The sequence below is a fragment of the Rousettus aegyptiacus genome, unplaced genomic scaffold, assembly GCF_014176215.1.
Source record: "Rousettus aegyptiacus isolate mRouAeg1 unplaced genomic scaffold, mRouAeg1.p scaffold_m13_p_20, whole genome shotgun sequence".
Taxonomy (NCBI): domain Eukaryota; kingdom Metazoa; phylum Chordata; class Mammalia; order Chiroptera; family Pteropodidae; genus Rousettus; species Rousettus aegyptiacus.
The window spans coordinates 1,550,079-1,687,250 of NW_023416296.1; the positions used below are offsets into that span (position 1 = coordinate 1,550,079).

General features: G+C 58.4%; 4 protein-coding genes and 1 pseudogene across 8 annotated transcripts; 4 read left to right on the top strand and 1 right to left on the bottom strand.

Moving 5' to 3' along the window:
* Positions 1-1,292: 1,292 nt before the first annotated feature.
* Positions 1,293-23,229, bottom strand: RRP1B (ribosomal RNA processing 1B). 3 transcript variants are annotated; one of them, XM_036238155.1, is made up of 16 exons: positions 23,015-23,229; positions 17,894-17,976; positions 16,637-16,694; positions 15,386-15,471; positions 15,025-15,086; positions 14,559-14,688; positions 13,659-13,723; positions 13,026-13,207; positions 11,189-11,283; positions 10,526-10,623; positions 9,473-9,492; positions 8,568-8,696; positions 7,265-7,995; positions 5,829-5,978; positions 4,711-4,774; positions 1,293-3,949 (listed from the first exon to the last, which is right to left on the bottom strand). In XM_036238155.1, the coding sequence occupies exons 1-16, from the start codon at positions 23,130-23,132 to the stop codon at positions 3,756-3,758; spliced, it is 2,265 nt and encodes a 754-aa protein (XP_036094048.1). In that variant the 5' UTR covers positions 23,133-23,229; the 3' UTR covers positions 1,293-3,755. The 3 variants fall into 3 exon arrangements, with proteins under 3 accessions (XP_036094048.1, XP_015998911.2, XP_036094049.1); XM_016143425.2 differs by having other exon boundaries at positions 8,568-8,699; XM_036238156.1 differs by lacking the exons at positions 17,894-17,976; positions 23,015-23,229 and having other exon boundaries at positions 8,568-8,699; positions 15,386-15,643; positions 16,637-16,679.
* LOC107510196 (heat shock transcription factor 2 binding protein) lies at positions 22,396-71,342 on the top strand. 2 transcript variants are annotated; one of them, XM_036238157.1, is made up of 8 exons: positions 22,396-22,695; positions 25,086-25,236; positions 37,043-37,146; positions 39,525-39,674; positions 41,261-41,393; positions 47,897-48,014; positions 51,531-51,634; positions 70,683-71,342. In XM_036238157.1, the coding sequence occupies exons 1-8, from the start codon at positions 22,435-22,437 to the stop codon at positions 70,889-70,891; spliced, it is 1,230 nt and encodes a 409-aa protein (XP_036094050.1). In that variant the 5' UTR covers positions 22,396-22,434; the 3' UTR covers positions 70,892-71,342. The 2 variants fall into 2 exon arrangements, with proteins under 2 accessions (XP_036094050.1, XP_015998978.1); XM_016143492.2 differs by lacking the exon at positions 22,396-22,695 and adding an exon at positions 24,313-24,348.
* LOC118614926 lies at positions 39,220-39,335 on the top strand (annotated as a pseudogene).
* A 28,606-nt stretch (positions 71,343-99,948) lies between the features above and the next one.
* On the top strand, positions 99,949-106,865 carry LOC107510195. The gene is made up of 2 exons (XM_036238148.1): positions 99,949-100,026; positions 105,413-106,865. The coding sequence occupies exons 1-2, from the start codon at positions 99,949-99,951 to the stop codon at positions 106,418-106,420; spliced, it is 1,086 nt and encodes a 361-aa protein (XP_036094041.1). The 3' UTR covers positions 106,421-106,865.
* A 1,802-nt stretch (positions 106,866-108,667) lies between these two features.
* SIK1 (salt inducible kinase 1) lies at positions 108,668-120,284 on the top strand. 2 transcript variants are annotated; one of them, XM_036238121.1, is made up of 14 exons: positions 108,668-108,768; positions 109,753-109,923; positions 110,392-110,508; positions 112,837-112,900; positions 113,106-113,267; positions 113,417-113,541; positions 113,636-113,759; positions 114,336-114,556; positions 114,821-114,970; positions 115,408-115,530; positions 115,655-115,862; positions 116,416-116,685; positions 117,280-117,511; positions 117,960-120,284. In XM_036238121.1, the coding sequence occupies exons 2-14, from the start codon at positions 109,765-109,767 to the stop codon at positions 118,342-118,344; spliced, it is 2,340 nt and encodes a 779-aa protein (XP_036094014.1). In that variant the 5' UTR covers positions 108,668-108,768; positions 109,753-109,764; the 3' UTR covers positions 118,345-120,284. The 2 variants fall into 2 exon arrangements, with proteins under 2 accessions (XP_036094014.1, XP_015998976.2); XM_016143490.2 differs by lacking the exon at positions 108,668-108,768 and adding an exon at positions 109,238-109,383.
* The last annotated feature ends 16,888 nt before the right edge of the window (positions 120,285-137,172 follow it).

Genomic DNA, 137,172 nt, shown 5'->3' on the forward strand with positions numbered 1-137,172 from the left:
GGGCTGCCAGCGCCCCCGCCCCCCGCCCCAGGCAGCGCTGTGCAGGGCGCGGCCGTGGGCGCCACAGCCCCGCCCGCGGTTCCACCCGGAAGCGTCCGCTTCCCTGCGCAGTGCCGACCTCGCTTTGTCGTGAGCCCCTTTGCAACCCCCCCGAAAGCTGTCCGTGCTGACTATGGCAGCGTGTCGGATGTCTCACGGACGCGTCCCTGCCTCCTCAGGCCGTCACCTGGCAGGCGCCGCTCTCCGGATTCACCGACCCGCCCCAGGGGCTGTGCGCGGCCTCCGGGGATACCCGCGTGGCTCGCTTTCCGGCCTCCTTTAGGTCTCTGCTCCAATGCTGTCTCATGTAAACAACGGCCCTTGCCATCAGGCTCAGATTAAGAAAAAAAACATAGAAATTAACATGTGGTTTCAATCTAATCTTTCCAACACCTGATTCCACTAGCAACTGCTTCCGGATTGGCTTTGCGCTTCTTTGTGGTTTCAGTTCTGTAAACACGAGGGCGCCACGTCTGTAAAGTCTGGTAGCGCCCTGCACAAACGTGCCCCGTCATTTCCGGGACGGCACCCCTAGTCCCCCGCTGATGAGCAGGCTCCCTGCTCCTCGCCCCACCCGCTCGGCTCCAGGAGGGCACGGATCTCGCTCCCCGACGCCTGCTGTCTTAGGACAGGGCTCCTGGCCGAGGCGGTGCCTACGTTTGGGATGGAGGGGCAGAGAACAAGCACCAGCCGGAGGACACAATCGGACACGGCGTCCCTGCGGACAGGAGCTGGGGCTCCGCCGCGACTGCGGAGGGCTCAGACGTCTACAGGTGTGGGCGGGACCCGCAGCCGGCGCTGGGCTACATCCGCGCTTGGAACCCAAGCGCAGGTGGGCAGGGTGGGAGGAGCGAAGGCGTGGCCACGTGATGGAGGCTCGGCGGCCCCCGAGGGGGCGACGGGGCGTTAGGTCAGGACCTGGGGACGCTGGGGGCGTTAGGTCAGGACCTGGGGACGCTGGGGGCCGGCCTTCCCGTGGTGTAGTTGCTTCACTGTGCCCTCAGCAAGGGGGAGGTCACGCCCCCGGGATAAGCTGGGGTCCACCCAGGCCCGCGCACCTCTCCCTGGTCCTCGCGGGCCGAGGCCCAGCATGCTTCAGGCCTGGCAGCGAGCAGGGGCAGCTGGCCCAGCATCCCCTCGCCCGACTGGACAGGTGTCCCGACAGTGTTTGCGAACCCTGACGCCAACATCTCCCAGCTGCCACGGCACTGTCACGCCCCAAAGAAGTGCATTTTCAACATTCGATACAAGTCTGAGGGCAAAGAGGTTTCTTTTAATTGAACTTGGCTTTGACGAGTGCTGACAAACTCTGCGACACTCATACAAACTGGTCGGTTGTGAACAGACAGCCCCTGCTGGCAGTCAGGCGAACTGAGAGAAAACACAAACCAAAGGATGGACTCAATTTCATTTTTCTTCAACACTGACAACTACTTTATATTCTCCTTTGTGCTTTCAGTCCAGCAAAAGTGAGAAAGGGGGACGTGTTGTAGAGCGTGACACCAAACCCTAAAGAACACTCTAAGATCGTCAGCATTAAATCACTTCCTTTTCTGGACTCCCAAGTCCCCTTGACAATTTTACCTAAGAAAATAACATGCGCCACGTAGACAACTGGTAGTCTGAATACATTTATGTGACATATTCTTGTCGTGTGTATACACATGTAATGAAAAATCTTAAAAAATCATTTTCTTTTGTAGCCAAAATTTAAGCATTAAAAATAAGCCACAGTAAAGCTACTGGAGTTACCCCCAAAACTAAGGAAGTCAGGCCAGTGTGAAGGACAGACGGAATCCCGGACTCGCAGTCACTTCTGGACCCAAGTCCACAGGCAGGAGGTGCATTTACAGGCCGTTCCCCAGTGCCTCCGAAGGGACAGCGGACATGCCTGTGTGTCAGAGGTGAGCCCCCGCGCGTGTCTGCAGGACAGATGGGCCACTCTGCCCTCGAGCACCTCGCTGAGATATCTTAACATCACTGGCTTACATGGCCCGTTTGGCTATAAGACCCATTTTTAAAGCTGAAATAGAAGTTATTAGAAAAATATTTTGACCAAGAATAACGAAACTTTTTTGAAACAAAAGTTAACACGTATTTGACCACTCATACGAGTTTTGGTTTTGAATGTGATTTTTAAACGTGACAAACTCGAGTGCACTGAAACCACGGCACAACAAAGCTGTCTTGCACGTGACTTCTCATTGAGGACCACCTAACGGCATGTTTTTTTGCCCCATGGCTTGTGATAAAACTCTGATACAGAGTGGGAAGGAAGAGGCTCCCCTTCCCCAGAAGTCGGGCTCACCTGACCCCGCCCCGCCCCGTGGTTAAGGGAACCAGTCAGCCCCACCCGGCCCTGCAGTCCCAGGGGACGCCCCCTTCCCCGAAGCCAGGGCCTGCCCGCCAAGGCAGCTGGGGAGCAGAACGGGGCCTGGCCCTGGTTTTGGTGAGAATCTGGGGCTCCTGCAGGGGAGAGGAGCTTTTGCTCCCAGGAGGCCCGCAATCCCTGAGCAAAGAGGGGGTGGGGGAGCACGGGGCACCCCTGAGGCAAAAGGTGCGCCCCTCCTTTATGTCTGCAGTTTGTCATCCTGTGAACTTAAGAGCGAGCCGGCCCGGTGCCCTTCCTGAGCCGTGTCTCATACCTCACCGAGGCTCGGGGGGCAGCTGTGGCTCCCCAGGTGAGGTCTGTGGTCAGACGAGGTGGCACTGCACACACCTGCATTTGTTTCTCCAAATGAAGTCTGTGTGCCTTCCACCCCCGCTTTTTAAACTAGAATTAATTAGAACTTCATGAAATCTGCAAGTGCAAGCTTCAGTACTTCAGACATTAGGTAGCTACGAGCAAGTAAACACGCCCACACACTCTCAGAGGCCGCTGCCTTCTGCCTCCCAGCCGTCTCCAGCTGCCGCGGCCACGTGTCCCAGGACGGGCAGCTGATCTAAGATGGGGGGGCTGCTCTGGCAGACGCGAGTCGTTTATTTAGACCCCTGGCTCAAACGTTTAAACATAAAGAGCAGCCACGGCACGACCCAGGTGGATTAGCCGGCGGGCTGGGGTCCCGTGAGAGATGGGGTGCTGCTCCCCGTGCGAGCAGCTGAGAGGTAGGAACACAGGGAAGGACGTGGCCCCGGGCTCTGCTCTCCCGAGCTGAGCACTTGTGGAAAGAGGACGGCACTGCTATTTGCTGGCGAGTGTCCCCCTGATCATAAATGGCCAAGGAGCCAGCGCATGTGGGAGCAAAGCCCTGCCCACTCCAAAGAACAAAGACTGTCAGACAAGAGCACCGGACCGGCCTGGCATGGCGCACGCGGGACCAAGAGCCCGCACACGCGGCCGGCCGGCAAAGCCCAACTCCAGGCCCCCGCCCCATGACGGCATGGACTGCGACTCGTGGCCAGTGTGCCGGGGAGTCATGGAAGTCACTGCCAGCGTGGACTGCTGGAGAGCTTGGGCACCGACAACATGTGGAGCGAAGGCCCCCACCGTGGTGTCCGCCGCCCCCGCCGGGAGGCGCGAGCGGCCGCGGCGCTACAGCTCACACGGACCCTTGGAGGTGCCATCTGGGGGTTTATAAAACCGTAAAAAGGCCCCACCTGTCAAAAGTTATAATTTATAGGATATTCTGTACAAAAGCAGTTTTTCAAAAGCGACTCTAGCGGCCTTCTCGGTGCAGTGGGCAATGGGTCAGCCTCATGAAAGGACTCTGCACGGCCTAGAAGAAGTCCATGGCCGTCGGCCTTCTCCTCGGTGTGGTGGTCAGCGGCTTCTTGGTCCCCAGGAGCGTGCTGATGGGGGAGCTCGTGGGGGTCTTCAGCACTCCGTGGAGGGGCTTCTGCTCAGGGTTGAAGGCCACTCGGGAGGGGCCTGTGGGACTGACCAGGATGCTCTTGTCCGTCTTTTTGAATTCTGCCCGGTGAAAGCAAGGCCACACGTTAACCACCTCTCCGTCCCGTCCGCCCGCCCAGACGGTGTTCCGCCTCAGTGCTGCCCAGGCCCCGACACAAGGCAGGGCGGGCTTTCTGAGCAATGGGAGGTCACGAGCGAGGCTGCTTCCCACACATGAACTTGCTCTTCCAAGGACAATGCCCGAGGGCCACCGAACAGACGCGGGGAGCGCCAGGCGGGGCGGCGCTGCGTGTGGGACACGCACAGGGAGTGACGCTGGGGCTGCGGAACGGCGGGGGACCCTTCCTTCGGGGAGCTGGGCCCCTAGTGCCTCTAACCTAAGGACACAGCCTCGGGGTGAGCGGGCCGCCTGGCCCCCGGCCTGATGGCCCCTCCCCTGCACGCACACACTCAAGAGTAACTTGTCACCCGCGAGTCAGGTCATAAACTCGTTTTACACTTTTAAAAACATTGGTTTCCTTTGGAAAAACAACACAAGTGAATTGCACCAATGTTAAAAGCCACCCCTCGTCTTGGGCCGGGTGGTTCCATGTTCAGACAGAGGCGGCCACAGCCGACAGCCCATCATGCAGCTCAGGCCAAGGCAGCTGAAGTACTCCAGGCAGGCGGCAGCGGGAAGGGAGCCTTGCACATCACCCTCCACAAGGCGACCTCGTTCCAGAGCCCCCCCGGCCCCCGCAGGTCCCCTGGCCGCCCCGTCAGCTCAGCCAGGGCTGACTCTGCTCCCAGGAGTGGCCTGTGGCTGCAAAGCCCACGCTCACCTGCAGTCGTGTTTCTGTTCAACCCGAAGGTGACCTTCTTGGAGCTGGACGGTGTTTTGCTGAGCTGCAGAAGCAAGCGAGCCGTGAGGGGAGGCGCCCCCGCCGCCCGGGGGGCCTGCGGGGGCCCCACGAGCGCCAGCACCGCTCCGCAGGTCCCGCCGCCCGGGAAGGAGGCAGAGCAGGCGCCCGCGAGCGCGCCGCAGCTGAACCCCCGACCCAGCGCACAGGGCTCACTGCTGACCCCCGCGAGGACTCCAGGTCCCTCCGCCCTGGGGCTCTGAAGCTTTAAGCAGACGGCAGCCACACGGGGCTGGAGTTCGGTGGCAGAGGAGCCGCGCTTCCTGACTTCTGTGCACCGGGACTCCACACTAACTGAATATTTAACGATTCCTTAAAATTAACAATGGTTCCTATCTGACCCCTTCTAGAAGCTGACCCATTCTGCGTTTGACACACTTTCTCCAACCCCTTCCCAGAACCCCACATTCCGTGTGAACCCTGTGACTCCGCCTGACACTGTTTCTGCTTTAGTGACATCGACACGTCACGGAGGACCCTGACTGCACGAGGCCAGGCGTGCAGCAGACGTCCCGCAGCAGCTCCCGGGTACGGATGAGCACGGGCAGTGGTCCTGCTGGTCGACGGGCCTCAAACAGCACCTTCTTTCTCAACATGCCCACCCACCTGCGCCCGTGGGTCGCCCCAGCAGGGCCCGCCCAGGCGCCTGCCCCGCAGCTCCACCAGGCCTCCACCGCCAGGGCGCGAACCCAACGACCCTCCCTGGTGCGCGGTGGGCACCTTGTCCCACCTTCCCGCGCCACGTGGCACCGCTGAGGGCCCTCGGCGTCGTGACAGCGTCCACTCCTCCTACGCCCCAGGCGCCCACCGCGGCTGCGCGGCGGCCCCTCCTCTCCCTGCGGGTCCTGATTTACAGGCGCAGGTCTCCCCGCGTCTCCCGATCTCCCCACTCCCACAAATTCCACACCACGCGGCGGCCGGTGCGCGTCCCCACCGCACCTGAAGCCCCCCGGGAGATCCCTCGGGGCACCCCCGGGCCCCCGCAAGGCCAGCCTGCGCCGCAGACGGGGCTTGGCCCCCAGGAACCCGCGCGTGCGCACCTGTGCGGCGGGGCTCCCGGCCGGGGCGGCGGCGCTGCTCCTGGCCTTCCTGAAGAAGACGGGCTTTGGCGAGAGGGGCGTGTCGAACTTCACGAAGTCGTTCTCAGCCCTCAGCTTCTTTTTCAAAGGGCTAAGTGCCCCGGGGCTCCCCTGTGTGCAGGGCGAGAAGGCGGGGGGTCACACACAGAGCCCCCCGTGCCACACCCCCACGCAGGAAGCCGCGGCAGGGCAGCAGCGCGGTGTCCCAGACGAGACTCACTCAGCAGCTCCAAGGCGCACACCGCCCTTTCGGAGCGAGGCTCCCGACACCCTGGCGCCCAGCAGCGCTGCTCCCCCAGGCGCAGCCCGCGGCCTGGGGGTCTCCCAGGGTTTTAGAACCCTGTTTCTCTGCCTTCAAACTCAGGTTCTGTGCCCTTCAAAGCCCTTATGAGTCGTTTGCCGCCTAATGAGGACACGTTCTGGGAGATGTGGGGTGAGGCGACTCTGCCCTGCGCCCCCCATGCAGATGCTCAAGACACACAGCTCCTCAGGAGGAAAAGCCCCCTGACGCTGAGTCACCGAGCAACTGTCCCAGCCTCTGAGAGGCTGCAGGAGGCTGAAAAGGAAGACACGACAGGGATCCTCGGGCACTCTCGCCGAAGAGAGCGCGTCGAATGGCCGGGGCGTGAAGGGCGGAGGCTGTGCGCCGAGGGAAGGTGCCAGCTCGTCAGGAAAACGTCTGGAGCTAGAGCAGCCTTCCTGAATCCCAGGGGAGCGACCCGTTTCCCCAGCCAGGACTCTTTACTGACAGAAGCCAGCTACCCAGCCGCTCGGACGAGCTGTCAGAGGCCCAGAGCGGCGCCTGCCCAGGCTCACAGGCTACCGTGAAGGCAGGTGTCGCCCCTACGAAGCAGCGTGCGCGCACACACACGCTGGACGGGGCCCGCGAGCCTGTCGCGAAGGCCCAGCGCGCAAGGTCTGCCACACCCATCGTCCCTGCCCCCGGCGGTGTGCACGTGAGCAGGTGGAGGCGGGCGCCAGTGGACGTCTGCCGACCGGGGCGACGAGGGGTGCCTACGCACTGCGCCCCCGGGGCGGGGTCTGAAGAGCAGGCGCAGCGCCTGCTTCTCGTTCACATCTGGCTCTAGAGAGCCAAGTGGAGAAAAGGAATTTTAGGCCCAGGACTGGCTACGACTCAAGAGAGAACAAGACCGGCAGCTGAAGGACACTTGTCTGCCGTTCGCGCCGTGGGGCGGCGTGACTGCCCCGGCACGGAGAGACAGTTCCCTCAGCCCGACGTGGCCATCCCGGAGCCTGGGGAGGGAAGGTGGCTGACGGTTTTGGCCACTGAGATGGGTCACCTGTTTCCTTGTTGGTAAAGGGCGTTACAGAACCGCGAGTGACTCTTAGTCCAGAGGTCTGGCCTGGCCCCCCCGCCCCCCACCTGGCCGACTTACCAGAGCCTGCACGAGCTTGGGTTCGGGCTGCAGCACTCGGCTTCGTTCCACCAAGTTCAAGTTGAGCATTTCCTTCATTTTCTTCCTCTTCCTGAAGATGGCAGCTTTCTGAGCGGACAGGTCGTGCAGCTCAAGGCTGCCGGCACCCCACTTCTTCTTCTTCAGTCTCCCGCTCTGGGGCGGCGGGGTCGGGCAGGCCTCGCCATCTGCCGGGCTCGCCGGGCTCGCCGTCGGGCCCTCCTGCTGGGGCGGGGGCCAGGCCGGTGTGGGCGGGCCGCCGCCGTTGGCCAGGGGAGCCCCAAGTTTCCGCTTCCGCTTCAGTGCTGGGGCTCCGCCGGTCGGGAGAGCTTGGGGGGCAGGTGCCTGAGTGTGATCACTGTCGGGGCTGCCTCGGGACGAATCCTCCAGAGGTGACGCTGCTGACTCCGTACTCTCTCCCTGGCCCCTCGGGCTCCTCTTCCGGGGCCGTTTCCTCCTACTGTGCGTGTGGGGGTGCCCCCAGCGGCTCAGCTCCCGGGGGCAGGGCACGGCCGCCCCCAGCACCACCGCACCCGGCTTCTGGGCCCTTCCCGAACCTGCCTCTGGCTCGCCGCCCCCGTTCTGCTCTGGCGGCAGGGCTCTGACCCCTGACCCGGAACGCTCAGGCTGCAGGGGGCTCTTCTTCTTCTTCCGTTTCCTCTTCTGAACGCCGCCCTCGCTCTCCTCCTCCTCGGCGAGAGAGACCTTGTTTCCTACGAGGACACGTAAACCAATCAACAGGCGTCCCCATGCCACGTGGACAGCAGGTCCCGCGGGGGATTCTGGGCCCCGTGAATGGCTGCCACGACCCCCCCGCGTTTACCGCCAGAAGGCTCTGGTCCCCCTGGACGCAGCCAAGCTCCCCCGGCTCTCTCACTTGGTCCCATTTTGCCCCTTTCCCAACTGTAATTAGAAACCTTCCTAAAGGCTCTTTTGACATAAATGCATCTGAGATATATTCAGATCTCTACCAACTTTCAGGCCTAAAATGAAACCCCCAGAGCCAGGCGGTCAAGCAACAAACGCTCCCCAGGGCCGTGCGTTGCTGCATCTCCACATCCTCTCCCACTTGCCCAAGGATGCCTCCGGAGCAAGCACGCCTGCTGCCTGGGGAGCGCGGCCGCCACAGGAAACCTGGCACGCAGAACAGCCCTCTCTTTCAGCCGTTGAACGCGAGCGCTGTTGCTCTGTAGCGCCTCACAAAGGCGCTGGCTCAGGGGTCCCCAGGACGGCAAAGGGGCAGATGCTCCCTGAGGGCTGCCCTCCCCGTCTGCTCACACCTCACCTTTCTGTTTTTCCACATTGGTTTTTTCTAGAAGTTTATTCCCTTTCTTCTTATGTCTTCCTTGATTGAGGGTCTGGCTGTCTTCATCAGCAGAAATGTCCTCAGCAAATCTGAGTTGAGGTATACTGCCTGCTGGAGAGCAAAGCCACATGCGTCAGCTCTCCGAGACCCGCACAACTGTCTCCAGGGGCCTCGTATCAATTTCGGCCGCATCACTGTTCCTCAATACTTCTCCAACCCAAACCTCAAAGCTGCTGACACAGGAATATTAGACTCAAGACAACTTTGTGGTTTCCTTACAAGGCAAGGGACTACCCTGGGTGACATCATCTCTGGCTCAACCTCAGGGGCTTGGCCATGCCATTTCTACCTGCCAAGCAACCAGGTCCGAACACCCCAGTTCCAAGGACCCCAGGGGCCCAGGGTCGGGGGCAGTGGGCCTATCGATTTGCTCAAATATAACCAAGTTCACGGAACACCAGTTTTTTCTTGGGGACAACTGAGCATAACGGCAAGTAAAAGGGACCTGAGAGACCAACTGTTCTTCATAAAGGGCCAACCTGGAACCTTCTAGACCAATAGAAACGCTTCTTGTTAAAACAACAGCCCCTCCCCGGCCTCTGGGGCTGCCCTGGCCCTGGCAGGGAGGTCGGCTGTGCGGCTGGCTCAGTGTGGGTCCCAGGGGAGAGAGGGCCGGGGAAGGCCCCATGCTGGCTCCTCCCGAGGCCTCTAATCGGCTGGGCGGCAGGCGGTGTGGCTGACGACTCGCAGAGGCGAAGGCTGCGCTTTCTTGCATGTTCGACCGCCGTCTTCCCACTGCGCTTTTGAATAGGTGCTATCGACACCCTCGGTGGGGCCCTAGTCAGGGAGAACACCACCGGTTCTAGCCCTCTGACGTTCCTCACCTTCAGATAGATCCTGGAATCTGAAAGAGAAAGCCGAAGTCCATAGAGAGGGCTGTCTCCTAGAACCACCGTGCGACGCTTCCAGAACGTGGGATTTGTTAATTCCCTGGCCCTTCCTTCTAGAAGGTGAGGCCAAAGAGGTGGCGTGACGGGTGTTGCAAAGGCCAAAGACGGAGGAAGGGTGGCCCCCAGTGCCCCTGTGTCCTCCAGGACACGCTGATCTGAGGAGTCTGTCGGCAGATCGGGAGAGGTCCCGCCTCCCTCCTGCCTCCGTTTCTCAGGGACACGCGCTCCGTCTACCTACCAGGTGGGCGGGCGCCAGTGCCGCGCCGCTCTACGCGGTCTGGCACTAGGGCGCGAGGGGCGTGTGGGAGGCACGTGGACTCGGGGGCAGAGCCCCGGGGGAGTGGACAGGGGTCTGAGCCCAGCTCTGCGTCCGGCGCCTGCATCCTGGGGCGAGCCCGAGGTAACCCATGTGTCCAAAGGGGAAATTATAGAAGCATCTTAATTCCTCTGGACTCAGGGGCTTTTCTAAACATGAAATAATTTATGTAAAGTGCCCAGAACAGCGTCCGCTCAAGGCGGTGTGATCAGACTCAGCTGCTACATACTGCCAATCACAACGGGCCGCAGGACTCTGCGGTGACTTATGACTCCAGCCCTAACGTCAGTGACGACTACAGCGTCGCCATGCCAGGAGTGGGGGACAGGCCGCACCCCCACTCGTCTCCAGTGTGCCGACGGGACGGCTGGGCAGTGCGTTCACATTGCGATCCCTTCATCTGATAACTCAGATGTCGCCAGTGGACTGCCCACACCATTATCAAACGGGTAGGCACGGGCGCGGCCGCACGTGACGACTGGAACCTGAGGGGCCGGCAGGCAGCCGTCGTCACGGAACACTTCAGTTTACACATGCAGGCTGCGTTGCTATGAATGAGAACATCAAAGGACCAAAAAAGGGTAATAACCGAGGTGACGGCGAGATGAGTGACAGGGCTGGACTTGAACGCGAATGAGGATCAAGTGACAGCCTCTCACCCGATCACTTACTTTTTGATTAGTTTGGAGAGATGTTTCTTGTTGAAGGGAGGGATGTTTCTTCTGCTGGTTATTTCCAGGAGTCGGTCGGCAACAGCCTTATAGTCAAACTGCACGAGAAGAAAAACGGACGTCGACCCGCGGCAGTCGCCGGGCGCGCACTGCAGAGGACCGTCTGGACGGCACGTGCTAAGCCCTAGTGACCAGAAGCTTAAGCAACATCTTTGAAAAACGCGACCTATTTTTTTTCCTGGAAGAAGTGAGTTGTAATCCCTCTTCCTTAAAAAAAAAAAAAAAAAAAAGTGGTAAAATAAACCACCTAAAATTGACTTGGGGGTGCTCCTTCATAAATGTAATCGAGCTGTCCGAGCCGCACCTGGTAACAGCGAACTTTCCTCACTTGAAAAGTAGCGCCGAGCTGGCTTCGCTGTATGGCACAGAACAGATCTTAGCGATTCAAGGCAAAATGAAGACCGGCATCTTTTAAAATTCCAACGTACTTAACTGCTTTTGTCTCCTGTAAGCTCATTATGAGGAAGGCTACGTGGGAGACAGAAGGGATGAAAAGGACTTTGCCCGGCAGGCCTTGGAGTTTAATTAGCTCTGACCCTAATTCCCAATTAGGCCGCTCCACAGCAAATCTGTATTCTGTAAGAAGCAACAACTGCCACCAACCTGGAGCAGCGGCCCAGCGTCTTCCAAGCGTCCGCCGCCGTCTCTCTCGCCCTCATCACCGATTCCGTCTTTTCTGGAGTGACATTTGCCCAGTGCTATCAAAACACACCCAAAGACAAATTCTTCAACAACACAGCAATGACCAGTTCCAAAGGGGCTGCTGTCTAAGTAGGTGTGTCTTTCAGTGGAAAAGAAAATTTCTTTAAAGAGAAAAACCCTGCAGACATATCTGTAATTTCCCAAAGATATTTTGATGGTTTTTCAGCCCCTGGATGTGAAAAAAAAGCTGGGAGCAATTGCACATTCTGCCTTTTAATGCCACCAGAAAGCCCCCAGTGCCATGCGGCACACGTGGGTGGTCGTCCCAGCAGAGTGGGCAGAGCGCTCCAGGCAGGGCTCAGGCTCTGCCCCTCCTTGCAGACTGGGTGGGGCCGTGGTAAAAGGTGGTGGTGTACTAACTTCCCGAGGCCGTCCCAGGAAACACACCTTAAAGTGAAGGGGACCGGGGATCGCTCAGTAAACTACATGAACGTCTACCCAAGGCACTGGATGCTGGAAATTAACAGTAACATAAAATAAAACTTAACGTAACTCTTAATATTCAAAACTAATTCAAAGAGCACTGAAGTCCATGGAAAAGCAGACAAGAATTACTAACGAAAACTCACAACTGCAAACCCATACTGTTTCTGGACTCCTGCGGGCTCAGAGTGGCGTGGCCTCAGGGCACAGCCAGAGAAGGCAGAGCGGGGCCCACGTGCAGAGGCCGTGTCTGGCAAAGGAAACTGGGAGAGAACTCTGGGAGTCCCCGGCAGTGAGACCCCTCTGGTTTAGACAGACACGTGGCATGGAGGGGGCCAGAGGCAAATGCCACAACCACACGAAATTTGCTCAGGGTTTTTAATTAACCCAGTACCTACGTGGAATTTAAAATGTTTCTTCTTCTTTTTTTACCAATTAAAAAATAACACATGATCAATGTAGAAAACCGAGAACATCGGGCAAGAGAACAAAACAGAAGCAGAAATCACCCAGGATGATGCCCTGTGCGGCTGTTAACATGACTCAAGTCCTTCCAGAGCGCCGAGGGCGGCAGAAACGTTACCACCACCAGGAGCCTCCTGCACCGAGTTCTGCGTCCTGCCTTAAAAACCACTGTGTTTCTCCTGGTCATTAGTTTTTAAGAACTTTGCTTCCCACTGGCTACGTAACGTTCAAAAGCGTGGGCATCCTGACCATAGTACCTCCCACCGGGCACCGAGATGCCACTGTCAGCTTCGACGGGCCTGGACTCTCAGTGCATGCTGTCCACGCAAATGCGTGGACATAAGCTGTGGGGACAGCAGACGGCCTGCGGTGGGCATTCACACACCCGGAGAAAAAGGACCCTGAAGGCTCTCTGAGATCAGAAAGCGAGTGTAAACAAGTGTGTGCTCACGATGCAAGTGTCCATCGGCCTCGCGTCCAGGACCCGCCGCGGATCCGAGTCCACGTCAGGAAGTTTGCACACATCCAAAGAGCAAACACACCACAGATGACAAAACCCAAAGCCACGGCAAATGACCAGAAAGGCCTCGGGGAATGTCCCGCCGCCCGGGGAGGCAGACGAGCGGGAGAGGAGCACGCCGAGGCCTCGGCGTCCCCCGGGGCCCCGGACTGGCAGGGCTTGGAATCCACGCCTGCGTCCGTCCTCAGGTGGCGTCCACGACAAAGCCACCTCTGCCGAGGTCTAGGTTAGGGTCAGCGAGGTCCCAGCCAACGTGCTAGAAAGCGTTTTGGAATGTGGGACGAGGACTTCACCCAAAAAGAGGAAGACTATTCGAGGGAATCCTCTCACCTGTCTTCTTTTTACTGAGTGGTGTTTTCCACGTCACATCCCTTTCGGATGTCCCTTCTTCCAAAAAGCTGCCGTCTGCCACCGGAGCTTCCTGCTCCTCCACTGGCTCTTCAGGTACGAGGGGAGACTGATCGACGATGACTTCGAAAACGGCCCTCGCTATGGTCTGCAGCAGTGTGTGGCTGGGGGGAGGGGGGCGCAGCCGAGAGGGTGGGATCAGACCGGTGGTCTGGACCTCAGCCCTGACGGCGCGGCAGGGTGAGAAGGGGACAGTCACCGCACCTGCAGCGTCAGCCGCCTAGCGCCCGGTGGGGCCGATCAACGGGGCAGCAGCACCTCACCCCCAACTACACCTCCATGCCAATCATCGGGAGCTGCCAGGAGCCAGCCAGGGCTCTGTGACGGAAGCAGTGGGACCGACAGCAGACGGGACTCTGGGTCACACCGCAAAGCCGGAAGGGCCCAGCCGCGACGCAGCTCTCCCAGCGTTCTGCCAACGGGAAGAAGCGCGCGGCCGCTCCCGGCGCCAGGCGGCCAGCTCGGCCTCTCGCTCCACCACGCTGCCAACACGAAGCCACCCCGGGCCCCCCGGCAGGTGCCAAACGAAGCAATGCAAACGTCTGAACCACTTACTCCTTAGTCTTGGCAACAATTTTGCAGAATGGATCGATAAACTTGAGATTCTGGTCTGCCAGAAGCTGTAATTCAGAAATAAAACAGGAAAAAAAAAAAAAAATAAGGGAAAAGAAAGGCTTTTTCCTCTGTGAGGTGTCCCTGTGAAACACCTGCTTTTCTCGCACAGGCCGAGTTAGGCTGAGGACGCTGGCCTCACGGCGCCCAGGCCGCTCTGCATGGACCGCCCAGTGTCGTGACAGACCACACTGTCCTCCAGCCCCTGGGGCAGCAGCGCAGGGACCAGAGACCCCGCTCGCCTCTGTGGGCGTTTCCGCGCGACCACCAGACACCGAGAGGAAGGAACTGTTTTGTGACTACAACGTTTATACTTTCTTTTAGTTAAAAAAATACACGTTTACCACAGAACACTTGTTAACAAGTAAAATTGCTCACGATCTCTGAAATTCAGAGGGCACGTGCGGGCTGAAGCACAGTGCCCTTGCCAGCTCTGCCTGGCCACACGGGAGTGTGTCCGCACAAGGGCGGGCCGCGCACGCGCCGGCCACTGCCTCTCCTGCCGCTGCTTTCAAAACTCAGCGTCCTGAGCGTTTCCCCAGGTGGCTGAATTCCTTCCTGGCCGTGCAGCTGGCTGTCAATCCCGGTGCATGGGACTTCCTGCATGACCTTAGCGCACGTCCGTGCCCGTGTCCCGTCAGCTGTGAGGACACATTCTCAGACGGAAAAGGACTGTGTCGAACGGCAGGCTGACCCGATTCATGCTCTCCTGTGGCTGGTGCCACAGTGCCAGCCCCGGGCTCCCGCTCCCAGCACACGGGGTGTCTGCAGAGCAGCCGAAGCCCTGTCCCACCCACCCCCCTTCCCGGTCCCAGCAGCGCTGGCCGACGGCACATGGCTCACCTCTTTCCCGCCCACTTTGGACAGTTCGTCCAGATAAACGTCGATGCAGTGGAACCTGACGCCATCAGGGGACCGACTCTCGGGATGCAGGACCTCCTTCATTAGCACGTCGAGGAAGAGCTTGATGCGGCTGAGGAAACGAGACGTGTGGGCGCGTGGGCACCGCGCCGACCCCCCCCCCGCCTGCGGTGGGGACGTGGCATGCGGTGCGCGCTGCAGCACGAGCCGCCGCGGCTGGCAGGGCGGGAGGTGACCGCTGGGCGCAGTGCACGCTGCAGCCCGGCCCGCTCGTGCTCCTCCCTGGGGCGTCGGGTCCTCTGGGCGGGAGGACACTGCTTGTCATAGCACTCGGCGGAGCGGGAGGCAAGTCGTACGTGTCGCCCGACTGCGAGGCTTGGAGAGCACACTATCACACTGTCACACTGCGGGTCTGAAGGCCACCACAGCCAACCCAAACAGTACCAACCTTTCTTCCCAGCCGTTCCGCTTCAGGACTTCAAAGCACTGCCTCAGGACCAGACGGATCAGCTAGGGACAGACGACTTGTGTTACAAAGGGAGAAAAGGACCGCTCGGCTTAGCAGAATGAGGAGACCAATGCCACTGGTCTCCAAAGCGAAAAAGCATCCGCAGTAACCAGACTTAATTCTAGGTCAAAAAATGCTAACCAAAAGACGCCCGCACGCATCCCCCACGGCTGGAGGAGACAAGGCGGAGGTCTTCGCGCACACGGGCGCGTGCCGTCGGCCGTCCCCCGCCCCGGCCTTTGGCCGGCTGCCCTCCCCTCGCCGCGCTGCCCCGGCGACCGGGACGCGGGCGCGGCCTCACCATGCAGTACTTGTCCAGGCGCAGCCGGTCGATGCCTGTCCACTCGCGGTTCATGGTCTGCCAGAAGGTCTGAACGAACAGGTGCTCTGCGGTGAACAAAAGGCTCCGAGCGCGTGCCTTCCCGGCGCATGGGCACCGCACCGCAGGGGAGCAGCGGAGCCGCGCGAGCTAGCGGCATTTACTATGCGCTTTCTTAAGCAGCCTTGGGCAGCTGGGCGATTTGGTCAGCCAGTAAACATGCTCGATAATTTCGTTTACCTTTAAGTAAGAGCACACTCTAGTAACAGGAAGGCTGGCAGCATCTTAATGCTCGACTAGAGGGCTCTCGGGAGCATTTTTCTTTATCCACTGCAAAGCCAAGTTGCTACTGAAATCAGAGGTTTTCTGAGCCACGTCTGCCGGCCCTTCCCACCTGCCTGCACCTAATGCTCCGAAGCCAGTAATTCTGATGGACCCTGATGGCCCACAGAGAAACCCAGCTTTGTTCCATGTCCAGTGTCTGCTGGGTGAGCTATAACAAAACATTCTACTTTTCTTTTCTGAATCACGAAACTAGCACTTTTTTTGGTTCAAAAGTCGTTTTGGTCTGATATTTTTTTGCTTTGCTTCTTTTGCACAAGTCTTTCTTGACATATGAAGACCCTCACTACATTCCATGTGTGGGACTGTGTGTCGGGCGTCAGCGGGAGCCTGGCCCAGTTGGGGGACCGCGGACGGCGGTGGGGGTACCTAGGCCATGAGGGCGGCTCTGCTCCCAGGAGAGGCGAGCACACCAAACCCACTCTGCTGTCCCTTCCTTCCTCTGTGCGTGACCAGAGCCTAACTGCCCCAGAGATAGCTCATTCATTCCAGCAGAGAGGGGTCACTTCACAGTTTAACAGTGACGACCTTAAAACAGCTTTGGTCTTGAGGATGAAATGCCGGCATGCACAGCTTCTCCGCGCGTCGGTAACAGAATCTCAAGGGTTAGTGTCTCTTAGGACATTCTGTGGAAACCTCTGAGACGTCAGATAAGCTGCCGCCCAAGACACCTCCTTCACACTGCCACAAAGTCAGTATCCAAGGTCGTCCTCGCTTCCCCCGGGGACGGATTGTCGCCTGACGCCTATGCACCGGGAGCCCCAGGCTCACGGTACACTAGCCCACTGGAAGGTGGAACCTTGGGGGAGGGAGAAGGAACACGGACTGGCCCTCCCAGGGATGCCGCTGCGCCCGACGAACAGGGGATCGCGCGACAACCGCAGGACTTACGGGCCTCCGGGGTGTTGACGACATGGATGAGCTGGGAGATGGTGCGCGCGAGCTCCTCCTGCGGACGCGTGGGGGAGAAGCCGCGGTCACGCGCCACGCCCCTGCCCCTGCTCGCCGCGGGCGGGGACCTGCGCCTCTGCGACAACGTCCCCTCCGCTCAGAAGCGTGCGTGGGAATGTCTGAATTTTACCAAAGGTGAAACCCTCAATTTCTACGGACTCGTCCCCGTTCATATGCCTCTAAGGTTTGTTTAAGCTGCATAAAGTGTCTCTAGTTATCTGTTCAAAAAGCCTACAGAAGAAATAACTTTAAAAATTGTGATGTTATCCTAAGCCTCCCAGTAATGCAAACAGATACCCCAGCAGGGGGCCGTCACGGGCAGTGAGACCCGGGGCCCTGCATCCCCCGGAGCCCGAGCATGGAAGCAGAAGGCCTCATCCCCGGCCTGCTCGGGGACCGGCTTCAGCGGCGGGCTCTGTCCTGGGCCGTGGGAAGAGTGCGTCCTGTGCAGGCCGGCAGCTCCCTGGCGGGGAGGATGCCCCTGGGGAGTGTGGACGAGGCACTGCCCCACAATCCCACAATCCGGGGGAAGAGGCCCTCCCGAGCAGAGCGCTCCGCCCGCCAGCCTTCCTCGCCCATTTCAAAGGAAGTGCCAGAGTTGAAAGTGTTGCTGTTTATGTTTTCTTCCTCTGCCAAAGCTGTTGGGTTTCTCTTCTGAATGTAATTTAAAAATATTTTGCTCTGCTATCCTACTCAAAATATGTTCAGCGGGGAAAAAGCGACGTGGCTCGGGAGAAGTGGCAGAGTGTGCATTAAAACCGGCCAAGTAAATGCCACCCATGACATTTATCCATCAGAGGGCTGCAAAGCGCACCCCCCTACTCTGCTTCTACGCGTCAGAACAAAGCTTAACAGCGAAATGATCGCGGTCACGTGGCCGTGGGCTCCGCGGACAGGGGTCCAGGAGCACATGCACATCTGAGGGCGTCAGGTGGCGGCCGCCACTTGCTCTAAGGATCCCTGACCCCCAGCAAGGTGGCTGCCCAGCCCCGGGTCGCTGGTAGCATCTCACACTAGTGCCATGACACTGTGGAACACAAATGGAAGAGAATGAAACAGAAACTCCTCAATGCGACACTGACCATGGAACTGGGAAACAGTGATGGAGAAATAAAAGGTCTCGTAAAACGAGCAAGTCCCTTTAACCCATCTACGCCCCAAATCCAGAAATGACAAAGGGAACGAACAGCATGTTACCTGTAGAAGGGGTTCATCCTGCACCCACAGGCAGTAGAAGAGCCCTTTCCATATTTTTAGAAGTTCTTCTTGGCTGAAACCTCCTGGAGGGCAAAACAGCACATAAACCTTACTTTAGAGTCCTCGTATTTTCTTCCCAAAAGTTTAGAATTGCCATCTAAGCAGTGAAAATAATACCACATACATTTTCATTCTTTTACCTGAAAATGTCTTTTTTAATCTGAAGCACACATTTCCTCCATTACAAAACAAACGTATAAATCATACAGTTTCACCAGCTATGGGGCGGGTACTATGGTGGCGTGTGCTCATTATCCAAGTAACGTAAGGAGGCAAATGTCATCACGATGAGAACCAATGGAGTGATCATTTATAAAACGAGCTACCCCCGAGTGCACAAACGAGCATCTCGCCCTGCACACCATTTTCATTGGTCTTGCAAAGTAAAATTACAAATCTGACAAAAGATGCAGAATTGGCTTAAGTCCCACACAACTGGCCCTGAGGAAACTGGCGAAGCTTTGGGACAGTTTTGCTAGGGTGACCCTTTTAAGCATCTTGCTGTGAGGCCACGCTTGGCTGTACCCTGATCTCCCTCCCTCCCGTCAGTTTTCATTAACTGGGCAATTTTAGTCTTGTGTAAGTGGCACTGCCTTGGTTAGCTTTGTTCTGACTCATTATGTAAGCTTTCCACCTCTGCCTATACCACCTACGACCAGGCCACACGTCACACAGCCTTCTACCCTCCTGGGTCGACCACAGGTGTCACGGAATAATTGCTGAGTGACATAAGGAGTGATAAAATCAGGTGAATGTACACACTCTTGGAGGCTCCAAGCCTGTGGGGAACAGAACCCTCAAGTCTTAATGCATCTTCCAAATAGCTGTTATTAATGTTCACGAGGAGATGCCAGGAAAACCCTTGAAGTAGCAACACAGGATGGCAGGCTGAATGACAAGCATAGATTTGGAATCGGTGAGATCTCGGTACTCCAAAAGACAAGTAAAAAGTAACAAACAGATCCTTTTGATGGACTGAAGTTTATTTAGTGGATGCAGAGTGAGCTCTGGACCTTTGCAGGTACTGATTTCCAAGGTAAAAACTTTGCTTATAGCAACAGTATTATTACAGTGCATTTTGATTCTTGGTGAGAAGTTCTCACTTAAAACCAATATACCAGAAACCGCAGTAAAATTCGTTCATTAACGTGCATTTCCTTAAGAGGTTGGGCAAATGACGGACCAATTGACTTTCTGCTCCTCTCAGTACGAGCAAGCCACATCTGGGAGCTTCCTCCCGTGAACACCACACGACGACAGTGTGAGCGATAATTCCCTCAGCGCCGCGCTGACTGCAGTCGTGACCGGAGGAGCTTGGCATAGGAACCTGCGCTTGCACGCATTTACGTCCAGATGAATGATGAGAGGATCTGCGTGGGGACCATCAATGGCTGAGAAAACGTTAGACGAGCCAGAAGAACCTAGAAATGCAGAGATTTCTCCCTTCCCCACACTGCCCGCATCTCGTCAGATTTAACTATTAATACCAGTTTGCAGGAAATATTGGGGACAGGGGAACATGTCGAACGAGACCATGGGGTGCAGTCAGCAAAACGCCCAACCTGCAACTCACACCCGTGTGCGTGTAACCGCGACGGCACCGCGCGTTCCGCACCGCGGCCTTCCCCGCGCCGCGGCCTGTCAAACCACCGCGCAGTGGTGAGTGGCCACGCCTGGGCAACCTGGGCCTGCAACAGGCACAGGTTCGCGCCGCCACGCTTTTCGACACGGTACTCGCGTGACAGTGGAGCCGGGGCAGGGGGCAGCAAAGGGAGCTGGGCGTGAAAGCCTGTCCCCACCGGCTCGCCCTACGCGAGACGACGGCGCGCAGCGGCAGTGGACGCCTGGCGAGGCCTCGGCGCGCTCCTTTTAGGTGTGCAGTTCTCGACAACTGTCACCACCTCCAGAACCGGTCCCTCACACGGAGCGCGTGCTGGGTTTACGGGTAGGGCCGAAATTAAGAGCATGTGTGAGAAGCGCTTTGTAGGAGCAAAACACTGCTCGATTTGTGGGTATTATTATGATTGTCTCGTGTTCTCTACCAATAGGCTTTGCGAGCGCTTTTCTCTTTTAAAACATTTCTTTGCAATACATGTATAAACGTCACTTATTTTCACCCAGGAACTTAGCTGGTAAAAACAAGTTACCAATTTTTGAAACATTTAAAGCAAAACAGATTTTCATTATTTCTTTCAAAACTCTGCAAACGAATACACATCTGCAGTAGCTGCGTCCCACGACTGCCTCCTGACCTGTCTTTTCTTCTGAGTTCTCACACTTAATGCGACTGTTTCTGACAACAACAAAGACTCAGTTCAGAACGACTGAGGCAAAATGAAAGTGAAACGTGGACATAGGAAATACCACGCAGCTTTGAAACGAGAAACCCACCTGCTCTCGCCACGATGAGCACAGGAGCCGTTTCTGGTGAGGCCGAATGCTATATCTGAACCCAAACCGGTGGGTCCAGATACGCCTAACCCTATCTGTCAGTAAGAAAAAACCACTTTATTTTCCCCGTTACTGCCAATGAGTCTAAGACCCACCAACTGTAAGATGTATTGTTATTTCGTGCCACCAAAAGAAAGAATGCAAATGAAACTGTCACAAGGTTCACTTTAAGATATATCCTAATGTTAAGATGTTAAAGTTGCAGAATCGTTAAAACAAGTGGGGATTTTTGTCTGTTTTGTGCACTGCGGAGTCACCAGTGCTGAGAACAGTGCACACGGCAGTAACGACACATAGCAGGCGCTCCTTTCGTGACTGCTCCATCCACCAATGAATAAGGACAAGCGCGCCCCCTGAGCGAAACCACGGACAGCGAGCATCCCACGGCTGAGAATTCGCAGCACGAACAGATAACACGCCAGGGCAGCGCTTAGCCGCCTTCAGCAGAACCAAGATTTCTAACCTGTTTTTAAAATCGCAAAGCTATCTATGCCACAGTTTTATGTCCCAGAAAGGGAAAAATTTCATCAGATTCTCTAAGAGGCCTAAGATAAGACATGAAAAAATTTGAGGCTGTCAATGAGATTCAAACGTCAGGACAAGTTATTTCCAAACCTGTGTTTCAAGTTTGATGGAGCACAGCTGTGACCGAGATCTTGTTCATTATGTCCCATCACCTCTGTTATGACAGTCACTCTGCACTTACTATTACTCTGCAGTGTGGATACAGTGTTGAACGAGAGGTGTGAGGCAAGGAACTCTTGGGTGTGCCGGGCACTGACGGACACCCAGTGGCCTCATGCCCCTGCGCCAGTATTCCAGGTCCTGACCCTGCTCCCCAAGGGGTCTGGGAGACAGGCTGTCTGGCTGTCTCAGCCCCGTAGGTACTGCGTCTGTCCTTTCTTTTGCTCTTGCACACAGCCAGGCCTTTGTCTGCCTGGATGTGGTCCCATTTCCAGCTAAGAAGACAGAAGCTTACAGTGTTTGGGGGGAAGAGTGATGCATTAACAGATAATTAACAAGCAACGTGGCTAAGTGCTACAATAAAGACAAACTGGATATTTCAGAATCCTAGAGGGGTGGGGTGAGTCGACAGGGAATGTAATGCTGCACTGAATACTGGGAGTGGATCCAGGGTGGGAGGTTTCTCAGCGTGAACAGAAGCAAAGGCAGAGAGGTGAGAGATGGGGTGCTGTGTGCCAGGACCCACGAATGTCTGCTCCATCCACCAATGATGATGGAGCACGAAGGGGATGAGCTGGGAAGAGGAACGGGGGATGAATGACCTGCAGACCTGGAAGCCCAGGAGGGCGGCGACGTGATCGGAGCTGCTTCAGGAAGACTCTGCACGGGTCTGTGGAGGACCAGTTCAAGGGGGCACAAATGGAGACAAGGAGATCAGTTAGGAAGGAAGCAAGCACAGGAGCCCAGCCGAGATAAAGAAAGACCTTTGGTCATGGCAGAGTAATCCAGATGACACAGGCAGGGCTGAGGGACAGTGGGTGGAAGAGAGTCCTGGACAACACTGTGTATCTAGCTGGAGTCTGAGGGGACGGTGGGAACAAAGTAAGGGGCCAGGCCGCAGAGAAGAATCAGAGGAAAACGGGTTTTAGGATACTTGAAACCATGATAAAATAAAGTCTGTCAGGGACACCTCTCACGAAATCAGGGAGATCTCTCACAAAATCAAAGTTTGGTCTTCATTCCTTTTCCCAGCAAACTTCACATAAAATTATATATATTTTTCCCCTGGGTGGTCTTTTGTAATTTCTCTTCAAAATAAACTAATAATGTCAGTACAAGGGACAAAATTATTCATTGTTTCAAGTAGACTCTAAACGTATTAGTAAATAAGCCAAACTTGACTGTAGTGCAACAGGAAACCTCTAATTCGCACTGCGGTTCACACTCCAGGACCTACAGCACACATCTCGCACCAGGCGAACGAAGTCCTTCGCTGGCACCCCACTGGGGTTTAAATGCAACTACGACGCGCAGCGCGACCCGGCCACTGCTTGCTCTTCCGCTTCATGGCATCGCACGCTCGCCTCCCCCGAATGACTGGCCTTCGGCCGTTCCTCGGCTTTTCCGCATCTGCTGGGAACCGCGGGCACAGCCCCGAGAGGCGCCCCCGGCCCGGCCTGCGCAGAGGGGCGCCGTCTCCCCGATCTCCACTTCCGTTACTACGCTCCGCGCTCTGCTGTGGTGACCGCCCCGAGCACCAGCGTTACCAGCACAAATTCTCCGAGGGTTGGGGTTCTGTCTTGATTCCTGAACCCCGGACCCTAAAGGTGCGGGTCCGGCCTCGCGTGGATCGGTGGAGAGCACAGCAGCGTACAGCAGGCTGAGCCCGGTGAGGCCGGTGCCGGCTCGGGGTCGGTCGGACCGGGTCTGGCCTCTGCTTTCCCACTCACCCGGCCTTTCGGCAGACCGCCCACCCCTGCCGGCCTCAGTCCTTCAACCGTAAACCAGACGAGACGCGGCAGGAAGCGGCTCGCGCGGCGCGAACGCACAGAAGCACGCGGCAGGGGCGCGGGCCGGCGCCCGGCGTTGCCTCGCGCGGCCGGCGGCCCGGCAGCCATGCGGCGCGGCGGACGGCGGGACGCCCACCTGTCTCCCTCTGCGTCTTCACGCTGATGTACTGGCGCAGCTTCTTCACGGCCCTGTCGCGAATGCCCTTCTCGTGGGACGCCAACCGCTGAGCGAACTGGATCTCGGCCGGCTGCATGGCGCGGGCCCTCGCGCCGGCTGGAGTGTCCCCGGCGGCAGCGCGCCACCCTTCAGTCTCCCGCCGCTGCCCAACGAGCGCCGCCGAGCAGCCCCGGCCGCGGCTGCGCACAAGGTGGCGGCGGCGCGCGCGGCGCGCGGGCTGATGGCGTCACAAAGGCGCCGGCCGCCGCGCGCGGCGCGTTCAGGGCGCGAGCGCCCGGCGCCGCGGCTTTGCGTCCCTGGGCTCGTCCGCTGTCTTTCGGTCGCCAAAGGCGGCGAGCTTAGCCAGGGTGGGTCTTGGCCAGGAAGAGTCGGAAAGAGTCGTGCGGCCCATTGTAAATGGTCTAGAATCAAGTCCACGCACAAAAGAAAACCCCTTTGATCGGCAGCTGCCCCACGCAATACAGGGCACCGAGTTTTCAATTGTACTGGACGCCTCGGGACGCCTCGGCGGGTGGAGACCGGGAGGAGGGGCCGGCCTTCGGGTTCTTGGCGGAGTGCTGGGGGCAGCCTCATGGAGACGTCCCTAGCCAGCAGAGGCGGCACCCCTCCAGGGTTCCCCAGTGTCTTGGCCCCGGTGCCGGGACAGGTCCTGGTGTAGGGCCAGGGCAGGGTATGAAAGGGCACGGGTTGGAGAGGGCAGGGCAGGGCAGGTGCAGGCAGGTCCCAGGCGGGGGGCCAGAGTTTGGAGCGTGTGTGGTCGCGAGTGAGCCCTCAGGCCTGGAGTGCGGGGGACTCGGTGTCGTCGTCCTGCTGGTTTCAGAGACCAAATTTCAGTTGTGCAGGAACTGGGTACATTTCAACCTGCAGACTGCACTATATAGTTTGCGAACTCGGTGGGTCTGTAGGGCCAAGCGAATGTCCTAGGTGGTGGCTCCAAGTTCATAGTAATCTTAGCTGTCGGCTGGTCTAGCATCTGTCGCCAAACAGGAAAGGCCCGATTCTATTGATTTCACTTGACACACTGGGTATTACTGTCCTTCTCCTTTGCAGTTAAAGAGTTTTGAACCCCGGCCAGGCCAGAAGAGCGGCGGCGGGATCTGGCCGAGCCCACCCCACGCCCGCGAAGTTTGAGCCTCGCGGCTCTCCATAGCGACGCGCGGCGCGGCACGTTCTCGCGCGGGTTCCCGCGCTTTCTGGCGTCAGGGGCCGGAGGGCGCGCCGCCGCGCAAGCGCACGGAGCCGGCACCGCGGCGGCCATGGGCGAGGCGGCCGGCGCCGAGGAGGCGCGCCGGGTCAGTGAGGAGGCCGCAGGCCCCCGCCCGCCGTTCCGACCCGCCGCCATCTGCCTCCCTGTGGGGACTGACCCTGGGCCTCGGCAGCGGACGGTGGCCTGGGTCTGGGGGCCGGGTGGGGCCAGGGTGACCGCGCCTCAGAAACGGCGCGCGCCGGTCCAGGAGGCCGCCCCGTGGGGCGGTGGCTCGGAAGGAGGCCATGGTGGTGCTCCCCGGCCACCGCAAGGCCAGCCTCCCCAAACCCGCAGCGCCGTGACGCGCGTGTCCGGGCTTAGTGTAGGTTCAGGGTTGCCGAGTTTTACGTCCGTGGTACGCGATGGAGAAGTGGCCATATCCGTGTTCAGATCTTGGTGTCCCCAATTAATGGCTGTACTTTTGAGAAAGTTACCCAGCCCCCCTGACCCCCCTCCCACCATGCCTCTGTTTCTGACCTGGACAACCCTGGGGTTGTGAACCCTAAGTGAGAGGCCAGCTTGGTACTGAAACATTAGGAAAAAGATGCTGGCTTTTTCCTTGGCTCTCAGGCACGAGGCCTCACGTGCACTTAAAATCGGCTCCCGTTTTGAAGGCTGGGCCCTCAGTTCTAAGATCCGACATATACAGCAGAAGGCACATTAGGCAAAGAAATGGTTTCAAAACTGCCTAAGAGGCATTAAAGGAAGCAAGCTGACCTAGGCTGCTGATTTTAGTCATCTGAGGAGAAATGTAATAATCTTAAGATCTGCTTGTTCTCTTAGCACGTGGAAACTAAAGAAGAATTTGTTAAAGTCAGAAAGAAGGACCTGGAACGGCTGACAACTGAAGTGATGCAAATACGGGACTTCTTACCCAGAATACTAAATGGGGAAGTACTGGAAAGCTTCCAGAAATTAAAGATTATAGAAAACAGTGAGTCTTTATCTCTAGCGGTTATCGCTGGTGGCAGCAGTCTGTTCCAGGAGATTTACCTACGTAAACAATTGAAAAGTAACTGTCAATAAACTTCAAGGTGCAGTTATAGTCAATTATATTTGGGAGATAAGACATAAAGGGAAGGACTCAAATGAGTAACTGGAACATGTAGGTTTGTGTTGGAGGAAGGGCTGCTAGATTTCTGGAGTGTCTGTTAACTGACTTCTCTTTCCCTTCTTTTCCTTGGGGGAAGAACTTTATACTTTTGCAATTGTATAAGGCAATCGCTCTGTTCTAAAAATTAAGTCTTACTGGTGTGTCAGTGAAGGATCTCGCCGTGTGGGAAACCTTGCATGGAGGGCAGTGACTGTAGAGGGGGCTGGATGTCTGCTTGTCTCTAGGTTGGTGGCCTGGGCAGGGTCTAGCACTGGTTTAAGTTCAGGCTTGCTAGGACGTATCCATTCAGGTTTTGAGATTTGAGTTGAGCTGTTATGTATCAGTCGAGGAGCCTATTGAAGTTCTTGGAGATGTTCCAGTATTGATTCAGTAATTGCCTAATTGAGGCCAAATGCTACGGCTATGCCACCCTGGACATGCTGGATCCTGTCTGATCTTGGAAGCTAATCGGATCGAGTCTGGTTAGTACTTGGATGGGAGACCACCTAGGAAGACCAGGTGCTGTAGGCACGAAAAATAAAAAGTAAGGGATTGTCAGCTAACAAGGTCCTTGCAATCTGTGAGGTCAACAAGGGGTTGTCTCTCGCCTTAACAACAACAACAACAAAAAACATAAACAAAAAAACCTGATTGAGGCCAAATGACAAATTAGCCTTCAGTGGTTAAGGCTAATTCAGCACAATCCGTTTGTTTGCCATCACCTCTAGAAAAGGTGCATCTGGGGGGCCTGGGTTGTGTTTCTAGCACTAGTTCAGACAAGATGGTACCTAATAGTACAAGTTTCTGGTCTGTGTAGATGCATTTGGTAAAGAGGCAGCCATATCCAGTTAGCAGGGAGCGTGCTCATGGTTACCATGGCTCCCCAGGCTGTTAGGCTCTTCGGAATCTTCAGACCCTCTCTCCTCTGCCCCAGTGTGCTCCGCGAGGTGCACTCCTGCAGACTGCTTGCCGCTGGCTCCTCTGCTGGCTGCTGGTGGACGGGCTCAGCAGTGGAAGGCACCAGTGGGTGGAGAGGTTGGGTGTTCTTCCTGCTCCCTTCACAGCATGACTCCCACCGGGGGGCCTGCTGCACAGTCTCAGCTCTCCCTGGGTGCCTCGCCAGCCCCGTTGGGTCTCTCATCCCTGCGCTCCCCTCTGAGTAGCCCTTTCCATAGAGCCTCAACACCTGGATTGATGTGTTTCCCGTTAGGACCCTGCTGGGTACGTTCCATGTCACTGGTTCCCATAGCTCCAGGTCATTGGCTTCTTAACTTTCCTTGTTCTGATCCCATGCGCATCTCGCCACCCTCAGAGCAGTCATCCCGAATGCATTTGTCTGCAGGGAGGGACAGTGCTGACCAGTAGCAGAGCACGGTTATACTTCCCACTGCAAATCAATAAACTACTGTTCTGAAAACTATGTCAGGGGCTCGCAAGTGGTTAGCACGAGTCAGTCTTTGGACATACGTCCTTTATGTAGATCACATTGTGCTTATAAAAGTGAGGGCCACCAACAAATCTGTGGTGACTTGATCAAAGTCAGACTCCAGGAGTCCTGCCCTGCCCTTCAGTCCCTGGCCTTCCCCAGGCCACGTAGTCACCGTTCTCATTGATCTCTTGGGCCACTTCTTTTCAGTCTCCTTTGCTGATTCATCCTCTGCAGCAGCCCGGTCAGCGGCCGGAGTTGCTGGAGGCTGTGGCCTGGGCCGCCTCCTCCCCGCGCTCCTTGGCCTCTCCCTGGGCCATCTGTACACACAGCTTCAGTTACTATCTTGGCGCCTGCATCCCCTGGATTTCTCTACAGCTCAAACCTCTCCAGGCTTGGGGCTGGGTATCTTCTCACACATGTCCTGATCACGTCAAATTCTAAGTGTCTTAGCCTAGTCAGTCTGTGACCATTAGGGAGAACCTATAGTCTCACAAGGTTAGGTTTACTGCCTCATTGTCATGAGGTAGACCACACAACAGAGGAACTGTGGGCATCTTGCCGACAAAGGAAAGAACGGAGTTACCGTAGGATTTGGGGCAGGGGGGGATTTCGGGGAAGAGCAGATGAAGCGTGTTTTGATGGGCTGCAAGCAAAGCAGGACTGTGTGTGGAGGGGTCAGGATTAGGTCCCACCGCAGTGAACCCTGGTCCTGTTTCCTGGAAAACTGAAAAATTTAGATAGATGTAGAACATAGAGTCTAGAAATGCTTATTTGGAGCTCTGCAGCTAGTCGGAAATCAAGGCCGCTGCCCTTTATCATTGTGACTTTGATTCTGCAGGCGAGAGTGGGAGGTTTCCTTCTTACTGACAGAAGTAAAACTTCTGATAGCGTGCAGTTTTATAGATTGAGCTTTCTCCGAATAAGAAATCAGTAGTCACTGAAAGAAGGGGCCATTTTGACACTTTACAGTTGTCGTGTGTTGTTGGGAGGAATATTGTGCCCTGTTAACGTGGCAGCTGGTTTTATGTGTGTCTTATTCCAGCCTGACACATTGTAGGACAGAGTTTCACTTTTTCAGAGCAAGCTGATTTTGACTTTCTCACGTCTGACTCATGAGATCCACCCCACTCATGATGTCCATCCTCCCTCCCCATCCAAAACTGGGCTGCCCGAGTGTCCGGGGTCGTCCCCCGGCCCACGTCTCCTGTGCAGCGTCCAGCGCCCCCTGCCAGTTAGCCCCGCGCTCCTCCCTCGTGGTGCATCCTCAGCTCTGCCTGCGCGGCCACGACCAGCACCCGTGCCCAGGCCCCGTCAGTTTGCCCGAATCTCTGCCTCTGGGCAGTGTCTGCTCATCGCTCTCCAGCCTGTTTCATACACTGTAGCCCAATTTTTAACGATTCAGTCTGATTATGTCATTCCCCTGCTTAAGTCTTCAATGATTTCTCTCTGCCCTTAGGATGAAGACCAATAACTGAACAGCAAACCCCCCAAAACCACTGCCATCTAAAAACCCAAACAACACCGTGCCGTGGCTTGAAAAGCCTGTGTGTTTCTGAACTCAGTTCTGGCCCAGTCTCACTCTGTCATCTGACTGCCTAGATTTGACGTATTGCTGTTAGTCATCAGAGCACCCTGTCTTCTTCTCTCAGACAGCATGGTTTTATTCCTATGCTAGGGTATAAGTAGGTGGGAGGGGACAGGGCCCACCCTCCTAAATTGTAGTGGAATCTTCTGGAACCAAACGTGCCGTAGGAGACTGGTTATTGAGAAAGGAAGGATCAGAGTGCTTGTGGTGGTTGCAGGAAGCTTGACTGTGAACTTGGAACTTCAACTGGCCCTCGAAGACCTCTGCTTCTCCGGCCTGAGGCCTGCCCTAAGTCATCTTTCACGTAATTTTGGCTGTTGTATTCCTACCTGTTGGGTGACGTGAAAGAAACCCCTCCCCCCTTTTTTAGTAAGGACTAGGTCTGTTGGCCCTCTTCGAGCCTTCCCAGGGGACTGTCTTCTAGACTAACCCTGTGAACCATGGCTCGGAGAATGGATCCCACAGAAGAAACCCAGGGATCACACGGCAGCAGCCAGAGCTGTTTGAAATGTCTGTTTTTCCGCCCCCCTCCCCCGGCCCTGTGGTCCAGGAGGGCTCTTGGTTTTGACCGGTACCAGTGCTGCTTCTGCTTCGAGAGTTGGCGTGTGTCTCCCGTCTTCAGCAGCGACGAAGGGAGCAGTGAATGCGGGCCGGGAGGCACGGGGGCAGCGCACAGCTGAGTGGGGGGAGGTCTCTCCGGGGGCAGGCCGGGATGGTGGCTGGCAGCCGCCATGAAAGGCAGCCGAGGACTTAGGTCGATACCTGAGGATCTGGTAGGGGCTAGCTCAGCCCCCTTCTCGGATCCCTCCCTGTGCATATTCGTCCAACAGTGAGGGCCATTACTGTATCGTGTGTGTCAGAGATTTGTTTTAAATTGGAGAATCCTTTTTTTAAAAAATGAAAGTCTACATAGTCTACGGTTGTTCCAACAGATGTAAAATACATGAAAGTTGTATTTTCGGCTTTTTTTTTTTTAGTTCAGTTTTAGAACGTTTATCAAATGGGTACAACTAAGGTATTTTGATGGAAAAAAATTAATACTGGAAATTTTGGAAGACTCGCAGGACCATCCTCAGCTCCCAATTTTTGTTTTTAGTTTTGACTGTTCAATAGAAAGAGAAAGACATCACGGAGAAAAGGAGTTGCAAAGGTAGAGTTTTTAAACAGCTCACCTTGCAACATCAGGATGCTTTTCAGTTAAACTGATGTCAAAGTTTGAAATCCGAAGGATCAGAAACTTGTTTCACAAACTTGTTTCACGGTTGAATCACAAGATCTAATAATTAGCAAGTGTTCTTTTGGAGAGAGATGCAAAGGCCGCTCACTGCCTGCTTAAGTTTTCATTGTCTTGTGGAAAACACTTTTCAAATGCATTATGTTGCATTTGAGATGATAAATGACACAATTTAGAAACAACTTGACACTTTAGTAGCAGTCTGTCAGATACTCTGAGGAGTTAAAGAGTTACGCAATTTTATATGTTGATACAAAACAAAATTGCAGTCTTATTTCCAATGTTTAAAAATCTGCAACATTGGTTTTAACTTTTATAATTTATTTGAATATATTTGAACACGAATACCATGAAGCAGCCTTGTTCGTTGAGTATCGGCAGTGAATAGAAACCGCTGCAGACGTGATAGACGGGAGAGAGATTCGGATAACTTTCTTTAGCAGTGAAAAAACATGTATAATTTCAAAACTTTGCACCAGCACCTTGCGTCTTTCAGCATGGTCCAGTAGAACTTTCTGTGATGAAGTTTATAATTCATGCTGTCCATGTCTATTTAAAAAATAACCACTAGCCATACGTGGCCACTGACCACCTTAAGTAGTATTAATCAGTTTTATAACAATTTTCCACTTGGTTGGTTTTTATTCTAGTTCCGTGATGGAATTCTCTGCCTATTTTCTGGAGCCTATTCAGTCGTTTCAAGTATGAGTCTATAAATCCAATATCTGGATCACCCGTTGGCCTGCTTTTATTATCTGTTTTTTCCTCTTGGTAGTCCTGGTAATCTTTTTATTGATTAATGGACTTTTTAAATGAAAACTTGTAGAGGCTCTAGATGACATTCTTCTCCACGAAAGAATCCTTTTCTCTGGCCTCTACCCATCGGAACCGCGTTAGAGTAGACCTTCAGCCAGCCAGGGACGGCACCTTCACACCTGGTCTCAGCCTGAGTTCTAGCTGGCCTGTGATTTCTAGTTCTTTCTCTCTCCTAGAGATTTAGCCCTGCGCAGGGTCCGACTGAGAGCTTGGGTCGTTTCTCAGAGTTTTCCATCTCGGCAGGCTCCTGCCTTCAGTTTTGATCTCTCTGTTCCACAAGTTTTGCTTGGCACCCCGGCACCCTGGCGCCCTGGCCTCTCTGCTCAGCCTGCCCACCTCCACAGCCCCTCTGTGTGGCTCACACTGCCGAGGGCGTGGAGGGAGAAGTGGCTCTGATGGCAGCTCCATTTCCCACCTCCTCTTCCAGGACCAGACCCTCCCCAAGTCTCGGCCGGCTAATGGCTCTGCACCTGACGGCTATTTCCCCAGCCCGAGGAGGCTGTGACTGCCCCGCTTGGCTTTGCTGCCCCTCTGCCATGCCTCGGGGAAGGCGGAGAGGGGTGGAGAGGGGGCCGGCCCACATCGGGGCACTTCCCCCTCCCCTGGGTCTTGTTCTTCCAGCCCCATGTGACTTGGTAGCTCTCAGATACCTTTGAACAATTTTTGTTTAAAGCCTGCTTTTTTAGTTATTCTTGGTGGGAAGCTTGATCTGCTACATCACCGTTGTAGCTGGAAATGGAAGTCCTTTGGTCCGTGTGGTTGTGGTTTTTAAATTGCAAAACTATATCGTGATGTCATACAGAAAGGACAGGCTGTGAGATGTCCCAGATTAAAGGAGGCTAAAGGTGCAAGGCAGTAAATGCTATAAAGGGCAATTTGGGGCCATTTGACAAAATTCGAATATTAATGGTAGATAAAAGCGTTACGTATTAATTGTTCTGAAGTTGACAGCTGTGTTCAGTGGTATCTAAGACATTACCCCTTGGGAAGCACACTGAAGTATTTAGGAGTGAAGGGCCATGGTATATGTAACCTACCCTCAGCGTGTGTTTGTGTTTGGTACATGTATGAGCAAGTAGGGTGAAATGTTAATAAGTGGTGAGTCTGGGTGTAGAATATATGGGTCTTCATATTATTTTTATTTATGTAACATTTTATAAGTGAAATTATTTCCAAATAAGAAGTTTGAAAACATTCCGTAGAATGGAGATGCTGATTAGGTGTTTACAGAACCATACGAGTCCCTGATGTACTCCTGGGCTCTTAGCGGTGGGGATGAAAACCGCTGCATACGTGATTCCTGGGGTGTTCGTGGGATAGTTCGAGATTAAGTTTCCGAGAGTTTGATCGTGAGAAGGAGGAGGGCCCTCTATTTCAGCTCAGTGCGGAATTGTGTTTAGTCCGTAGAAATGATGAGTGAGATAGTCATGAAGAGTGAGACAGACGAGTGAGCACCACGAAGAGGTTATTTAATTTGACCAAAAGTTATTGTGGCCCAAACGAGGTGAGATCAGGGTGTATCACGTTCACGTTCAGGCAGGAAACAAAGAGGGTGAACAAACAATATAATGAAGAGGTGACGGACAGAGGCTTGCGAAGCGCCAGGAACTGGAAGAGGGGCACGATGGTCCCCCGGGGCCTGAGCAGCAGCAGGAGAGCCACCAGACTCACAGGAGGGCGGGTGCTCAGCAGGGCCACGGCCTCACCCGGAAGGTGCCGCCGCTGCTCGCTTGATGCAGTGGGTGAGGCAGTGTCCCCACTTGTCTCCTGTCCTCGTTCCGTGGTGCCCACCGTTCTCCAAACCCAACAGGCAGCCGTAAGCAAGGGAGGACGGTTGCTGTGGACGCCGACTTCAGCCTCTTGGCGTGGGACGGGGTGGAGAGTGGACCCAAAGGGCACGTGGGGACTGTCCAGGCTGGGAAGAAGAAAGGCTTAGGGGGCCGATGGACAGGGGAGGTGGAAGGGAGGCCAACGGAGGACAGAGACCTACGTTATTTGAGTGAATCACTCCTGACCCCCAATCCTAACATCATGTTTGTAGTCGTATATGCCAGGAAATGAAGTGCAAAATTCCCTGACTCTGGTTTGGGAAGTAGTTTAATAGACTTCATTTGGATTCAGCAAGTGTGAACTTAGGGTTTTTTGTTTTTGTTTTTTGGTTTTCTTTTTTTTTTTTGGTAATGATATATATATATATTTTAATTGAATTTAGTTGATAAATCAGTAAGGTAGGTATTATACATCGTTATTTGTCAGGCACAGCTAGGTCATGTGGGCATGTAAAAAGGGTGGGATCCAGTCTTTTTCCTTGATAATTTACAGGTAGACTGACATGAAGGTGTGAGAAGTTAGCGATACAAGGTAATGCCAGGTATGTTGGCAGCGCCGGTACAGGACAGATTCCTGTTAGTCACACAGTTTCTTCATCTTGCGGAAGGCGACTCCAGTGGCCTTCACGTGAGAAGGAAACAGTGCTACTTCCATGTTGTGGTTCCAGAACCGGATTCCCACCCCCTTGGGTTTGTTTTGGAAACGTGACAGCTAATTAAAGTGTTTGGCTGCCTTAGAATGGGCCTCAGGATTTCAAATGCATTTAAGTTCTTTTGACTCAGGGTTTTTGTTTTTAATGAAATCGGGAATATTCTCATTTTTTCACTTTTTCAACTTATATTTTCAACTGCGGCTGCCTGTGGCACTGAAGTGGGAGGTGATTACGTTGAAATGAGGGCTTTAAGTGGCCCTAATCCAGTATGACCGGTGTCCTTACAAAAGGAGGATTTGGCCACCGAAACAGACCCACACAGGGAAGGCGATGTGAAGAGTTGGGGAAGGCCGAGTGGAGCCGGAGGCCGCGCGGATCGTGCTGCCACAAACCTAGGAGTCCCCGGGGCCACGGGGGTGGGAGGAGGTGGGGAGGATCCACCGTGACAGGTTTCAGAGGGAGCCTGGCCCACCAACACCTTGATTTTGGACCTGTAGCTTCCAGAACTGAGAGAGAAGGCATTTCCGTTCTAAGCCGCCCACTTTTCAAAAGTTCACGTTACAACACTTCACCTTCATGAAAGACTTACTTTATTGGTACCTGTTTTTGCTAACTGAAAGAAATTCAAAAGCGATTTTCGCTTTTGTGAATAAAAGCCAGGAGTGAAAACAGCACTCTGTTTGCTCTGCGGAGAGCCCTGGCAGAGGCCCTGGGAGCAGACAGAGACGCCACGCTGCCCCGGGGACTGCTCGGCAGCAGCCCCGTCTGTGAGCATCTGTGCGTTCTCTCATTTCCGGTTGTGCATCCCTTAGCCAGATCGCCCTAAGGGAATGGCTTTTGCACTTTACGCGCCCTCGCGAAGGTTCACAGGAACTGTCTACTTTCAGATAGCAAGCGGAAGCCTGTACTTTGTGACGGCCGGCAGCCCACAGAAATGCATACTCAGCTCAGAGTAAAGAGGGAATCTGTCAGCAGCTAATTCTAAATTCTTTTCTAACCTGTTAGAGAACAATAAGAAGGTAAAAGTTAATGGCTACTGAAAAGATTTTATTTTGAATTTGAGACTCAGCTATTTTGATTAAAAACATTTTCATGTTGATATGAAGCAACTGATAATTCATTATAAACATGCCGAGTGACGAAGAAAGAGTAGGAGAGATTGATCCCTTCTGCATAGTTTGAATTTCTTCGGTTAGTGTTTTCACGTGTAGCACTCTCCATCCTGCTTGTGTATAGTTCCCTGTATCCTTGTAAGTAAGCTGAGCGTGAAGGACTAGTCATTCGCCTGTTATTAAAACTATCAAAAAGGATTGGAAATTTCGGATATAGAGATGTCGACATGGCCTGTGATTTCGACTGTTTCTGTATGTTGGTAGTCTATCTATAGATAGACCTATCAGTTAATGCTTAAGTGGAGATTTCTCCTTCATTTTGAATGCTGAAGATTAGCCGCTGAAGTACAGGCTAGGCTAGGTGGCGTCGCCTTACTTGTTATGCTGAGGCTGGGGAAGGTAAGGTCTAGACTATATATAATGTATCGTTCACTGTTTGTGTTATTTATGGCTCTGATTTTAAAAAGGTTACAAAAGTAATATATTCTCATTATAGAAGAATGAGATTTATACTCAAAGTAGCCATGTTTTTATTCAGGGATTAGTGGAAGAATGTATACGAAGAAGTGAATTTCATTTATGTGACCAATACTTATAGAGTGCCTACTACGTACCATATGCTGTTCTAGGCATTTGGGATGTATTAGAAAACAAAGCATGAAAATCCATGCCCTCGTGGTGATTCGGGTGGCAGGCGTGCTGAGGGCCGAGTTGAAAATGCAAGGGGGGATTTTTGTCAGGAGACAGTGGCGACGGCAGTGCTCCCAGCTGGCCACCAGGTGGTGGCCTCAGACTGCAGAAAAGGCCCCTGGCTCCTGGAGAACCTGGGCGGTGGGCGCGGCATCCCAGATGCGCCGGAATCCGGAATCCGGTGGGGGAGCCTGTGCCTTTGTCATGTGAACTCGCAGTCAGGTGCTGTGCAGCTGTGTGGAGGGAGAGATTATGGAATTACCATAAGAAAAGAGTCTTTTGGGTGTTCGGATTAATTCCCACAGATTTTTACACATACTTTGTATCTTCTTTACTGTGTTTGAGTAATATGCAGTTTAATAGAAGAAAAATTTAATTGCAAAAAATTGACACCACAATAACTTTGTCTTGGTTCCTTTTCTCATTTTGTTTCTTTATGTCTGTTTGTATTTTATATATAATTACAAATAACGTATGAATGATGTGTTTTCATTTAACGTAATTTTCTAAGCATAGCACTTGATTGATGTTGATTTCTTGTGTGACCAGGATTCATGGGAACAATTAAAGAATTCCAGTGAAAGTCACTTTGTGGCAAAATGTATCATAAACGGGCGGAAGAGAAACTGATTTAAGGGAGAAGAAATAGTCCCATGTTACTTCACCCCAGTTTCTGAGAAACATCTTTTACGAGAAGCTTTGCCGGTTTCATAATCTCTAACTGAATATTTAGCTTTAGGCCCTAATCTCTCTCCTGGGGCAAAGGGCATCTAGTGAATGCTGAGACTGCCGTTATTCTCCGGAGCCTTCGGAAAGCCCGTGCGCGGCAGTCTCCCTGAACTTCCTGCTCGGCTTCCTCTCTCGGGGACCTGGGTTACACAGCGCACCCCCTCTTTCGTCTGCACGTCACTGGGGGCCACGTTCTCCTCGAGGGTGGAGGAAGGCCCCGTTTCCGGGGGCCGCCCTGTGCGGCTGGCTCACGGCCCTCCGTGTTTCCTCCTTAGTTAGCATTCCCGTGCTGGTTCCCGCGGTCCTTGCTGTGTTGAATTCATTTAGTTGGTGGTGAGAGACCACACTGTTGTTCCAAAGCGGTCATCCTCAGAGTCTCTTCCCAGGCCAGCAGCATCAGCCTCAGGCCCCTCTGAGGACGGGGTCCAGCAGCCTGCTGGTGCAGGTCCTCCCGGGGACTCTGATGCACCCCAAAGTCTGAGGGCCACTGTCCTCGACTACCAGCACTTCAATCAGCGGGGTTCCACCCTTAGCTCTGAGCGCCCGCGCAGCCTGGGTGCGCACCAGCGTGAGGATGCTGACTTCTCGGTCCTGGCGATCACGGCACTTCCAATTATAGATTTCGTATTTCTTTGCCTTTTGAAGGTCACTATTTCTGCAGCGTGATACTTTTTATTTAAAATGAGAGTCCTTTTGATTTTAAATTAATGTATTTTTTTTATTTCAAATTTATTAATGTGGATGCTTTTTGGGAATGTCATTGGCTGTTTGAATCATTGTCTAAACTCACGTGGTGGAAAGGAAGGAGTTCATAGTTCCCACTTTTCACTGTGGCCTTTTCTTGTCTCCGTCACCGTGTGGCCCTCCACTGACTACTGCGGCAGCTGTTCCGGATGCGTCAGTCTGCCAGTTGGAGGGCTGAGCTTTGTGAGTCAGCCCCAGAGGCACTGTCCCCTCCCGGAGCTGCCTTCTGTGTCTGACGGAGCAGGTGCAAGTCTGCCCGAGGCCGAAGCTTCTCAGCCCTGCCCCCGTCCTTTACACGTGTCTGAAAGCCCTGGGTGCCAGTCTGGCGGTAAAGTGAGGCTTTCAGAACAAACAGAACAATGAAAAAAGTGCATTGTACTATGACCTAAACACCAACAAAAACTTAAGAAGCAGGACTTTTCAAACCCTGGTCACTCGAGGACTGGTTATGCAAATACTGCGACCTGAGAAATCAACGCGGGTGTCTCCAGGAGGAGGTTGGGCAGAACCGGGCGCTTAGGAGAGATTCGTGGTTTTTATTATTATTTTTTTATTTTATTTTTTTTTTTAGGCGAGGCAACCCTTGGTTGACATCACAAACTGCAAGGACCTTGTCAGCTTACAATCCCTTATTTTTTTTGTTTTTGTTTTTTTTTTACACTGACAATATGTGATCTTTCTAGTGGTCGGTCTCCCATCCAAGTACTAACCAGGCCTGACCCTGCTTGGCTTCTGAGATCAGATGGGAGCAGGCTTGTTCAGGGCGGCATGGCTGTAGATAAGATTTGTGGTTTGAAATATTGAGATGTCTATCTCTTTCTTCTAGACCTGGAAAGGAAAGAGCACGAATTAGAGCAACTGAGAATGGATTGTGAGCACTTTAAAGCCCGCCTGGAGGCTGCGCAAGCCGACAGCCTGAGAGAGAAGAAGGTAAGGGGCCCGGAGACCAGTGCTTAAGACGGCGGTGCCGGCCCGAGCCCGCCAGTGTGCCCGAGACGGTCTGTCCAGCCTTTGAGCCTCAGGAGAGTATGTTTTTAAATGTAGATAGGCTGATTGGTTTGGAAAGTAGTCGAATGCTTGGATTTTTGTAACCTTTTAATTTGGACATTATTTACTTGGTGCTTTTTATTGGTCACTTACTGTTAAGTTTTATGTTTAAAAGACCATTCCAAAACATAAAAATTTATGATATAAGAATCTTGAAAAAAAATGCACATAATTTATAATCAGAGATACATTTAATCAGAAATATATGTAATTAATTTAGAAGATTATTTACTGGTATTTTAGAAATAACCAATTTTATTTTAACATTAAGGGAGACTAATAACATTTCTTAGAAATTACATATTAATTTTTACTTTTTGTATGGAATAAATTATTCTGTTAACTAAGAACTATTGTGCCACTTCTGGTAAACTTTGGATCTTGGATGCATTTTTAGTTCTGAATGGCGAGGCAGTAATTGCTTGCGTAGCGGTAGCTGGCGCGTGCTGCGTGCCGCGTGCCGACGGGTGGCCAGCCGCGGCCCAGGCCTTCGCTCGCTCCTCGCGGCAGCCCGGAGCAGCAGGTGCTGCGACTTGCGGGATTGTTAGGGAGCCGGTCAAGGGTCCCGTCGCCTGTGTTCTGGGTTTCGTGTCATACTGTCTTCTCCTTGAGGGAATTCTGAATGTTCGTGGCTGCAAAGAGGTTTCCCAAGACCGACGGAATTTTTACATGGACTTTAATATTGAGCAAGTGGAAAAGTTGGGGAAAGAGTTCCAGCCTCAAAACTGAGTTCAGTAGCGTGTTACACTATCGAAAGGTGAAACTTTAGCTTAGTCGCTGTTTTTACATCATGGTGCACGAACGTGACAGTGTGGTGAATCTGGGCCTGACAGCGTCATGGTCTGGAAGAAGTCGGCCGGTGGGCGAGCAGGAATTTGGTAAATGTTAACGTCCGTTGGTTCAGTTCTTCCTCAAGGTGTGGAGACATCCTTGTTGAGGTTGAGCAGAATCTTAGGTTTGTTTTTGTTCCATTGATAAGCATAGGAAAAATGCTCGTTTTGCTGGCATGTTTGTTAGCTCTAGTGCTTAAAAATAAGCCCTTCTGGTGAAGCGCCGGTGCAGAGGGCGGAATGGCCGTGGCAAAGCGGCACCCCGCCTCCAGCATGTTACTGCCCTCACACTCGACCTTGGTTAAAGTGGGGCTTGTTTTAGACTAAACTGTTTGCAGTTTCGTCTGCCCAATTTAATACAGATGGGAGCCCCTGCACGTGTGTGTAACAAGGCCACGTCCCTCCTTGCTGTGGACTACACTGGCAGCTGCCTTTTCTGTGGTCTCTGTCCAGGTCTGCCCAAGTCACGTGCCAGACTCTGGAAGCTGAATTTAGAGGTGAGGAACCAGGAAAGAGTCCCAGGCTGGGGGGCGCAGGAGACCCGTGTCGTCCAAGACCCACCTGGAGGTGGACCTTGAGAAGTGCCTGGTGGTCACAGGGGACACTGGGAGGACAGGTCACTGTCTCTCTCCTTGGTGAGAGCCCCAGCGGGAGGGTGGGTCATGCCCCTGAGCTCCGTGGTCTTGTCGCACTGGTACTGGCCTTCTGTGCCCACGCCTGGCCGGAGGCCCCGCCTTCTCCCGCAGGCCTGTGTGGGCTCAGCCTTGTCCTGTGGCTTTGTACAATGGAGTGCGCCACTTGGAGGTAGCAGGCTCCTTTATTAAAACGTCACTCTGTGTGGACTGCTGTGTTTGTCACTTGTTCAGGCATCCAGGTTGGTGCTGGGTGTGGCCGCTTGGGTCCCAAGGTGCCTAGTGTTTTCATTTTACTTGGAAATAAAGTCAGGTCTTTGGCAGTATTTACAACCCTAATGCAGTATTAGGTCCCTTTCTGAGTGTTAATTTTGTCTGTGAAGCTTATTTTTAAAATATGGATCATGGACATGGTTCCATAGTGTGGCGGTGAGCACGTCTGCCTTACAGGCAGAAGGTCCTGGGTTCTTGCCCCAGTGGAGCCGCGGTCCATGCTCTACAGCCACGCCACCCTGAACGAGCCCAATCTCATCTGATCTCAGAAGCCAAGCAAGGTCGGGCCTGGTTAGTACTTCGGGAGACCACCTAGGAAGACCAGGTGCTGTAGGCATAAATGATAATAAAAAAATAAAAATAAAAAATATGGATTATGGCTCTGTGAGGACTAGTTTTCATTTAACAACCGTTTTCTATAATTCTGTGTGCATTTTCTTTCTTTAAAACTTACCTTTGCAAGAGAAAACACGAGGCGGTTTGACGTCGAACGCTGTTCATCGTTCTTGTTCTGTTCTGGCTGCAGGAGAAACTGGCTCTGCGACAGCAGCTGCAGGAGGCGCGGCAGCAGCTGCAGCAGCAGGCGGAGTACTGCACGGAGATGGGGGCGGCCGCCTGCACCCTGCTCTGGGGCGTCTCCAGCAGCGAGGAGGTCGTCACGGCCATCCTGGGCGGAGTAAGCGTGACGCGGGCGGTCCGGGTTGCTGGGCAGGGCGCATCCCTTCTTCCGTTCATTCGTCAGATGGTTTGGGAATGCCAGCTGTGTGGGGTCCGCGGTGACCTGGCGCTCTGGGCGTGTCACATGGATGCACTAAGAGCCCGTCTCTCCCCGAATCTGTGCGGCGTTAGGCAGGAGTGCCACTTCAGTGTTATTAGCTGGTGTTTGCATTTAACAACGTTTAACGTGCTTTTATACACATTATCCATTGGGTAACATAATATTTAAGTTATCGAATGTTGTATGTTATTTAACACATATGTGTCTGCAGCGCACACACATGAAGGAGCTTCACAGAGGGAGAGAGATCGGAGAAGGGCCTCCATGAACTTGAGTAGGCCGTCATGGCAGAGAATGGGGCGGGCAGTCTAAAGTCTGCGCCTGGGTCAGTTGTGAGGTGAAGTTGTGGGGAGACAATGCTTACAAGGAACAGAGGAGCGGGGCTACAGGGGGTGATCTCATCGAGGGGGGGCTGCTTCCTTGCCGGTTTCCGAGTCACAGTAGGGCAGGAGGAGAGTTTGGGGCGGGTCGCCGTGACAGCGCGGGGCTTGGGGCCTGGAGACTGGACAGGGAGGCTAAGTAGAATTCCAGCGGCCCAGGCTGGAGATGGCAGGAGAGCAGAGCCTGGTGGCTGAGGCCGGTGTGCTGACAGGCCGGACTCCATGGCTGACAGAGAAAGGAACTGAGGAGGGTGGCTCTGGAGGGGAGGTGTCTCGTGACGGGAAAGTCAAGGGGGGATGTTTGACGGGAGGCCGGCGGTAAACCACTTATCACTTACAAAAATTGAAGCTGCATTTGACTTTAGGTGGAGAGACTAAATGTATTTTTAGAAGTTCGAGCTTTATTGAGTTATAAAATCCACCCATTTATAAGTGTACAATTCAGTAGTGTTTAGCTAATTTGCAGAACTGTGCAGCCATGACTACAATCCAGTCTCAGCCTGTGTCACCCGCGAGGCTCCCTTGTGTCTTCGGTAAATGCGTTTTGCTTTAAACGATACCACAGGACCCCAGCCCCCCGAAGACAGAGCCACAGACGTGGAGGAAGTGCCATCTGGAGATGCTTTTTGCCAAGTGATGAAGATTTAAACTGCCAGAGCAGCCCGTTCACCATCTTTCTCTCGTTTACATGTTGCGATTTCAGTTAAGATTTTAAAAATCATAACTAAAAAGCAGTTCTGCCAAAGGTTTGCAGACCTCTGGTTTTGTGCCTAGAACAAATAGAGAGCATATTTTTTTCGTATATTTCTGGGTGAATTTGTTCCAGCACTTCCATCATTTTGGAAATTTTGAGCTGTTTCCCACATAAGTATTTTTATTTTACTCTTTGCATCAGTCTTCAGGGTAATGTTTCTGCTAATCATTCTCACTGTCTAGTAAAGTCTTTTCCCTTATCTTTCCCTTAGAAACTTTTAATGAAGGAATAGGTTTTTAAATATCGTTTCTGTAATTAACAACATAGTCTGCCTTCTATATCTTGGACTTTCAAAATGTTTTCATGCTGGTATTTGTGAAAGCGTGATACTCTCATCTCCGAACTTGCAGGATAAAGCTTTGAAGTTTTTCAACATCACTGGCCAAACGATGGAGAGCTTCGTGAAGTCGCTGGATGGGGATGTCAGGGAGCCCGATTCTGATGAGAACCAGTTTGTGTTTGCCTTGGCTGGAATCGTAACAAGTAAGTAATTCTTTCAGGTGCAGTAGCCATAGTTCTAAGTATGTTCTAGAGTGGTGATACAGTCAGGGGCACGTGTGCATAGGCATCTCTCAGGAACCACCCCAGACACCACGTGGCTCTTACCCTGGCGATCCGCCGAGGCACCCTGGGCCCGGTGCCGGTGTGTGTGCGGCACGTCGCGCTGGAGGGTCTGGGAAGCATAGTGTTGGTGCGTGCGCAGACTGGGTTTGGGAGGCACAGGATGAGTCTACGTGTTCTATTCGGTCTGTGCGCCGACCAAAGGCAGAATGAAGCTGCTGGTTGAGCCTGTTATTTGGAGTTGTCGCCCCTTTGTTGATATCTGGAGAGTAGAAGCCTAAACAGAGCTCGGCGGAGCTCCTGCTGCTGTTTCGTGCGGTAGTTAAGGAAGTCCACAGCCTGGATTGTGTCTTTGGTGAACTCCTCCCAACGATCATGGTTGTAGTTACAGGAGAATTCTGTGGCAAAACTGCTGTACAAGGTAAAACCAGACAAAGAACTGATTTCTTAGCGTAGCGGGAGGTGCTGGGTACCAGCGAGGATGCAGGCTCTTCGTGGTTAAACACGACGCTGGACTGTGATGCTTGCACATCACTCGCTCATCTCTGCTGTGTATCAGGGGACTCCTCCCTGAAGGAGAGTGGAGGCTTTGTTTCCTTGTGGCATTACTCTTCCTCTACTGGACCCGGGACTCTGCCCCTGGAGGTCACTCTGCTCTTGACCAGAAGCAACACCCAGGTGCGACAACCAGCGCTCCAGACCATGTGGAATGTCTCCCGTGGCGAAGCCATGCCCCCTGCCTCTGAGAACCTCTGCCCCAGGGTGTGGCCTTGTGTGTCATGCACGTAGAATCGTGATGGTCGGGATGCTAGCGGTTGTTGCTGAGATACATTTTGAGACCCCTTGAAGGCTTTTGGGTTTAGTATTCCGTGGGCATAGTCTGCCATGTTTGATTTAGTTCAGTCATGCAGAGGGCTTGCTAATTCAGAAGAAATTTGATATCTTGTTATCTACAATATCCAGCTAATCACAGAAATTCTTTTAATTGTCTTTTAGTGATTGGTTTTGTGTGATTCTGGGCGATTTGTAATCTCTCCTTAGAGTACGCCCTTCTTTAGCTGCCAGTGCCTCCCAGAGAGTGCCCTGCTGTGCTGTGGCACTGGGGTGTCTTCTGAGATGCTCGTGCCCCCTTTTAGCTGGCTCAGTGAGCAGTTAGCAAAGTCAGCCTTAGAGCTTTCCAGATCAACGGAATGTCAGGGGGGACGTGTGAATTGGGTCAGAGGGACCCCACAGGGTTCCGTTTGTTCTTAAGATCTGGGAGTAAGACTTGAGAGGAGTAGGACAGAACTTCAGCGACACCCTGGGGATGAACTTTCTGGGTGAATTCTGATTTTTCCAGGTGAAGGCCAGCGAACTGGCCAGCTCTGCAGAATGGGCTGTAAAGAAACCTGAGCGTTAATCTGTTGCTGCGCAGCATTTGGCTCCGGGTGGGACGCAGCGAGGCCGGGATCCGGGTTCGGCGCGGCAGCAGCGTGGCGTGCGATTGTTACCTGTTCACAGACCTTGAACAAATCCGTGCCATCCACCACTGGGCGTTTTAAAAACGGGTAACCTCAGGGGATCGCAGGCACTGGCACGGGAATTATTGGTGCTTTTTCTTACTAAGATGGTCACAGTTGGCCTACAGCGTTCTGTGTTTCAGCTCTAGAGAGTGCTGAAGTTTAGGTAGAGATTTAGAAGAACTACCTGGACTCTTGGCTTTTGCTTGTTATTTGACTCGGTCCATAGAATCTTTTCCCTTAGGGATTCTGGGACTATGTTTAATTTTTGGTTATTTCTTTGATCATACATAGTGTGGGCAAATTAATATCAGATTGGTTGTAATTTGTATAAAGGAGAATTTTCCAAGACTTATAAAAATCATCCTTCTGTAGTACCTTTTATTTGTCAGTTCATTTGCAAAATGAATCACTGTCCCTGCAGCTTCGCAGGGGTTGTGTCGCAGGCGGGGAGAGGGCGACTTCTGATAATGGCCCTGGAGTCAGAGTTCCAGGTTGGGCGAAAGCAGAGATGCTGGGAGTGAGTCTTCCTCCCCCGGGAGGGCAGCAGCGCGCTGGGGAGAAACCCTGAGAGAGTGCGAGGACAGGAGCTGTGCTGTAGGATGGGCCGCAGGGAAGGCGGGGGCTGTGGCCGGAACTGTGTCCCTGATGGTGGATCGCCAGGTGATGGCATGTGGCTGGACGCGGCACCATGCCACCACATCCCTGACAGCGGGCTGCGCCCCCTCCACAGTGGAAACTCGCCTGACCTGGCAGGGGCTGGTTCCGTAGGCGAAGGCACCAGCGGAGTGTAAGCGGCATGGGAACGTGTCCCAGGAGTCACTCTGGCGTGGGGACCACCAGCAGCAAACAGAGGAGGGCAGTAGGCTCACCCCTCTCGCCAGCCCTCAGGTCCCGGGCGCTGCTCTCTGGCCTGGCTTCTGGCTGAGGAAGCCGCACCCCGAAGTGGGAGACCGACTGAACCCTCAGAGCTGCTTCCCAGAGGGACTGGGAAGCCCACCAGCTCCGGGGGTTTCCGCAAACAGTGCGTCGGGACCGCTGGCGAGACGAATCGACAGGAAATGACCACAGCAGATGCGCAGAAACGCAGCCCAGACAGCAGGCCAGGCGCAGCGCTAGCGTCCGAGGAGACTGGCTTCTGTTTCCTTCAAAAAACATGGTGCCGCGTTGGCCAGGCGAGCAGCACCTGGGTGCCCCTCTGAGTGTGGGGACTGCACCCATGTTATGTACTTAGTAACAGCTTCAGTGAGCTGTAATGAGACACGGCACCGCTTCCCGGGTTAGGTGCGCTGCTCGGCGGCTGCAGTGTGTGCGTAGAGTGTGCGTCCATCCCCGCGGTCGACTTTAAAACATTCTCATCAGTCACTGCCTCAGGAAACCCCGCCACCCTGGCCCATCGCTCTCCAGCCCTGCCCTCCTCCCAGCTCTAGGCGTCCGCTAACCTGCCTATTGTCCTTGTAGATTCGCCTGTTCTGGACATTCCGGCCGATGGAATCGCGCAGTGCGCGGCCCTTAGAGACTGGCTCCTTTCACTCAGGTTTTCAAGCTTTCTCCGTGTCGTAGCATGGATCAGTACTTCACGCCTCCTTCTGGCTGCGTAATAGGCCCCTATGTGGCTATGTCACGTTTCTCCATCCGTCAGTGGACATTTGAGTTGTTTCTTTTTGGCTTTTGTGAATAATGTTGCTGCGAGCATTTGTGTACGTGTTTTTGTGTGGACACGTGTTCTCCCTTCTTTGGCCGTGCGGCTGAGGGAGGAGTTGCTGGGCCATGCGGCGGGCGGGGCGCACCCTGAGAGGAGCTGTCAGGCCACGTCCCGCTGCGGCGGCCTCGGTTCCATTCCCGTCCGCGGGGGGCGAGGCTTTAGCGTCTCCGTGTGCTCACCAGCTTCTCTGTGACCGTTCGATGATAGCCGTCCTGGTCGGTGTGAAGTGACAGCCGGCTGTGGTTTTGATTTGCGTTTCTCTGATGGTTCATGATGTTGAGCATTTTTCATGTGCCTATCGTCATTTGTGTGTCTTCTTTGGAGAAATGTCTATTTAAGTCCTTTGCTCATTTTAAAATTAAGTTATTTGTCTTACTGCTATTGAGTTATGAGTTCTTTGTGTATCTAGATACCAGTCTTTATCAGATACTCGATTTGCAAAAACTTTCTCTTGCTCTGTCATTTTTCTTTTTACTTTCTTGATAGTATCCTTTGAAGCCCAAAAGTCAGAAACGTTGACGCTCTCTAGTGTGTTTTTCCTTCAGTTGCTTGTACTTGTGGTGTCACATCTCAGGAAGCGTAACCATCCAAGGTCGTGATTTCCGCCTGTGTTTCCTCCTAAGAGCTTCGTAGGTTTAGCCCTTGCATGTAGGCCTTTGATCCATTCTGAGTTACTTTTCGTATTTGGTGTGAGGTGTAGGGGTCCAGCTATTCCTTCGCATGTAAATATCTGGTTGTTCCAGCATTATTTGTTGAAAAGATTATTCTTTTATCTTTTCTCCATTCAGTTGACTTGACACCCTTGTTGAAAATCAGTTGATCGTAAACGTGAGGGTCTGTTTCTAGACTCCGAGTTCTGCCACTGATCTGTACGTCTGTCATTATGCTAGTACTCTACTACTATTTGTGTTGAAATGAAACAAAGTGATTACAATGAAAGCAAAGTATGAGACATAATATGTCTCAACTCTGTAACTTTATTAGCATATGTAATTGACACCAGTAAATTATATAATTACTATAGTAACTTATAAGAAACATGAATTTAGAATAAATAACTACATTTTAACAAAATAAACAAGCAATCTTTTATAGTCTTAGAGTTGACTCATAAGCTTCCCAGATAGATTGAAACATACTGGAGTTATCCACCTTTATTTTATTTCATGGTTTATTCTTTAGTTTCTGATATTCAGTGAAATACAAAATTGGCATTTGCTATTATAATTCCAGATACATGGTATGGGACTTTGTTCACCAGTAAATTTGTTGGGCATTACTGCCTACTATGATCATAGTAATTTTTGGTCTGTAACTTTTTCTTCAGTGACGTGTTAGTGATGGTCCTGATGTCTGTTACTGTTGACCGAGCACCCCGCGCTTGATGTCCTTAAACGGTAGCAGTAACTTACTGTGATTACGAATCTGCAGTTCGCCCCGGTGGGCAGGGTGGTTTGCTGCCGCCCTGCCATTTCTGGGGCCTCAGCTTGGGCGACTCACGTCACCGAGGGACCGGGACTCACGGGGCCCAGTGGGGCTCTTTCTCCCTCTTCTGGTGTGGCCTCAGGGCTTCTGCACCGTGCGCTCTTTCTGTGGCCGCGATGTCACGCAGCCTCAGGGTGGTCAGAGTGCTCTTCTGGCCTCAGCTCCTAGACCAAGTGGCAGGAGACCAAGGCGGGAGCCGCCGGCTGCTTCCCAGCTTGCCCGGTACGCCGCGCGGTGTCCGTTCTGCTGCTTTCTGCTAGTGAAACGTGTCACAGGGCGGGGACACCCCAGGGTCTGCCTCAGAGGCCTGGTTTGTGGGGAGGTCACCTCTAGCCACCAAAGTTCGTAGCTTCCCTAGGGGTTCCAACGTGTGCTTGACTGTAGTTACGTGAAGAATGTTTTCCCCTGAAAAACTACCTCATAATGGCTTTTGTGAGTTTATGATGCCAAGTGCTTTAAGCTTTGATTCTCCTCCAAAAATTTCTTTAGGAAAACTAGAGTGTGTCATGTGCTAGAAAATAAAGTCATTGGGTTCAAATTCATTGAGCAAAGAAACTAGTTTGTGCCAGCAAAGAGTCCTGACTCCAGTACAGTTGTAGCCACCGTCAATTACATGCCAAACAGCACAGCACCAATTTATGAGGCAAAACATGCTGGACAGAGCAGCAGAAATGGAGACAAAGCCCGTTAGGTTCTGGAGACGTTCATGTGCCGCCTCCCCCCCCCGCCCCCATCAGCCCAGGTGAACAAACAGGAGCGTCCAGGGGCTGACCCTGTGAAGTCGATCCAGCAGCACCGTGGCGTTCTGTTCTGCCATCAGCCGTCGGTTATGGGAGAGCGAGTAAGCCGTAAAGTTCATCCTCCATTCTTGATAGTTCTGAGCAAAATGAAAGTAGAAGAAAATGTCCTTGAACTAGCAAAGGTGTCTGTGGAAGCAGCTGTCAGACTCGACTGCGTGCACTTGACACGTTTCCGTCCAGTCGGGACAAGGGGCTGCTGCCCTGCGCCTCGTCCCTCGTTGCCACTCAGAGTCGTGCTTTGTCGTTAGACCTAGCTCAGACAAGCTTACGATGTGCACTGATGTGTCGTCACAGGTGTTGGGGACTGTCGAGAGCCAGCATGCTGCCGCAGCGTCCGCGGGGAGCTGTGTAACTGCCTGCTCTGGCCTCCGTGCTGGTTCCGCAGGGCGCCAGGCACGAGGAAACATCACGCTCGCTGACCCGCAGTAGGATGGAAAAGTTGGAAAGCAGGCTTTTTTTGCAGTTTTCCTATTCTTTTTGACTATGCTTTCAGTCTGGCGTGGGTGAAAAGTCATTAGGGCTTCATTCCCAGAATTGAGTGGGTTTTGTGTCCTTGGTCCCAGATGAAGGTATCAGCCCCCCGTCTGTTTGGACCCCGACTGCCCACGGCTGTGACTCCACTGTTCAGGAGCGTGGTGTCCACGTGCTGTCCTGTGGCTGGCTGCAGACACCTTTCGACCCTGTGCCCCGTCGCCCTGCCAAGGTGTCTGCCAAGCACAGAGGACGTCGCCCACCGTCAGGGTGGCTGCTGTGGTTGTCGGTTCCCCGCCCGCGCGGTCAGCTCTGTGGGGAACGCTGTTTTTCTTTGCCTTGCTGAGCACTCGTTGTTTTCGTTAGGTCTGCTGGAAAAGCAGCAGCGGGTCCTCTGTCTTGGACGGACTGTTCCAGACCCTTTAGCTACGGAGGTTTTGATGTGTTCTTATCTGTCTGTTGCAGATGTCGCCGCCATAGCCTGTGGCCGTGAGTTCTTGGTTACCTCAAGCCGCGTGCTCTTGGACACCATGCTGCAGCTGCTGGGGGACCTGAAGCCTGGACAGTGCACCAAACTCAAAGTGTACGCCGGACGACAGTAAAGCGCCGCCGCTCGCTTACGGAGTCGGACCCGGCTGCCCGGGCAGCTTTTTTAAGTGAACGCAGTTGATTTGGCAGACGTTATAACAAAAATAGAAGGGACAGATTTCCTGGAGAATTAAGGGGCTCACTATCCCTTCACTACCGTTTCAGTAAAATAATGCAAACGAAAGGAATGTCCCCCCCCCCCCCGGGGGGAATCAGCGAATCCCACGCGCCGTCACGTGACACTTCAGGGCGGTATTAGTCACCTCCCGACGAGCCTAAGTCCTTGTTACGGCAGCACCCCGCTTCCAGGTACCGGAGTCTGTCCGTTCACTACTGTGTCATGACTCACACGGTGGCTGAAACCACCCGCTTCACAGGTCTGTGGGCGGGAGTACAGCGGGCTTGATGGGCCCCCTGGAGGGTCGCCCCCGGTCCTTCCCAGGCGGGCTCTTCTCTAGGGGCCCCGGGCGAGAGTCAGCTTCCCGGTGCGGCCAGGCTGCCGGCACAGGCCAGGTCCTCGTGTTTGTGGGACCATGACCCCTGTTTCCCTGCTGGCTGTCGGTGGGGACACTTTCAGCTTCCGGGGCTGACTGAGTCCCTTGTCACATGACCCACTTTACGTTTATGCCCAGTGGCTCACCGAACCCTTCTTTGGCTTGGGACCTCTCAGACCCCCTGCTGCGACCAGCCAGAGATAACTGCGTTCTCTGGGCTCGGGTGGAGCTGTGCGGAGCTGGGCCGACTCCGGTCGATCGACTCAGCATCAGCTGGTTAGGAACGCTGGTTTCACCTGCAGAGTCCCTCTGCCGTGTGGCTTAGTGGGCGCGTGACTGTGTCCGGTCCCGAGGATTAGGGGAGGAAATCGGGGGCCACCGTCATAGTCTGTGTGGCACACCGTTTGTTTCCAGTGTCCGCTTCTTGGAGCATCTTTCACAGTGGCCTCCAAAGCCTGCGTGAGATACTCCAGCGTCTGTGTCGTCTTGGCCTTGGTTGTCTTGGGTGTCCGTTCCCATGTCACTTGGTGCGTTTCCTCTTTCTTCACATGCTGAGTCATTCTGGATTGCATCCCGGGCGTTGGAATGTTATGTTTGAGACCCTGGGCCTTGTTTAAACGCTGACGTTCTGTTAGAGCCGTCGGCCTGGTCGGGTGAAGGTCGAAAGTTCTGAGCAGCCCTCTCTGCATTGCAGTTTCAATGTCAGTTCCATTTTCAGAGAGCTTCTGTGGTGCGACTGGGTCTGCCCCTCACACATGCCACCGTGGCCAGTGTGAGTCCTGGATGGCAGCTGACGTTTTGCTTCTGGGAGTCTCGGGTATGCAGTTTATGATCAGATCAACTACTGCATAACTTGGGGTGAGGCCAGGAGTCTGTAACAACCTTGTGGGGTCATTTTTCGGAGCTTTTAACTCTCCACAAGGTCCCTGGTACTTATTGATCCCCCAGGACTCTCCTTTCCCGGAAACCAGAGGGCCTTCTCTGCGGGCTGCCCCAGGGCCCCTGCTCACAGGGAGGGGGCCCGGGGCCCCGGGCGGCACGAGCCCTGCGGCTGTAACGAGGACCGAGCACGGGGCTCGCTTTTGGCCGTGTGTCTGGGTGGGGCGGCCGGCCGTCCTCACAGAGGGCGTGGCGAGCGCGTAGCTGGCCCGCGTGTGCGCGCGCCACCGTCTGCTCGGGCGGCCCCCGCACGCGGGCCGATGGCTGCTGCTGCTCTTCCTTCCGCCGCGGGCTCCACTGTGTCCCGGATGGCGCTGTTACTCTCCCACCTTCTTTAAAATGTTCACATATGGCCTACGACAGGCTTTTAGAGTAGTGTTGACTTTTGCACATTTTGCAGTCTGTTTACAAATCTTAGTTACTGAGCATTTTGGCACCACTTCACCTCGCGCCCCAAACACGGGCCTCCCCTGCTCGCCCCAGGTGGCTCCGCGGGTTGCATGGAGGGTCGGTCGTGTGCCGACGCGGCCGGAGACCCGCCGCGGACCCTGCGCTGCCGTCTCTGCCTGAGGAGAGCTGACGTGCGTCCTCGCTTTCCCCGGCTCCCCCGCTCTGGCTCCCCTGCGCTGGCCGACACCCGGGCCTGTGCCCGCTCCAGGCGGTGCCGGCCCCCACTGTCCGCAGGAACGCTGGTCCTCCTCGCCGGGCGGGTGCAGAGCCACCGCGGCCCGCTGGGCCCGGCACGCTCCCGGGCCGGCCTGGGCCGCGCCGCGCCGCCTCCCTCCCGGCTCGCCGTGCTCGCTGCCGTTTCTCTGGCTCTGCCCTCTGCGGTTTCTCCTCTTCCCGTGTCCCCTGCCCTGGAGCTCACAGTCTGACTGTCGTGGCTTCTGGTGTTCTGCGTTCTCAGCGGGTTCCCTTCGAAGCGTCTGGACGTCGTGACACTCGGCAGGTCCTTGATCGTGTTTCTAATTCCTTTTTGAATTCTTTAGACCCAGTAAACAGCCGTCGTCATTGCGCCATCGACACCTCGTTTCTTCCCTTCTGGCTTCCATTGGCTCTTCGTGCTGTTTCTTACGCTGGTGTTTTTCGTGGGTTTTGCGGTTTTCGCCGTGAGCTCGCCTTCGTTAGCACTGTGTTTGGGGGGCTTCTCTGGAGACCGGGTCGTGGGGCCTGTCCTTGAAGAGACAGTTTTGTTCGCTTTGGCCAGGCAGCTGGCGGCACTCCTGTCCCAGGTACTGGCTTGTGGGTTTTCGGGCCGTAAGAAGGTGGAGACTTAGGCCAACCTTGAAAGCTCACTTTTCCTTGGCTGTCCGCGAGGGTCAGACCCGAGTCCGTCCCATGTGGGCCTGAGGCTTTTCCTTCTGTCCGTGTGCATACAGCCGCTGACACGCGCTCCGGCTTCTGGAACGCGCCCTCTCCCCGGGTTTGCGCTCTCACTCCCTGCCCGACCAGCCGTGTTTTCCCTTCCTTTCCGGAAAGCTCACCTGTTCTTGTAAGGGTTTGCAAAATATTCGTGGAGCCATTTTTCATCGCTTCACAATGTGGGCTTCCTGGGATCCCGGTGTTCTGCAGCGTCGTCACAAACCAGCTCTGGGGTTTCCCAGCAGCCCGCCTTGCCGGCGCGGTCAGGTCCCAGGGCCCCCAGGACACCCCACTTCCCCCAATCCTGTGCCGCCGGCTGTGAGGGGCGGCCTTGTGCTGCGGGCCGAGCAGGCTCGTTGCCTGACCGGGTGAAGACAGGACCACATTTTAAACAGCCGAGCTGACCTTTGAGTGTGCGGTGCTCTCACGAACTGAGGGTGACCCGTGCACAGACGTGCCTCGGCAGCAAAGGAGTGCGCGCGGCTCCCTGCGCATGCGGCCGTGGGAGGTGGCGCTGCGTGGCACGGGCGCCGAAGTCCCCTGTCGTCCCCTGGCCTCGCAGAGCCGGGGCTGTTTCACGCACCCTGTGCTCGCCATCACCGTCGGCCACACGGTCGGCCGGACGGTGGCCGGCGGGTACGGAGGGCCAGGCGCCAGGAGCCGTGCGGGCCGGCGCGGGCGGAGGGCCCTACCTCAGCGCCTCCTTTGCCTTGTAGGTTGCTGCTGATGGCCCTGTACAACGTGAGCATCAACCTGAAGGGCCTGCGGTACATCAGCGAGAGCCCGGGCTTCGTCCCTCTGCTGTGGTGGCTTCTGAGTGGTAAGGAGGGGTCTCCGAACAGCTCCCCTGCAGCCCCCACGCCTGTGCTCTGCGGCCGACGGGGGTGGTGATGGTTCGAACTGAGGGGCTGCTGCCCCCAGGCGTTACCATTTCTTAAGAAGATTTGAAATGATTTCTAGTTTTGTCTCTGACGTGTTGCTTTCAGTTTAGTCATGATTCTGTGACACAAAGAAAAATTACGCAACAGCTGGTAGATGCCACTGACCTGTCCCTTCCCCTGAGAACGTACAGCGCCCTGGAGAGCGGCGAGGGGTCGGTGGCAGGTGGGGAGGAGGTGCGAGATTCTGCCCGCGCTCAGCGTGCTCAGCGGGCGCCTTGCTTTCTTTGGAGTAAGAGCTGTCCTGCTGTTCCTCTTCCTCTTCTCCCACCGCCTGTTTAATCTAAGTTTTTGTACCAGTCTGCTCATCATAATTTTTAAGTGTGTTTAGTAGGTACGTATTTCACTCAAGTGTACAAAAAATTGACTTTCCGTACTTTTTCATAATTAGATGTTTTTGAGCTTCCGTTCTATACGGTGCTTAGTTTTTGTAGCAGGTTTTTTGAAGTATGATTGGCGTGCAAGAAGCTGCACACGTTTAAGGCAAACGGTTGCCAGCTCTGACTAAGCGTGCACCTGTAAAGCTGCCGCCCCGGCAGGATGGCGAGCACAGCCAGCTGGCCAGGTGGCGCCTGGCGCTCCCTCCTTCGGCCGCTCACCTTCTTGTCCGCTCTGTAGATTACTTTCTGTTTCTACAGTTTTCTACCAATAGAATTATGTGTTTTGCGTGGTTTTTTGCCTAGCCTCTTTCACTCAGATACTCAGGTCATTAGCTTGAGATCGATTCGCGGTGGTGTGCGTATTAACAGCTCGCCCTTGTCATTGCTAAATGCTGACCTGCTGTGTGGACGTGCAGCAGCTGAGGGGGGTTTGCTTGTCTCCAGGTCTGCGCTGTTTCAGGGAAGCCGCTGGGTGCGTTTCAGTTTAATCTTTGTGTAGACATGTGCTTTCATTTCCGGGGAAGCGTCCCAGGAGCGGGACGTCTGGGTCGCATGCGGGTGTCTGTCAGTTTTCATGAAACCGCCGGACAGGTTCCCGGGAGGCCGTTCTCCGCCGCGGTGCGTTGGCTCCCGCCGCGCGCGTCCTCGCCAGCCCCGGCGTTCGTCCGGGCACTCCGGAGGGACCGGCCGTACCTCGCTGTGCGCTCAGCCTGCACTGTTGTTAGCACTGATGACTTCAGCATCTTTTCGTGTGCTGGTTGTCATCCATATTTCTCCTTTGAGGACGTGCCTGTTCATATCTTTTGCTCATTTAGAAAAAACTGTGTTCCTGGTGGGCGCGGAGAGTTCTTTACCTTCCGCGTGCAGGTGGTTTGTCGGAGGTGTGGTCGGCACACATTCTCTCCCGGTCTGTTGCTCGTCTTTTCATTTTCCTAAGAACGCCTTTGAAGGACAGAATTTCTGAATTTCGTTTGTTTAATTTATCATTCTTCTTTGAATCGTGCTTCTGGTATAGAAATCTTTGTCTACTTCAAGATCACAAAGGTTTTTTTAGTGCATTTTCTTCTAGTAGTTTTATAGTTTTGCATTTTGCGTTAGGTCTGTACCCGTTTTGAGTTCATGCTTGTATGTGGCGGGAGGTCTGAGTCACAGTTCTTTTTTTCCTTGCATACAGTGGTCTCGATCTAACACAATTTGATTCGAGGACTCCTTTCTCTGCCAAATCGCCTTTGACTGTGTTGAAAATAAAGTGACAGCATATGTGAGGACGTAGGTTTTGGGCCCCGTGTTCTGTTCCGCTGATCCATTTTCATAGCATTATGTCGATACCATACTTGATTTTAAATTTTGAAGTCAGTATAAATCTTCTAATTTTGTTGTCATTTTTCAATGTAGTTTGTGCTGTTTCTAAGTCTTTTGCAGTTCCATATGAATTTGAGAATCAGCTTGTCACTTTCTAACAAAAAAAATCCTGTTGGGATTTTTGTTGGGGTTGTGTTAAATTGACAGTTCATTTTTGGGAGAACCGACATTTTAGCAATACCGAGTCTTCCAATCCCCAAACACAGTGCACCTGTCCGTTTACCTAGCTGCCGTTGGGAGACGTGGGTCTCTCCTGTTTCTTCACGTCTCAGAGCAGAGGCGCGGACCTTCATTCCGGGCCCTCCTTCTGTAGTGAACGCCATTAAGGGATCGTGTCCTGAGTCTCTCCAGAGCAAGGGCGGGGTTTGTTTGCACCCACGCGGGAAGGGGAACGCTTCCCTCCAGGGCAGAGGCCAGGCGGGCCGACTGCCCGTTACGGAGGATTCGGGCTCCCCGAGCTCAGGCTTCCACTTCTGCAGTGCAGCCGGCGGCTCATGCTCAGCCCCGTGGAGTCGGGTGTCGTTGAACCGACAGAGGCCAGCCCCTTGGGTACGGCTGCCGCTGTCGAGTGAGCAGGCGTTTGTCTCGGACTCAGAAGTCGCGTGTCTCGCACCAGCACCCACGGATTGGTAGTGTGCCGACTCGTTAGCTCGCACCTCGGGAAGAGCCCCAGACCGTGTGGTTTAAGGGCAGGCCGAGGGGGCCTGTGCTGACACTGCGTGATAGCCCCCCCCCATCAGTGTTGACACGTGACCCAACAGCTTATTTCTCCTGAGAACGGGAACTAACAGACCCATAAATCAGACGTGGGTCCTGGACGTGGTCCGTAAGGGTGCTGTCCAGGCTGGTTGACACTGCCAGTTAGAGGGACACAGGGATGATGAGAGGGAGAGGCTCGTTAAATAAGAATGCCCACTACCATTTTTTTCACTTTCTTTTTAAAAATTAATTTGGTTTTAGTTATAACAGACACCAGCGTTACGCTGGTTTCAGGCGCACGGCACGGCGATGCAGTGTTCACGCACCTTGCAGCGTTCAGCCCAGTGAGCCGGTCGCCGGCCGTCAGCGCACGTAGTCGATGGCACGTCACGGACGCCCTTGCCTGCGCTGCACCCTGCCCCTGCACCCTGGTTTATAGCTGGAAGGTCACACTCTTAGTCGCTCCCGTCCGCCCCTCCCCCCCGCCCCCGAACACCTGCTACTTTGTGTGCTGGCCACTGTTTCAAGTGCTTTACACGTATTCACAAATTTATTTCTTTAAATGTGCTCATAAAGTAAATATTGTGATTTCGGTTATAAAGAACTGGAGGCACACAGAGCTGATAGCTTGCTTAGAGTTACACAGCAACCGGTGGGGACCGCGACCGCTGGGCTCCAGGTCCCATCTCGTGGGCTGCTTCTCCGCACGCAGGAAGTGCCTCGGAGACAGGAGCCTTCGTTCCTGGGGACTTCTCAGCTGTCCTTGCCTCTAGGTCCTGCTGGGCTTGGCCTCTGAGCCACCCGCCCTCCGTTCCAGCTGGCTGGCAGCCGGGGGTCCTCAGCCCCTTCTGCACCCCAGTTTTCTCATAAAGAGGGCCTGAGGCTGACTGTTCCCCAGGGTCCCTTCCAGCTCTGTACCCCAGAAGCTCTCCTGAGCTGAGTGAAAACTGTCATGCGTTTCATTGTGATTCATACGGCTCCCCAGGTGGCAAGCACCCCAGGAGCTGCTGTCCCGCCGCCACCAGAGCAGGTGCTCCTGGGCCGCCGGGCGGGCTGTCCCTGCTTAGGTCCGGTCGTGCACAGCAGGGTGGCGGGGAGGTGCCTCAATCAACTTGCTGCCGCTGGGGCACCAGGCTGCCTCGTCAGTGAAGTTGGCTGTGGTTCTTTTGACACCGTGAGCACAGCCCGAACTCTGCCGTCTTTCGCGAGTGCTCTTGCGGGGTGTCTTGCGCTGTTTGTTACCACAGTCAGACAAATAAAGGTCCATCAAGCCCAGGACGTTTGCCCCGTGAATCGTGTGTGAAACGGCCTTAACTGAAAAATTGAAATTCATTCTATTTTGGTGTATATTTTGGGAAGGTCAATATGTATTTTACTACAGAACAGCAAGTAAGAGCAAATACCGTTTCCCGCAAAACAAGACACGCTTCGAGGCGCTTGGTGCCGCCGGCGCGATGCTTTTCAGGATCCCAGTTGATAAGATCGTTTAGGGCTGGGAGAGAATTTGAAAACCGGCTTATTCTAGACAAATAAAACTCTCTTCTAATTTTCAAAAGGCGTAAGAACAAAGATTTCCTTCCTTCTCTCAGTAATCCGTTCCTGCTTGTATGGATCTTACCACCAGGAAAGTCGATCTGTTTTAAGGAGCAGGGACTTCGGATTTGTTACCCCCACTGAAACCGCAGCTCTCCTCAGGGACCGAGCTCTCCGCCCAGGGCCCCTCCGTCCTGACGGGTCTGCGCCTCAAGGTGTGTTTCTACCTCCAGCGTCTTAATGTTTGTTAAAGCGCAGGGGCCGGGCCGGCACCTCAGGTAGTAGGTGCCGAGTAGGTGTTAGTTCCCCGGCGGTTTCTAATCTGAGTCTCTCATGCCAGGACGAAGCTCGTTCCCTTCCGTTTGGCCGAAAGGTGGCAAGCCGCTCCCAAGGGTCCGATTTCCCGGACCCGGAGCCACCGGACCAGCTGCCGCTAACCACCCGCACTCATCCTCCCGTTGCCTGGAACCTTCACTGGGTGCCATTTTCCTCCCCTTTGTTCAGCCGTGGGGCTGGCTTTTTCCCAGGCGTTCTCCAAATTCCTCACATTCCTCTTAAACCGCAGCGCTGGCAAAGAACGCTAGCGACTAGCGGAGGAGGGCAGAGTGCGTTGGCATGGTGACCGCGTGTCGTGTAGCCGTTAGTGCAAGCCAGTGCTACGGTGACTCCTGCAGCGATGCCCTTTCTCACCCGCGCTGGCAGTGCCAAGGAGCACGCGGGTGTTCGCATCCCGTGTTGCATTTCTCTGGTTTTGTCGTATGAAACTTTGATCGGTGCTGCTAGATCTGTGTCCCCAGCCCAGACCTCTCTCCCGAGCCGCAGACTCGCATCCCCAGCTGTCCCCCTGCCGCCTCCGCGTGGACGTCTGCCACACGCTTGGACTCCGCGCGTTCTGACCCAGCCCTCCCCCGCACGAACTCCGCCTGTGGCCTCCGCCCACGGCACCGCTGCTCCTTCTAACTTCTCAGGCCTTTAAGACGCTGAAAGGGCGTCTCGTCTCCGTTCTCTCTCATACCCACATCCAGTCTGCGGGGAAAGCCCGACGGCCCTGTGTTAAACCGTGTCTGGAGGACCACGGTCAGCTGCGGCCGCCTGGTTCTGTGCCGCCGTCATCTCTGTAGCCGTGTGCGGACCCCACGCTCACAGGCCACAAACCGGGGCCAGAGATGTGATGGGTTAGACCCGGAGCAGCGTCCCTTCCGAAAACAGCCAGAACGTTCTTCGGAGCTAGGCACAGAGTAGTTGCGCCCAGAGCACAAACCCGAAGTGAAAGGCGTGCCGGCGAGGTCAGCAGAGAGCCGAGCCGGAAGCCGCTTCGAGGGCTGCTCTCAGACTTGACCTTCAGTTTCCATGGCCTCACGGGGGTGGGGAGGGAGGGGGCCGGGACAGGAATCAAAGCCCAGACCCCGTCCCAGTTGAGTCACCTAATGGGGGCCCCAAAGGTATTTACCAGCAGCGGAAAGGCAAACTGAAGGTCCTCCCCCAGCCTTGGGGACTGAGGAAAGCCATCTGTTATGACCTTTGGTGCTGAACATAGTGGAGGAAAAGTCTCCTCTGAGAGTTAGTCACCATAGGCTGGTTTTCACGCAGCATAGAAGCCTTAATTCAAACCGCCTGGGTGGTCCCCATTTAGAGAACCATACTGGTCCTTTCTGGAGGATTCTTTGACTTCAACCAGGCTCTTAAAGAATTCTTGCAAATAAGGTTCCAGGAACTTGAGTTCATATATTAAAAATCACAAAAAGCATGGGAAACATTCGTGAAATAACAGGTTTGTGTCATCAGGCTATTCATCGGAAAAATTATCAGACCAACATAAAATAAGGACATTCAAAATGTTTAAAGAAATCAAAGAAGGGATTAATATAGGAGTAAAGAGTAAGAGATTATAGAAATAACCAGACAACTCTAAAAAGGGATCAAATATTATTTCTGGAAATGAACAATATGATTGCAATGATAAATTTATTATACTGCTTTAACAGCAGATTATGCATAGTTGAAGAGGTGATTAAATGGATACAGAGAGGAAGAACATGTCTGGAATGAGGCAGGGGGACAGAAACTAAGCCGCTAAAGGACACGGAGAAGAGACGAAGGACCTAACCTATGACAAGGAGAGGGCGATTCGACGAGGTAATGGCCAAGAAGTTTCCCACACTTGTTTACTTAATTTGAGAAGTCTCCCTAATAGTAAACAGGATGAATGAAATCTACGCCTAGAAACACAGCAGTGAAAACTGCGGAATGGTAAAGGTAGAGAAGCGCTTAGAAGCAGACAGATAGAACCTGTACCCGCAAAGGAATGACGCTTAGACTGACAGTCGACACCGTAACACAGGGGTCCCTAGCCCCCAGGCCAGACCAGTGCTGGTCCTTGGCCTGTTGGGAACCGGGCCGTACAGGAGGCGAGCGGCCAGGGAGCGAGTGAAGTTCTGTCTGTGTCCGCAGCCGCTCCCAGCACCGGCATCACCGCCTCAGCTCCGCCTAGTCCTCAGGCGTCAGGTTCTCATCCGAGCACTGCCCCTGGTGCCACAAAGTCTTGGGACTGCTGCCTTAACAGCAACAGTGCAGTATCTGCAAGCTGAGAGAAGATAACCGTCAGTCTGGGTTTGTATGCGTCCTTCCCTCCAGCAAATACCTCTCAAGAGCAAGAATGAAATTAAAGACATATGGACAAAAATTGGATCTGTCACCAGCAGACCTTCCCGGTGGAGGATTCTAAAGGTACGGTCCTGGAGTGTGATCTCAGATGCAGAGCATGAGATAGACACAAGTAAGAAAGACGGAGATGGTAGCCAACGTGTGGGCAAGTCCACGGCTGTGCGAAGCAGACAGCACGGAATGGTGGCGCCGCACACCGAGAGCAGAACGAGCGCACGTGCCCTGGGAGGGGCCGGCTAAGGGGGGCAGCAAGACGGAGGGTTAGCTTCAGACTCACAGCGTGTAGGTGAACATCCCCGGGGTACCGCAGAGGCAGCAGGAACAGCACATGCGCCTAGACCATCAGTAGAGTAAAATGGGATGTGAAAGCAATCCAAGAGATGAGAGAAAAATAACAAAAAATACAGTGGATGCAGTAAATACATGTGCAGTTACGCTGACTGTCAGTGGGCTAAACGACCCACTTAGAGGACAGCAGTGCCAGATCGCATTGAAATAATCACCCAGCTATGTATTGTTTATAAGAGAGCCACATGAAACTTAAGAATTCACAAAGGAGAATGAAAGGAAAAGCATACCAGGCAGATTCTCAGCATCTCACCAGGAGTCTGCGATGGTTCCAGACTTATGTATGATGTGTATTTCTTCATGTGATCTGAAGATAAACAAAGATTGAAAATGGTATAAGATGTAATTCATCGACCTCCTCCCTCCTACCCGTGATCGGGGGTGGGGGGGTGGGGGGGTGGGGGGAAATGTTTTTAGGACACTTTGCTTAGTACTTTGTAGCTAAAAAGTCCGCACTCTCAGTAAGGGTGGTCAGCACAGAATGGTCAGCCGGCTCTGTTTCAAGTCACACATGGAACATTTACAAAACTGACCCATTTTCTGGGCTGTAAAGAAAGTCTCAACAAATTTCAGAAGATCAGAATCATATGGACTATCTTCTTTGACCACAATATAATGAAGCTAGAAATTACTAGTAAAAAGAATCTTAATTTTCTTAAAAAGAATTAACATGTCTTACTTCAAAACACACTGTGACTTTAACATTTTCTTGGGCTAGGAATTACTTTTTCCTACACGTCATCTTTAAATGGCGACTTCTGGCATAAAAATAGGTTAATAAAATGATATTTGATTTATTTTTTGTGGTTTGTCTTAATATAGGCCACAAAGATTAGAATAATTTTATAAACTTTTTTTCTCTATGAATTCTGCATTATTCTTTAAAAAAAGAGAGAGTATTCTTCATTAACTCACTGATGAGAGATCCGGTGCTTTGGGTTATTATTCTTCTTAAGACCATTAAACCTCAGCTAATGAAATTTTCCATTTGATTTGTAAGCCTTTCAGCTGTGAACACATTCTACTGATGCCATTAGTTACGTAACATCTTAGGAGCTGGTTTTATTCAGAAGGAAAAAAGAAACCCTTTAGGAGATGAAATCAGGGAGTTAGCATTTATCAGGTATTTATCGAGTTATATTTCTTGGACATAAATATAACGTTTTAAGTGCTAAAATTGTTGAGAAAACGTTTGCGTCCCAAGGTCATATGTTCTAGATGTCCTGGCCGGAAATGGAAGGTACGCAGCCTGAGCACCTTCTGACCTTGTCCCAGGCAGCATCCCAGCGGGCCACAGACACGTGCGCAGAGCACCAGGCGGCCACCATGACTTCAGCCCAGGCGCAGCACAGAAAGCAGGGGCCTCACCCCAGCCCCGGTTAGTCCAGGAAGGCGCCTGTTAGGGTTCGTCTGTGCTTTTTGTGCGGCTTACAGGATTCTTCAGGGTCATCCGCGGTGGAGTCAGATCACGGCACTCTGAGGGTCTACGATCATCATCCCTACTCTGCACGATGTGAGGCTGTCACTAGACGCTGCTGAGAGCGGCAGCATTCCCGAGCCCGTTGCAGCTTGGACCAGGAGCCGCGCGGCCCTTCTTCCCCGCCCCGCTCGGCTGCGTCTGTGTGTACCGGGCACGGCGGGCACCGGGCGCCCCGTCCTCGCTTCCTCCTGTCTCGCTGTCCGAGCCTCTCGCTGTCCCAAATGCTGTTAGGGCTTTTGTGGGGGTGGAAAAGAGAAGCGTGTGCGTGTGCACACACACATACCTCGGTAGTCAAGTTAGAGTCCCCACGCCTAGGGGTTGTCATGTGATCGATCGGGAGCGGGGCCCAGGCACAGCGTCGTCACCCCTCTCCCAGTGACCAGTGTGTAGGACAGTCTTACGGGCGAGGCGGTCATGTGACTGCCAGTGACTGGCTTCGGGTTCGAGGTGTTAGCCGGTCAGTGCGTGGCACCCTTCTGCCCACAGTCACTGGTCCAGAGGAGGATGCGTGAGCCAAGCAGGTCCACCCAGACCCAAGGCCGGCGGAGAGGCTTCTCCCCCCGGCCGTGAGCGGGGCAGTGCGTGGGGCAGTGTGAGCCAGGTGAGCCGGCCTCACGGGGGACGCCGCGCAGCTCCGCGATGCCGTCATCGAGCCCGATGGAACGCAGCCCTGTGTCGGGCCTCGAGTGACAGAGGTGGTGCGGCCTGGGCCGGCTGGCCGTGCGGTTCCGTACTCACTGAAGCATCGCGACGCACGCTTCTGGAGTGAGCACGAGGAGTCGCCCCAGACCAGCCCGGGCTTCTCGGCACGCCGGATGCAGGCACGCGAAGCAGGCCCGGCGGCTGGAGCCGGCAGCTGCGTTTCCCTGGAGACCCACCCGCCAGCATCGGCTGCCTGACCCGCTCGTCTCGACAGAGTATGAAGATCCAACGTGGACACAGAGAAGCTGGCGGAGCCTCTGCCTCTGGCCGAGCCGGGGCGGCGGTGGGCGGCGGTGCGGGCCTGCTCGTTGTTGGTCTGGAGCAGGTCCCTCCACCCGCTCCCAGTCTCCATCTGAAGACCGTGACGGTGACATCTGCTGCAGGGCGGCTGCAGATTCGGCAGGCGAAGAGTCACACGTGGCCTCCCAGGACCCTGGTGGTGGCCGGCGGCCGCGCGGGGCCCAAAGTGACAGCAGGTCACTCAGGCCTGTGGCGGGCTTCCCCGAATGGGCCGGGCCGTGTCCGTCCGTGGGCAGTGACGGACCGCCCGGTGCCACCCTTTGCTCGGTGCTCGCTTGGGGGCTTCGTGAAACAAGCAAAGGTGTCTGTTCCCTGTGGCTTCTTAGAAAAGGCTTCTGTTTGGCCAGCTAATTTGGAAGAAAGGACACGTGTCTCAGCCAGTGCACGGCATGCTGGGTAATCCTGTTTGCAGTGAGCCGACCGGATTACAACGGGAATTTAGTCCATGAACGTGGCGCGCCCTGCGCGGTGCCGGGGCGTAGGGCTGGGCCGGGCCGGGCCGGGCCGCGTGAGGTGTCTGTCAGTGTTCATCCATTGTACACCAATAACAGTGACAGCTTCACATGGTTTAGCTGAGCGATTTCTTTAGCAGTGGTAACTGGTAACATCAATACTTAGTGAACATTGGGAACTGAGATGTCACCAGGATAATCAAAAGCATTATTTCAGTAAAACGTTCAGGAAGAGTTTTTTGAAACAGCCACGCTTCGCTTCGCGTGGTTTCTGACCTTAACCAGAGCAGTCACGCACACTTGCCACGTGTGAGCTGCACAGAGCGCTTCGTTCTCGGGCACGGGTCATCGTCACGTCACTCTGAAAGGGTTACACCCCTAAGGCAAGGTTTTCGTCTGTGAGAGGTGGCCGCGGAGGGCTGCCGTCTGTAGAATTTTGTAGAGCAGACGTGACTGGCTGATTTTTAATCCCCGGTGACCATGTCACGTTCCTGTACTGAACAGCAGCGGACCAGCCTGCATCCCGCTCATGCGCACTCACTGCGTGACGGCCCTGGACTGCAGCCTCTGCCCACCGCGCTTTGTTTAGATTTCCGGCAGGTGTGTTTACACGTGACGATGCCAGGGAAGCGTAGGGCTCCCCAGGGCCACACAACTGGGAAGCGGGCGCTGGGGTGGCTCTCGTTTAAGTGCACGGTTGTAGACAAGTCTTTAAAAAAATTTTATTTTTATTTTCCAATTATAGTTGACATACAATATCATGTTAATTTCAGGGGGGTACAACACAGCAGTTAGACATTTATATAACTTCCGTGGTGATCACCCCATAAGTCTCGTACCCGTGTAGTTGTTACAGTATTACTGACGATGTCCCCTGTGCCGTACCTTACTTCCCTGATTCTGTTTTTATAACTGGTGACTTACACGTCTTAACCCTTCCCCTCTTCAGCTGTCCCCAGCGCCCTCCCATCTGGCAGCTGTCAGAGTGTCCTCTGTATCTGAGTTCGTTTCTGTTTTGTGTGTTCGTTTATTTGTAGATTCCACATGTAAGTGAGATTGTATGGCGTTTAGTGCTGCAGATGGTCACAGAGGCGTAGAGCAAATGGTCCCCCTCAGCTTCTTTTCCACCTAGAAATGTGAGCCACTCCACTCTGGGCCCAGGAGGATGGTCTGGCGTCAGAGGTTGATGTCACTGTACATGACTGGACGTGGGAACTTGGAAATGACTTGAGTTGTGATTTAGGGACGTCTACCATTGCCTTCAGTTTGCCCGGAACTCGACCATTCTCGTCACTGTAAGTGGGGGGAGCGAGGCCCTCAGGAGGCCCTTCTTCCCGCAGGGTCCGGTCGGTCCCCTGCGTCATCCTCCTGAGTCAGCTGAAGTGAGTGTCTCATTTATTTGGTTATTTAACTGCAGAGTGTTTCATTTTCTTTTTGGCCTGAAGAGATTCTTCCCAAAGTGAAAGCGCAGCGACGTGTGTGCAAGCGCTTTGCCAGCGGGCGATCGCTAGCGCGGTGTAAGTGATTTTTATCGTCGTCTCCTTCTGGGAAGAATCGGGCCAGCACCGGGTGGCTGGGACTAGTCCATCCTGCAGTAGTTGGACATGGGCTCCTCATCCGGCAGCTGGAGAGAGCCACTTGCTGGAGTTCCTCCTGGGAGCCGGAGGCCCAGGTTGCGGGGAGCCCGAGGGCCAGGTGGACGGCGCTGTTCGCGGAGGTCCATGACTTCCTTCTCTGAAACAAGCCGCCCTTGTTTTCCACGTGACGGGACCATACCCGGAGGGTGAGGCGCTCGGGCGTCTGAACCAGGCACCGTTTCCACACGCTGTGACCGTTGTCTCTGGCTAACCGCCTGCTCCCAGGACTGTGATGCAAACACACTTTGAAAAGTAACAAACCCTCTGGGTCCAAACGTTTTGAGTTCTGGAACTTAAGTAGACAGAACAGTAGGAACAGGCTGTTTTGAAGGCATGGGGGGCAGCCTCCTGGTTTCCGTGGGGTCGCGGCCGGCACTGTCCCGGCCGGGTGTCCCAGAGCCGGCCGTGCGCCCGGCGCCTCCCCGCGCTGCCGCATCCTGACAGCGCAGCAGCAGACGTGCGTGCCGGCCGAGACCCTCGTGTGCGACGCTTACCGCCCAGACACTAAACGTTCCAGGACACCAAACCGAAAGGTAATTTTCGGAGTGATCTTTCAGATAAGATACCTGAATTCTGTCGGGCCATAGGTGTGTGACAGTCCTCACGGCTGAAGAAGGCGCCGCGGCCGGGTTCTAATAGCTCCGCTTACCAAGTGCCCGCCGTTCCTGGCACGTGCCACGAGGGTCGTGGAATGTGTCTGCGAGACTCTGCGAGGTGGCTGTACTTCCAGTTTACGACGAGGACTCCGCGGCGGGGCCTCTCCAGACATCCTGTCCCCAGGCCCGGTCGTCTCTCCCCCAGTGTCCCCGGCGAGCCTGGTGAGCGGACCCACGCTCATGCTTCCTGCTCAGTTGCTTGTTAATGGCCTGGCTCTGTTTTTTAAAACTCTCTAACTAGGTTAGAGACCAGGGACGAGGCGTAGTATTTCTTTTGTCTCCTGCAGCAAAGTACGCTGCTGGGGCGACTGTCCCCTCTGCACATCCTGTTGTCAAGCTGTGGGCACGACCTGTCACCGAGGTGGCGGGGCTTGTGAACGTCACCTGGTGTGGGCGGGCTCAGCCGTTCACTGGGGAGGCGCAGGTCAGTGTATTTGGGTGTTCCCTCCAGGGTAGCCCCGCTGGTCCAGAGAGGGCTCCTTTAGCCTCCGGTCTGCAAGGCCAAGGCCTGCGCGCTCAGAACCAGAGTGGGGGAGGGAGCGCCTTAGAATTTGTGGGGGTGCTGTCACTTAACCCCTGTGTTTTCCAGACAGAACCTGTACCTTCGCTTATGCCTGATACACCTGGGACAACGATTCCTAGTCCTCCAGGGAAGGAGCTCGGGGTGCAGGATAAGAGGGGTGCGGGGGTAATTGCTTCCTTTTTAAAGGACAGGTTTATTGATCATTTACGTAGAGTGAAACTCACTCTTAGTAGAGAGTTCTGTGAGTTTTGACAAATGCATGCACCGCGTGACCACCACCGCATCAAGACGGACACCAGTCCCACCGCCTCAGAGTGGTCTCTGGTGGCCCTTTATTGCCAGCATCTCCTTGACGCCCAGGCCCTGGCAGCCATTGGCCTGGGTTCTTTCGTTCCTGTAGTTTTACTGTTTCCAGAATGGTATATCACCAGAATTATGAAGTACATAGGTTTTTTAAGTCTGGCTCTGCTCTTAACATAATTTATTTGAGAGTCATCATGTCATTATGTTTATCGGTTGCTAATTTCTTTTATCGCTGATTACTTTTCTTCTGTGTGACGATACCACAGTCTTTTCATCCATTTATCATTCAAAGGATGTTGGGTTATTTCCAGTTTTTGGCAATTATAAGCAAAGACACTAAATAAAGTATTTGAAAAGACACTTAACCAAAGAGGATATACAAATGGCAAGTAAGCACATGAAAAGATGTTTCTTTTCAAATAGTTTGCTTATTTTTATTGGGTTGTTCTGTTGTTATTGAGTTTTCAGAGATCTCTTGATATTCTAGAACGTGTTTTTTTTTTCCCAGACAGGTGTTTTGCAAATATTTTCTCCCAGTCCAATGGCTTGTCTTTTCATTTCCTAACTGTATCTTTTGAAGAGCAGATGTTTTTAATTTCGATAGAGCTTATTAATGTTTTGTATGGATTGTGCTTTTGATTTTATATCTAAGAAATTTTTACCTAACTCAAGGTTACAAAGATTTTCTCTTGTTTTATTCTAGAAGTTTTATAGTTTTGGGCTTTACATTTGGTCTATGTTTAATTTTCTTGTAATTCCATATGTGAGGCAAAGTCTGGATTGAAATTCCTTGTTTTTGGATATGGACGTTCAGTTTTTCCAGCACCGTTCATTGAAAAGGCTATTATTGCTTGATTGAATTGCACTTATACTTTTGTTGACATTTAACAAAACCGCGATCCATTTCTGAACTCTCCGATTCTCTTTCGTTTATCTCTGTGTCTGTCCCTTCACCAGTGCCACCCTGATTTAATAACTGTACGTCTGGAAATCTAGTGGTCCAAGTCCTCGAATGTTTTTCTAAGTTGTTTTGGCTGCTCTAGTTCCTTTGCTTTTCCAAATTCAAGAACCGTCTTCTTGGTTGCTACAAAGAATCCTGCTGGGGTTTCGATATGGATTGTACAGAGTATACAGATCAATTGGAGGGAAATTCGACATCTTAACAATATTTGGTCTTCCAGTCCATAAACATGTTATAGCTCCCCATTTTTGATTTCTATCAGAGTTTTGTTGTTTTCAGCATATAGATTTTGCACATATTTTATTAGATTTATACCTAAGTGTTTCATGTTTTGGTGCTATCGTAATTGATAGTCTTTTTTTAAAATTCCATTTCCAGTTTATCATTCCTAATATCGGATACAGTTAATCTTTGTTGACCTTTGTAGCCTGTGACCTTGCCAAACTCTATTAGTTCTAGTAGCTTTCATTCTTTGAGATTTTCTATATAGCCAGTCATGTCATCTGGAAATAGAGAATTTCTTCCTTTCCAATCAATAAACCTCTCATGTCTGTTTCTTGTCTTGCTGCATGGGCCAGGGTCCCCAGTTTGCTTTTGAACAGGGGTGGTGAGAATGCACAGCTTTGCCTCGTACCTGACCTTAGGAGAGAGGCCTTCAGACTTCCGCCATGAAGAATGGTTTTAGCTGTACGGTTTTTGTGGTGCCCTTGCTCAAGGTCAGGATCTTTCTTTCCATTTCTACTTAGTGCATTGTTTTCACTGTGATAGGGTGTCGGATTTTGTCAGAGGTTTTTTCTGCATCTATTGAGATGATCATGTTTTTTTTCTTTAGTCTTTTGTCATGGTAAGAGGTATTGATTGATTGACAAACGTTGAACCAGCCCTGCATTCCTAGAATAAATATCTATTGCTTTTGAAATATTATCCTTTTCAAATATTACTGAATTTATCTTGCTAACAACTTGTTTAGGATTTTTATGTTTATTTATGAGGGATGTTGGCCTTTTTTGTATTCTTGTCTAGTTTTGGTATCAGGGTAATCCTGGACTCATAATAAAGTTGAGACTCGTTGACTCCTTTTCTATTTTTTGGAAGACTTGTGTAGAATTTCTATTATTTATTCTTTAGGTGTTTGATGGAATTTGTCAATGAAGCCCTCTGGGCCTGGGGATTTTTCATAGTTGGAACAATTTAAACTACACACTCAATTTCTTTAGTAGATATAGGAATGTCCAAGTTATCTTTTGGGCTTTTTTTAGTGAATCTGGGTAGTTTATATCTTCCAAGGCATTTGTCCATTCCATCCAAGTTGTAAAATTTATGGGCACAAAATTGTTCATGATATTCCCTTATTATTCCTTTAATATCTGTAGGATTTGTAGTGATGTTTCCTCTTTCATTTCCGATATTTATAAAACATGTCTCTCTTTTCTCCCTCCCTTCCTCTGACTAGAGTTTTATCAATTTTATAGATTTTTTAAAAAAAAGAATTAGACTTTGGTTTTATTGTTTGTTTTTTAAACCAGTTTTTATTCTTATTCTGATTTTTGCTCTTTATTATTTTCTTTCTGCATGTTTTGGGTTTTATTTGCTCTTTCATATTTAAAAAAATAAATGAAAGCTGCGCTAACTAATTTGAGACCTTTGTTCTTTTCTAACATGAGCATTTAGTACCATACTTTCCCCTCGTAAGCGCTGGTTTAGCTGCATCCACAGATTTTGACAGTGTCGTGTTTTCATTCGTTCGTGGTATTGCCTAGTTTCCCTCACGACGTCCTTTTCTCAGCTGTTTTCTGTTATTTGTATTGCTGTTACTTTCTGTCGCTAACGTCTGCTCTAATCCCTGGCGATCACAGAAGGTGATTCCTTCACGTGTCAGTCAGTCAGGCCGGGTGGTGGCACCGTCCAGGGACTGAGTCCTTACTGCTCTTCTTTCTTTTCTTCAGTCAGTAATGGAAATCAGAGTGTTAAACCTTCCGTCCCCAGCTGTGAATTTATGTATTCGCCCTAGGAGTTCTATCCCATTGTGCTTTATGTGTTTCGAAGCTCCGTTGTTAGGTACGTATGTCATTCGGACTATTGCATCTTCTTGGTGCATTGACCTCTTTGTACTCAGGCACAGTCCCTCCTTATTCGTGGTAATATTTCTTGTTCGGAGATCTGCTTTGTCAGATCATAATATAGACCCTGCAGCCTCCTTCCGATTGGTGTTCGCGTGGCATGCTTTTAATGTTCTTTTACTTTTAATTTACGTCTTTATCTCAGGTGTCTTGTAGACGGCGTGTAGTTCTTGCTGTTGTACGCAGTCTCTGTCTTTTAATCAGCGTGTTTATACTGTGTTCGTCTAATGCATACAGAGAGAAATCCAGAAAACATCGCCAGGGCTTCTAAAACGACCCCTTTGCAGCTTCTCTCCTGTGGCTTTTCGCCCAACATTAATATGTCGATGCTGCCTGCGCTCCCCGTGCGGGCGGAGCAGTGTCTTATGCCATGTACGAAAACGAACTCAAAATGGGTTACAGACTTAAATATAAGACCCGAAAGCATCAACTCCCTGAAGAAAACATAGGCAGTAGACTCTGCCGCTGGTCTTCGTGATGCCATTTGGATGTGGCCCCTCAGGCAAGGGCCACAAAAGAAGAACGAATGGGACTCAACCAACGGAAACGTCTTTGCACAGCAAAGGAAGCCATTAACGGAAAGACAGCCTGCCGAAGCGGGAGAAGATGTTCGAAATGATAGCTCCGCAAATGGATATTGGGGTTAATATCCAAAATATGTTGGGCACTCACACAACAGCAAGAAGACAGTCCAACTGAAAAATGGGCAGAGGACCCGGGTACACTTACCTCCAGAGGACATGCAGATGGCCAGCAGACGCACGGCAAGGTGCTCAGCATCACTGATCGTCATGGAAATGCAAATCACCACGGTGGGTTACCACCTCACCTGTCAGAATGGCTGCCATCAGTAAATCAGCAGACTGGTGCTGGAGAGGATGTGGAGAAAGGGAGCCCTCGTGCACTGTTGGTGGGACTGTAAGTCAGTATAGCCACGATGGAAAATGGAATGGGGACAGCTCAAAGAAATAAAGAACATGACTCAGTCTCGCCATTCGCGACAACGTGGACGGACCTGGAGGGGACTACGCCCAGTGAAGTAAGTCAGAGAAAGACAAAGACCACATGGTTTCACTTATATGCGGAATCCAGAACCAAAAGCAGGTGAATAAAGAAAGCAGATGCAGACCCGTAGACACGGAGGACAAGCCGACGGTTGCCGAAGGGGAGGTCGGGGCTGGCGGGAGGAGAGAGGAAAACACCGAGGCGCGCTCAGCGGGCCGTCCGCGTGGAGGGCGAGCGGCGTCCTCTTGTGGAGGCTGCATTTTCTAATCTTTAAAGGCCTTTTAAGAACACATAAAATAGGGATTTCGGGGTCCCCCAAAATATCTCACTGGAGACTCTTAAAAGAAGAATTTTACGGCAGCATTGTTTATAATTGCATTAATCAAGAAACAACCCCAAAATGTTCCTCAAGAGAAGAACGGACGATAAATTGCGATTCATGGAATGGCGTGGATGGGAAATGGATGAGCTACAGTTTCTGTTATCAGTTCAGATGAGTCTCTAAGGCATAATGTTGAGTGAGAACTATTGGTTAGAAATAATATACATATAGACCAAAGAAGAGAAAAGAAAAAAAAGAAAAAACAGTGAAGGTGTCGGTTCTCTTCCAAATTGATACCCTGGTTTACTGTGATTACAGTCCAAATCCCAGCAAAATTGTTAACAGTGGAAGCAATGTTGTTCTAGAATTTATATGAAAAAGCAAAGGAATTAGAATAGGTAAAACAAATTTGACAAAAATAAATTTGAGGGATTACTGTAAAAAAAACAAAAAAGCCCAAATTCCTCTAACCTGCCTTTTAACCCTGCTGAGGTGGGAACCGAGTTGCCAGAGGGCCAGCCCTCTGCAGTGTCCTGGCCCAGCCTCCCCTGTCAGCCGGGCCTGTGGGTGTCTGTACCTGGAGGGTGACTGACCTCCTACCCCCAGCACCCCCCTGCAGCGGTAGCCGCTCTCCAGGTCGGGGAGCGGGGAGGCCTCCGGTCCCGTCTGTCTCCGGGGGTGGCGCCTGCCCCCTGACCCTGCCCTCCCCGTGGCAGCCACACTCCGCCAGTGTCTTTGGCAGCTCCCTTCCCCGCCCCCACATAGGAGGACACCCTGCCCCTCCCCAGGGCGCAGCAGGTCTGGGTTTCGCTGGGCCCCAGGGGCTCTTGTTCCCTAGGGGTAGCTCTGAGGGGCCTGCGGCCGTCCCCACCGAGGCTGTGTTCAGTCCACTCGTCCAGGCCACTGAAAAGGTTTCTAAGTGTAGTGCTAACAAGGAGATATAGATTTTGAGCCTGGTTCCCGTTAGCAGCATTCCATCAGGAACAGACTTAACAGCACGTCAAGGCTCCAGGTCGGGAGAAATGGCGATTGCTAGGCCACCCGGTTCAGGTGGGATTTGGTGTTGGGCTGTCGTTCAGTCCAGCTGTGCCTTAGTGGGGGCCGCGGTACATGTAACTCCAAGGAGCCTGCCCGTGGGGAGAGCCGGGCCACGGTGCGAATCGTGACCCTGGCCCTCTGACCCTGCGTGGAGGCCGGTCTGCGTGTGGGCTTGGGGGGTGGGGTTCGCTGCGCTTGCGTGAAGGTGAAACACCTGTGGAAGCAGCCGTGTCGGTGCACGGGGGGGGGGGGGGGGTAGCGAACAGCGCGGAAAGCCCTCAGAGTTCGTTCTGTGCCGGTGAGTCACAGCTGAGGGCGGGAGGTCCGACACAGATGCCGACCTGTCCTGCTGTTCAGAAAGACCTCGAAGCCTTGCGGGGTAGGCCCCTCCCCCTCCCCGCATCCTTGCGCAAGTGTTATTCTAACGAGCGCCCCCTCCCCCCAGATCCGGACGCCGAGGTGCGTCTCCACGTGCTGCGCCTCGTCCAGTCGGTGGTGCTGGAGCCGGAAGTCGTGGCCGCGGCGGCCCCCGAGCTGCGGAGCTCGCTGCCCCTGCAGCGCATCCGGGCCCTGTCCGAGAGCCGCAACCCGCGCCTGCAGGCCGCCGCCCGCGAGCTGCTGGAAGACCTGCACGCCCTGGGGCGCGACGCGTAGGGGCGCGTGGTGTCCCTGCTGCTCCCCCGGGCCGTGCGGCGAGCGCAGACGGCCTGGCGCGCTTGACTAGAGATGAGCATGAACCGACAGGTGTCCGGTAGCCTCCTCGGGGGCGGGCAGCGGTGACCTCGCTGTGCGCCCCGGGAGGGAGCCCGCCCTCCCGGTGAGGCGCACTCCACTGGGCAGGAAGCGGGCCTGGAAGAGCCTCTCCTGCGTCCAGGGGTTCTCCTGGGGTTCCCCCGGAGCGGGAGACCAATAGACCCAGCCCCGTGGTCTTTCTGACACACATCTCTCTGAGAATTCATGCTCTCTCTAGTGATTATAATGAACCCCCCCCAAACGCAAGGTCACCCTCAAACCTTTGGCGAGCCGCTGTTTCTGGTGACTTTGGACTTTTAGTTCTGTAATTGCGTGCTTCCCTTATTTTTGAATAAAGAAGTTGTAGATGTTGCCCAGCGGTCGTGTCTGAAGTACCGGGTTGGGCTTGGGGAGCGCGTGTGGCAGCGCCCCGCCTGGCTGCTCCGCTGGTCCCTACCGCCTGGGTGAGGGCCAGGTGCTCACGTGGCAGGTGCCCTGAGCGGCCTCAGAGGCCAGAGCCCGTGCAGTGGTGGCCGCTGCTGAGCTGTGCGCACGGGCCCGGGTTCGGGTCCCTCGCCGCGGACCCCCGTCTGCCCCTGGGCCTCTGGCTGGGGACCAGTTCTCAGACAGCACCGTGCAGGGTGGCAGCCGCACCTCGGGGAACAGGTTTGTGCCTTCTGCTGCTGCTGCTGCGTCCTTCAGCGTGACGCCACCGGCACCCGGGCCCCGGGTGTGCTGTGCGAGCCCCACAGCGGCGGCCTCGATGCGTTCCTTGTAAGCCGTTCTGCTTCGTGGCGTTTGGGATTAAGTCCACTTTTCCCTTAGGGAGGCTATCGCAGGCCACGTGCGAATCGGGGCCCGGGCTGAGCAGGCAGCTTCGGGGACACCACACCTGCCCGAGTGTCGTGAGCCAGCAAGCGGCGAAGCGCTGGTCCTCCGAGCTGGGCAGGCGCCGCGAAGGCGTTTGGAATCCCTGGGGGCAGATGCCGGCCATCTGTGCCGGGGGGCCCATAGGTCCTGGTGCCAGGCGAAGAAAATCAAGGACGTTGCGTTTGTTCCTTTTTCTAGCGTGGAACCCTTTTCTCTCGGTTGTTGGTTGTTGGGGAAGGTAGCGCGAACCGCGCCAGCGTGATCGGTGTGCTGCCTCTGGACACGCTGGGCGTTTCTCCGGCCAAGGGGGGTCTGTGACTGACGGCGAGAGACGAAGCCGGGCCAAACCTGTGAGTATCACGAAGTTATCAGTGGCGGATGTGACCAAGAAGGATGTTTTTTCTCCTAATTTTCAAGCACTAAGGACAGCAAGAGTTCCTATGACAACTTCGGGGAGAAATGTGCCAGATACGTGTTTCGAATGCGTATCACGGGAAAAGTGAGGCCAGTTTTAAGGAGCGACTGGCCTTCCTAGTATTTCTGCTTCTCGCATGAAGGTCAAAGGGAAAACATGGGCTCTTTATATATATGTATTTTTTTGCATCTAAACCTCTAAAGGAAGTGCAGGTAAAAGTGCACATAAAAGCATGCACTTGGCAGTGTCTGAGGTCTCCTGGGAATTTTAAAATCAGAAGCAGAAACAGTAAAATGGCACATGTATTTTTAAATTCAACTTTGAAAGAATCGCTCTTGTGTTCCTTCAGTTCAGGAGCTCTTGTTCTCGGCGCTGTCGGTGTTGGGTAAAGGTGCGAAGCTGGCCGGGCTGACCCCGAGCCTTCGGGCCCCACCCCGCCTGGTCAGAGCAGGCCTCTCCCCTCTAGTTCCTGTCACCAGTCGGACCCGTTTCCCATGAGGCCCGGCCCCGCGTGCCCGCCTGCTCGCGGCATGGCCTGGGAGGAGCCTGCCAGCATACGGGGCTCTCGTCCCACTGTGCAGCGCCGCGTCTTTTCCTTCCCTGGCGGCACGGCCGATGAGGCCTCCACGGCAAGGCCCTGGGCTCCTGGCTTTTGTCTGGGAGTGTGCCCGCGGACGGCCAGGGCACCCCGGCCAGAGCCACCCCGGCCAGGGCCACAGCCACCGCTTTCCTGTGGCGGCGCTCTTGCTGCCGAGCTGCCCCTCTCTGCCCTCCCTCCCTCCCCACAATGTGTCTCACCATGGGGTCTCCCAACACCCCCCCCACTTCCTGCCTGAATCGGTGTGGACCCGTTGCAGGTTTATAACGATGTCCCTGACGGGTCAGTGGGTGGCTGCAGCCACAGGTCTAGTTTGTGTCTCTGTGCAGCTGCGTGCACGTGTGCCTGTGTGTGTCTGTATGTATTGGTGCATCAGTGCATGGGTGTGCGCCTGTGTGCATGCATGCGCCTGCATGTCTGTGTGTACCTATGTGCCTGTGTCTGTCTGCGTCTGTGTGCATGTGTGCATGTATCTGTGCATCTGTGCATTTATGCTGCACCTGTGTGTGTCTGCATGCATTTGTATGTGTCTATATCTGTGCACGTCCATGTGCATATGTGCGTGCATGCACATGTGCGCATGTGTGTCTGCGTGTATGTGTTTGTATGTGTCTGTGCATCTGTGTGCGCGTGTGTGTGACTGTATCTGTGTGCGTGCACGCATCTGTGTGCACGTGTGGGTCTGTCATCCCTTCGGTGCCAAGCCTGGGTCTTGGCTCTAGTCCAGTCAGGCCACCCTGCTGCGCCTGTCCTGCAAGCACCTGAAATCCTGGGGGCAATTTGGCTCCAAACAAGAGGACCACAGGCCCTGCGCATGGACTTCTTTCTGGGAGCAGAAGGGAGGCACACGAAAGGATAAAAATCGAGAGGCGGCCGTGTCCTGGGCAGGCGTCACCCAGGGGAGGCTGCGTCACTGAGCGCCACGTGCGGGGCTGGCCTGGGGCTGCCCACCCTCACCTGTCCCCAGAGGGACGGTCATTCCCTCCGGGGTCCCGTGTGGAGCTGAGAGAACCTGTGGCGAGGTTTTCCGGGGCGGACGGGCCTCTGCCACGGGCTGGACTGGGGTTCAGGCCGGACATTGCTCCTGTCCCTTCGCTGTGTCCCCGTGTCGGACAGGGCCTGGGATTTGTGTGCTGGCCGGAGGGGCTGGGGTTGCAGGACCCCTGAAGTGTTCAAGTGACACATTTTGCGCCGATGATACCGAAGGCCTTGTTTCTGGGGATGTTTGTGTTGAAGTGTTTTTGGCTGTAGACCAAGTATACTGTGCTCAGACATTTAGTCAGGCCTCAGGAGTCTGTGACAGGTGACAGAGGCCATTTCTGAGCCCTCTGGGACAAAGCAGGAACTCCCTGTCCTCTGACCCAAAATCCCTCCCTTAATTTGTTCTCCACTGTGCTGGGAAAAGCCCAGCCCGGACGTTGCCGGGAGAGAAACGCCGTGTTAAGAGGAGCCGGAGTCACAGGGAGACGTGTGGGCGAGGTCCCCGCCGGAGGCCCGGCTTCGGGGCCGGGGACCCCTGTCTCGGAGGCCCAGCCGCCTCCTGCTCCTGTCCGATCGGACACTGCCTCGCGCCTGTTGACGTCATCAGCATGAGAGACTCAAAGCCGGGAACAAGACCGCCTGTACCCGGGGCTCCCGATGCTATCGCCTCTGCAGGAAGCCGGGCCGGGCTCCGGGCAGGTGGACAGCCTTCCTGTTTGTGCCACGATGAGTCACGCAGGTTCTGGGCCAAGGGCTGTCGTCTGCTCCGACGGCAGTCCCCAGGCTGCGGCCGGGGCCCTTGGCCAGCGGGCACTCCAGGCCGCAGAGTGGTGTCTCCACCCCCCGCCCCGCCCCCCCTCAGCACGCCCTTCCGCTCTTCCAGGTCCTTCTGGAAGTTCCTTCTGCGCTTAGCCCGGCCAGAGCTCCGTGCTGGGGGAGGGGCTGTGTTGGTGCTTCGGGGTTCCCAGGGCTGAAGAACGTGTATGCCAAGAAGCACGCACTAAGCGACATCTGTCTCCGCGGCGGCCTGCGCCGTCTCTGGGCCGGGGGTCGGTTAAGCCATCTGTCACAGCCGTCTCTGAGTCGGGCATTTCCCGCGGCTCCAGCACAGCTGCCGACTGGCCAGGCTGATGCCCATGGCCCCCCAGGGCAGCGGCGCCCCTCGGGTGGGAAGCAGTGTGCTCCCGCCACGGCCTGCGTGGCCCGGGGACCCCTGGGAGCAAACCCACAAACAGCGGGGACTGTGGGGCCCTGGTGCCCCTGTCACAGGCGAGGAGAGCACGTTCCCACGGCAGCTGACGCCCACAGGCCCTCTCCGCCCGTGACTTGACAGGTCTTCATTCTCAGATAGTCACGCAGCGGCCGGGGCAGGCGGCCCGGCGTCAGCCCGCGTGGCATGGCCGAGCGGGGGGGCCAATCCCAACCGACTTTCACTCCGGCTCAGAGCACGGCCCCTGTGTGTTGCCCCAGGTTTCGCGTTTTCCCAGACGGCGTTTGCTCTGGGCTCCCGTTGACAGCTGCCTGCGCCGCCTCCACAGGTGCTGAGCACGTGGGAGGCGGGAGGGGCCTCGGGCCAGCAACCAGACGGCCCGCAGACTGTGTCCACCAGGCAGGTGACACTGCCCGCCCGGCAAGCCTGTCCTGACGCCGGGTCCCGAGGAGGCTGGGCCGGGCAGCCCGGCCCCTCCCCACTGTGACCCAGGCCCCCTGGGCTGGCCCAGGTCCCCTGCCCGGCCCCCCCTGCCCAGCCCGCCCCCTGGCTGCACTGTTGGCCTTTGGCCCATGCCTGCAGCGCGGACGTGCCTGAGACTCACCTGGCTCCCTACGGCTGCCCAGTGTCCCGCGCTCTTATGTCACTACCCTCGGGCCCTCAGTCTTCTAGAGGCTGCCAGTTAGGTGACAGGCAAGCAGGAGTTCCTCAGGGTCTGCAGCCTGGTACCCAAAAGCTTTGCAGCCTGGAGCTTTTCTCCATGTGACCCTGAGCAGCCCTGCCTCTTGTGAGGCGACCGTCAGCCCTGGACCCCGGCTCCTCTCCACTCCAGCTATGGCCTGCCCTTCGCCCTTGGGCCGGGCTCCTTGGACAGGACGGTGAGCTGCTGGGCCCACCTGGTCAGCCTGCCCGGGGCAGCACACAGGCACCCCACTTCCGGCCTGGGGCAGATGATGCTGGGGTGCCTTCTCCCCGGCGCCTCAGAGGGTCCCCCGGCACTGAGCCGTAGTTGCTGCTATGGACTGCATTTACGTGTCCCCTAGAATCATATGTTGAAGCCCCAACCTCAGCACGACGGCGTTAGGAGGGGGGCCTTTGGCAGGTGGGAGGTCGTGAGGTGGGGCCTGGTGGTGGGTGGCGCTCCACAGGAGGTGACGGGAGAGGCGGTGTCTTCCCCTCCCACGTGAGGACATGACGAGGACGCGGCCGTCTGTGAGCCAGGAGGCAGGCCCTCACCAGACGCCGGATCTGCCTGCTCCCCAGGGGCAGCAGGTTCTGGCATCACGGGGCCCTGGAGCAGCCTCTCCCTGAGCTCTGCCCTAGGAGGAGACAAACGTCACCAAGACCTGCTCTTCCTAGAAAGCTGGTTTCTAGAATTTTCCCTTCTGGAAGACCGAGGAGGCCTGAGTGTGTGTCCGCATAAGCATTCTCTTAGCCCTGGATTTGGGGCATCTGGTTCACATCTGGATTATGGACCCGTTCTGGGTCTAATGACTGGGCAGCGAAGGGCCATTGCTTCATTTTGGGGTCCACATCCTAAGCCCTCTCTCCTCGTGTTTCCTGGTCCAGATCCGCCTGGCCCTGCAGAGGCTCTGAGGGAGGCCACCTGGGGGCCCGAGTTGTGGTCCTGGCCCAGGACAGTCTAGAGAGGGAGTTGGGGGAGCTTGAGGAGGGCTGAGCCCTGGGCGAGGGGCCCCAGCTCCCAGGAGGCTCTGGTGCGGGGGGAAGTACTGGTGCCGAGCGGGCGGGGCACGCACGCGTGTGCGCCTGCGCGTGTGCATGAGTGTGCACGTGCATGCGTGTGAGTGTGCACATGCATGCCTATGTGCGCACACATGCCTGTGCGTGCACGTGTGGTGGGTGCATTACACATGTGCCCGCACATTTATGCACGCCTGTGTGTGCACACGAGTGTTCATGTGTGCGCGCGTGTGGGTGTACACATGCCTATGTGTGCGTCTCGTGTGATGTGCACACATGTGGGGTGCATGTGCCTGTGTGCTCGCATGTGAGTGGTGTGTGCACGTGTGCACACATGCCGGTGTGCTTGCTTCTGTGTGGCGTGTGCGTGTGTGTACGTGTGCCTGCGTGTCTGGGTGTGAACTGGAGCCCGCAGGCAGCTAAAGCTCCAGCCTGATCAACGCCGTCCCCGGGAGCCCTTGCTGAGGTCCCCGCCAACCCCCGCGCCCCTCGGGCTCGCCCGGGGCTGGGCCTGGTTGCCGTGCAGGCGCCCTGCCCCTTGGTCCCCTCGGGTGTCCGCTGCCTGCCTTTCGCACACCCCCACTCGCAGGCTTCGGGGCCCGCAGGCCGCCCGCCCTCCCGTCCCTTGGCCACGGCCCTCCCGCGCTCACCCGGCCCGGCCCCGCTCCTGCGCGGGGCACTTCCTCCACGGCCCGGGTCGCCGCGGCTGCCTCACGAGCACCGCGGGTCCTGCCTGCTCGCGCCCCGTCACCCTCTCCTGTCCCCACCAGCCTCCCCGCCTCCCAGGCTTTCTGTCCAGACCCTGCCGAGCCCGTCCCCCGGGGTGTCCTCCGGAGCACGCAGTGGGCGGTTGTCACATGGGCGGCTGTCAGGGTGACAAGGGGGCTCTGCCAGGAAATGAGTGAGGATGCCCGAGGTCAGTGCCCGTGCGGCATGGCCGGCTCCGGGCCGGTGGGCAGGGCAGCGGGGTGGGTGGAGGGCCCTTCTGGGGGTACTGTCACAGGGCGCAGAGAGAAGGCATGCCCACCGGCTGCCCACATGCTCCACCAGGCCACACGCGTCCGGGCCTGGGAGGCACGACAGGGCAGCCCCGCAGAGGGGCGAGGGAGTTTAACGGCCGAGCCCCCGCTCTCTCTGTGAGGAGCGCAGAAAGGGGACGAGTCGAGAATGGCTGTCACGATAACCACCTCCCTCCTCCCTGCGTCTGTGCGTCCCGGGCGCCGGGGGAGGCCGCCCGCGGGGAGCGCAGTGGCCGTGGTGCCCGGTGTCCAGTGGCAGCCTCTGCAGGGGCGTTGGGGCCGGACCCCAGCTCTCAGCCCCTCTGTCTGGGGCTCGGCCTGGAACCAGAGGTTTGGATCTACCTGCCCTTTCGTCCCGGGCGCTGATGTGAGTTCACGTTTTTGTGACTCAGCAGTGACAGGCTGGTGTCTGGTCTTCACGGTAGGTGACTCTGCTCGGAGGCCTGGCCTGAGGGTGGAGGGGACGCACGGCGAGCGTGGGCAGTTGGGGGCCAGGCCCCGCAGGCCCCGTGTGGCATCACAGCATGAGCAGACATGGGCCTCCCGAGGGGTACAGCTTTGATGGCCGCGTTAGCTGCGTGGCTCACGGCTGGTGCTCCGTGTGGGGACAGGTCCCTAAGACTCACGTTTAGAGCAACGGCTCGAGCACTTGGGTTTGGGGTCAGCCTTCAGCCCAGGAGCCCAGGCGAGGATAACAGCCCCACTCCATGGCTCTGATGGGCTGTGTCCGCTCCCGATGGCACGGCACCCTGCGAGCAGCCAGCAGCCTGGAGCCACTGTCACTCAGGCTCGGTACCCTATGTTTCAAAAGTGTCTGGTGACTCCAGTAACTGCACGCGTGTGTGCATGCGTGTGCACGCATGTGCTTGCACAGGAGCGTGGGCTGCTCTCAGCTGTGGTGCCTGCCGGGTTCACGGCGTGTCCGGCGCAGCCTGCCCTGGGCTCCAGGAGGGCCTGGCACGCTCCGGCCGGAGGGCAGGGTGAGGCTGGTCTCCTCCTGCATGTGGCCGGGGGACAGGACAGAGCCCGCGTGCGGCCAGCCAGGCGCGGCTCAGCCTGCGGCCCCCTCTGCGTTTTTGGCTCCTGTATGTGGCTCACACTTCTGGCGGTATCGCCGTGACCACCCCGGTTCCCAGGTGGGGGATGGGCTCGGGGACGTGAAGTGACGCGTCCCGAGACGGTGACAGTCCAGGCAGAGACGGGGCCCAGACGGGAGCTGCCGCCCGGGCGGTCAGCCCGGCGCGTGGCGGATGGTGGGGGCGGGGCGGGCCCGCGGCGCTGGCGCCCCAGACGGCGTGTTCCGAGAGGGCGGCCCCCGCCCACCCGGGACCCGAGCACTGAGCATCGGTGGAGCATGGGCACCGTCTGCGTGCCGTGTGGCCGAGGCCTCCCACCACGGGGACAGCTGGCCGAGCGCCTGCCGGGCCTCAGCGTCGGGTCCTGTCCGTGCTCCGGGGGTGTCTGGGGGCACCGGCCACGCACGGTCTGCTGGGGCAGCAGCTGTGGGACATCTCTGCGGGGGCCACATCTGGTGTCCCGGAGGGTCAGCCCCGCGGCGGCCACGTCTGACACCCTGGGGGGTCAGCCTGCGTGCTGGCATGCCGGGCACCCGGAGCGCCCTCTGTCCTCCGTGGACATGTTTCCGCCTGCGCGCCGCAGGTGGGCGGGCCCCGGGGCTGTCTGAGGGTCAGTGTCCACCATCGGCCTGAGTTGCGCTGAGCCCGTGGGTGTGTCCCCCACGGGCCTGGGGTCAGCAGTGGCCGCCTGGCCATGCTCACCCTGCGGCAGAGTCTGATTCTCGTGCCTCAGGCCGAGCTGGAAAGGGACCCACGGGAGTGCCGGCCCCGCGGGCGGCTCCCGCCCCTTTGAAGCTCCTACGTGCTGGCCCCTGGCCTGGCCTCCCCGCTGCGGCTTTGGGACCAGAAGGAAAACCCCACCCTCGGGCCAAGGCTTTCCTGCTCTTTGAAGGGACCTTGGTTCCAGGGTCCCACCCTGGTTGCAGAATCAGCCTGTGCCCCGCATGCCTCCTGCGTGAGCATGGGAGTGTGTGCGTGAGTTCATGTGCACGTGTGTGAGTGCATGGAGCGTGTGGCACGCGGTGCGTGGTGTGCGTAGAGCGCGCGTGTGTACATCTGTGCGCAGGTCTCTCCACACAGTGCACGGGGTGGGGCCGTGCACACAGGAGTGTGTGTGCACAGTAGGAATAAGTACACACCCAGAGGAACAAATGCACACTAGGGCACGTGCACAGTAGGGGCACACGAAGGGAGCTGGCACACAGCGGGAACTTGCCTCATGCCTAGCCGTGGGCAGCGGCGCCTCCTGAGAGCGAGTCTGGGCCTGAGCTGGCTTTGTCCCCCAGCACCAGGTGTGTCCAGTGGCAGCTGTGGCTGGAAGTCTGCAGTCACCTCGCCCTCGGCCGGAGCAAGCATTGGTGGGGGGACCCCAGGCCACAGGGGTCCCAGGGGAGCTGGTTGGGGGTGGGGAGGTGGGGAGGCCTAAGGGCCCACCTCTTCCACTTCCTGTCTGTGTAGGTTTTCAGAGCCGGGTCCCAGCAGACAAATGCCGTGAGGCTCAGATGGGCTCTGGGAATGTGTCCCGGAGGACTGCAGGGTGGCACCGGGCAGCTAGGGACGGGGCTGGGGGCAGAAATGAGGGAAAGGGTGGCTGCTTTAGAGAGTCTGCCGCTGCAAGGGGGCTGGTAGGGCAGCCAGGAGGGCGCGGAGCCGGGGCGGGGTCGCTGGGGACGGGGTGCTGGCAGCCCCCCGTGGCCCCACACAGCAGGGAGAAGCAGGGAGGAGGGAGCTGCCCCCGGGACCGCGGGACAGGCCCTCCCTGCTAGCCGCGGGGCTGGACAGGGAGCTTCTGCAAAGGTCGAGTGGCCGGATGCGGACAGGGCAGGAGGTGACTCCGAGTGCCCGACGGTGGAGGGACAGACGGGGCCTGGAGTGTGACTGGCCTCCGCAAACATGGGGCTGCGTCACCTCGTTTAACCCTCACGTCACCCTGAGAGAGAGAACTTAGTCACAGAGGGGGCGAGGGACTCCCCCGAGGTCACACAGCGGACGGAGGTGGAGCAGCCGGGGTACCCCGCACCCCGGGCCTCTGCTCTCTGCCGAGTCTTCGGAATTAGACCCATTCTCCGAAACCATCCGGGCCAGAATCAGGTGGACCTAAGTGGTCTCTTAGGTGAACACCTGAGAAGGTCCCCACAGGTTTCTCTTCCTGGCTGTCTCCTGGCAGATATGTGCCGGTCCAGCTTGACTGCCTTTGCTTCTGAACGTGCCCTTGACCCTGGCTAAGGTGCTCGGCCGGAATGTTCAGCCCCTGTCCCCGCCCCTGCCGGCGAACGGCTGTAGCCGGCTGCCCAGACCGGGCTTAAATATTCGCCTCAAGGTTTGGGTAAATAGATCATGTAGAGAATTGATTTTTAGTAAACTGGTCAATCAAGGTCATTTGCTATTTGGTTTTCAGAGGATCGATTTCCCGTATCTTGATCCAGACTATTTCCCCGAAGTGCTCCCGTGGGTCCGCGAGGGTGGCAGAGGGGAGTGGGGTCTCCGGAGGGCCCCCGCAAGTGCCCACAGAGACCCCGTGGGCTTCCCGGGCCGGCTCCCTGAGCCAGGGGACAGGGCCACAGGCCTGTCGCCGCCTGGTGTGGAGGGGCTGCCCGGCGGGTGGCAGGGGCCAGCCCGGGGCCCCAGGCTCTCTCCCCCGGTGCTGGGGCTGCAGAGGGCGCCCCCTCCCCTCCCCTCTCCTCGCCACCTGCGGCCTGGCCCACCTTCTCTCTCCTGCCCTCCCTGGCGCACCTGCTTTTAAGCAGACACGACAGTCAGTCCTTACCCGCAGTGGGACCTGAGTCTCTTCTGGGGGCGTGAGCATGTGTGTCCCGTGTCCCACATCTGTGAAGGGGGCCGTGGTCAGTGTGGGAAGGTTTGCCCAGGGCCGCGCCTGTGTCACAGGCCCCACCGGTGACGCCCAGCAGAGAGCTGTGCTCCTACCAGGCGTAATAAACAGAACAAAAATAAAATCAGTGCCCCGTGAAACAGGTGTGGACTTTGGGGCAACACAGCCCTGCGCGCTCACACCCCACACCCCTCTGTCCAACGCAGCGTGACGCTGGACCGCAGGAGGGCTCGCGAGGACGCCTCCGCACCCCGGACGCCAGGTCATCCCAGATGGGCGAGAGCGGGTGTGGGGCCGAGGCCTGCGGGTTCCGGGTGAAGTGCGGTCAGTACGCGTGTGGCCCCTGTGAGGGGACCGGTGAAGAGGGGCCCAGAATTTAAGCGCAGGACACTTGGATGAAAGTGCACCCTAGCGGCACGCGGGGGGGCGAGGCACGCGCCCCGAGTCTGTCGGGGTCCTGGACGCGGCTGGGGGAGCTCGTTCCCCCTGGTTTTGACAGCGAGGGCCTCGTTAAGGGCTGAAGACGGCAACGGACTCTCCAGGGGTACTGGGAGACAGGACGCCTGAGCCCCGGCCTGCCGCCCCGTGGACTCGGTGCTCGTGGCCGGGTCAGAGTCCTCGGCACACGGAGAGAAGTCGGAGGCCACCAGACAGAAGAGGCGAATGTTTCGACGCCCCGTCTGCCGCCCACACTCGGGAGGCTGCAGTGGAGCCGTGGGGAGATTCGAGGCCTGGGCCCAACGCTTGTCCACGCGGGGTCGCGGTCTGCTGCGAGGAGTGGCCTGGAGGCTGGAGCCCTGGGGGACACTCGGGGCGCTGTGAGCTGAGCAGGGCCAAGAGGATTCTGGGAGTACCTGTGTGTGACGCTGGCGCCACTCGTCAGCCAGCCTTGGGCTCTGGCGTGCCTGCAGGGTCGAGTTCCCAGGCAGAGGGCAGCCTGTGGCAGTGACCCCAGGGCGAGGTGGGTGGGACAGGGTGGCTGTAGTGTGGCAACGTGGCTGGGAACCGTCCCGAAAGCTCACCTCTGCTCCCTCAGCCCCAGGCGGCCACCCAAGGCTGGGCTCTGGGGAACTGGCGCCATGGCCCCCAGGGGCAGAGGCAGCCCCTGCACCCCCCGCCCCCGTGCCATGGCCCCCAGGCCTGGGGCTTCACTGCACCCCCGCCCCCATGCCCCGCAGTGTGAGGCTCACCTCGCGGGTGGGCTTGTCCTGGCCGAGGAGCCAGCACAGAGCAGCCTGGTGTGGGCGGGTCCAGCCGATGGCGGGCCTCTCTCCTTGGACACTGCGCCACCTCCTTCATCCAGGCTGGGATGGCAGCAAGCCTGACCCCGGGGGTCACACTGCTGGCTCTGAACGTTCACACGCGGGCTCTTCGATGACCACCTGTCTGCGTCTGGCCCTCCAGCCCCAGCCCAGGACCTCAGGCCCTGCAGGTGACAGCTGGCCAGAGACCCAGGGCGGCTGGTGGGGACCTGGGCTGGGAGCGGGCTCCCCGTCCCAGCTGGTGGCCGAGGGTGGGGAGGGACCTCAGGGGCCTGCAGGAAGTCGAGAGTGGCTTGAGCCTGGGGAGGGCCCTGGGCCGGGCCAGAGGCGGGGGCCCGGGGACTGCGTGTGTCACCAGCGTCGTCAGAGGGCCCTTGGGCTCGCACTTCAGGTGGGAGGGGACGGCCTGGCCAGGAGGCCCGGGCCAGTGTCCCTCCTCGCTTGGAGAATGGGGGCGACAGCAGGGCCAGGCACGGGCCACGTGGCAGCGCTCGGGGACTCCCGGCCCCCAGGGGCGTCACCAGGGACGAGTGGTGACCGAGTGGCAGTGAGCAGCAGACGGGGGTCGCTGGCCCGCCCCGTCCAACACGGCTCCGGCCCCGCCAGGTCCGGGAGCCCGTCTGACCCCCACCGCACTCCCGCTTGCGCACACACTGTGCGGCTCCATCGGCCCTTCTGGAAACGAGGCGGCCAGGCGGAGGACGGCGTCCCCGGACTGGACACAGCACGCGGGGACAGGGCCGCGGCCAGAAGGCCCTCCGAGCCCACGCACGTTGCCCAAGCGGCATGCGACTCTGTGGCACTGTGGCCCCAGGGCCCCGGCCCGTGTGCACGGCTGCTGTCCCGCGGCCGAGTGACGTCCTTGGATGCCAAGAGGGAGGCGCTTGGTGCGGCCGAAGCCTTGGGCCCCTGGGTCCCTACGACGTGGGGGCTCCAGGTCCGAGGGCGGGACGGGAGGAGGTGGGGGCTGCAGGGACGACACAACTGGGCCCCCCCGCCCCGACCCCGCGGGGCCACTCAGGCCCCGGCGCGTGGGGACCGCTGGCCCGGGCCGGTGGCAGCATCTGTCCTGGGCCGGGCGGCGGGCTTTGCTCCCCACGGCGTGGCGCGATGCGCTCTTCGGCAGAACCACGCTCAGCCCCGCGGGCCATCGGGCCGGCCCTCGAGGCGCGCCTGTCCACACGCGGAAGCCTGTCCTTTGAGAACAGTCTCCCTGCCGTGGGAGTGGCGGGTTGAACCGTCATCAGTGGGGGGACTCGGGGGTGGGGCCTCTGCCCTCGTGGGTCTGGGGCGCGGTGGGGAGGGAGCCCCACGAGGCCAGAGAGTTGAGGCGGGGTGGGGGGTGGGGGAGAAACAGGGCGCGTCCTCCCCGGTGGCCACACACGACGTCCCCCGCTGGTGCTCCGGGGCGAGGCCCGTGGACGGCCCCCGTGGCAGCTCACCGGCTCACGGGCCGTGTAGATAATGGCGCTTCCTGCAGGTTGACCTCAGAGACGCGAAGTCAGCTGCCACGCAGGCCGGAGGACTGCCGCAGACTTCCTCCCCGGGGACCAGTCCGGACGTGGAGAGCCCGGGCTTCCGGGCAGCGGGGAGGACAACAGGGGACACCGCGGCCCCGAAGACAGCTGAGTGCGCACGCAGGAGGGCGGCCCCGGGGGACGTAGGCGTCCAGGGCCTCCCGCCCCCTGTGTTGACGTCTCGGCCCCAAAGAACACGCTAGACAATGGGGCGACCTTGGGCCAGTGCTTTCCCAGGGGGCTGGCTGGGAAGCCCGGCCCTGGCAGAGGGCCTCGCACCACCGCCCGGCGAGTCCGGGCGCTCCCGGCTCCGCACGTCTGCTGGACGCCCTGCCGTGGCCTCGGCCGTGGCCTCCTGTGCTCAGCTCTAAGGCAGGCCTGACCCCAGAGGCAGTGGGTCCCAGACCCCACTGCCTTGTCGCGTTGAGCCCTAGTTTGGCTCAGAGGGGAGCCAGGAAGACGCGGGGTGCCTCTGCCTCTGCCGCGGTGTCCCACTGAAGCTCCTGTCGCTGCGGCCTCTCTCTGCAGCGTGACCCTGTGCCTCGGGCCCCGGGAACATGCTCTCCTCTGTTCCTCCAGCCTGGGGCGGAGGCAGCCTGGGGCCAGCACTGTGGCAGGGTCCCAGGCACTCAGTGTCCTGCATATGCTGATGGCTTCTACTCCAAGCCCAAGGTGCCACCTGAAGGCTCCCCGTGGCCACAGGAGCCAGGCGTGCCTGAGGCTGACTCCAGGACACCCCTGACAATGAAGACACACCTGGAGGGTAAGGGGCCAGCTTCCACTCACGGCAGGCAGCCCCGAGCTGTGTCTCCCCAGGCCCCACTGCTGAGTTGGCTGCTGCCCACCCCACGCCCCCCAGGTGTGTCAGGAGTCACCTCCACGTAAACTGTCCTGGAGTCCTGTTTTGGCATCTGCTCCTGGGGGACCCCTCCAAGCAAGCCTCCTGCCCTTGCCTCACACCCCGTTGGCTCCTCAGCGGTCCCCTCACCCCATCTCTCTTCTGGATCCCAAAGCACCACTGTCTGGGGGAGGACGGAGGCCTCCGCCTTTGGCCAAGCCTCGGATGGCTCTGGTTGTGGGGTTGCCGGTGTGTGTGGGGGGTGGCAGGTGGGAAGGCAGAGCTGGGAAGGAGGTACATCGGGGCACGAGTGGGCACTCGCGGCACCGCTGGGGACTTTGGCCAGCTCCCGGAGAGCTGGCGCGGCCCGGGCCCTGGACATCGGAGCCTGCCCGTTACATAACGCACTCCTTACGTAACGGGCATGAAGGCGCATGAAAAGCCGGCAAGTCCAAACAGCCGTAGGCGGGCGGGGGCCGTGGACAAACGCCGGAGGGTGCTGCGTAACTGCTCGGAAAGCCCCGGCCCCCGGCAGGAAAGGGACTCTGGGTGGGGCGGCCCTGGAAGAGAAAGTGGTTGGACAGACACACACACACACACACACACACAGGCCGGCGCTGGCCCGGGGCCTCCGGGACGCCCCCGCCCCCGCCGCCCTCCGCGTACCCCCAGCCGCCCCGCCTGCAGCCCGTCCTCACAGTGCGCATGCGCCGCACGCTCGGGCGTCTTTTCCCCTTGGCTGGAAATGCGCTTTTGAAATGCCTGCGTCCTGCCACTTCGTCCTTTCCCCTAGGATGGGAGCCGTTGCATCTTACTCGGCCTGAGCGTCTGTGGTTACTGTCTTTAACAACCTTTGCTTCTAAAAACGATCGCTCTTTATGCCCTTCGATTCGGCTGTGGCTTCGTGCACCATAGCAGACCTAACGTGCATTTGCACACACACAGGCCCGACCGAGCGGGCTCCCAGTAGGTCGTATCGCCCGGTGCATCAGAACCCGCGTTGTAAAGCTCCCCGCGCCGAGTTTGCTGCGGGACCCACAGCCAGCGGGCGGAAAACCGAGCAGATGCTCTCTCTTCTCAACCGACCTCTCGCTATCTGAACTCAGTAGCCGAAAACGTCCTGGCGGCTTCTGAATGACCCCCCGGTGTTCCCGCGCGGCGACGCGCCACCCAGACCGAAGCCCGGGCAGCGTGGAATCCGGGGCTCTCGGCGTTCGCCGTCACAGCCCTGCGTCCCCGGCACCAGGCTGGTTTAGGTGGCGCGGGAAGCCCGCCTTCCGGGCCCACATCCGGGTCAGCGAAGGGGTCAGCGCCTGACACCTGTGTGTGTGTGTATGTGTGTGTGTGTGTGCGCGCGCGCGCGCGCGAGCTACAGCTCCTCTGTCGCAACCACAGCCCACAAGTGTGATAACCACGCTGCTGTCACTATCACAAGGGCTGTGGCCGGGCGAGAATATGCATAGATTTTGACTTGAATTCTGATTTTGGCACTTAATTCTCTATGCTTTACTTTTTAATAATTGTTTTTTTGAGATACTTGTACAGAATAAAAATAAAGTATGCAGAGTGGCTGGCGTGTATGGTGGGCACTTGATGCATGACAAGTATTGTCATTTTCATCGATATTATTAATCATCTCATTCGGGCACGCGTGTCTTGCTGCAGGCGGGCACCCGCCTCCCCTCTGCACCGGCCCCCCCTCACCCCGGATTTAGGGCCCCCTTAGTCATCCAGGATGATGATCTGAACGAGATCCCACCTTAGTCACATCTGCAAACACCCTACTTCCCGATGAGGTCACACACACGGGTCGTGGGGGTCAGGACATAGTCGCATTTTGGGGAACCATCATTCAACCCACTCCAGGTGCCACGGGACGGCCCCCGCTAATATCCTGAGCACAGGGAGGCTCCTGGAGGCGCCCGGGCTTGCTGAAACACAGGTGCTGGGGACAGAGCTGGCGGGTGCGGGGTGGGCCTCGGACCGGGTCCCAGGCGCGCCCACACTGCCACTCTGAGCTCCCTCGAGAGCTAGCTCCCGCCCTCTCTGCCTGCCCCGCCCCAGGCCCCCTCTACCGCCTTACCTCCCCGGGGTGCGGGGCCTCACACACACCCTACGTTCCCCCGCCCCCCGTTTCTCTGGACAGAGCTGAGCCTGCCTCCTCTGGCCCTGCGGCCTGGAGTGGGAAAGCCGGGGGTACCTCAGCCCACTCTGAGTCTCAGACAGTGAGGCCCGGCGGCACAGAAAGGGGAGCAGAAAGGAGGAGGAGGGGCCCCAGGATCCCCTCAGGCACACTAGGGCACACTAGGGGCGGTACCTGTCCCCACCCCGGCCTCAGGCCCCTCGGGCAGCCCCCTGCACACTCCCTGACACCAGAGCCTTCGGCGCGTCTGTCCCCGCTGCTGGTCACAGGACCCAGAGTGCGCATGCGCAGCCCCGTCTGGTCCCGCTGCCGGTGACAGGACCTAGAGTGCGCATGCGCAGCCTCACACCTCACAGGGAAACCGAGGCCGAAGGCGGCTGCCTTGTTTCGTCCTTCGCCCCTGTGACAGGGCTCCCGGGGTGGCTGGGTGCTCCCGGCGTCCCTCGCGTCCCCCGTGGCCCCGCCTCCGTGGCTGTCCCAGGGAGGCAGGTGCCCAAAGGCAGCTCCACCTCGCTGGGCCGCAGGCTCCTTCTGGGATTTTTGGTGGTTGCCTAACCTCTCACACTCTCCTTGGAGTTCACACTTTGCATCAGCTAAAACGGAAAGAACCCAAATAACCAACCAGAGATTCTTCCCGGCCTTCCTTTTAGAAACATACCGCCCCCACTGTCTGTCAGCTGTCATGTTCGTCTTTTAAAATATTTGTTTTTAAATTTTTTGCACTTTTTAATTTTGCACCTGATTTCTTTTCAATTAACAGACTCGTTTAAAGACTCGATTTAGGTTTTAGAAACATGGAGCAGAAAGTCCGGGGGGAGGGGGTCCCATACTATCCTGCTCGATTTCCCATTACAACTGATGACTGATTTTGCTACATTGTTATTGTTAAATAAAGTCCATAGTTTTTACTAAGGTTCACTCTCGGCTGTACACGCTGTGGTTTTTGATAAAGGTATAATGATGTATCCCTCATTATCGCTTCGTACAGAGTTTCACTGCCCTAAAAATCTCTGTGCTCCACTAGCCCCTCCCCCTCCCCGCCAGCCCCTAGCCACCTTTTTCTAGTTTCGCTTTTTCCGGAAGGTCACAGAGGTGGACTGAGGCGGTGTGCAGCCTCTCCAGGCCGACCTCTTTAACTCAGTGGCATGCATTCGAGCCTCTCCCATGCCTTGTTGTGGCCTCCGTGGTTTTCAGTGACACACCGGTGGTCGTTTGGACTGCCGTTCCCCTGTATGTCACGCATCATTTTTCTCCGGCTCCTTTCAAGATTTTTTCATTATCCTTGACTTTTTTTTTTTTTTTTTTTTAGCAGATTGTTTCTGATAGGTTTGGGCATGGTTTTCTTTGAGGTTAGCCTGTGTGGAATTTGCTGTTTGTTGAAACCGTTCATTTATATCTAGCCCCCAAATTTAGGACTTTTCTGCTATTACTTCTTTGCATAGTTTTCCGCCCCAATTTTTTTTTCCTTTTTTCCTCTGGAATTCTTTCTTATTTGTCATTGTCTTTCTGCTATGAAGCCTGTCCAATGATTTTTTAAAATTTTTCAGATAATACATCTTTCAGTTCTAAAATTTATTTAGTTCTTTTTTGTAGTTATTACTTATCTACTGATATTTTCTTTATTCTCATTCATTTCAAGTGTATTTTCCTTTACCACATGGAGCATGGTTACAGTAGATGCTTTGAAGTCCTTATCAGATGACTCAGCACCCGGTCATCCTGGGGCTTCCCTGATTGTCTTTCTCTTGAGAATTTTTGTGGTTCCTCATATGTCAAGTAATTTCGGATTTTATCCCGGACACCGCGAATATTATGTCGTGCAGACTGGGTCTTGTTAAAAGCCCTCTGGAAAAATGTTGTTCGAAGCAAGTGATCGGTGTGCCTCGCCTTCTGTGAGCTGTGGCCTCCAGTTCCGTTCCACGCTCAGGCCTTCGTGAAGCTGCCGCGCATCAGCCCCGTGGTGAGCCGGGGATGGGAGTCATCCCAGAGCCAGGAATCCTCCCCCTTCCTGCCGTCTTCGGCCCCCAGGGACCCCCTTTTCCGCTCCCTCTGCCCAGAGAGACAGTGTTCCTTTCAAAGTCGTGCTGCCCGTGCCTCCGCTGCTGTGACACCCTGGGGCGGGGGGACCAGACGCCCACACTTGGGTGCACAAAGCCATTTTCACTGGTGTGGCTGGTACAATATTTTCAGGCCACTAACTTCATGTGGTAAGAATCGTAACTGTATTCTCCAGAAAATCAGCTGAATCCGTATTTGAAACCCTCCATTCCTAGTGAGGGCGGGAAATATAGTCTTAATCGGATCTGGGGAAACTGCCATTTGTATCCTATGTCATTACATTTAGGACTTTCCCCTCCCCATCTCATTGGTAAAGGGTGATAGGTAGGACGGGCAGTGGGCGGCCCTGGTGGGTGTGGCTCACTGTGGCTGGGGAGGGCTGCCTGGGTCGGCATCCAAGCAACCCGCCCTGGAGGGGACTCCGTGGCTCAGGCCCCAGCTTCAGGGAGGTCGACTCCACTGGCTAAGCCATCGTTCCTCCGTGGGGTCTCTCCATCCCTCCTAAAGTGCCCTAGTTAGTTCTTCCTAGAGAAAGGAGTGCAGCGGCTGGCCAGGCCTTTGTCCTGGAGGACGATGAGCAGGTGCGTCCTCCCCGGCTCTGGGCCTGCACGCCCCTCACGCGCTGGGGGCTCGGCGCCCGCGGGCCTCCCCCTGCCGACCTCTCCCTGTGGGTTCCATCTCGCACTGTGGGAAGGTCGTGGGGTTTGGGTGAGCTCAGCGTTTGTCCTGAATCTGGGGGACGGGGCCATGTCAGGGCTGGTGGCTGGCTCAACGACCTGCCTACCTCAGCTGTCCTAGATTTGTGTATGTTTCAGTGTAAATCACTTAGTGGTTAAGTGGCCGCCCTCCGCCCAGTCCTCCCACACAATGGGGCTTCAGGAAGGTGGGTCATGTCTGTGTGGCTCCACCGGGGTTCAGGAGAGGTGGGCCCACGCCCTGGGACCAGGAGCGCCTTGCCCAGCTGGTCGGTGGGAGCATCCGGGCGTTTTCCTTCATGGACAGTGAACAGACGCGGGGAGGGGTGGGGGGCAAGGGGCTCCAGGCGCAGGAGGGAGTGGGCCCTGGGGTTTCACTCAGAAGCACACGAACCCAACGTTACCCTCCGGTGGGAGGAGGAAATAGAGAGCAAAGCGCTGAAAGGGTGACAGGAAGGACCGGGCCGCAGCCCCGACATGCGCTGGTTTGCAGGGGGAGGGCGGCCTGGTGGGCCACGGGGGGCGGGGGCCGGGGCCCCCGAGTCTGCAGGGGACGGAGGTGCGGGCGTGGGCGTGGCCCAGCGGGGTGGCACCAGGGGACGGCTGTGCTGCCCCAGAAGGGTGCGGCTGAGCCACGCGGGCCGCGTTCTGGAGACCGACGGCGAGAACGTGGCGTCCGGGTGAAACCTGGGAGGCCGGAGCCCGGGTCCGGGCGAAGCTCGAGGAGCCCGGCAGCCAGCACAATGGCAGGAAAACCTGTTTCCTTTGCTTTCTTTGGGGAAAAAATTAAAGTCCTGAGCACACGCGCGGCAGGCGAGCTCTCGGCTCGGTCCCCTGGAATCCATGGGCACCTGGCGTCGCGGGGTGCGTCGCGGGGTGCATCGCGGGGTGCACGTGGAACTGGACATGCGCAGTTGGGTGTCGGGCCCGCCCTGCGGGGAGCGCCGTGGGACCGGAGCGCGCCGCCCGCCTCCCCAGCCCGCTTCCACACCCGCGAGTTAGAGGAGTTGGGAGAGAGCAGGGTGCGGGCCCCACGGGCCCCACTTCCCTCGGCTGCCGCCTGCAGTGCCCTAACCACGCTTAGAAGCGGATAACCCGCATTGAAAAAGAGGAAATGGCTCCTAAAATCCCAGCTTTCCTGAAGGGCAGTCTGTGCTGGGCCCACCTTCCCACGTGGCTTCGATTTGGAGGGGACAGCTGTCCTCCAGGTCACCAACGTGCCCGCCACGGCACCGTCGATCGTCATGGACGTCCTTGCCTGGCCCACGGGGGTGCTGACCTTCCGCGCCTTGTCCAGGTGTCTCCACTGCTCTGCATGAATGGTGACCCGTGATGGGGGCTCAGCACCCGGCCGACTCCGAGCTGAAACGGGGTCTGGAAGGCCAGCCGTGCCACGCGGTTCTCAAGGGGCCCAGCCGCCGGGGGTCACGGCCTGGGCCATGCGAGCGCCAGCCCGCGCGCGGGCGCCCGGCAGGCAGAGCTGCTGTGAGCCGAGTGCGTTCCCAGAGCCCAGGAGCCCCCTCGCCGTCCCCGGCCTCCGAGCCCAGCCGCTTTGAAACGCGGTCAGGGGGCCCTGCTGCGCGGCAGGGGCTCGGGGAGAGTGGGAGGGAGAGGGGAGGCGCGGATCCCCGCACGGTCTCCTCCGAGTCCACGGCCAGCTCTTGGAGGCCCCCGGGTGACTGAACCCGGTCCGGGCGTAGGAAGGCCGGCCCGCCGGGGTCCGCGTCGCACGCCCTGGGCAGCAAGCGGCCGGTGCTGGCGGTTCTGCCGCCCTCCGGGCTCCGGGCCTGCGTGGCCGGGAGCACCGCCCTGGGCACTGTGCTGCTCCCGCCCCCTGCCCCAGCTCGGAGGCCGGGCTGCCGCAGCGACGGGCACTCAGCTCGCGCCCGGAGCCACAGGGACCGCCGGGGACTGTGGTCCGGCCGGTCAGACGCGCGGAAGCCCGTGGGGGCCTCGCCCGCAGGCCCCGCTCCGTTCCCCGGGTGCGCCCTTCGCCCTCCACACGCTCCGCCCTTTGCCAGCCCCAACCCTGTGGGGTCCTGGGCGCCGCCTAGACCCCCACGCCCCAGGGCGCCTCCCCTGGAAACAGCCGGGTCATTTTTATACGAGGACCCGGGCATTGTTGGCTCTGCCATTTTTAATTACCTAACAATCCAACCCACGGGCTGTCAGCGTCCCAGATCTCGTTCTCCTTTGGGGGCTGTTGTTTGACAAAGTCGGCCGGTGACAGGAGAGACCGGTACCGGCACCCAACACCCGAACACTCCCGTCCCCGTGCGCCAGCTCCCCGCACACGGCATGTGTGCACGCATGTGCCACACCGACACGGGTACGCACACCACACACGTACACATCACACGCGTGTGCACACGCGCCATGCCTGCACAGGCACACACCACACATACACAGATGCGTGCGCCACGCACATGTGTGCACTACAATGCAGTCTGTACACACGGCACACACGTACACACCACACACACACACACCATGCATGCGTGCGCATGTGCCACACCTGCACAGTATACACGCCACACATGTACATGCCACACACGTGCAAACGCACCATGCCTGCACAGGCACACACCACACACATGTGTGCACATGCCACACATACGCACTCTGCACACGCACAGGTACACACATCACACACACATCACATCACAATGCAGTCTGTGCACGCAGCATACATGCACACACCGCACAGGTGTGCACACCGCACGCACACCACACACATGCGCACACACACCACACTCACACAGTCTCTCTCTCCGGCCCTTTCTCACGCCCAGCTCCACGCCTTCTGGATTCTGTCCACCCTCTCGTCAGCACGTCTCCTGTGGGGAGGGAGGGAGGTGACAGCCATCCAGGTGGACTCTGGCTTCTCCAGGGATCTGGGCAGAGGGACAGGAGCAGGTGCCAGGGCCTTGGGGCGGGGTGGGTCCCCAGGACCGTGGGCGTCGTCGCCGGGAGGGGTCGTCTTTAAGGACAGGCTTCAGTGTGAGGGTTTTAGGAAGGCTGGAAGGACAGTGGCCTGGCATGGCAGTGAGGAGCCTGCAGGAGCGCACCACCCCCGGCCCCAGCGGAGGAGGTGAGGGGGAGAAGACCCCCCCACGCGGAGGGTGCGGGGGAAGCAGGGGCAGGTACAGCAGGCGGTGGGGGCGGCGCCCCTCCGCAGAGCTGCAGGGAAGGGCAGGGGCTGGGGGGGCCCGGGCTGCACCGGGTGCAGAGGCGCAGAGGCGCCTGTGGCCAGGCGGCGCCCTTGGAGCCAGAGGCCTCCGGAGGGCGCCGATAGCAGAGCAGGAGTGCGGGCACACGGAGGTGGGTCTGCGGGCCTCGGGTCAGCCCCAGGGTGAACGGCGTGCAAGTGAGTGTGCGTGATGCGTGCGTGAGACGTGTGCGACGTGTGCGTGTGATGTGCGATGTATGCGTTTGTTGTCCATGATGCGTGTGACGTATGCTGTGTGGTGTGTGCATGTGATCTGTGTGCTGTGTGTGACGCGTGTGATGTGCACACGTGACTGTGTGATATACATGTGCTGTGCGACGCGTACATGTGCTGTGTGTGTGGCGTGTATGTGTGCCGTGTGTGTGGCGTGTACGTGTGCCGTGTGTGTGGCGCGTACGTGCTCTGCGTGTGTGTGGCATGGGCAGGGGTGTGGGAGAGGGCCCTGGGCGCAGCTGCCGGGGCTCAGATCCTCTCCCCACACCCTCAGTGGAGCAGAGGTCAGCCTCCTGCTCTCCTGGTCCCAGTGCCAAGTTCAGGCACAGGGGATTTCCCAGAGGCTGGAGTTTGACCCTGAAACAGTGTTTTGAGAATTTACAGGGAAGACACAGAACTCTCAAAATTTTTTCTATTGCAAGGGATTTAGCTAAGAACTGTAGGGCCTATCCTGAGGTCAGGCTGGGTCAGCGTGTGTTTCTGCCTCGAGCTATCAGATCAGAGCTCTGGAATGTTCCAGAGGCAGCGAGGCCTTCTGTTTTCTGCCTGATCAAGGGAGCCGGACGGGCAGATCAAAGGGACTTCTAAACAGGAGGTGAAGGCAGGGGCGCGCGTCTCGCTCTGAGCTTTGCAGGCTCCCCGGGTTCTGGAGGTATCCTGGAAGGGCGGGGGTGGGCGCCCCCATGTTTGCTGTGGTCCAGCATCGGGCGGGGCCAGGGGCACCCCGGAACCTGCTGGAGACGCGAAGCCTGTGTCCCCACGCTGGACAACGGGCTTCACCTCTCAGCCTGCCGCGTCCCGAGCCCTGAGCCAAAGGCGCCACAGGGTCGAACGTGCCGGTGTGCACACCCAAGAGTGTTGGGACAATGCCGAAGACCGGCCACGCACGGACTCCGTGCTCCGCGATGGGGAGCGACCGCAAGAAAGCGAGCCCTCTGGGTGGGGCCCGCGGTACATGGCGTCCCTGAGACCTGGGCGCGTTCAGTTCTGGAGCCCGCCGCGGGCGCCTCCCTGGCAGTCGAGCTCGGGCAGCGGACCAGGCCCATCGCTGTCACCGTCCCACGCTCTGCCTCCTGGTGACCTCAGCTGCCTTTAGGGGTCACCGCCTCACTTCGCTGCTGTCTTGGTCTTATTAAATCGCGACTTAACTGACGTGTAACATATGTTAGTGTCAGGGGCGTGGCATCGTGCCGTGACATTCGTGTGTGCCGTAACACCGTCACAGTGGGTCCAGTTGGGAGCGGCCACCACACGCACTCACATAGTAGTCTGTGGAATGGGCTCACGTGACTCAACTCCATCTGTCACCAGGAAGTTGCAGAAGCCGGTCCTGAGGAGCTGGCCCCTCAAGGGCAGCAGGGTGACCTACAGCCTCCCCTTGGCCTGGCTGGGCCATGGCCCACAGGACGGTGGGGAAGTCCTTCCCGGCCTGGGCCTCAGGCGGGCAGGTCACTGTGCCCACAGGACGCAGTTCCTGCAGCAGAGGGCTGGGCGGGGCGTCTCTCCCGGGTGGAGGGTGGGGTGGGGGTGGGGGTGGGGCAAGCCTGTGCCTGGGACACCCCCGGATGGCTTCCCTCCCCCATTGAGAAGGCTTGGCCCTCCGCCACTGCCCCCTGCGTGGGAAGGCGTGGTCCCCCCACTCCATGTGGGCAGGCTTGCTCTCCCCCCACGCCCCCTTCCCAACCAGCGAGGGCCGGAGCAGGCGCTCAGATGGCTGTGTGGAAGGCCTCTTCCTCCCGGGCATGCGGGAGGGAAAGTGGGCTGGCGGGCGGTGCGGAGGGAGTAGAACCAGGCGCACGGGGTGCGCGTAGGGCGCGGGGTGCGGTGCACGTGGGACGCGGGGTGTGCGCTTGGATCAGTGAACGTAGCGGGAGCCGCGGGCCGTGCAAACAGGAGCAGTTTCCCACGCGGCCCCGGCCGTCGCCCGTTCCCCCCGAGCCACTGGGGCTCGGGCGGGCGAGGCGGTGCAGGGCGTGGGGTGCCGTCCGAACGACACCGACTTGGCCCCGGGCTTGCCGCGGGCACAGAGCTCCAGCAGGCAGGCCAGGGGGGTCCCCCAGAGCGCGCCAAGCGCAACCTCACGGAAGGGCGCTCCGGGAGTGCTCGTCACCTGTGCCCCGTAAATCACGACACTGGCACCCCAAGCTAAGGTGATTTGTCAAAGCGAAGCGAGCAGGCCCCAGCCCAGGTCCCCAGGACGCCTGCGCTCGCGCATGCGTGCGCAGAGGCCAGGCGGCTGGCCAGACTGCCGGCTGCTCACGGGCCTCGCCCTCCGCGGTGGCCTGGCGTGGCCCGGGTGGCGCCTGTCCCCAGCGGCCGGAGGGACGCAGGCCAAGCTGGCAACCCACGACAGGTAGAGGTGTTCAGACTCTCCTCCTTTTTAAATTAATAAACTTCGTTCTTTTACAGCAAATCGCTGGGAAGGCCAGGGTCCTGCACGCCCCCCGCGGCCCCGTAATCTGCAGCTCGCGCGGCTGTGCCAGACCTGATGCCCTCCACGGCCAGTGTCCAGCCGCTGTCACTAGCTAAAGCCCAGAGTTTACATGAGAGTCCACTCTGGGATGCACAGTCCGTGGGTAACGACCTGTGTGAACACGTCCGCCACCCTAAGACTCTCTCGGCCGCCCGTGCGCCCCTCCCCTGCCCGGCAACGGAGAGATTTTGCGGCCTCCACTTCGTGCCTTTTCCCGAACGTCACGTGTGTAGCGAGCCTGATTCTTTGTAAGGGACACGTGTGTGAATTCTAGGGCCAGGCAGGACGCGAGGTCACCAGGCTCCCCAGCCATTTCTCTTCTCTTGCACTTGAATCTGCACCCGCCGGTCCGGTTTTTTCTGTGGCAGCGGGGTGAGTGTGTGGAGTGGTTTTCTCCTCCGGCCCCGTCTCCTTCTAGGACAGTGAAGAGAGAGGGAGAGAGGTGGCAGCTTCTCCAGGGCCCGTGGCTTCTGTAGGTGGGGTGCCCCTTGGTCGCCCAAGGCCATGGTCAGGCGCCGCAGCTCTGGTGGGTCCTGAGCGCCATGCCAGGAGACATGCCGCGCGGGTGTCCGTCCGCGCCCCCGTCCGCGCCCGCGTCCGCCGCTCCCTAGCTGCACGCCTTCGCGGTGGGCGGATTCTCCCGCGAGCCCTGGGCAGCGGCTAACGCAGAGTGCCCAGTGCAGGGCCCCCTGGCGGGTGCGGTGCCTTCTGAAGGGGAGATGCCTCCCCACACTGACCAGGGGCTGCCCCGCCCAGCGCCCCACAAGAGCTGGGTGGACGCTGGAGTCTTGGCGCCTGATGTTTTGACCTTGTGCAGTCGAGTGACCTTGGACAGGTGGTTTAAGGCCTGGGTGCGGTGAGGGAGGCCTCGTTCACGGTAGGGGAGTGTGGGTGGGCTGGCTTGGTGCACGACAGGTCACAGTGACGTGCTCTGGGGCTCGTCCCCACCACCCGCGTGAGCCCCAGGTGCAAGTCGCTGGCCACGCCACCTGGGTGAGCGGAGGCGGAGGGTGGAGCCGGGCCGGGTGGTGTGTCCTCGTGCCCACACCCTGGACAGCGTCCGTCCTTTCCGGGTCAGTCGCTCCTCATTCCAGAAATATTTCTTCTCCAGGGGGTGGGCTGGTTTTTCAGTGGCTCACTTGGTGACTTGCTGGAGCAAAGGGCACCTTTCGGGGTCCAGGGCAGCCCCCTTGCCCCTCTACCTCTGCGGTGGGAGGGACCCTCCCTCCCCACCTGCCTGCAGCTCCTGGCGACGCGGCATGTGGCAAGCGACTGAACCCAGAGCTGATGACGAGCCTGGCGGGTGTGGTCAGGCCGCCTCTGACCATTTAAGGAGCCCCAGGCTGCTCGGAGAGCCCAGAATTAGAAAGGCATCCCGGCCTGCCGGGAAGACAAGGGTGCCGTAGCCCAGCTCCAGAAGCCTGTTATCAGTGCAGACTCTGAAGGCCTGTGGCTCCGTGGGGGCCGGCGACACAGAGACGGCCCCACGGTCCTGCCGAAGGCCGGGCTTTGCTCGCCCCGAGGCTGACGGGCGAGCCAGTCTCCCGTCGTCTGGGGGACACGTTCCTATGTGTAAGAGCGGGCGCCGCTGGCCGCCTGGCACTGTGTAAATGCTCAGCGTGGCCTCGTAATTCCATCGTCACTGTAGCTTGAAGGCGGGCACCACTGCTTCCCCACCTGCACGGGGAAACTGAGTCCCAGGGGCAAGGACCTGTGTCGGGTGCTCAGCGGGTGGGCGCACAGCAGAGCTTCTGGCTGAGCTGGGCCCAGGCAGGGAGGGGGCGCGTCCGTGGGGTGCCCCCGCCCCCCGTGACCCCGCCAGCATCCCAGGGCTTCCTGTCTGGCTCATCTGTCCCCACCCCCTCCACTTCCCTGCCCCTGAAGTCCTGGCGGTCCCCCGCACCTGGCCTTCCCTGTTCTCCCCGCTCCCCGTGCTCCGCAGCCTCCCTCTGCTCTGAGTCTGCCTCCAGGACCCCCGGCCAGTGGTCACTGTCCCCTAGTGAATGCTCAAAGGCACATCTGTGCTTCCTGTCCCTGGACCCTGAGCCGTCAGCGCTGCCTGGCACACTTCACACACACAGCCGATGCCTGTCCCGGGGGTGCAGACCGGCTTCTGCGGGGGGCTGTGAGCAAGGCTGGCAGGGCCGTGTCACCCCCGTCCAGTGGCTTGCTCGTCCGAGTCCCCGGAGAGGACCCTCTGGTAAGAACAGTGACCGCCCGGCAGGTCCCGGGGAGCCTGCTTGCTGGCACCGCGTCAGCATCGTCCGGGTCGGCTTTGCTTCTGCCAAAAGCGCACACGCGTTTAGAGCCTGGAGAACCCCACCGGTGCCGGGGCTCGCGGACAAGCATCTGCTCCTCGCCCGTGATTCCATGTGTGGATCGTGCAATAACCACACGCGGAATAGTATATGGCGGTGAAAAAGAACGGGCTACAGCTGCACGTGACAGTGAGGGTCGTCTGAGAGACTCGATGCAGCGCGAAACACAGCTGATTGCAGGGGGCTTCGTGCCACATGCTTCGACTTGCCCCCCACGGGACTCTGCGGGGCCTGGCGCCCTGGCCGCCTCCTCCCCCGGGACACGCGCTCTTCATGACTCAGGTTCAAGGCTGGCCGTCCTGGGGCGTGGCAAGTGCCTCCAGAACTGGGACAAGTTCAGAGATGGGTCGTCCCTGTGTGAAACGAGCATGGACCAAATGACCCCAGCAGCTCATGCGGGAACCTGGGTGTCAGCTCACGAGACGGGGTTGTGGGGGGCGTGGATGAGGATGTTACCAGGTCCCGAGAACAGGTGGTCTGGGGAGGCCTGGCACCTGCCGGGAGCCTGATGAAGGGACCAAAGCCCTATCTATCTATCTATCATCTATCTATCTATCATCTATCTACCTATCTGTCTGTCTATCTATCTATCTATCTATCACACCTCTACCTACCTGTCTATTGGTTCTGTTTCCCTGGAGGACCCGACAACGCCTACTTTTTGGGGTGCTCCCATCTGACGTGACCCTTCCCCCGCTGCTCACCCCCTGTGTGCTCTCGCCCCCGTGGTGACAGGTGCAGTGTGCATCTCTCTGTGTGTGGCACGCATGTGTGTCATGTGTGTGTGTGTGGGGGGGGTCGGCCACCTGTGGCATACCCCTGAGGGCGTCGGGGACCCTGGGTGCTCTCCAGGCCACCTCCTCCGGGAGGGGCAGTATCCGGGCAGTAACGAGGGTCGCAGGTGCCCCCGTGACTGTGCCACGGCCCTCACCGCTCTCCCTGCGTCAGGCCTGGCCCCAGCACGCCCCTTCCTGCCAGCAGCGTCCTCCCAGGCCCACAGCGTGCGGCCCGCCGTCAGCGACCTCCACGGTGCTGTCGCCCTTGAACTTAAACACAGCGATGTGCCTCGGGCCCTTGATGGGGAGGGGGAAAATCAGAGTGTTCACAGGGACATTCTCCCTTGGAGTTTTGGACTCTGCCCCTCGCAAAGGAGAGGAGGGAAGGGGGTGGGGGGTGGGCCAGGACCGGAAGGACAGCGCCAGGCCCCGGGACAGGCTCCAGGAGGTCAGGCCACCGCCCTGGTCGCCTTCCGTCCTTAGCCCGGTCACAGGTGCATGAGCTCAGAGCTGCGGCCCTCGTGCATCTGCTCGGCCAAGTGGGGACTCGGGACCTGCTCCTGGCTCCCTCCCGGGTCACGGCACAGCCACGGTGACCTGTGTGTGACATCTGCACTAATGAAGACAACCTTTTAGACGCCAGTGCATGTACCGAAGTCCCAGCCAAAGGCTTTTCCCTCCCCTGCTCCACGGGGGCTGACGACATCCTGACTCATTGTGGGATGACGCTATGGGGCAAGGGTGCCGTGGCGGAGACATGGCCCGAAAGGCAGCACTTGGCGTCCAGGAGAAAACCCGCAAAGACAAGCAGGAGGAAGTCACGTGCCGGACAGACGTAGAGGACCGGTCTCCTTCATATACAAAGAGTTTTCAGAGTAAATAAGAAGCACATTTCCGCTGGGCAGGGACCACGGCCCTGGGACACCGCGACCTCAGGCGTCTGGCCCCCAGACCCTCCTGTGGTCTGGAGCCCCCCCGCTTTGTGGCGCTTTGCTGCCACAGCCCCAAGAAACTAATGCAGATGCTACTCCCGCTCCTGCAAGGAGCAAATTCCCTTCTAAGTGGCCATTCTCACGCGCGGGCACGGTTTAAAGCCAGGCGTCCCCCGGAAGCTCGGTAGGGGCGCCTGAAGCTTTCAGAGGGCTGATCCTCTTTAACTTGGTGATCTCATTTTTAAGGCTTCGTCCTAGCAAACAGATTTCATGCAGGAATAAAGATATTTGAAAAAGATGCTCATGATAACATCGTTTGTAATAATGTGTAAAAACAATGAATGTCTAAAAATAGCAGAAATGTCAAATAAGTAGAACTGTTAAATAAGTGTTAGACATAATGGAACATTAAACATTTAAAATAATGTCTTAAATAAAATATGACACAAGGAAATTCCCTTTATGTAAATAGAAAAAAACAGGATATAAACTGTTCATATTTGTAGGGTATAACCCGAATTTATTTTTAAAAGATTTAGAACATGTATTTATATAACTAGAAAAAATATACAAAAATAATAACAGTGGTATGTGGGTGGTAGAATTATGGGTTATCTTAGCTTTATTGTTTATTCTATAGATTCTCATTCTTATGTATATTGTTTATAATAGTCATATATTCAATTTTACGACCAGGAAAAAAGTTTTAAAATTCTAAATTATTAATATGTATTGACTTTTGATGGAAACTAATGTAGGAGAAACAATCTTTGAAAATCCAAGATGTAATAATAATGCCCAACAGAGGCTACAAAACTTACTGCGTGTGAAGTAATGAAGTAATAAACTTAAATTTGGCCGCGAGGATCTAATGATGGGCGTTTCTCGCAAAACCTGAGGCGCGAAGCAGACACATGACCGCTTTCCGCACCCCTCCAAGCACCGGTCTCCCCCCGGGTTCTAACACGAAGAGGTATTTCTGATTTGGGGGCCCCCTGAGCAACCCCCGCCATTGCTACCTTTCGTCTTTCCCCTGCTTGTTCCTTAACCCGTGAGTGTTTGGGGCGGGGGCACACGGCCCGGGCGGTGGCACCTGCATGCACCCAGGCTGCCTGGTCCTGTTTAGGTCACCTGGTCAGAAGACGGCCGGGCTTTCTCCGCCCAGCCCGGCTCATGCTTGAGGCTCGCACGGGACACGTGGAGAAGGAGCATCTGTCCCAGGAGGAGCAGCCCCAGCCTGTCCAGGGACAGAAGCGTCACCAGCCAGGCCCCCCGCGTCTTCTCCCAGGCTTACGCAGCAGGCCGGCCCAGCTGCCCGCCCCTGCAAGCCTGTGCGGGAAACCCCTCGAGCCCTCCGAGACCCTGTGCATTTAAGATCAGCCGGGCCGTGAGGAGCGGGCTCCACTTTGCCAGGCAGAGCGGGGGCCCGGTGGGGCCGCGGGGCCGTCTGCTGGCCTGCAGGCCCCCCCAGGGCTCCTTTGGGAAGAGCGGGTGAGTGACCGCTGGGGCCAGCGCGGGGCCCAAGGACCAGAGGGCGGGGTGGGACTGGAGCCCCTCCGCCAGCCTCGCCTCGCGGGGGCCTCCCACGCCGCCCGGAGGTAGCCCTGTGACCTGGACGTGGCCGTCAGGCCCACGGGCCAGCCCGTGCTCCCAGGCCGGTTTGGCTGCCGCCCGGCCTGGGACCCCTGAAGGCGAGGCCGGGCTGTCCTGCCACGCTCTGGCTCCTGGCCCGTCCACGCCTCGTCCGGCGGCCCTCGGCCCTTCCGGCCCTTCCGGCCCTCGCAGCCGGCGCCAGGGTGCTCCAGGCCTGGCAGCCCCAAGAAACTGCATTTCCCTTTTTATCAGCGGAGACGCACATGCCACACATGATGCCCCCCCACATGACACACGCATGCCGCACACATGGATGCGCGCCCCACACGCACGTGACATGCCACACACGCACGGGCTCCGCACTGCGGTCCGCCCCGCACGCCCAGGTGCGGGCTCTCCTCCCTGGGCGCGTCACCCGGGGTCGACCTGGGCTGTCTGAGTTTTGCACGGGAATGTGAGTCGTGGTGGGATTTACAGAAGTCAGAGGCTGTGGAGTGGGCCGCCCCACTGGGGGGGGGCGGGTGTTCAGCAGCTGGTCAGGGTGCCTGCCTGCTTGTAGGCTCCAGCCGGCAGGCAGGGTCCAGAGGCGGCCAGCGGCCCCCAGTGGAGTGCCCGGGCCGGCCTGTCTCGGTCCCAGAGGTGGCCTCTGGTTTCTAAGGGTGGTGGCGGGGGGCCGCCAGGGCAGTCCTGGGGTGATTTTGACTGTTGCTGGACCCCTGGGAAAAAATTACAGTAAAACATAACTAACACATAGTTGACCATTTTAGCCACGTTAAGTGTGCAGTTCTGTGGCATTAAATTCACTCGTATTGGTGCGCACCCATTGCCACCGTCCATCTCAGAGCATCTCATCGCCCTCGGCGGAGGCTGACCCTAATGGAGGCTGACCCCGGCGGAGGCCCACCCCGGCGGAGGCTGTCCCTGGCAGAGGCTGGCCCCGGCGGAGGCCGTCCCTAATGGAGGCTGTCCCCGGTGGAGGCCGTCCCGGGCGGAGGCCGTCCCCGGCGGAGGCCGTCCCTAATGGAGACCGTTCCCCGCGAAGGCCGTCCTGGGCGGAGGCCGTCCCCGGCGGAGGCCGTTCCCCGGCGGAGGCCGTCCCTAATGGAGGCTGTTCCCGGCGGAGGCTGTCCTGTTAGGCGCTGACCCCCTCCCCCACCCCTGCGACCACTCTTCTGCCGCCTCTGAATGCGAACACTCTCGAGTCTCATGTAATCGTGGAACCAAGAGAATATTCGTCCTCCTACGACGGGCTGTTGGAGCCGGCGTCAGAGCGTCCTTCCTTCCGAGGCTGAGGAGGAGGCCGGGTGTGGACGGACCACGCCGCGCTCACCCCCCCGCCGTGGGCGGACGCCTGGCTCGTGTCCGCCTCCTGGCTGTTGCGACTAGTGCCACAGTGGACGTGGGCGTGCGAGGACCTGCCCGAGTCCGACAGAGGGACGGCCGGGTCGTGTGGGAGTTCTACGTGTAACTTTTTGAGGAAACTTCGTGCCGTTTCCCGTACCGGCTGCGCCGTTTCGCATTCCGACCAACAGTGCGCAAGCTTTCCGCTTTCTCCACGCGGTCGCCAACACGGGTCGTTTTGTTATCGTTTTTTCCCTCATTGACAGCTATCTTCCTGGGTGTGGAGTGGTGTCACAACGTGGTTTTGTGGACCTGGCTTTTGAAAGGTGATCGAGATGGGACCGTGGGTGGGGCTCCCAGGAGCAGAGGGCTAAGAGCGGGGACGCTGGCTGCGAGCCAGCCTCGGAGTGGACAAAGCCCGGCCTCTCCCACCGTCCTGTCTGACTGTCCTGGTCAGACCGTCTGACCGTCCCAGTCCTGGGGGCCAGCTCTGAGCCGCTGGGTCTTTCATCCAGGGTTCTGCAGTTGGCCGGTATTGGCGGGCCGGGACAGAAGGCGGACTTTCTGAAAGAGCCTGGGGTCCCCTCCATCCAGATGGAAACAGGGCTGCAGGGGGCTGGGCACACCCGACCCCGGGGCTGCAGGGGGCTGGGCACACCCGACCTCGGTGCTTCCTGTTTGTTTAGGCGCTTAAGCTTCTTCTGGTTTCTGTGTAGATCACGTCACATCACATCGCCGTGTGATGTCGCACATCTGCTGTGGGGCCTCGCCGAGGGAGGCCGGAAGGTGCCCCCCATCTTCTGTGCACCTGCTCACCGGCTCCGAGGAACGTTTTGGGGATCTGAGAGTTCTGTGGTTCCAGTCCTGGAGGCCCAGGTCCTGAGCCTGACCAGCTGATTTTGTGTCTGTGGGTTATCGGTGAGAAGAAGGTTCTAGAATTTTCCTTCCAGGCCGTGGGGCATGTAGAGCAGGGCTGGTTGCACCTTCTTCCTGGTCCAGCTGGTCCCAAGGGGCTCTGCCCAGCTTAAAACTCCCAGCTTGTTCTGTACGAGAAAATGTGCCCCCCCCTGCTCCCACCCTAGCCACGACTTTGTTCCGCCTGGCTCGGCAGGGCCCACCGCGGAGAGCCAGCTCGGCGGGGTGTGCCAGTGCCACCGGCCTGCCTGCCACTCTGTCCCTCGTCCTCTGTCTTCACATGACTCACTGGTCGTCACGATGTCCGTGAGAGGCAAGTGTCATTATGGCACTTGGTCTGGGGACTCGTTTATGGTCATTTTTATGAGTCGATGACGATGACATCTTCGCATCCTCGTGACGTAAATCCACGCGCTTTCTTTTTAAACAAACAGCACAACGACACCACCCAGAGCCATGGAAACCGGGTCAGAGAGAATGAGACCCTCCGCAGGCTGTACCGAAAAGCTGGATGCGGAGCGGGGGCGGGGGGGTACACAGGGACACTTGGGCCTTCAGAGGCCTTGACGTCACCTTGGCAACTGCGGGAGGAGGCGCTCTGCTGCCGTGGCCTGAGGCTGCAGTCCCCAGGGGCCAGGGAGCCCCTCCGGCTCTGAGAGTCTGCTCTTGGCCCCAGAGGCCACCTCTCCCGGGCGCTGTGCTGTGCTGGGTGGGCTGGACCTGGCGTCCAGTCTTGACCTGGATGCTCTCGGGCGAGCAAGCCCACCAGAGCAGTGCGAGGAAAGGTGTCCGAGGGACCGGGGTGTCCGCGTGGAGCGGGAGGACGAGGAGGGGCTAAACGGCGCGGGGCGGCGACGTCCGGCGTGGAATTCCGGGCAGACGACTAGAGCGCGTGGGTCCGGAGGCGTTTGGCGGCGTGGGAAGGCGCTGCCTCCGCAGCCCGGGGAAGCGGCGGGCCCAGCCGCCTGCCGGTGGAGGCAGGACGGGACACGCCGCGCCGCCGGCACCCGCCGTCATCTCGTCTCGCTGCGTCCCTGTGGCTTCCAGATTTGCTGCTGAATATTTATTAAATACTCCACCTGATTCATTTTCTTCCTCTAGGTTGCTGCCTTTTGAGACCATCGGACTTGGCGACTGTGTCGTTACTCTCTGTCCACGTAACCAGGCGACGGACCTCGAGAGGCATCTTGTCTGCCCCCTTCTCACTGTGCTCACACCCCCCCAACAGTGCGTGGCACACAGTAGGGGCTGCGTGAGCCTGGGCGGGCAGCAGGTGGTGACTCCCGCACCAGAGCGTGCCGCGTCCGCTTCCCGCCCCACTTCGAACCTGCTCGCATGCCCGTCTGCCCCACGCCCGTTTTCACCGCCCGGTGACGTTCTTGCCAAGAGTAGAAACTCACGTTGTTTGAATGACTGACCGACCAGTAATAAAAAATACAGCGCACCGCACCGGACGCCACGCATGCCCCGGAGACGACGAGGCAGGAACCGCCGCTCGGGGGGCTAGCGTCTCTCGGCAGGAATCGGGGTGCTCTGCGCGGCCCCTGCAGGAGGCCCAGAATCAAGGACGTGGCCAGCACCGCAGCCCGCACGGGGGCTTCCGGCCCTGCTCCCGGGTCTGGATTCCGCTCTGCGCGCGGAAGCAGCCGGCACGGCCTCGCTGACCGCTCGGTTCCGCCAGGAAGATGGTGGCAAGCTCTGGCATTCAAGCGCGCCGTTCCTCCACCTGAGGTCCCCAGCTGGCTGGCTCCTGGGGTGCAGCCGGGGTGCTTAGACGAGCCGCCGCTGGGTTCCGACGCGTCCATTTGGGGCCCTTGCCGACGCGCCGTTCCTCTCCTCGCTCCGTCTTGCGGCCCCACCGCCAGCTTCGAGACTGTGTCCAGAACACGGGTCAGGCAGACAGACACCCTGACACCTCGTGGGTCCTCGGGCGTGGCATCGACTACCAGCCTGCCTCAACACCAGGCACCGCGTCAGCTCATGGTGACAGGAACAGACGCGGGACCTGGAAGCCCTGGAGCTCCGCGGGCGGCAGGGCCAGCGGTCCGTGCACGGGAAGCGTCTGTGGGTGGGTGTGGGGAATTCGGCCCTGCCCGCCCTGCGCCGTCTCACTCCAGGACCCGGGTCTTTCCCTCCCGGCCTGCGGAGGGCCTGGACTGGGGACGCAGGCGTGAGCGAGGCGGTCACGGAGCAGACACACCCGGAAGCAGCGGGGCACAGGAGGTGGTGCCGGCCGAGGCCAGAACGCTGCGCGGTGCCTGGGCTCCTGAGTCAGCCGCGCACCGGGGCCCAGCCCTTCCCTCCCGCCTCTGGACCCCAGGCTGCGAGCTGCATTTCCTTGGCACAGTGCACATGTATCGACTGGGTGTGTCCGTCAAGCTCTGCAAACATAGCAGGTGGCAGAAGGGACCATGGCCGCTCCTGAGGCCCAGGGATGCGGGCGGCTGATCTCGACCTGAAACCACTGGGCTGACATCATAGATAAGCCAGACGAAACCAAATGAGACAGAGCCAGGAGGACGGAGAATGGCCTTTGGTTTCTAGGATGGTGTCAGGAAAGACAAGCGCCTTGTCTTACTCTTGGTGACAAGGGGAAAGCCACCTTGAAAGGAGCCTGCCATCCCCCCCACATTTCGTCACGGCGGGGAGCGGTTTTACGACACCCACCGGGACAGGCTGGTCTCCTCATCTGGCTGTGTAAGTGCTGCCTTCAAGCCCCACTCTCTGCGTTTACCGATCTGGTTTATTTGGGGGGTTTCATGGCACACCCGCGCTCAGCCTCTCGGGGTACCTGGCCAGGAACTGCGAGTCTGAAAGACCCACTTCCTGTCAGTGGGGTCTCTAGGCTCCAGACCCTAAAACAGGAAGATGAAATCCAGAAACACCACAGTTGACAGGATAAAAAAATTTCAAATGATAAAGAAAACTTAACTTTTCCCCAAATCTGCAATGATAAAAAAAATACCATTCTTGCAGACTTTGTGAGTGTATCTTCCATTATATTAAGTGGAGACTGTCTTGAATCATTTGATCACATCTGTGTGGTTTGTTTCCCTTTGTAACCTGTGCAAAGCATGGAGACTAGAAATCTGAAAAGAAATCACAGATTCCAGAAGGAAGCACAGCCTCCAGGGGCCGAGGATGCAGACGGCAACCAGAGACACCCCGGCAGAGGCAGTGGGGGGCAGATCCGCAGGCAGGCCTGGAGGAGCCCCTCTGGGAGAGTCGGCAGCCGTCCTGAGGTCAGCCTCTTCTTCTGCCCTGTCAGAGGACTTGAAGCCCAGGCTCCGCCCAAGGCTGGGGGCTGGCCACAGCCCACGCAGGGCTGCTAGGGACCCTCTCTGGGAAGGCATCTTCAGCTTTCTGGGCTGCAGTTTTTACTCAGTGCTGACAAACTGTTTCCAAACAGCCAGCCAGGTGTTCGCAAACACCTAACCGTCTTTGGCAAGGCTTGGGCTAGCCCTGAGGCGGGGGGATGGGAGAGGGTGGAGGAGCTGGTTTGCTGGATGTCACCTGGATGAGTCTGAGGAAAGCTTAAGTCACAGCAGAAGGGGCGGCATTTGAATGCATTCAGGTCTCTGATTTCTCCATTCCATGTCTTATTCTCCTAGGGACAGTTGGATTGGCAGGGTCCTCAGATGGGGAGAAAAGGGGCAATAAAACTATTCAGCTGGAAGGAAGTAGAAATTCTTGCTGGAAAACCTGGGACAGATAATGAGGACACTTTTGAAAGACTAAGGAAAACTTTGAGATCATCAGTTCCCCTGAAAGTCTTTTCCAAACAGATCAACTCACAAACCACCGCCCAGGAAGGGGGCAATGGGCCGGCCAGCCTGGATCAGGAGCCACGCAGGCGCGGGGCTGCCCCGGCCAGGCGCGCCACGTCTCCAGGCGCTGCCCACGCCCACACCACAGCCTCCCCTGCGCTTAACTCTTGCTCCCTATCCCCTTCTGTGAAATGGCATTTCAATTTAACAGAAGGAAACATGATCTAGGTTAGACGCAGAATTGAAATCCCAAACCGCTGCCTTCCTAATGTTTAAAAAATACCAGTCGCCATACCCTGTCATCCCTTAGAAAATGTTTGTTTTTTGATGAGGCATAAAGAACATAAAATGAACAGCCATACCAATGGAAATTGTCCCCCGCTGCCATTTTCACCCTATCTTCCTCTCCCCTCCAGTGCAGGCACAGCCACCAGGCACCTGAGGGGCACAGGTCTCACCTAACCGCTCCCCTGTAGCTCCGGGAAAACTTCGAGGTTGGCTGGTGGGACAAAAGTGACCAATACCATGGGACCTGCAAAGTGTCCACTGTCTCTAAGGGGTGAGGTACATTGTTGACCTCACCTCATTGGCCCTGTGTGTGTGTGTGTGTGTGTGTGTGTGTGTGTGCGGGGGGTGGGGGGCTCCCCCAAGGGCAGGGTCCTTCTACTGTCTGCACGCAGAGCACCCGGCCGGGCACTTGTTGAATGAATGCACAAGCAAATGAGCCATCCGCGCTCTGCTGAGGGTGTTGCTGGCCGGTTTCCGGTTCTCTGGTCCCAAGAACCCGAGGATCTGGAGACCTTGGTGAGCGGAATCCACTTCCGCCTGGACTTCCGGCCCTCTTAGGGTTGCCTTAGTCTCACTTGGCACTTTCCCTAATGTATCCAAGGTCGAGCACTTCCGACGGAAATTGCAGGACACATGTGACCTGTACCCTGATGATCGGACCATGGAGTAGAACTCAAAAAAGGACCCAGCTGTGCTGCACTTCGGGGGTTTTCGGAGCCGCCCCAGACCCAAGCCTCTTGGGTGGGTGTGACAAGAGGGGTACACGCGAAGGCGGCAGTGCGGGCGCGTGCAGGCGGAAGGGCTGCACCCCGGGACCCAAGCGTTACGCCGCCTGCAGCGTCCTCCGCACCCGGTAGGGGGCGCGCGCCGGTGGGAACGCAGGCGCGGGCGGACCTCGGGCCTTAGGCGCCCGGCGCCCCTGACGTCACCGCCCCGCGGTCGCCAGGGCGACGGCCTCATCAGCGCGCGCGTCAGAGCCGCCAGTCTCTTGGCAACGGCCCGATCTCCCGCTCTCCCTCCGCCTGGCGCTGGGCCGCGCGTCGCTCTGGCGTCAAAGCGACGTCAATGGGGCTGTATCAATCCGGCGCCGCGGCGGGGCGGGGCCGGCGGGGGCGGGCCGGGGGCGGGGCCGAGCCGGGCGGGGGCGGGGCCTGGGCGGGGCGGGGCGGCGGCGCGTGCGGCCGGGCGCGCGGCGCGGCCTCAGAGCTGACATGCGGCGCGGCCCGGCCGGCGGCGGCAGACACGGTGGCTGTGGCGACCCGAGCGACAGGCGCCTCAGCAGCGCGAGCGGCCGAGCGGCCGGCAGGGCCCGCGGGGCGAGCGGCGTCCGGCCTCGGCGCTCCGGGGGTGGCGGAGGTGAGGCGGGCGCGGCGCGGCGCGGCGCGGGCTCCGGGCTCCGGGCTCCGGGCTCCGGGCTCCGGCGGCCCCGCGGGTGCGCGCGCGAGGGTCGCGGCCGGGGCGCCGCCGCCGGCTTCCCTTTGTTGTGGGCGGCGGGGTGGCCCACGCGCCGCGGCCCGGGGTCCCGGGTCCCGCACGGAGCCCGCGGCGGGAGCGGGTCCGCACGCCGCGCGGGGTTCCGATGGAGACCGGCGCGGGGGCGCGTCCGCCGGCCTCGGGGCGTCCCGGGCCGGAGCGGAGCCGGGCGCGGGGCGGGCGCGGGCCCGCGGACCTCGCGCAGGGGTCGGCGCGGGCCGGGCCGGCGCTGAGCGCTCGCGGCGTCCGTAGGTGCCCGGAGCCATGGTGATCATGTCGGAGCTGAGCGCGGCCCCGGCGGCGGGCGCGGGCCAGGGCCAGCAGAAGCCCCTCCGCGTGGGCTTTTACGACATCGAGCGGACCCTGGGCAAGGGCAACTTCGCGGTGGTGAAGCTGGCTCGGCATCGAGTCACCAAAACCCAGGTGCGTGGAGTGGGGCGGCGGCACCGACCTGGGGAGGGGGCCCCTGCCCGGGGGCAGCCAGCCGGGCGCGATCCCTGCCTGAGGGTCCATCGTCTGAGGTCTGAGCGCTGACGGTTTTTTGTTTGGTAAAGGGGGAAAAAAGCTTTATATCATGATTTGGCATAATTTGTACAGATTTTAGGGGACAGCAAAAGCATAATGACCGTATAACCCAGGGTGCAGCGCTCTCAGATCCGGAGCTAACGCCCCACACGCTGACCTGCGGGGACTTTCGGGAGTTTATTAACTGGCCATTTTAAATAGTGTTAATGGATACTTTGGTTATTTTCCCCACCAACTTCTTGTGATTTCTTGGGGGAGACAAAGTGTTTTTAGATATTAACCTGGAGATGAAATGTGTAAATTAGATTAAGTGAGAAAATTTTTTTTAAAAAAACAAAACATCCTTTTTCTTTTGCAAATCTGCAGGTTGCAATAAAAATAATCGATAAAACACGCCTAGATTCAAGCAATTTGGAGAAAATATATCGTGAGGTTCAGATCATGAAGCTTCTGAATCATCCTCATATCATAAAGCTTTATCAGGTAAGAACTCGAGTTTGCCTGTCGCCCAACAACGTAAGAGAAGGTTGTCCTCCGTGTGTACGCGGGACTGAGAAAGTAGATTAATCTCTGTAAGTGGTGCAGATGTATTTACAGTATACCCTTGCCTTTGGGTCGTAGTGGAGATTTGCTTCATGAAAACTTTATTCAATAATATAATTTGTTCTGGTTTGAAATGTGTAGAGGACGATGTTACCAGGCCTATGTGTTGCTCCAAGTCGGGCATTTAGTGTAGGACAAATTCGAGTGAAACTAGACACTTCCGCCTTTGCAGATAATTATTAAACTTTCAAACCAGCTTCTCTTACCAGTTTTTAAAAACCTATCTTTGCAGAGGCAGCAGTGACCATTTGTCTTCCCTATTTAAACTCTTCCGTCAAAAACGGGGAGATGAGAATACTTTTGCCCTGTTGAGAGAAGGAGCTTGTCATTTAATCCGCATTAGGACCAGTCTGTCTATTGGTTTGTTTTGCGACTTTATTTTTGTTCTGTTGAAACTAATAAATTATATCTTTGGAAAATAAGTGCTGGTTTAGTTAGGACAGCAAAGTAATCTCTTACTTGGCTGACCACTTCTGCGAGGACAAAGCAAGTCTAGTACAGGAGAGCAAGTTCTTTGCGAACGCTCGGTCTTCGTCCAATTGTGTTGGCTGATGACTCTCAGGAGACCCGGAGAGTCTGAAACGAACATGGAACCGTGTGTGTGTTTGTGCAGTTGGCGGGGCGAGGTGCCCGGTGAGGTGGGAGGGGGCTGCACCTGAAAAGGACCCCACGCGAGGCCCTTCTGCGCGGTTAGAGCAGAGGCAGCCGTGGACCCGTCGGGCTCGTGTTTCCACCACGACGGTCCACTCCGCGTCCCTCAGTGCGCCACTCACATCACGTGCTCGCCGGCTCCTGTTTTGTTTCTGTTGTCATTTGTCAGTTGTCGTCTCGATCAGAAGTTTCCTCCCCGGTCACTGATGTCAGTGCCTGAGAAATGCGCCCGGCCTGTTTCCGCAGGAGTGGGCTGGCCCCGCTCTGTTTGTGACCGTGCTGGAGGGATGAGCCAGAGCACGGCTTCCTCGTCCTGTCCCCCGCTGGTCCACTTAGCGACGCCTTGCCCGCGTGGGCCCAAGTTCAGTCTTTCCTGGGGCGCATTTCCCCCTGGCTCTGTGTGCTGCTTTAACTGTGTGGGAGATGCAGGATGTGGGGGGCAGCGGCGAGTGTTGATACCGTGGCTCGGACACCGGAGTCTGGTTTTCATCCAGCTGGCCCAGGCCCAGAACCTGGGTGAGGCGCTGAGCTCTTTCCTTGAGGTTTTTTTAAACATAAAACATATTCATTCTTCAGTCTCTCTCCGTCGCATTTCTTCATTGAGAGAGGCGTGAACTGTAGTCATCGGCTTTGTCACTGTTGTGCACATCGAGGGCGGGGGCAGCAAAATTCCAGCTCAGCTGCTCGGTGCCCGCATTTCTTTTCAGATTAGGGCTCGAAGCAGTTGTCTTTAACGTATCTTTTTTTTTTTTTAAGAATAACTGTATTTCAAGCCCTGATGACAGCTTTTTCTGTAAGAATATGTCATTTCCCTGTCTCCCTCTGAACAGAGTTAGCTTCGCTCCTTTCAGTACCAAAGATCTGAATTTCACCTTGTTTCTTAGTTAAGTTTATAACTCCTTTAACATTTTTTTCGATAGTGACATAAAATTCTCAATCGATAAGGGGAACTTTAAGGTGTGCCTGGCGTTAACCGTTGCTATTGACACATGCGGAGTCGTTGCCAGCACAAAGAGCAGGCTAGTGCAGCTTACCTGGCGAGGCCGGCTTCCCGCGGCCTAGTTAATCATGCCGCTGAGGCACGCGGGGTCAGAGGATCTGCTGTCTGTCACCCAGCTGTGCGGCCTTTGGGCTGAGTGATCCGTCGGCCTGCTAGCCTTCTAGAAAAAAGCCCCCGCGGCGCCCTGGAGACCGCTGTGCCTTCTGTAGCCTCCGGCTCGTCCAGCCGGGTGAGGCAAAGTGAGTTATTGTCTGTAACATTTATTTTATATTCCTCTTCTATGATACAGAATTCTGATACATGTGGGCCTTTTTTGAGAGTAAGGACATATAAGGATAGGCAGTCTAGTGAGTAATCCATTCCGGTTTTTAAAAACTCTTTCCGAATAGGAATCCCCTTATTTCCTTCCGTATTGCAGAAGTTTTTCTTCTCTTTCCTTTCCTCAAAGAGCGCACTCATCCTGGGGAAGTGAACGACGCCCTGGGGTCCCGGAGGAGTACTCGCAGCGTTGGCCTGCGTCTTTTCATGCGGTTCCATGTTACGTCTTTGTTTTTTAGGTTATGGAAACAAAGGATATGCTCTACATTGTCACCGAATTTGCAAAAAATGGAGAGATGTTTGGTAAGCCGCACCTTATCACCTGTTAACAACAAGTGGTGCTCAGGTGTCAGGAGCTGCCCTGCGGGGTTTGGGTCTCCCCACTCTCACATTCCACAGCGTTCTCGAGCCGTGCGCTTGACAGTGGCAGCCTTGTGGGCGGGGGGCGCCAGCTCGTTTGTCACTCCTCAGACTGTTCGGGGTGCCAGCTAGTTTTGTCACTCCTCAGACTACTTGACCTCTAACGGGCACCTGCGTGAGAGCGAGGCACGGGAGAAATTCTGGCAGATCCTGTCGGCTGTGGAGTACTGCCACAGCCATCACATCGTGCACAGGGACCTCAAGACCGAGAACCTGCTGCTGGACGGCAACATGGACATCAAGCTGGCAGGTGGGGGTCGTGCTGCGCCAGGAAGTGCTGCCCGGGGGGCGTGGGGGGGCACGTGCACGTGACGGTCCCTGCCCTTTGTGCGCACAACTGTGACACGCGGCCCCCGTCATGTCCGCCATGACTACATCATTTCTTTCTTCATCTTTCAGACTTTGGATTTGGGAATTTCTACAAGTCGGGAGAGCCTCTATCCACGTGGTGCGGGAGCCCCCCGTACGCGGCCCCGGAGGTGTTCGAGGGGAAGGAGTACGAAGGCCCCCAGCTGGACATCTGGGTAGGCACCGCGAGCGTCGTGCGTGGCGGGCGCGGCGCGGCGGGCGCCCGGTCGGGCCGCACCGGCGCTGACCGTGCCGTCTGGTTGTCGGCAGAGCCTTGGCGTCGTGCTGTACGTCCTCGTCTGCGGCTCCCTCCCCTTCGACGGGCCCAGCCTGCCCGCGCTGCGGCAGCGGGTGCTCGAGGGCCGGTTCCGCGTCCCCTTCTTCATGTCTCGAGGTAGGTGTGAGCCCAGCCTCCTGCCGGGCGGGGACCGCGGGACTTTGGGCAGCGGGGGAGAGGAGGCGTTTCCTGAAATGCCGGGTGACTCTCATCTGAGTCTGCCGTCAGGTCCGTGAGTCAGGCCCGTGCTGCCGCGCGGTGTTTACCAGGGGCCTGCAGGAGACACGCAGCCTGCAGGGCGAGTTCCCAGGGCCCCGCTCGTGGGGCGGCAGGCGCCTTCCTGTGAGGGCGTCTCGGGGCGGCTGAAGGCCTGGCGTCTGGAGTCCCCGCCCGGGGCCCCGTCACCTACTCTGCGTGCACACTTCGCTCGTCCGTGTGACTCGCTGGGCGCGGGCGGGCGTGGCACAGAACAGGCGTTTGAGGGGTCTCTGCACGTCTGTCAGGCGGACTGTCTCCCCGGAGGCCCGCCCCTCCATGGGAGGCTCTCTGTGGTGGCTTCAGGACAGTCACTCACCCGTTTGCCCGCCCAAGGGGAACCTCGCCCCTGCAGGGTGGCTGTGGGAGCCTGGGTGCGGTGCAGGGCACGCCCACAGGCTGCCTGCCCAGGGCTAAGTGTGCCCCCCTCTCCCGCAGACTGCGAGGCGCTGATCCGGCGCATGCTGGCGGTGGACCCCGCCCGGCGCATCGGCATCGCCCAGATCCGGCAGCACCGCTGGATGCAGGCCGGGCCCGCCCCACCACGCGCCAGCCCCGCGGGCCCTGCGCTCAGCTGCAGCTCCAGCCTGGGCGGCTACGACGAGCAGGTGCTGGGTTTCATGCAGACCCTCGGCGTGGACCGGCAGAGGACCGTGGAGGTGGGCGCCGTGCTCGGCATCGGTGGGGAGGCACAGGGGCTGGGGGCGGCCTCGTTGGGAAGAGAGGCTCTCGCCAGTCCAGTCCCAGTGGGAGCACGGGCTAATTTAAGGGAAAGCTTCTCTAAAAGACATTCTCGGTCACCTGAGAATAACCCTGGGAATGGCCTGGTCAGGGGACCTCGGGCACTCAAGACATCCAAGGCCTGCCCGCTCTGATGTCCTCTCGTTGGGGCTGGCGCTGACCTGCTTCTCCGCACCTCCCAGTCACTGCAGAACAACAGCTATAATCACTTCGCGGCCATCTACTACCTCCTCCTGGAGCGCCTGCGGGGCCCCCGCGGCTCCCCGCCCTTGGCCCGGTCCGGCCCGGCCCTGCAGCAGAGGCCCAGAAGCGCCGACCACAGCGCCGTGGAGGTGAGCGGGTCTCCTTCTAAAGCCCGCCCCTGTCCCTGCCGTGGATCGTGTCCCCAGGGTGGGAGTCCCTCGCTTGGATGTGTGCAACGAGATGCAGGCTGAGGCCACTGGCCCCAGGTCACATCCCCCTGCCCATTAAGCCCCAGGGGCGTTTCCAGGTGATCCTTAGGTCAGAAGCTACGTGGAGAATAGGGAATGCTGGCCACTCTGTCGGGGGTCAGGCCCTGCCTGCGTCCACTTGTTGCTGACTGTCCTCGGTGCCGCTCTCTGCCTCCTTCGGTCACCTCTACACGGCACCACCTCAGAGGGAGCGCAGTGTCCTGAGCTTGGTCAGCTAGGGGCTGACATCGGCACCAGAGCGAAGCCAGCTCAGCTGTTCTCGCAGCATCTCCCGAGCTGCCTCCCCGATGACGCCTGTCCCCCTCTGCCGTCCACAGGCGTCTCAGGAAGGCCCCCCCGGTGATGCTCTCCGGTCCCCGCTGCTGTGCCCGCAGCCCCAGGCCCTGGGCCAGTCCATCCTGCAGGCCGAAATGGACTGCGAGCTGCACAGCTCGCTGCAGGTGTGTGGGCCTCTGCCCTGGGCGGCGTCCGGGGCAGGGCTTGTCTCATTCCCAGTGGTGGGGACGACCCGTGCCCCAGCCCCCCCGGGGCCCCAGGTCACTGGCTCATGTCCACCGCCCGCAGCCCTTGCTCCCCCCCGTGGACGCCGGCCTCGGCGGAGTGCTGCGGCATCGCTCGGTCTCCCCCAGTGGCCTGCTGGACACGACCGTCAGCGAGGAGGCCAGGCAGGGCCCGGAGGAGGAGCGGGAGGCGCAGAGGCCCCTGCCCGGTGGCTCGGGCCGGAGGCACACGCTGGCCGAGGTCTCCGCCTTCTCCCCGTGCACACCTCCGTGTAAGTGTCCCGCGGGCCGCAGGGCGGCCTGGTGAGCGGGTCGTGGTCAGGGCTGCGAGGGGCTGACGGGAAGAGCGCCGTTTCCGCTGGGCGGTCTCATCACAGTTTTCGGATCTGCCGTTGGTTTAAGCCCTGGAGCCACAGGGATTTCACACTTAGACACCCCATGAGGTTGTTTGTTGGGGACGCTGGGGTTTAGTTGTCCCCAGGTGCTGGGGGGGCAGGGCCTCACCCCAGGCCCTGGGTCGGCTCCACCGATCACCTGCAGCCCGGCCCCTATGCGGGCTGGCTGTCGCGGCTCCCGGCCTCCGGTGGCCTCTGGCTGTCATGGACCCCCACCTCCGCAGGGTAGAGGGTAGAGACGGGGTGGCCGGTACAGCTGTCTGCCCTTCAGCGGGGCGCGAGGGCTGTCTGAGGGCTTGGGCACCACCGCAGTGGGCATGGGGCGGGTGGCAGAGCCAGTTCCTCTCCCGTGAAAACCGCTGGGTGCCGGCGGGTCGCATCGGCCTTGGGGAGCGTGAGGGCCCTCCAGGCACACCTGCTCTTTCTGCAGGTGTAGTCATCTCCTCGGCCAGTCCTTCGGAAGGCACCAGCTCTGACAGCTGTCTGACCTCAGCAGGCGACAGCCCAGCGGGGCTCAGTGGACGCCTGGGCGCCCAGGGGCTGGTGGGCACCTGCTCCCCTCTCAGACTGGCCTCGCCGCTGCTAGGGGCCCAGTCCGCCACCCCGGTGCTGCAGGCTCAGGGGGCCCTGGGAGGAGCCGTCCTGCTCCCCGTCAGCTTCCAGGAAGGCCGGAGAGCCTCGGACACCTCACTTACGCAAGGTGACTTCCTCTTCCCTTCCACCTCCCCCGGGAGATGCTGTGTGTGTCCCCGGAGGGCGTCCGTTTGTTCATAATGGCGGCGGTCCCCCTGTTCTCTAGCTGGGTCTGGGTCGGGTAGCAGTCAGTGCCCTCAGGCCTGGACAACTTGATCACCTGAAACAAAGTCACCTGGCCCTTGGTAGCTGGTCTTAGAAGCCCAAAGACACGCAATGCCAGGCAGCAGCTGTTGACCTGGAAGAGGGTCGGGGTCAGAGGGGACCCTCCCATGCTGCCCCGGTCTCCGGGGGTGTGGGGGTGGGACGCACCTCCCCCTAGTCCCATGGCGCTGGCTGTGCCCTTCCTTCTTGAGTGGTCTGTGGTCTGCCTGACACGTGCCTGTTCTGTGTTGGAACTGCTGCCCCCAACCAAACCCCAAAAGAGGATGACCTCCTAGCCCCAGGGCGAGGCGGGGTTGCGAAAAGCGATTGGGTGGCCGGGGAGCGCCGGGGCGCCGCGGGAAACCCACCTCCCCACGTCCCGTGCCCGTCTCCACGCACTGCCCGCCCCTGGGCCGGGGGCCGGAGGTTCACAGCCCACCTGCGCTTGCCCCCCCAGGCCTGAAAGCCTTTCGGCAGCAGCTGAGGAAGAGCGCGCGGACCAGAGGGTTTCTGGGCCTGAACAAGCTCAAGGGGCTGGCTCGCCAGGTGTGCCAGGCCTCCCCCAGCCGGGCGGCGCGGGGCGGCCCGAGCGCCCTCCAGCTGCCCGCGCAGAGCCTGGGCCTGCACAGCGGCGGGGCCGGCGGCCAGGAGGGCCGGGGCCTGCTGCAGGACGTGCTGCACCAGCAGAGGTAGGTCCGCCCGCGCCCGGCCCCGCCGCCTCGGCAGCACGCGGTGCAGCCCCGTCCCTGCAGCTCCCCTCTTCTCGTGGGGTCGGGTGGGTGCATCTCCCTGCCCCCGAGCGGGGGGACCTGTGGGGCCGCGCTCCCCGCAGATGGTGGCAGGGGTGGGGAGCGGGCAGGTTCTGTCACTCGGAAGCCTGCGGGTGGGGACGGAGGGGGCAGTGGGCAAAAACGTCCAGCCTGGCCGGCGCTGCGCTGCGGAAGAGCGCGACGGGGAGTGGGGGCGCCAGGCGTCGCCCGGGGCTAGTCGTGCGCGGCGCTGCGTGCGCCGAGCAGCTCCGCCGGCCGTGCCCTGGGCGTGGACGCCACGTAGTGTCTGAGCTGGCCAGGTGGGACTGTCAGGAGAGGCAGCGGGCGGAGCCGGAGGTGACCCGTCCCGTCCCGTCCCGTCCCCCAGGTTGCTCCAGCTCCAGCACCACCCAGCGGCCCCGCCCAGCTGCCTGCAGGCCACCCCGCCGCCCCCCGCCCCGCTGCTCCTGGCCCCCTGCGACGGCACCCTCCTCGTGTCCGGACTCCAGAAGGAGCTGGGGCTGGGGCCCTGCCCGCTGCTGCCGCCCCGCCTGCTGCAGGCGGGGGTCTCCCCGGTGGCCTCGGCGGCCCAGCTCCTGGACGCGCACCTGCGCATCAGCGCCGCCTCGGCCCCGCTGCCTGCCGCCTCGGCCCTGCAGCCGCACTTGGCCATGCTGCCCCTGGGCTTTGACCCCATGGGGCTGCCTCAGGGGGACTGCGAGAGGGAGGACCTGACCTCCGGCCAGCTGGGCACATTCGTCCTGGTGCAGTGAGGGACACGGCCCGCCGCCCTCCGCCCACTCGGGCCGCCGACTCCTCGAAGCAATAACCTCAGAGTATGTGAAGACACTTCCGGACTCAAAGCCAATAACTTCCTAGAAGCAAAACAAGCAATACGTTCGGTGTTTCAGCTTTTTTAGTTTATTTTTATTTCCTCCTTGCACTGAGCAACTGCTGCCATGAGTGGAGACTGAAAAGTTTCTGAAGAAAAATAATAACTGAGGGTGAGGCGTGGGGCGGGCGGCCGGGGAGGGAGGCGGCGGGAGCGGCTGAGACGTGGCCCGCGGGGCCGGCTCCCCTGTCGCTGGCGTCGGGTCACGGAGGGCACTGCCTGGGACAGAGCCACGGGGAGCCCCGCGCCTGCGAGCGCCTGGGCCCGTGCTCTGCTGCGTGCGCGCACTGAGCGGGAGCCTCTTCATTTACGTTCTCCCCTTCTGGAACATTTATGCTTCAGACGAAAGCTGTGAACTTTCTGCTTTACGTATCAGTTTTTAAAACGCTCTAACAGCCAGCCCCAGGGAAGGTAATCCGCAAATGTTTGGAATTCTCTCCCCCGAAGTCAGCACCCAGAAGGTCGTTCTCCTCGGAGGTGAGGAGCTTTGCAGACTGCCGCAGTCCGGCTCCAGGCTTCGAGGGCAGGACCGCGAGGGGCGGCTGCTGCGGGGCGGGCTCGGCCCACCCCGTCGTGGAGCCGGGGGGTCTCCTGCCGCTTGTCTTATTTCCGCTGCTAAGTTTTTATGCATTTCATTATCAGGGTCCAAAACGAACAGCTGGCTCTGAGGGAACGTGCAATACGCCGAGGCCGGACTGGGAACTGGGACGGGCAGGCGGTCAGGGTCACGGCTGGGGCCCCGGGCGGCAGCCGACCCGCCCTCGCTGGGTGCAGCCTGCGGCCCCACTTTAGCCCAGGCCCCCCGTTAGGCTTTCGTTCAAGAAAATGAGAAGTGAGGTCAGTGTTCAGGCTTTGCTCCTTTTCTAAAGCAAATACTGTATATGTGTATAAATAGGAGACAGATAGACACTACTTATTTTTTATATTTTTTACTACACCTTTGTGATCCCGGTTTAAATTCTCCTCTGGTAATGTTACGAAGCACCGACACCGGGTCCGTGTGCAGAGAGGCAAGGTGCGTCCTTACCTGGCAGGTAGACTCAGGTGGGTCAGAGGCCCTGGAGTGACGGGGCAGCCGGCCGGCACAGCCCTGCACCCCGGGCGCCGTCCGCTCCCGGGGCTCTCACCTGCATTGCTCGGCAGGAGACGGCCAAGGGGAAGGGGGTCGTTCGGAAAAGCCAAAGACGGCCGTCTCGGGGGTGGGCGGGCAGCAGCACGTGGCGTCCTGGCCCCTGCCACCTGGCGGGGCGCATGCCGCGCCTGCTGCTGCTGGCCCCCCCGCCGCCACCGCCGCTCTGCTGCCCAGGATGGGGCCAGAGGACTGTCCTTGCACCGGGCCTGGCCACAGAGACAACACCAAAGCCTCCGCCGACTCGCGGGGAAGGTTCGGGGCGAGCGCCCAGCGTCCCGGCCGGCCGGCCGGCCTCACGGAGATGGGGATCGATGCCCACAGAACCGGGGCCCCTCTGAAGCCCGCTCCTGCCAGCGCCAGAGACCCAAGGCCTCAGAACCATGACAAGCACTTTACTTTCACGGTGGCGTTCTTTCTCTTGCTGTAAGTCGCGCTGTGTGTCCTGTGAGGTGTGTGTGCGGCGTGCTTGACAGGTTTCTCGAGTGAGTGCAATGGCCCGTTCAAAGGCATTAGCGATCGGAGATGTGTCTGGGTTTGTTTTGTTTTGTTTTGTTTTTTACCATAACTGAATTATTTTATTTCTTATGTTCACATGAGATATGTATGCCAACTGATTAGTGGATGTATGTTTTTTAATTTAATATTTAAATAAAATATTTGGGGGAAAATCCTTGACTTTTCCCTCCGTCCGTGTGGGCGCGCCTTCCTTCCTAGCTGCTCGCAAGAGGCCCGGTCCGCTGGCCTCATCCCTGTTTCGGGTCTTAGGACCAGGCACCAAGGCCTGCATTCAGCCTCGCACAGGGTGCAGATGGCCACCCAGTGGCGGCGGGCGGTTGAGTGGTCGGGGCGCGGGCAGGGGCGGCCCAAGGCTGGACCCGGGCATGTGTGCGGGTGCCGTGGGTTCTCTGGCTCCTCCGGGGCAGGGCGGGCTCAGCCGTCCCACGCGGCTGGATCGTTCCCTCCTGGGCTCCGCTCACGCCCATGCCTTCCCCCGCGCAGTCCTCCGGGTCGTCCTGGGAGACTCGAAGCCTAACTCCTTCCTGGTCTCAGAGTTGGCTTTGCCACCTTCTGGCACCTTCTAGACCTCTCGTTAGGGTGGATGGGGCTGCTGAAAGAACAAAGGCTCCTCTTCATTTTGTACCTGACGAATATTTTTTGGTTTAAAAAAAATAAATAAAAAGGTCCTCAAGCTCTTCGCATCCAGTAGGATGCCCAGTACCACAGGAGCGTGAGCAGTGTCGGGACGGTGGAGGAACCGGACCCTCGGGCCCCGCCTGCGGGCGACAGAAGGCCACCCCCTTCTTAAACAGGGTCCGATCACCCGGCGGCCCCACCCAGCGGCCCGGGCCCGAGGGGTCGATGGCAGGGCCCCGGCGAGCACTCCTGCACCTGTGTGCGTGCGGCGTCAGTCATGGCAGCCCAGCGGTGGCCGCCACCCCCGAGCCGGGTCCGTGCTCACGGCGGAATGTCGTCCAGTCTTAGGGAGGAAGGCTGCTCTGACACCCACTGCCATGTGAGCCAGCCAGCAGAACGTCACGGGCGAGGCCCCACACGTGGTCCCAGTCAGGTTCGTAGAGACAAAGCCGAGGGGGGCGGAGGTCCCGCTGGGACCACGGGCCGTCCTGGCGTTGGAGGTGGCGACGGTGGCTCCGCAGTGGAGAGCAGCGTCCCTGAGCCGCGTGCTTAAGCCCGGTTCAGATGGGAGGTTTTACGTGGCTCTTACACAGCAGAAGGAGGTGGCCGGAGCGGGGGCGGTGGCCCCTCGTGGAGAGCCACGCTCAGGGCGCAGGGCCGAGCGTGGGGAGGCAGGGGCCGGGGCAGAGACCAGCAGTCACGTCCCCGGGGCAGCCTGTGAGGATTCCGGGCTGTTCCCCAGCCTGGGAATGACTGTGCTGGGCGGTGCCCCAGCACAGCCGATGGGTCTGGGAGCCCCACGGGACCCCGCGATCGTGGGAGGTGGCCCCAGCAGACACCTCATCTTCCCCAGGAGCCCCGGTGGTTAGGGCTGCTTGCTCGAGCACAGAGCTACGACACCTTACGTTGTGAGCTGCACGTGGCTCCTGGTGACCGAGGAGCTGCGAGGTAGCTCTGATGCACCCCGGAGGAGCTCGGCGACCCCCAGGGGTCCCCCGGCTGGCCCTGCTCGCTCGCACGTGGCCTGCAGAGCTGTCTGTGAGCACCGCCCTGGGTTGCTGTGGTGTGGAGGGCAGAGCCCAGGCTGTGGCATTGGCTGTGCAGACGAGGGGCAGTCCACTCACCGTCGGGGACGCAGAGCCTCGTGGACCAGGAGGGACTGACGGGCACCACCTCGGCTCCCCAGCTGGGCGGGCCGCCCTGGGGGCCTGTCGGGTGACGCCCTACCCCAAGGGCACCAGCAAACGGCTGTTAGCCAAGGGGCCCCGTGTCCGCCTGCTCGGTTGGCTCTTCTGGAATTCGTGATGCGTCATCGTCATCCTCATCATCACTGTTATTAACGCTCCTGAGAATCCTCAGCTGGGAGGTGGCGCCTGGCTCCGGGAGCCTCAGGGGCCGTGGGGCTCGAGGACGAGGTCGCGGGCCTGTCAACCTGCTCACACCCGTTTCCCATCCGGCAGACAAGGCGGGGGTGGGCCCAGCCGCGTGCTGGGGTCCTTCTGGTCCCCCCACCTGCGGCTCCCTCTGCCGCATCTCCGTGCCGCGGTGACGCACCTGCTGGGCATGTCGCAAGACGCTGACGCTGGACATGTCCGCTCCCGTTGGGGCGCGGCAGCCCCAGCGCGCTTTGGCACAGCCCTCTGCACGCGACCGCACACCCAGTGACGGGCGCCGGGACCTGAGAGTCTCCTCCCAGGCCCCCTGGTGAGACTCCAGGTACAGCCCGGAGCGGCAACTGCTGCCGCCCGAGCGGCTGGCTGCTCGAGTCCCGGCTAAGGCCAGGCGCGGCGGAGCCCCGGGCACCCGGCACACAAAGCCGCGGCCTGAGAAGGTGGCCGCAGGTGTCGGACACACCTGGGTTTGATCCCTGCTCTGCGGCTTCCTCGTCCTGTGACCGTGGCCAGCGACCACGCAGTGTGTTGGCTCTCTCGTTTTCAAGGTGGCCCACGTGACAATGCAATCTACCTCTGGGCTGTGCGAGTGGTGACTCCCGCGGGAACCACCCAGCATGCGCCTCGCGCGCAGTGGGCGCCCTGTGTCGTCACGGCCAGGAGGCAGGTCCCCTGTCTCAGTGTGTTCCCCTAAAGCTGCCCCGGGTGCCATCTGTGTCCTCGTCACCCAGGACTGGTGGCGCTTTCACTGCTGGGCTGGTGTGTGTGTGGCCTGCCTTCAGGAGGAAGTCTGAGGGCGCCCGGAACGTGGTTGCCCAGGAGTACAACGGGTTTCCGTGGGCGGGGGGCACGGGGACAGCGGAGACCGAGAGTGAGGGGCGTTCCGCTGGAGACGAGGCTCGCGGCGCTCGCTCACAGGGAGGAAGCGAGTCTCACTTATGAGGAACCTGCTTGTTTGGGGGGAAGAACAAGTGTCGGCCTCCTGGGTTTTCCTCCAGAGCGGCAGCCGGGTGTTTCCGCGGTCGGGGCAGGGTGCATGGCCGTCCTGCACGTGACCTTGGTCTCGGGAGGTCCCCGAAGTGGTAGATCCAGGGTGGAGAGTGCTTCCGGGCCCCCTGGGGCTTCCGAGGTCTGCCTCTGGGGGCACTGCCAGGGCTGAGAGAAGCGGAGGGAAGAGGGGGGCCTGGGCTCCAGCTCCGGACTGTGCTGCGCAGCTGGAGGGGGGCCCCTCACAGGCGCAGCTCCCCGGGGAACCCCGGGGGCCTCCACGTGACTCACTCCTCTTTAATTACCATTATCTCACTTATGCAAATGTGATTCTATAAGAAACAGAAAGGACTTAAGCTCTGCTCAGGAAGCCCAGGAGGCCAGCGCCCGGTCCCCATCCACCTTCGGTGGGCCGTGTGCTGGGACGAAGCCCGTGGCCCAGCCAGCCCCCCTCGACCCCTGCCAGGGCTTTGTTGTTACATCCAGGGGAAAGGTATTTTTCCTCCATCACGGAGCACGCCCACTTCTAGCAGACAAGGGGTTACGCGAATGGCCTTGGAGAGTCCCATGGCATTCAGGGGAGAAGACTGAGGGATGCAGGCCTGAGCCCCCGCAGAAACAGTGTACCCCCACCCTGCACCCCGAGCAGATCAGCCTGCTGAGGTGTGACTGACACACGGTGAAAGGCAGCGAGAGTAAGGAGTTCCGCGAGCTTCGCTCGGCCTGCGTGACCTCCACCGGCACCCGGCACGGCCTGTCACCCGAAGCCCCCAGCCCTTTGCGGCTGGCCCTTCCCGCCCTCCGGGCCCCAGGCAGCAGACGGCCTGCTTCCTGTCGCCGTGGACTGGTCTGGCTTTTCCGGTTTCCTGCGAATGGCCACACAGCGTGTCTCTCATCGCCACAGCGACAGGAGGCTCGTCCAGGGGCTGCGCGCGCCACGGCTCAGCCCCTCCGAGTGCCGTTCCGCGTGTGGACGGACCAGGCCGCCCACCCCCTCGCCCGTCGATGGGCGTCTGCGTCGTTCCCAGCTTGGGGCTGTCACCAGTGCTACCGCACGTTCGTGTGTGTCTGTGTGCGTGTGTGTCTCTGTGTGTGCATGTGTGTGTGCGCGTGCGTGTGTGCATGTGTGTGTGCGTGTGTGTCTGTGTGCGTGCGTGCGTGCGTGTGTCTGTGCGTGTGTGTGTCCGTGCGTGCGTGTGTGTGTGTCTGTGTGCGTGTGTCTGTGTCTGTGTGCGTGTGTGCGTGCGTGTGTGTGTCTGTGTCTGTGTGTGTGTGTCTGTGGTCGCGTTTTGTTTCTCTCGGGTGGTAGAGTTGGGAATGCAACGGCTGCACCGTATGGAAGGGCAGCTGTCACCTTTACAGAAGGGGCCGCGCCAGCTGCCGCCCCTCCACGCGGCAGGCGAGCGTCCGGCGGCTCCACGGCCCCGCCGGCCCGTGGTGGGGGCAGCAGGGCCCCCTCGCCAGCCCGGCCGGTCGTTTTGCATTCCCCTGAGGACTAGTGATGTCGAACACCTTTCATGTGCTTATCGGTCATTCTGTTTTTCAAGTTTATTTAAGTCTTTGACAATTTTCAATTGGGTTGTTTGAATTCTTACTGAGCCATAGAAGTTCTTTATTCTGCATATAAGTTGATTTGTTGTGTGTTTATGTGTGCATGTAGTGTATATACACATATTTGGACATATATATATACATGTGTGTAGATACATATACGTATACTTCTACATACATGCACACACACACGGAACGCTTCTCCCACGTGGCTTGCCTTTCACTAGAAGAGTGTAATTGAAGGTTTTAATTTTAATAAAGTCCAACTGGTTATTTATCCTTTAAAATCAGAGCTTTTGCGTCCTGTCTAAGAAATCCGTCTACCCCCATGTTGAGAAATCTGTCTGATCCCATATCAGATTCTAGGTTTGTACATTCGGCTTCTGTGTGTCTACATCTACGATCCATGTTGAGATTATTTTTGCGTGTGGTTTGGGACAGCAGTGGACTGTGCCCTGACTACCCCGCTCTGCCCCCATGGGGACGGGGCTGCAGCGCACGCCCCTCAGCCCTCTTCCCGGCGGTCGGGCCGTGGACCCGTGGCCACTCCGCACGTCAGGAGGCCGTGGACCTCAACGAAGCTGCCTGCCGTCCTCGCGTTTTGTGGAGCGGCGATCATATAAGGTTTATTTTTATGACAACAACAAAAATGACAGAAGTCTGAAAGCCACGAGCCAAGCGCAGCCTTAACCGAGGGGCGCAGGCCCCGAGACTCACTGAGGGCCAGCGAGTTCTCCTCCCCGTGAGCTCTGCGTCTGGCACGCGGGCCGCCCAGCCCACCCGCGGGGCCGGTCGGCGGCGGAGGCGGAGGCTCCCTTGCACGCCGCGCGCCTGGCCCGCCTGTCGCCTCCCAGGCTCGTCTTCTTCCCGCCTCGCGGATGACAGCAGCGTGTGCCCCGGGCTGCCTGGGGGCCGGCACGGGCAGGTGCAGGTGGAGAGTGGCTCGGGGATGCCCGGCAACACCAGCCGCTGCTGCTTGTCATTACGGAGCTCGTCCCTGTTGTTTGCAACCTGGATGCCAAGGTGTGCTTCAGCTCCTGCCGGGCGGGGACGGTAGAGCCCAGGAGCTCGGGGCTGGGGTGTCAGCCAGGCTGGCGGCGCCTGGCTCCCAGCCCTGGTCCCGGGACGTGCCCGCCGTCCCTCTCCTCATGCTGGGCAGACAGAAGCCCCTGCAGAGCAAACAGGGGAGAGAGGAGATTCTGGGGTGGGGACAGCCATCCGCACAGGCTCGGGGCCAGCCTCCCCGCTGTGTGGGCCGCCTGGGCCTCTGAGGTACAAAGCCTCCAGAGGCATGCCAGGGCTAGCCCAGCGCTCCAGCCGGCGGGATCCGGCCAGCTCGGCTACCCAGTGGGACTCCCTGGTGCAGGTTGATGGATGGATAGCAGAATAGGGGCCCGGCTGGCAGGGCCTGGATCCCCCCGACACGAGGGGCCCCCGGAGGGCCTGCCCGCCTGCTCCCCCGCCCCGAGCTGCAGGCGGGCTGTGCTGTAGCTCTCTGGGCCAGCATGCAGAAGACACTTAATGGGCGAGTTCCCGCTCCGTATGGGGTAGAATTAATTTTCCTGAAATAGGCGTGACAGCCCAGCAGTCTGCCCGCCTGGGCCAGGCAGCGCACGGTGCCTCTCACGGGCCCGCAGAGCGGGGCGCAGGGAGGGGCCAAGGCGGAGCTGACCTTGGAGGCCCCTGTGCTGGGGTGGTGTAAGGTCGCCTCTCCCCTCGCCTGGGCCCGTGGTGGCAGCTGGCATGGCGTGGCCCCTGCAGACATGCTGGTGCCCGTTCGTGAGGGAGCAGCCGCCCAGCACAGGGAGCAAGGAGGCCCGGAGGCCCGCCCGGCGCAGGGGCGTGGGCGCTGTGGGCCTTCCCCAGGCGGGGCTCGGTAGGCCGCATCCTTGCCACTTCCATTCCTGGGGCTCCCCCTCCGAGCTCCGAAGGCCCGGAGCCTCATCCGTTGGGGAGGCTGGAAGCAGAGGCTTTATCTCCACAGGGTCTTGTGGGGAGAGCTGAGGCCTCAGGGGTGAACTGTGGAGAGGGGCCGCAGGAGGCTGTGGCAGGACACGGGGCCCGCTCCCCGCTTCCTTCCCTCTTAGGAGGGCCAGAGGGCCCCTGGCGGCCGACCCGGAAGCTGCCTTGGCCCGACACTGGACGTGAGGCCCCTGTCCTAGAGTTCAGAGGTGGCAACCAGCAAGCGCCACCCCACCCAGCAGCCAGCCCCCTGGGACGTGTGGGCTCCCTGGGGTGGACCCCGTTCCCTGGAGCCCCTCTCCACGTCCAAGACGCCTGCCTAGGGCAGACCAGGAAGCGAGCCCTGTTTCTGATGGCATTTTCATTCACCCCTTCTTTGTAAGAAGGAGGGCATCGTGGGCAAGACTGTGCCCCCAAAATGATGTGTCACAGTCCTAAGCCTCGCGCCTGCAGGTGTGACCTGACGTTGCAGACACGGGGCGTCTGCAGGTGTGAGCAAGTTACCCTGCCGTCACTCGGAGGAGCCCTGCATCCGACAGGACCGGCGTGTGCACGGGATGCGTGTGCAGGAGCCCTGCATCCGACAGGACCGGCGTGTGCACGGGATGCGTGTGCAGGGATGACGCCGCGTGTGCACGCACAGGTGGAGTGTCCCACGGGACGCCTGGGGCCACACGGAGCCGGGGGCCTCTGCAGGGAGCCCGGCGCTGCGGGCGAGTGGGGGGCCCGGGGCCTCCCGCCTCCGGCCCTGGGCGAGGAGCGGTTTTCGTTGCTCTAAGCCCCCCAGTCTGCGGTACTGGACGTGGCACCACAGGACACTGATGAGGAGGCCGGAACAGGCCAGTCCCCGTCCCTGAAGGGGAAAGCGAGCACAGCGTGGGGCCTCGTCCTCCGTCCTCTGTGTGTGGCTGCTCCACGGGGCGACCGCCTCTGCCTTGAGCAGAGACACTGACGCCTTTCGGGGCGGGGGAGGGTAGGCAGAGGGGGCGGGAAAACACAGGAAACAGTTTGGCGCCCCTCCCCCCCTCCCCTTCCCCCCCTCCCCCCCGCAGAAAGCATGGCCTCTACCCTGAATTCGGAGGGAAGTGAGATTTCACCCACCCAGCCCATCAGCTCGCCTGAGGGAGGGGCCGGAGGAGAAGTGCCCCGCTGGCCGGCTGTGTCTGGAGGCTGGACCCTGCAGACGCGGGCGCCCGGCCCTGCGGGACCCAGCAGCTGTTTGCACCCTGCTTGCTGCTGGAGAAACGGGGCTGGCGGCCTCTGAGGCCCGGCTTCGCCCCAGGAACGGCTCCAGGGGTCTCCCCTGGGCTGGCAGAGACCTCAGCTGCCCGGCTGTAGGGGTGGCCTTGCTCCTGGGGGCTCAGGGCTCAGGGACAGAGGGAGGGTCTAGTGGGGGGTGGGGTGGGAACCCTGGCTGCCACAGGGTTGTGGGGCTGGGCCGCGGGGCTCACCCTCGCATGCTGGGTCCAGGCCACGGAGGGGCTGCTGGGGCACAGGGGCCAGCCTGTGGGGCCCCCAGTGGAGCGAGCTATGGCGGGGACTTGGAGGGACCTGCACGCGGCACGTCCCAGCCTGGCTCCAGGGCCGTGGGACCGTGCGCAGGGCCCTGGCGGGGCTGCGGGGGGCGGGCCGCGTGCCCCTCTCCTGCCCGCCCCTGAGCCCGTTTCCCCCAGGAGGCCGCGGGGTGTCTCCCACTTGTCTCTAGGGAGGATGGTGAGCCGCAAAGTCCCCGCCCTGGCCGCAGCCCGTCCTGGGTGCCAGCAGGGTCTCAGCAGGGTCTTCCCTCGCTGAGAAAGGAAGTGAACGCTCGCGAGGGGGCGGCTCGCCCCGAGTAGGCGCGGCGGGTGCGGCAAAGGAAGTCACGGGGCGCGGCGTGCCCAGGGGCCAGCACACGCGGCTGCCCCAGCTGCTGGAGCCCAAGGGCCCTGCAGACGACCTCCGGCCCCTGCCCACTCGCAGCCAGATCCCTGGACATGCGTGGAAATGCTCAGCCCCGGGGAGAGTCCGGGAAGCCAGGGCAGCGCCCCTCACCAGGCCCCTGTGGGGCGGGGCTCCCCACTCCGACCCCCTCGAAGGCTGCTCATCTGTGGCTTGTACGGGTGGGACTTAGGGTGGGGAGGGGCGGGGCAGGACGGGAAGGAGCTTGGCGAGTGGGTCGGTCCCCTGGGGCCTCGCAGGGCCCTGCTGGCCGCAGAGGCCGCAGAGGCAGCCGAGCTCGGTCACTGTTGCTCCCCAAGGAAGGCCCTGTCCTCATCACCCCAGCTCGGCTGGCAGGGTGCGTAGCCCCGTGCCACAGGCGGGGGAGCCAGCAGGGACACCGAGGCTGCACGGAGGGTCTGCAGTCCAGCCGTCTGCAGCCAGAACCGTCCGGACGCGCCCTGTGGGTGGCAGATCCAGTGCTGTGTCCAGTCAGCAGGCACCGCCTCCCGGCGACGGGCAGGCTCAGGACGCTGTGCGGGGGGAGCCAGCACCTGCTGTCACATGCCCCTCACCCCACACCCGCCCCGCGGTCAGGCGTCGTGTCTCCAGGGCCCGGAGGAGGAAGCTGTGCCCCGGGGCTCGACCTGCCGAGAGCAGAAGGGAGGGCGCTAGGCTGTGCCTGCACCCCGAGGCTCACGAACCCCAACTCCTCCCACTTCACCCCGAGTGCCGTGCATGTTCCCAAGCGCTTCTTCTGAGAAGCGGGGGTGGTAAGGTGGCCGGGAGGCCGGACGGAGTCTAGCCGGGAGGGGCTGCTCCGCGGCATGTTTGCACACATCTGCACACGCACGTGTGCACAGACAAGGGCGTGTACGGGCCCGGGAACCCATCACCCTGCTCGTCCTGAGGCAGTCACCGCGGCAGGCTTGCAGAGCAAACATTTGTCCCCACGCTGAGGAGGAGGAAGCTGAGGTTTGGGAGGTTCCGTGACTCAGATGCAGCGCTGCTCAGCGGCAGGCGTGGGCCTGTGTGACCGCGGGGCAGGTGCCCGAGAGCCGGGACAGCCCCGTGACCGACAGGGCCAGGGGGCAGGAGGAGGGCATCTCACGTGGCTCAGCGTGACTGCAGGGGGAGAAGTGACCGTGGTGGGGAGGTGGCCGTCCCCGTCCCCCGTACGCGGGGACAGCAGCCCTTGTTTCCTCCAGCCTGAGGACCGGCCCGGGGCTGACCGGCTACTGCAGCTCGGAATGCCCAGGGCACAGGGTCCTTCCGCCCAGGGGCAGGGGCCTCAGCTCAGCAAGGGGCTTGTGCCCTCTCAGCCTCTGACCCACGCACACTTGTGGAGCCGCCTGTGGTCCTGAGGCTCTCGGACACTCATGAGAGCCAGGCTGACGTCGCCCATGCCAGCCGTGCGGAGTCGGGCTTGCCCTGCAATGACGTGTGCAGAATGCTGCCTGCGTGTGCGTGTGAATGTGTGTGTCTGTGTGTGCGTGCATGTGTGTGCATGTGCGTGCGTGAGTTGTATGCATGTGTATGTGTACATGTATGTGCACATGTGTGCGTGTGTACACGTGTGTGCGCATGTGTGCATGTACGCTCCTGAGTCTGAGCCTCTGTTGTACCAGGGCAAATGCCACACGGTCACCACAGTGCAAAATGTCTTGGAGGGGCTGAGGGTCCGTGTCACACGTGACCTGAGGACGCCGCGGGGAGGTGACCGCTGAGGCCAGCGCCAGCTTTGCTCCGGAAACTGGATCAATGCAGACATTCTCTTTTCCGGCCCAGCGGGTCCTGTGCATCCAGGCAGAAGGAATGGAAGTTTACTGCAAACTGGGTCTTGGTGGCCTTCGTTTATCGTCAAATATTATGACAAAGACCTGCCCCAAAGAGGGCCCCTGTGGGAATAGCACTGGCCGGCGAGAGTGCGGGGGACCCGTTTGGCTACCCGTCCTGCCTCCCTGTGCAGTGGGGCCACCCCGAGCTTCAGGCCACGGGCTCCCCGGCCTCTGGGTGGGGCTGAGTCCCGGCCTTGCGGGGTGCGAGCTCGGCTGACCTTCTGCACATGTGTGACTGTTACTGTATGTAGACATGGGTCCTCTTCAGGTGGCATGTCACCGTTGACTTTGAAACTGAGGTGACTTCTTTGCTCGTTTGGGGAGTAGATGAAGCCTGCATGCAGAGACCCGTGGCCCTGACCCTGCACGCCCCAGGATGGCCCGCCTGTAAGACCCTTCTGGGAGCTGGAGGCGGCACCCTCAGCCCCGAGGTCCCTTCTCCAGGTTCCGCAGGGCAGGCTCCGCCTCCTGTGGCTGCTGCAGGTGGAGGAGCCCGCTCTTGCCCTTGGCCCTGCTCAGTGAAGACCCAGCCCCAGGGAGTGGGGAGCTCCCAGAAGGGCTCCCTCCGGGGCTCCCAGGCCCACCCTCATGTCTAACTCCGAGGATAGCTCTGAAGCCTTCTCTTCTGAGGGCCTGACCCAGGCAGCACTGGGCTAGGCTAGAGCAGGCCCTCGCCCTGGGGCAGTGACTCACCCAGGTGGGGAGCCCGCGGCATCCTCCTGTCTCACCCAGACCAACTCTGCTCCGGAAGCCTGACACCAGCTCGCTCATGACCTCAGGCTGAGGACATCTGAGGAGCTGGTCTAGGAGAGGCCCACACAGCCGACAGGTCCACCCCAACCTGAGGGCCAGTGTGGCCTTCCTGGAGTCCTGGCAATGTCTCGGGAGCCTCCGCAGCCTCCCAGGGCCCTGGCGCCGGCCCTTCCCCCACCAGCACCCCAAAGTGCAAGCCAGCCCCGGAAGCAGGGCAGGGTGGCGGCTCAGGCCTGGAGCCACATGCCGCAGTCGGGGCTGCCCCCAGCCCAGGCGAGCTCTGGGTAGTGATCTGAGGAGGCTCAGGGACTGGGGGGCCCGGCAATGGCACAACTCGTGGGGCCTGGTGCAGAGGGAGAACCCGGCCCGCTGTTTGGAAGGACGAAGGTCGTCTCACTGACCGGCCGAGCCGCACCAGGCACGGCCCGTCCGAGCACGGGGCCCGTGCGGGGCGCCCTCGGCCGGGGGTCCGCAGGCTGGAGGCCCCGTGAGCGAAGGCAACGGCGGGGTGCAGGGAAGAGAGGCGGCTGCACTGGAGGTTGGGAGAAGAAGGCGCGTGTGGATTCTCCTGGCGGGGCCAGCAAACAGGAGGGACACCGGGGTTCCAAGGGAGGCGCCGTGGCCCCCGAATCCCGTCGCGAGCTGGGAGACACTGGGCTGCGGGTTCGTTTGCAGATGGCGTCTGGCTGCTGTGAGTGTGTCCGTGAGGGGCATGCTCTCCGGTCCGGCCCAGGATGGAACGAGGCCGTGCTGCCTGCTCGAGGCCCACCTCGCCGCTGTCCGGTGCCCGCCCCGCACCCACGCACCTCGTGGCCATCTGGTTCACGGATCGCCCTGCGGTCACCCTTCCAGACCCGGCCGGCCCTTCCTCCCCCACCCCCACCCCCACCCGGTGCTCGGCACAGCCCTCCCTGAGGGCTCTCTAACCCTGGGCTCCCACCTGAGTGCGGGGCTCCCTGCATTAGTCACGGCTCCTCTTGGTGAAAAGTCCCGATTCAGATGACCGTCCGTGGAAAGGGGCTCGCTGGCATGCGTCAGGCACGTCTCCCGGCGGCGGCTTCGGCGTGGCCAGGCGGGGGACCCCGGACGGCCGCCCGAGGCTCTGCCTCTCTCCGCCTCGTGCTTCCGCTTGCCTTTGGTCCTCCTCCCCTTTCTGGGTGTCACCCGTCCCCCCATGGGTGGGGCAGACTTGTCAACCCCATGTCTGTCTCCTACCAAGTGACCTTCCGGTCGCCCTGCGGGGGCTCTTACGGTGTGGCGTGGGGCAGTGAGCATCTTGGGGACCCGCTGCAGCTGGCAGAGGGGGTGCCCCTTGTCCTCATAACTGGACAGGGTTGGCCCTGAAGAAAAGCGGGGTTTGCTGCCCGGCCAAGGGGTTAGGGAGGCCGGACAGTGTCTGCACCTCCCCAGCCGGAAGGTTGAGCTCCTTGCGGGACGGTCGTACACCTTGAGGCTCTCTGCACCCCCAGCCCTTTGCACAATGTCCGCCATGGAGGTGGGTGCACCCCTTACTGACCGCCGCCTTGCACTTGGCAGCTCTTCGGCCAGAGGGCGTGGAGCCGGTGGACTCTGGAGAAATTGTCAGGTGCCAGAGACCGTCTCTGGGCAGGCTCCCAGGCCTTGGCAATTCCGCCTCTGGTGGCCTCAGGCTAAAGCACTAAAGTGTGCGGCAGAACTGACCGGGGACAGGGAGGGTGGCCGGGCTCCCCCACCCCAAAGCCCTTCTCCCAGTTAGCACGCTGCTCAGCCCCAAATCAAAGCCTGGGGCCTGCGAGGCTTGCTTTGGGAACAGTGGGGTAACACATGTCAGACGGGTGCTGGACACTGGTCATCCTGGCGTCCTGGCCAGGGCGCCCAGCACCAGCCTTGGCCGGCAGGCAGAGCCTGGAGGTCCTGGACCCAGCCGCGCCTGAAGCTGCCCTGACTGACGCCGTTATGTCCGCCAACGAAACACTTTTAACTGAAGGCAATCTGAACTGATGTCCCTAGCGTCCACAGGCTGCAGTGCTAGAGGCCGGAAGAAGGGTCAGGCCTTTGTGAGACTGTAAATCACAAACTGCGCAGCTGTGGCCAGGGCCTCCCTGCCCCCAGCAGGGGCCGTCGGTGCCAGACGGGTCTGCTTCCCACGGAGCGGTGCATGTCGGTGGCCTCCGCCACCGGCCACGGCCAGCGGCTCCCAAGCCCTCCCTCCCCGAGGGCCTGGAGGGGCTTCCTGCTCCGCAGACACTCCGGGGACCCCTGCCTGCTGCGGGGTGCAGTATGAGATCTCGAAGACGTCCCAGGTCCCATCTGCTAGGGACCACAGGAAACGGCGACGCCTCAGGGTGCAGGGTGCAGACGGAGACGCCTCAGGGTGCAGGGTGCAGCATTCGGCGCCCGGGGTTTCCGGCACATGCGCACTTCGCGCTCGCCCGCGCTCGCGCGCGCGCTCTCTCTCTCTCTCTCTCTCTCTCTCTGTCTCTCTCTCTCTCTCTCTGTCTCTCTGTCTCTCTCTCTCTCTCTCTGTCTCTCTGTCTCTCTCTCTCAGCAAACACTGTGGGCCCCTTACAATTCCGCGCGTGCGCGGTGTGAGTTCTCGCTGGAGAGCGCAGAGGCCCCGCGGGGCGCCGGGCGGTGTGCGTGGCTGACCGCAGAGCCTCAGGTCGCTGCCCATCACACTGCCGAGCCTCGGCACCCCAAAGCCCTGTGCGGGCCCCACTGCCGCTGGTTGCTTTGGGTCTGAAGAGCCGCTCAGATCCTGCTCGATGCTGCCCCTCCGCCCTGGGCGCTGGCCGATGCTGCCCCTCCGCCCCGGGCGCTGGCCGATGCTGCCCCTCCGCCCTGGGCTCTGGCCGATGCTGCCCCTCCGCCCTGGGCGCTGGCCGATGCTGCCCCTCCGCCCTGGGCGCTGGCCGATGCTGCCCCTCCGCCCTGGGCGCTGGCCGATGCTGCCCCTCCGCCCTGGGCGCTGGCCGATGCTGCCCCTCCGCCCTGGGCTCTGGCCGATGCTGCCCCTCCGCCCTGGGCGCTGGCCGGCGGCTCTCAGGGCTGGGGCTGGGGACGCAGGCGCGTTCGCCCTTCTGCAGACTCCGATGGTTCTGCTCCCCCAGCCACACGCGCGGGACACGTCCGGGGGCGGGGCTTGCGTCTACCCCGGTGGGTCTCATGCGCGAGCCCTGCACGAAGGGGCTCTTACTGCATATGCTTGTGTATGTGACTGTGCGTGTGCACACGTGTGTGAGTACTGTGTGTGGTGTGTGTACGTTCACTCTTTCCACGCCGGCCGGGCCCTCCCCACTCTGGGCGGCTGAGTGGGGGCCGCACTGGGGCCCCTGCAGCAGGAAGCCTGGCACCTTGCGGTCACCTGCGGTCAAAGCCTCCAATGGGGCGGCTCCCACCACCACTAACACCCAGGCCCTCCATGGTCAGAGGGCTTGGCCGGAGCTGGCCACTCAGCTGGGAGGCTGGGCTGGTCCCTCAGCCACCTTGGGTTGATCAATGGACAGTGGAGGCCAACAGAAAAGGAGGGGGTTCTGAGGGCTGTGATAATGGGGGTCATGGAGGCCTCGATCATGGGGTGCGCTGAGCAGAGCCCCGTGGGCGCGGGCGCAGGAGCACTGCGCTGATCCCCAAGGCGACGTCCAGAAGGGGGGCCTCTGTGCCGAAAGGGGCCTGGAGAGTCACAGTGCACAGGAGCGCCTTAAGGGCTCTGAGGAGTCCTGCAGTTACAGGCACGTTGAAGGCTCTGAGGAGTCCCGCAATTAGGAACACACGCAGTCCCGTTTGCCTTAAACTTAACGATAGAATTTTATTTGTTTAATGTCACATTCATTGACATCCCGCAGGGTAAGCTTTCGAGTAACTGTAGCCCCAGGTCGCCAGGCCGAGGAAGGGGAGGGGGGTCTGTGAGGACAGAGATGCCCAGAGCCCGTGGGGGGTCCACCCCTGAGCCGTGGTAGCTCTCTCTTCCCCGCCCTGCCCCCAGCGAGAATGCCCACCGCGTCAGCATGATTCATTAATGGTAATTAACGCTGGCGTCGGGCTGTCGCTCCTGCTGCTGGAGCTGAACGGCGACCCTTTCCGCTTTGCTCCTCTGGGTGGAAGGCAGCAGAGACAGACAGGTCACGTCCCTGGGGGAGAGGCTCCTCGCACACGCACGCACACGCACACACACACACGCATGCCCTGGGCACACGGTCCAGCTACACACCGAGCCACACTCAGTAGGACCAGGCAAGGGAGGGAAACATGGACTACGGCTCAGCCTCCTGCAAGAAGGAGCAGACGCCTCGCAGCTCTGCCTCGGAACCCGCCGTGGGCCAGAGGACTGTGGGCTCCGGCAAGGGCCCCCTGGGAAGAGCCCGCCCTGAGTGGTTAGGCCAGTCCGTGAGCCGGAGAAGGCTCCAGGGGCTTTCAGGTGCTCCCCCTCCCTGAGCTTGGGGGGTCCCGGCCGCGAGGTCCCAGTTTCCTGCACGTGGGCCCCAGGCTGCAGTCGCCAACATGCACCCCCAAGGACCTGCTGGCCTCGGGGCCACCCGCCCTAGCCGCGCACACAGAAATGGAGCAGCAAGTGTCCTCTGCCCACCCAGACAGAGGGCGGCCCCAGGGTTTCGCGGCCAGGTTGGGGGGTGGGCGGAAAGGGTGAAGGGGTTGAGAAGGACAAGTTGCCAGATATAAAAACAGGGGATATAGTCAGTAACATCGTGCTGGCCGTGTTTGGTGTCGGGGGGTGCTCGCCTTTCTGGGGGGGGTCGCTCTGTGAGGGATGTAAATCTCTAATCGCCGAGTCGCACCCCTGAAAGCAACATAACCGTGTACGTGAACTATAATTGGAAAATACATTAATTTTTTTAAAAAGAAGCAAGAGTAAAATGATGAATTAAAAAATGCACAGTGTTTTCAGAATCACTAGCAATCGCTAGAGGCATGTTTGCAAAGATGAAAAAATTAAAATAAATATACGGTGTTTTATTAACGAACATAAATTTGAATGTTTAGAGAAAGATGCATTTTGAAGGACTTTCAGGCATGTTTTTTAAAAACAGACTTAGCTTTTAGAGCGGTTTTAGGTTCCCAGCAAAACGCAGTAGGGAATGGAGCGAGTCCCATCTCCTCGCCCTGACCCCGCGCGGGCCCGGCCTCCCCCACCGTCGGCACCCCCGGAGCGGGGTCTGTTCCGGCCACTGGTAGCGACGCGTCGCCGTCGCCCAGGGGCCGGAGCTGGCATCGGGGCACCCCCTGTGGTGAGCGCTCTGTGGGTCTGGACACGCGGCCACCGCCACGGAGCGCATGGAGCGGTCCCCCTGCCCGAAGCATCCTCTGCACCCCGCCCCCCCAGTCAGCCTGGCCTCCCCCCGACCCCTGGCACGGCAGCGGGCTTGCGCCCCGACCCTCGGCGTCCCTCCTGGGGACACTCTTGGCTCTGACCCCTGCCACCCCTCTCCCACTGCCCCTTGGCTGTCACTGGGCCCCGAGGCCCGGCGGCCAGGCCTGGACAGTCCCTCGTTCTCGTGAGTCACTCACGGCAGAGGGGACTCCGCCAAGTGCCCACGGCCCCGGGTGTCCTTCCAGGGTCTCCTCAGACTGCTGGCCCCGAAGCCCCAAACCTCTGAGAGGGTTGCCAAGGGGCAGGGCGGGCCTGTGCGACCCGGGGACCTGCTTCTCGCAGTCAGCAGCCGGGATCGGGGCCTCGGCTGCCGCCAGGGCCTGCCCGGGCGCGTCCAGCTGCTGCGAGCCTGCTGCGGGCCACACTCTGGGGGCCACACTCTCAGCGTCACCATCCTCAGGTGTCACCCACAGACCCACCTTTCTAGCCTGACCAGACGCCCTTCCCGACCCGACCCCCAATTTCTGCTTAGAAATCTGCTGCTGGAGTCTGGGTGGTGTTCCCTTACGTGATGAGTCGATTTTCTCTTGCCGCTTTCAAATTCTCTCTTTCTCCTTTCGACTTTTGGCAATTTGACTATGACGTTTCCGTGTAGGGTCTTCTTTGGGTTATCTCGTTTGGGGATTTTTGACCTTCAGACTCCGGGAGCCCGTCAGCCGGCTCCGGCACCGGTGAAGAC

Excerpts from the sequence above, each read along its gene's own strand:
- LOC107510195 (XM_036238148.1), top strand. The coding sequence starts at position 99,949 with ATGGCCCGAAAGGCAGCACTTGGCGTCCAGGAGAAAACCCGCAAAGAC. Across the intron at positions 100,027-105,412 it reads AAGTCACGTGCCGGACAGAC|CGCACCGCACCGGACGCCAC; the intron begins GTAGAGGACCGG and ends TAAAAAATACAG.
- SIK1 (XM_036238121.1), top strand. The coding sequence starts at position 109,765 with ATGGTGATCATGTCGGAGCTGAGCGCGGCCCCGGCGGCGGGCGCGGGC. Across the intron at positions 113,760-114,335 it reads CCCCTTCTTCATGTCTCGAG|ACTGCGAGGCGCTGATCCGG; the intron begins GTAGGTGTGAGC and ends CCTCTCCCGCAG. Across the intron at positions 114,971-115,407 it reads CCGACCACAGCGCCGTGGAG|GCGTCTCAGGAAGGCCCCCC; the intron begins GTGAGCGGGTCT and ends TGCCGTCCACAG.
- LOC107510196 (XM_036238157.1), top strand. The coding sequence starts at position 22,435 with ATGGCATCGCACGCTCGCCTCCCCCGAATGACTGGCCTTCGGCCGTTC. Across the intron at positions 39,675-41,260 it reads TCACGGCCATCCTGGGCGGA|GATAAAGCTTTGAAGTTTTT; the intron begins GTAAGCGTGACG and ends CCGAACTTGCAG. Across the intron at positions 51,635-70,682 it reads GCTGTGGTGGCTTCTGAGTG|ATCCGGACGCCGAGGTGCGT; the intron begins GTAAGGAGGGGT and ends CCCTCCCCCCAG.
- RRP1B (XM_016143425.2), bottom strand. The coding sequence starts at position 23,132 with ATGCAGCCGGCCGAGATCCAGTTCGCTCAGCGGTTGGCGTCCCACGAG. Across the intron at positions 11,284-13,025 it reads ACTCAGTAAAAAGAAGACAG|CACTGGGCAAATGTCACTCC; the intron begins GTGAGAGGATTC and ends GTGTTTTGATAG. Across the intron at positions 10,624-11,188 it reads ACGCTGGGCCGCTGCTCCAG|TTTGACTATAAGGCTGTTGC; the intron begins GTTGGTGGCAGT and ends CTTCTCGTGCAG.